Genomic DNA, 138141 nt, shown 5'->3' on the forward strand with positions numbered 1-138141 from the left:
GCGGAGAGAATGAGAATTTAAAAGATAAATAAGGTCTGAGTATTATTGTGAAATTGAAACGATTTCACAGATCTCGGGGACCCTTAGGGCTCTCACACTTTGAGGACCCCTTTGCTAAGCTATAAATGGAGATCTTTATTACTTTTCCATAACATCAGCATTAAATGAGGTTCCTCTGTACATACACATTTTGCAAGCCTCAGCCCCCACCCAAAACAAAGCAAAGGTGTTATTATGAAAACCATCAGGTGACTCACATACAGAACTACTATAAGCAGTGTTAAAAGTTATTTCCAAATTTTTCTTAATTTTCGTTGTCTGTTTCAGGTTTCTACTTTATGAACAAATTTGGATCGTATCTTATTTTTTTATCGTTTGAATATAGCTGTGAGTGCCAAGTCCAATCAGTATAGTTGCCCCAAAGCTTATGAAGTTTCAACGAGCCACCCCAGCCTCCCGGCAGCACCTCCTATGGGACATTTCTGGTATTTCCTTTTACCGGTGAGGCTCTGGACCGGAAACTTAGACTTTGAGGGATGTTTTCTATGCCAAGTGTGTTTCCTGATACAGGGAGAGCAAACCACATGGCTTTGAAGGCAGAACTGATCGGGGGCAGAGGTGGGGCGGGATTATAAACTTCATAATTAAAAACAACAGAAAACCAAAACATTATTGCAGGCTCTCAATTACCTTAAAAATTTGGAGAAACCTGATAACATTGTTTGCTAATGAGAAAAGGGGAGGAAGAAATTAAAACAATTTATTTATGGAGCTTCGAGGCTTGCTTTGTTATAGTCATGAGAAAATTGCTGTTTTATGCAGGAACTTCCTGAATTCAATCACTTTATTCTTCTTCTCTGATTTTCACATTTAAAATTTTCCTTTTAAATGTGCATCATGCAATAGTTAACAGCTAAGTAATTCAAAACAAGTCATAAGTCATGGGAGCAAGACCCAGCCTCAGAAACCACAATGACCAAGTTTCCTGTATATGTGTTTCTCCCACCACCCAAACTCATTATCCTCTTTACTGCTTACCTTTCTGATCAGTGTGTGTGTGTGTGTGTGTGTCCCTTAAGCAATATAAAGTATGATATGCAAATATTTTGAGAAGTGTAGTTCTAGTTCATGCAAGGCCACTGCTGTATGGATATTCCATTGTATGAATGTACTGCAATTTATGTATCCATCTCCTTTGGACATTGTTTCAAATTTATATTTGCTCTTAAAAATAATGTTCTGGTTGGGCGCCTGGGTGGCTCAGTCAGTTAAGCGTCAGACTCTTGACTTTGGCTCAGGTCATATCTCAAGGTTGGGAGACAGGCTCACACTGGGCATGGAGCCTGTTTAAGATTCCTTCTCTCTTCCTTTCCCTGCACCCCACTTCCTCTAAAAAAAAAATAGTGCTGCGGTAAAGATTTTTGTAATGTTCTCTTGTGTGGATTTTTGAGAGGTTATCTAGGGAGTAAAATTGCAGCATCTTTGGGTAGGTGTATCTTTGACTATATTAGAAAAATCCCTCATTTTCTCCACATTAGCATCTTTTAGAGGATAAGAGTTTCATCCTTTCATGTTCTTGTCAATATTTGGTAATGTCAGACAGACTTTTCCATGTTGCCAGTTTCGCCAGCCCAGTGATGCAGAAAGCTATCTTGTGATCTTGTGATTTTACTTTACATTTCTCTAATTACTACTAAGATGGGACATCTTTGCCTATGTTCATTAGCCATGTGTGTGTGTTTCTGTGATATTTCCTTTTGTGTATTGCCCTTTTACCCACCTGGTTGTTTATCTTCATCTTGTCCATTTGCAGAGAACTCATTAAGTCCTACCTCTGATGTCTCCTGTAGTTGCCTTCAAAGGGAGGCACAGATGTATCTCGCTGCCCTTTCCCTGCCTGGGAATTCAAACACCAGCAGTGCCCCTGATCTATAGAATAGGGATGATTAGACCCACTCTGCAGAGATGACATTTGTAAAAACCTCCTTGCTGAGTTCCTGACAGCAACAGATGTTTGATGAGCATGCAGTTTATCCTCATCCTCCCACTGACTCCTCCTCCTCACAGTCTTTCCCAACTGCAGACATTTTTGCAATGGGAACATTCTGGGAAGTTTATGCCATTAGGCACAAGCCTTGGGTAATGGACTCTTTCCAATTGTTTTGTTTTGCTGTTTTGTTTTGTTTGTTTGTTTTATGAAGTGAAAGAATCCCTCCACAGATTCATTGCCTCATCCTGCAAGCAGGGGTAAAGCAACAATCTATGGATGATGGAGGCATTGCTGAGTTCAGGCTGGTTGAATTTTACCTTCAATCCTCGGACAAGGATGTGATGCAGCTACCTAAGAGTAGCAGGGCAATGATTTTTATTAAAGGTCTCATATATGAATGCACACTTTATATAATGTGCAGTGGCTTTTCTGTGTTCTAGTTAAATATCTGATAGTTTCCCACTGAATGGAACCTGCATGTAAAGTTTCTCAGTGAAAATGAAGCAGAAATATGTTCACGTGTAATGGACAAATGCTCTGAAACCCAGGTTAGGCTGGAGTGAGGGGGTGGAGGTTCTGCCCAGATCTTTATATCTTTAAGGTTCTTACATTCTCACATTTGTCCTCTCTGGGAGACTTAAAATCTACACTAGCAATGCTGTGGCAGGCTTTTGTTGCTGGGATGACATGAACTTCCAAAGACGGAAGAAGCAGCAGGGAGACAGCCTTTGGTTTCCTGAGGTCCCGTGCCTGCCCTCTCCCCCAAGCCCCATGATCAGCTGTTTCGCTCACTTGCTGAGTATTCACACCGCCCCCACTGTGCACCGGAAGACATTCTGAGTACTGGAAACAGCTGTAGAGAAGACGACAGATCCTCTCAGAGCTTACAGTCCAGTGGCTGGTGTGTGGAGTGGGAGGACAATAGATATGGGAGAATCACTGAGTAAGAGATGGTTTCAAGCTGGTGAGAACCAGAGAGGATATGAAATATGATGAAATGATAGAATGTTGGGAAAGGCTTCACTAAGGAAGGGACCCTGTAGCTGAGACCCGAGTGATGACAAGTAGCCCACCCAGGTAGCTACCTGGGGAGAGACTTCTCCTTCTAGTAAGGACAGCTAGTATAAAATCTCTGAAGGAGGAGAGTGTTTGCACATTTCAAGATAACACAGATGAAGCCAGTGTGACCTGAATAGAGTGAATCAACAGGAACCCTGGGTAAAAGAAGTCACAGAGTAGGCTGGAGCTAGACCATACACGGGCCCATAGGCAATAAAAAGAAGGTTAGATTTTATTCTAGGTAAAATTAAAAGCTATTAGAAGGTCTAAAGCAGAAAAGAGATATAATCTTATTTACATTTCTTAAATGTCATGTTGATCATCAAAAGCCCATCAAAATGACTGAAATTATAAAAACTGATGCTACTAAGTGTTGCCAAGGATGTGGGACAACAGGAGCTGTTGCCTACTCTTGGTGGGAGCACAAACTGGCATGACTACTTAGGAAAACTATTTGGTACTATTTTCTGAAGCTAAGTCAGCAAATCCACTTTGAGGGATACTCCAAATAGAAATGCATGCATATGTTCACAAAAGAGACATTTGCCAGAATATTCACAGCAGTGGTATTTATAACAGTCAAAAACTAGAAATTACCTAAATGCCCATCAACAATAGAACAGGTAAAACAGGTGTGGTAGATTCACACAATGAAATACTGGAGAGCCATGAGGGGGAACTACACACAAATACAGGCAGCAACATGGATGAATCTCACAGATGAATCTCATATATATATACATATATATATATATATACATATATATATATGTATATATATATATGTATATATATATATATATATATATAATGTCAAGCAAAAGAAAATAGATTTAAAATAAGACATCATGCTACCTGACTCCACTTACATAAATTTCAAAACCAGGAAAAATTAATCTATGCTGTTGAAAGTCAGAATGGTGGTTCCCCTAGAGGCAGGGGCTGTAAGTGTCTTGAGGGGGCACATGATGGAGATGTCCCAGTGCTGGGCATCTTCCTTTCTTGATTTAGATGCTGGCAGCATGGATATATTGTGTCTGTGAAACTTCATGGAGCTGTTCCCGTATGTTCTCTTTTCCAAATGTAGGCTATACTTCAATGAAAAAGCAAAGAAAATTTACTCTGGATGCTGTATGAAGAATTGGTTATGAGGAGCAGGGTAGCAAGAGGAGAAACATGGCTCCAGGTAGGAGGCTACCGGAGTACACCAAAGAAGAGGTGATGTGGCTAGGTCTAGGTCTATGTTGGTAGAAATGAACACATGGGGACCCATTTGGGGGTACATTTGAATGTCTCTCTGTTCTTTCTCAATTTCAGTCTATCTTCAGTCTGATTCAGAGAATCACAAAATCACAGGGTTGGAATAGAACCTACAGTTTGGCTCTCTCTTGGGTAGAGTATTAAGCACCCTCTTATACGTGGGGCACTACATGGTGCAATCATCAACACTTTTAAGCCCTCACAATTTAAGGACTTTTATGTTATACACCCACACATGCACACAATCACAGCAGCATCCCCCACACCCGCCCAGCACCAGTTGATTTGGCTCAGGCATAGCCCCCAACTGGAGACACCTGCTATACGTCACCTGGTTCAATCTCACATCTGGTGTTTGGATTTCTTCATATCCCTGCTTAGCTTAGACTGGGAGGAATTCATTCTCTCTAAGGCAGCCCATTCCAAATTGTAGGCCTACTAGCAAATCAATCCTTCTGAATGGGAGGAGGAAATCTCATCCACTTAGGGTTATATCCTTTGGGTCGATAGAAAGAAGAACCTAGTCTTCCACATTGCCACACATCTAATGTTGCTGATGGTCCTACAGTGATCCTCCTCTCTGGACCAAGTACCTGACATCAGAGACTCCACCAGGCCACAAGGCCACTCAGCTGCTGGCTTGTCTCCTGGCCTCTGAAACATGGAGGACGTCGGACCTTCATCGCTGCAATTCTAAATGTTAGACTTGTTTCGATATAACCTTTGCTCTGGCTGGACTTGTATGCTATTTTGCCCCCACATTGCTCATTCATTCATTCTAGAATTATTGTACACGAACATCCTAAATACTTTTTTCACTTTTGTTGCTGCTGAGCCATCCTGTGCTCACCTGTGCTTACACACTTCCTTTATTGAAGTGAAGGGTCTTACATTTATCCCTAGTCAATGTCATCTGTCAACAGTGGTTGGTTAAAAAGATCATGTATCTGGGAGCCGGAACATCTGGGCTATATTCTCAGCCCTCTTGCTGATTAGCTGAGAGTCTTAATGAATTTGGGGGTAAGGATCGCCCCCCAGGAACTGTCAATGCTAAGTGAAACTTTTGACTTCATTGTTTAACTTACAAAGAAATATTTATCACAAAGGATACCCTTTTTGTCTATCAAGTTGATGAGGATTTAAAAATGAGTATTTTCAGTGCCACATACTTCCTGTGGGAAGGCAGAACAAATGGCTCTATGAAATTCAATTAGTGAAGAACCTAAAAAGGTCCAGTGCCCTCTGGCCCACCAATTCTAGGAATCTCTGCTAAGCAAATAATGAAGGAAGTGGACAAAGATATTTAGGCAAGGTTGACTATTTCATTTTCACAACCAATGGCTAAAAACTGGAAATAGTCTAGATGTCCAAACAAAGCAGTAAAGCTAAATTATGGACCGTCCATTTGATAGGCTTAATCATCACTCATCTCATAGATCACATCTCAAATAATAGTAATGTGGGCAAATATTTTTACTAAGTTAAAAAAAGTTGGGGATTAAACTGCACATATTAAATGATCTCAGTTACTTCAGTAGGAAAACGATAAAATCTTAGTAATTAAGGGTGCCTGGTTGGCTCAGTTGGTTAAGCATCTGCCTTCAGCTCAGGTCATGATCCCAGAGTCCTGGGATCAAGTCCTGGGATCCAACCCCCGCTCATGCTAATTCTCTCCCTCTCTCGTACTCTCTCTCTCAAATAAATAAATAAAATCTTTGTTTAAAATGTTAGTAATTATTTTTTTAAGATTGTAATTATTTATTTGTCAGAGAGAGCACAAGCAGGGGGAGCGGCAGGCAGAGGGAGAAGCAGGCTCCCTGCTGAGCAAGGAGCCTGTTGTGGGGCTCGATCCCAGGACCCTGGGATCATGACCTGAGCCAAAGACAGGCACTTAACCGACTGAGCCACCCAGGCGTCCCATTAGTAATTATTTTTAAGTTGTAAGGTTATGAGTGACTTTTTTCCTAGTTGTACTTTTCAGAAATTTTTACATTCTCTCAAACCAATATTGTTTCCATAATACAAAATGTTTTTTTAAATTCATTTAAGAAAAATGGTTCTAATACCATCAACTTGCAGAGGGATTACTATCCTCACTGGCTAGGCCTCCCTAAACTTTTACTCCCTAATTCCCCTGCATCATCATGTCTCCCAGCCAACATTTCTCAAATGTCCTCCCAACCAAAATCTCCAACAACTCCCTAATACCATCTCTGAATGATAAAGAGCAGATATTTTAGTCAGGGATTTAAGACCTTCTACAGTACGAGTTCATTTCCTGAAGTACTTTCTCTTCACACTCCTCTCTTTGGCTAGATTTAAGTGTTTTCTGATTCTGAAATGTTCTCAGCGTCTAGTATAATGTGAGGCACATAATTAGCACCTTTAAAACAATCCGAAAATAAACTTGAGAGCAAAAATAATTCCCCTACGTTTGGGAATTTGAGGGAGGACCTGGAGTCCAATTTTAGGAAACAAGAAATCCGAAGAAGGCAGGATTACAGGATGTCCCCTAACAATAGTGTCCAAGCAGATGGCCACTGTGCACAGCCGTGAAGGCGACGAGAAGCTGGACTCTGTCTCAGGCTAAGCAGGACGAGTGACGTTAGAAGGCTGAGGAGAAAAAAAAGGAGCCACCGCCAGGCAGGATTGACCGCAGGGCAAAAGCGGAAATGGGTTCCCTCGGGAGCTGTTCCGCATGCAATGCCCCCCCCCACCCCGGAAGTCCCGGGAGTCTCTCTCTCAGGATATATTTAGTGAAAGGAAAACCAGGGAACCCTGTGGAGTGGTATCTGTGCCACTCGTCCCAGACCCAGAAAGGTGAACCAAGTGACACTTGGGATCACTTCCAGGTCAAAGGTTCTGAGAAAAACAAGCCTCACTGACTTTCACTCTGAGTAAATTAATGTCCCAGTTCCCAGCACAGGCCTAGAGAAGTCAACAGCATCCTGTGCGTCTAGATTCAAGTGCTACTTGCTCAACTGGTCTCATAGCTACAAATCTCCGACTGCTGTGTTAATGTTGGGGCTGCAAGTTTGAGGTGAACACACAGGGCCTACGTGCTTTAATCAGCCAAAACCTGAGCAACATGTGTTAAGATGAACATGTTTTTTGTTTTGAAATGTTAATACTCACTTTGGATAGTGTTCTCTGTTTCCTGTAACTCTTCCTCTCCCTAAAACTAGTATGTGCGCACACACACACACACACACTCATATATGTTGGTATAAATAAATGTTGGTACACCAACAGAAGGTCCCTCTTACCTATCTCCTTATGTACATTTTCATGTGTAATCTACTTTTCCTATTTTATGAATTTTGGCTAAAGTCGTGATCCATTTGTGTATCTTATCTTGGTGAAAAAGGAACCACTGGCCCCATTCCAACTCCAGAACATTGTCTTGCCACCTACTACCCTCTCTGTGGCTTTCACGTCAAGCCCAACACCACACTCACAGATTCTAACCTCAAAGGTGAAAAGATTTGCTTCTGACAAATTAACTTGAGGAAATCTGATTTTATAACTCTATGATACTTATATTTAAAAGTCCTTCAATTAATATCTGGGAAACCTGCTACAGTTGATCCTGGAACAATGCCGCAGTTCAAACCTGCATTGTTCCAAGGTCAAGTGTACATTAAAAATAACAAACCAGATCCGGACTTGCTAAAACTGGATTAAATAAAAGCTACTATCATTTTTAGAAGTTAACTCCAAGACATATGCCTTCTTCCCTGTTCAGTCGGGAGTCTGCTTTTTCCTCTCCCTCTGCCCCTCCCCCTGCTTGTTCTCTCTCTCTCTCTCAAATAAATAAATAAATAAAATCCAAAAAAAAAAGATGATATGCCTTCCTCTCCCTCCACAACCAAAACCCCAGAATCTGAAAAAGATAGATTTTGGATAAATGAATTTTTTTTGTTTTATCTGATCAAAAGGTAAAATTTTTAAAAAATATATGTTGAGATTCTCTCTCAGATTCTGGACAGAGGCTTTCCACATGTAAAAGCCTCGAAACACAGGAAGTCCTATTTCACAGATGAGAAAACAGAGGTACAAAACAACCTTTGTAAACAAAGTGCTTTTTTCTAGCTTCAAAACTGTGACAGTACAGGAATTTATAACCAGGAATTTTTTCCACCAGATAGCACCCCAACTGAGAAACATTTCCAAAGCAAAACAAAAAAACAAAACAAAAAAAAGCAAACAAAAAAACAAAGCAAAACAAAACCCTATTCTGGGCAAGTTATTTGGTAAAGAGAATAAAAATTCTCATGACAAAAAAAACAAAACAAAACAAACAAACCCACTTTTAAATGGTTTTTTTAAATGGTTGTTAGCATTGACATTTTTGCTTGCTAAAATATATATTAACTGGTAAAATAACCAAAATCTGGTGAAAATTTTTCTGAATTTTTCCGATGAGAAATTGTTTTCCAGATAGCTTTCTGGATAGCTTATCCTGAAATTTTCAGGGGTTCTTCCATTTTTTTCATTTTTATTGAAAAATCCTTCAGGAACGTGTGAAATCCCTTTCTTTAGAAACCAGACATCCCTTGAAATCCCCGGGGAAGCAGAGGGTCAGTGTGAATGAGCATCAGTCACCGGTCCTCGGTGACACAGTAACGCCGGGACTGACGGGAGCAGGGCTCCTGGCCTCCGAGTCACACAGATTCATCTGAGCATTTGTACTTTATTCTTCTAATTGCTTGACTTCCCACCTCCCTCAGTGTCAGCTGCAACTTCTGGTTTGCAGATGCTCTTATGCAACTCCATTCTATTTGCAGATTCTAATATGACCGAGTTTATTCATAGAATTGCTACTAACCAAGCTCCCATTTCCTGAGGATCTGCTGTATGCTAGGCATGGTGCCTGTCAGAATATACCTCATCTTTCTAATCCTTACATAGCTCTACGAAGGAGATATTATACCCATTTTATAGGTGAGGAAACTGGGGCTCAAATCGTTTGTCCAAGTCTGCACACCAAGGAGAAGGCAGGATCTAGGGTGGGCCCTCAGACTCCGAGCTGACTGCCTCCCCCAGGCCTGCTCCCCGGGTGCTGCCAGAGCCACCTGCTTGTGAGAACAGCTGTGAGGTCAGAAGAGAGCAGCGTGGACGATGCGGGGCTCTCTGATCCCTGGAGTTCATGAGCATTGCGAGCTCGCATCGTGGACACCATGTTTGCGGATTTCGTTCACTTCCTGGGTCAAAGGAGAAAATCAACGGAAACCTTTTGTAAAATGTGAGAAAGTCCATACAAATGTTGCCCTTATCTTTTTTTGGACTGGTAAAGGGTGAATAATTTTTTTAAAAACCTCACATTTTAATCCATTTCAAAAGCAAGCAAACAAGTGGACTGCAGTTGAGGCTCCAGATGGGATTCATGGCTCCTTGGTTGGCTAATGGCCTCTGAATTCCCCAGGCAGCACGGGGGTCCTCACCCTATATCAGATGTGGGAGTGTGGCCCGGCGAGCCCAGGACAGGGCTGGTGCAGAAACAGATTTTCATGAGAATACTCAATACCAGGTTTTGCCAATTTTATTGGAAAATAAGTTCCGTCCATCGACCAGTGATATATGCTGTACATGGATCTGGAGTTTTACTATATAAAAATACTTGGTATCTGCTCACAATTGTACAAACAAGTTTCTAAAAACCCTTCATCATTAACCAGTAAAAATATAATTTATCAAAAACACCACTGGAAAAAAAATGGCTCAATACCTTTTCTTCTATCACAAATACACAAAGAGGGGTAGGAGAAGGAAAATACAAATTCTGCTAAGCCAGTTTTCACAACTGGAAGCGAAAGGCTTTGTTGGCAAACTTTCCTCCAAACACTTAGGCTGACCAAAAAAATATCACCATCAGATAATGCAATGAAATCTAATCAATGGGGAAGGCCTGAAAGGAAGAGCTTAAAAGAGGTTTTCAGGGAAAACAATAAAACAAAGGAAGTTCCCAAAGAACTAGGAGCATAGCTCCTTCCTCCAGAATCCTCCACTGGGAAATGGGAGTGACACAGTGACATGCACTTTCCTGTCGGGGCTCCTCCTGGTCCCGGGCACATCCCTTGACTCTTGTCCCTCCCTAAATTCCAGATGCAATGCCACTGGCAATTCCTGGTTTTTCTCCCCACTCTTTACTTTCTGGCCAACTTTGCTGTAAGTCTAAGTTTCAGAATTGGCTTTCTTGGCACTACACACACAAGTGTATTTTATAGATGACAGACTAAAAATCATCAGCAAGCATCTGATAGGTCTTTTGGTCATGACAGCCCCACACCCCAGCCCTGTGTGTGCTGCCAAATAAAAATAAGGCACTTAAAAAAAGAAAAAAAACCGGCAGTTCCAAAAGAGTGCAAATACTCAACGCTGCCAGATCGGATCCAAGAGAAAGCAGGTGGAAGGAGAACAGGCAGGGCATTCAACTCTGTTTTTGTTTGGCTCTGATCACTTTGGCGGGGAGGGGTGCAATATATACTGTATAAGTCTGTGTTCACCCACATCATTAAACATTAAAAAATGTAAAAAAAAATGGGGCAACTAGCACATGAACTTGGCTTTGCAGTTTTCCGGGGTTTCCGGGGTTGACTATCATCAAGTTTCAAAAAATACTTTCCCATACCAAAAAACCAACTTGCTTTCATTTTTAATTCACTAAGAAATAATTACCTTTTGGGAAAGAATATATGAAAGCAGAAATGTTTTTCAGAAAACCTAACCATAATTTTTGTAAATTCCAACACTCAAAAGTTTAGAATTTGGTTTCTTAAATGAAAGCCTTCCTAGACTCAGCCACCATCCTAGAAAACAATCATTTCTTCTCACAAAAGTGCCAGGGGTAGGACTGAAGGGGGACATTTATTGACCTGAAGTCAAGTGTTCAAGACATTACATTCGAAGGCAGCAACACTGTTGTGAGCCCTAGGTCTGAGAGGACTAAGAACATAACTTTTAAAAAATAGGTCACTTGCTTTCTCTATAAAATTAGGATGATTGCAAAACTTAAATATGATAATCTGTGGACATTTTTCAATAAGAAAGCCCTACCCAAATCTATGTCAAGTGGGCAAATTACTTGTGAAGTCACCCGGACAAGGAGAGACAGACCCCCCGGCTCCCCGGCAGGGAGCAGGGTTTCTGGTTCGAGGCAGAACAGCCTTCTCATAAAGTGACAGCCAACAGACTAAGTGCTATCAGACTCAGAGGAGACAGCTGGTGTCTTAGGGCAGTTTCTTGGGGAAATCTCTTAGAGAAACAGAGTTGGAGTAAACTTTGAATTTCATAAAATTCTGGTCGGCTGGAGAAAATTCAAGAAGGTATTCTGGTCAGAGGAGACAGGAAGGAGAAGCAGAGATGAGGGAGCCCTAGGGGCGGGTGTGAAGTTGCATGAGGCTGACCTGAGAACTCACAGAGCAGGACAGTGAGGGGAACAGCTGTGCCGATGGATTGGGGGAATCTGGGGGCTTTAGCTCCTCAACCAGGAGAAACCCCGCAGAGGTGTTTTAGTAAGAGCAGGAGGAGCTTAGAGCAGCACTTTATGATGGACAGCTAATCTGTGGGCCAGGTGTATGACACAGAGGAAAGAGGAAGTGACTTGAAGTTGTCCTTCCAAAGAAGCCATGAGTCAAGTGGAACGCAGAAAAGGAAGGTAGAACAGAATGGTCATTCCAGGGGGTGTAAGCGTGCAGAGCTGGATCAGGTCTCTGCTACTCTTGCTTTTGAAATTTCCTCTCTCCAGCAAAAAGCTAAGGTTATTTCAAAATCGTGCAATCCTGCAGAATCCCTTTTTTCACCGAAATGAGAATTTTAAAGGTCTGTAACATGAAACTCGGTCTTTGGAAACGGACAGCTGGCTGCTCAATGTGTATGGAAAGTGGGAAGCAAATGTAAAATTCTCCAAGAATACTTCTACCCTCCTCTGTGAAATACCAGTCTCACTTTGCCCGCAGCACTGCCAAGGAAAGCCAGTGGGGGGCCAGGGACCTGGCAGTCCCCAGACTGGGCCACAGCTCTGCCCTTGGATTGTAGACAACTTCATAAAACCGTTTATAGGTGCTAAATATTTCCTGCTTGTTCTTCCCTCTCATTCGCGGTCCCGGTGCCTGTTTTCAGCAATGCAAACATTCAGACGGGGCGTCTGTTGCCTTCTAAAAGGATTTCCAAGCCCTCAGTTGTGAATTGCTCTGACCTGCTATCGTCACCACATTTTGCTCCCTTAACAATCCGATTCCAGATGACCTCAGGGATAAGGGACGCTACAGGTGCATTTTATGACTGTATATTCAGTGGGGGCACAGCCCAGCCCGCAACGCCCGAAGACAGGAGCCACCCAAGGAACTCTGGGCCAAGCTTCTCCCTGCTACCCGAGAGGCACCTGCACCTCCCTCTGCAGCATTTTCTTAAGAGTCTGGCCCTGAGGCCAAGGACAGAAACTGGGGTTTGGATGAAGGGGGCTGCCGCTGGACTGGCATGTGGTATCTGACGTTCTTCCAGAACCTTGTCTTTGCAGACCGCGATCCCTCTCTAAAGTCCCCTGACCAGCGTATGGCCCCATGTTTCCGCTTAATGAATTTAATGGTTTCTGGCATTTTCTCATAGTCTTGGATTTTCTCCAGTTCGAGCAGGACAACTTTAATTCCATCCTGAACGAAAGCATTGTACATTGCTATCTGCTCTTCAGATGACTTCCCCAGGCAGCCCAATCCTGATGCTTCTGGGACCAAAATGATAATCAGTCTTCTGCTTTTCCTTATGTTTTCATTAGTCACCTCAACAATGTCTGAAAAACATGAAGAACAGCAAGGGTAAGTAAAATTTCAATTAATAATCATTCTCTCCCAAACCAAAACCCGACAAGGTTCTTCCCACCCCATCCCTTTTGTCTTCTAATGCTCTTTTTTCCCATCCTTTTTAAAAATATTTTATTTATTTATATAAGAGACAAAGAGAGAGAGAGCATGAGCAGGGGGAAGGGCAGAGAGAGAACAAGACTCCCCGCTGATCAGGGAGCCCGATGCAGGTCTGGACCTCAAGACCCTGAGATCATGACCTGAGCAGAAGGCAGATGCTTAACCAACTGAGCCACCCAGATGCCCCCTCTTTTTTTCTCATCTTAATTAAGATGAAAGAAGTTTCCGATTTTATAGACCAGCTCAAAACCTGACCCACAGAAGCTGAATATTTCATTTAGGACTCACAATACTTCCAGTAGAAATTTTAAAACCCTAAACCATTTGATCTCTTCCACCCCTATTTTGCTATCTCAGTTGTAAAGTAACTATTGGATCTAACTAGTTGTGAAGTTTTTCAAAACTAAATAAAACTTAGTTAATTCTTGTGCCAGCAAAATATGAGAAAAATAAGTAGTTTGCATTTAATAGATGTGAAAATCATCATCACACACCACCGAGGAGGTTCTTAAAACTGCCAAATCTGTATACTTATGCCACAGTTCTTCTAGAAAGATGAAACGTAACTTTAGCAATTATTTTTACAACAAAGACTTCCACGACACACTTACCTTCCCCAACATAGGCATCCCTTCCATAAATGAACAGTTTATATCCACACCGTTCTTCCAAGACCTCAGGCAAAACTTTAAACACAAAAATATCTGAGTTAGAGGTGGACCCTTCCCCAAGGGTCTTTGGATATAGTATGTATGCATCATAGGTCTTTCCATCTGAATCTAGAGGGGAAAATGCAAAATATTTAGATCCAAAAAACAAAAACAAAAACAAAAAAAACCCAAGAGATTTGGTAAAGTCAGTATCCCAAACATGCATTTCAGGATGAATTAATTTTTGTGTGTGAGGGTATGAATGAAGCAGCAATACCAAAAATACAATAACTTTTTAAAGTGGTTCTCTCCTACAAGTTTCTATTTATTGTGTTTTACTATGAAGGCATTCTTTTATTACTCAATGGCCACCTCAAGTGCAGAGATTCTTTACCTCTTGGTCTGGGAACTATCCTTAGCTCCCTGGTCTTATCTTCTTCCCTGGTGTCTCAGCCCTGAATTCTATCCATTCTTCCTTTTATGTATTATTGTAGTGTTAAAATTTTTTGCAAGGTTTAAACAAAAGAGAAAGTAAGAGCTTCCCTGATGCATGAAAATCGCCATTTCTTTCCTCTGAAGGCAGATCATGGGGTCCTCTATGTCCTAACCAGCACGGAGCAATACAAACTGGATTTGCAAACAAATGCTCTACATGCCTGTTTATCCCACCATTATGAACACTAAAGCAGTAACTTGGAAAACAATGCTATTCGGTCTGTTCAGTCCCCAAACTATAATTATGTATAAGAATAACTACTATGCTTGTATATGCCACTTTTCATTTTAAAATTTAAGTAAAAACCCTCTCAGTTATCTTCTTCATCTCTTAACTATCCCCTTTCTCCAACAAGGAAACATTGCATAGAATACAAAATCGTACCTTTTCTGGGGAGAAAATCATAGCAAGAATCCCTGTACCAAAGCACAATGTCAACCTTGAAGATTTTGTAGATGAAAACAGAGCATGTAATTATTACTGTTAGCATGACAAATACACCAATTGTGTGCTTCTTGAAATCAGGCACTATTGTGGAGAAGAGGAAAAAAATATGTTAGAAACAAAAGAATTAAAAACTTGGGCATACCAAATTAAATATTATCATCCCAGAGAAACCATTTTTGGGACGGCTCTGCAATCCTAAATCCCAGATAATATTAACCAGTTCATTATCATCACTTAATAAAACATACTAACATACAAAGCCATCTAGAATTGATACTTTATAAAACTGAGGTGCACTGTATTAAATTTCCACCTAAATATTATAATACAGTTGACCCTTGAACAATACAGGTTTGAACTGTGTGGGTCCATTTATATGCAGGTTTTTTTTACAATACAATTACTGTAAATGTATTTTCTCTTCCTTATGATTTTTTAATAACATTTTATTTTTTCTAGCTTACTTTATTGTAAGAACACATTATGTAATACACATACAAAATATGTGTTAACTCTTCATGTTATCAGTAATGCTTCTGGTCAACAGCAGGCTATCAGTAGTAAAGTTCGGGGGGGACTCAAAGTTATACTTGAATTTTTGACTGGGAGTGGGAGTGTTGCTGCTACTAATTCCCATTTTGTTTAAGGGTCCATTATATACAATAACACAGAAAAGATGCCAAAGCCCATAGGATAGAGCACTCAGAGTAAAACAAGTCAAAGTCACTCAAAAGCCTACAGAAGTTTCTGGAGTGTAGAAGAGTCAGGTGAGGAAAGCTGAAGTTTGGGGGAAAGGAAAAAAGGGGCATAGGGATGCCATACAGAATGTGTCACTCTTCCACATTTTCCTAGCTTCACTCCCTAATTATTCATCCAATGATTACAGAAGGGCAGAGAAGCAAGGTGAAGGAGAGGTAAGGGGGTGCGGTGTAGAGAAGAAAGAAGAAAAAAGTGCCTTCTAAATGTCAGGAGTCATGTAGGCATCCAGAAAAGAGAATCTAAAAGCTCTATTATATTTAATTTCCCAGTTTGGGTCTTTGATCCATCTACAGCTGATTTGAGTATGAAATAGGAATCAAGAGATATACCATTTTCCAGACCAATATCCAATTGGCCCAATGGATAGTTCACATTGATAGCCTTAATTATGGTAGCTTCACACAAGATCATGGTACCTGTAGTGTAAATCTTCTAGATTTGCTGTTTTTATTCAAGACCACCTTGATTATTCTTGCCCCTTAACATTTCCATATGACTTTTAGAATAAATCTACCCACAACATACCCACACAAATATATACCCACACTTGCACAAATACTGTTGAAATTTTGAATGGAACTTTTTTGAATCTATAGATTCATTTGAGGAGAACTGATATCTTTACAATATGGAGTCTTTCAATCTATGAAAATTGTATATCCTTCTACCTATTTAGGTCTTCTCTAATTTATCTCAATGACATTCTTTTAGTTTGTATCACAGAAGTCTTAAACAACCTTTGCCAGATTTATTTCTAAGTATTTGATAATTTTTGATACTATTGTAAATGTAATATTTTAAATTTAATTTCTATTTGTTGTCGGTATTTATTGATGTACATAGAAATACTATATGTACATATATATGTGTTTACATGTAGAGAGAGACTAGTGATCTTGCTAAATTCATTTATTAATTCTAATAGTTTGTCTATAGGTTTTTAAATTTTTCTCCATGTACACATTCATAAATACCCTATATTTAATTCAACTACAAATAATCAAAATATTTCACAAATATTTTTAATATTGTTTGATTATATAATTGAAAAAAACCCAGTAACTTCTGACATCCTCTCTGGAAAGTGGATATTTAGGCTGTCCTATGCTGTCATTTACCTAAAAATATTCATTAGATACCTATGATATGCCAGATTTAAGTCACTACTAGCTCTAGAAATAGAATGACTGGCAAGATAAGTGGTCAGCATCGTCACAGAATTTAAGTCAACAAAGAAAACTAAGTATGACAGATACTGTGACAGGGACATAGGGTTCTCTGAAAGTATATAACAGAGGCATTGTCTGTTTGGTCAGAGAGCTTGTTAAGGGCAGGCAAGAGAACAGAAAGCTTCCTAGAAGAAATAGTTCAGCTGACAAGTGAAAAAAAAGAAGTTTGCAGGTTAAGAGGAATCCAAGAGCGTTCCAGTCAGAGGGAAACAGCATTGTAAACCTCAAGGTCATAGACTCTTGCGACAGTAAACCAAAACTGCATTTCAAATATTCTGTTGTTTACCTGGATGTATTAATTGGATATATGCTGAATTTGTACTGTCTGTATTCTTGGCTACACAGGTAAATGGATATAGATAAAATCTACTTTCCACTTCTGAAATATTAAGAATGGTGATGATTGTATTCTTTCTTCTATTTGAAGGATTTTTCACTCTGTTCAAAAGAGAGAGAATAAATGAAGTTGTTTAAGTAAAACTATAACTGAGACACATATACATGGTTCATCTCTTTTTTCGCTACATGAATTGCAGCAGAAATTATCACCAGCCCTATGCACAGGGATAATAATCAGGCTTTTAGCAACACTGATCTGAGATTTTATAGCCCAAAGACCACTGTGCGTCAAAGACTCAGTAGCTGAGATCAAAGTAAAATTACCAGCTTCCGAGAAGAAAAAGATGGATGTGCATTCTAGTCGCCATGGGGGCAGAGAGAAGAATACATGAAACAAGAGGAGACTGGAGCAGATGACCAAGGAGAATGCTAAGGAGTCAGGAGTTGATCCCTAGAGAGGAAACAGAAAACCACTAGAGACTTGAGAGGTGGAGTGCCCGATTCTCAGTCCCACTTAATGAGTCTTTCCTAAACTGTTTAAAAAATGGAATAACATGAAGGGTAATTCAGGAAAGTTGCTTCATTGGAATGTTGTAACATGTTTATCCAAATTCAAGAGAAAGCCTTCCAAGTGGTCCGGAATTTGCACCACAATGACACGTATTTTTACCTGAAGTGTGTAAGATCTCATAAATCCTGTTTAGCTCAGCAAAACTCAATATGGGCAACAAAGGGTCAAGGGCCAATCAACTAACTTTTGCTATCCACTTAAACCATCAAGGTTGTATAAATTTCATGACGTGAAATTTAATACCAAAACTTCTCCATTGCATGAGTGGCTTTTAGCATACTTACGGTACATATTCCTCTGCCAGAACGGAGTCCTCGTCCTGAATTGTTGACCCGTTCCACTTCCAGTAGACATAGTCGCTCCTGTGGCCACTGACATTGCAGATCAGTTGTAGCTTGGATCCTGCAAAGCAATGTAGTTTTAATCATAGCAATTGACTTTTATCTGATTTATCTAGATTAATAAACGGCCATTGAATAAAAATTTTAAATTATAGAAAAGTACAAAGAAAAAGAAAAGTTGCCCTTAAGCCCACTACTTGGAGATAACCATGATTAGTAACTTCGTGCATCTTATTCCTCATCTTCTCTGTGTACACATGCAATTTTTTTCACATGCAATTTTAAAAATGGAGTGTTATTGTCTATTATTTGTAAATATTGTATACTGGGAATTCCAGCTCACGTGATCAGCCTTCCAAAATAGTCTGTTTCATGGCTGTTTAGTATTCCATAACACACTATGACTGATGCTTTTCCAATTGCTAAACACAATTTGTTTCTAATTTTTTCATGATTAGGATTAATATTCTAATGACCATTCTTGTACATTAATATTGTATATATCCTGAAGCACTACTTTGAATCTGGAAGTACGGATTTAAAAAGCCAGACCCCCTCCCCCCAAGTGAGACTGTACGTATCTACACTTTGTCCAGCAGTGTAGGTGAGTGATTTTACCTCCCAAAACCCCAGATTTCAAATATTTTTGGTCATTGCCCAATAAGAGAAGAAAAAATTCCATTTAAATATTCATCTGCATTTCTTTTTTTTTTTTTTAAAGATTTTATTTATTTATTTGACAGAAAGAGACACAGCAAGAGAGGGAACACAAAGAGGGGGAGTGGGAGAGGGAGAAGCAGGCTTCCTGCTGAGCAAGGAGCCCGATGCGGGGCTCGATCCCAGGACCCTGGGATCATGACCTGAGCCGAAGGCAGGCGCTTAAGGACTGAGCCACCCAGGCGCCCCTATTTATCTGCATTTCTTGAAATCATGGTGAATGAACGTGTCTTTTATAAGTTTAGTATTAATTTGCCTTTAAGAACTTCTTGTTATGTTTACTGTCTATTATTTAATTGATTCTCATATAAATCTCACTGCTGCGTAGGAGCTCTTTATTCATCCATGATATTAACTCTTTATCATACATGGAAACTATCCCAAATACCGTTCAGAGTTCACTACTTTCCTTCTATTTTTGTTTATGGAAATTCTTTGGTGTAGATATTTTTATTTTTTACTTGGTCAAATTTCCGTTTTCTCTGTTCTCACAATTTTTTTCTAAAAGCTCTACCACCAAATCAGGAAAATATCTATATACATTTTCATTGAGATATATAAAATGTTTTCATTGTTTTATTGTTTTGACTGTTTGAGTTCTTTACTCTGTCTAGAATATAATTGGGTATGGTAGGAGGGAGAGATTTAACCGAAGGCTTTTATCTAAATAGCTGATTGATCATTTCAGAACCACTTATTGAATAATAATTCCACTTTTATTAGAAAATAAATTATTTATTTGGGACTTTCTTGGTTGATTTGAATGTGTATACTGATGCCAACAGTACCTAACAGTTTTAGGGTAAATGTTAGTATCATTTAGAGCTCTTCCTCCCAATGTTATTTTAATAATCTCATCATTTTAATCTTCTGGGTGAATTTTAAGAACCACTTGCCAACTTTTGAGCCCATTCATATTTTTATTGGAATTCCATTAAAACTATAATTTTAAGAGTCGCTATTTTTACAATTTCCAGTTTTCCATATAAGAAAAAACATACATTTCTATTACAGTTTTCCTTAAATCGGTGTTTCTCAAGATTTCTTTCATTATTGTTCCCCTTGGAGCCTTTTAAGACACTTTTATCCTAATTGCCTCCTTCCCAGTGAATTTTTAATACCACATACAGGATATTGCTTTAGATTTTTTTTTCCAATAAGAACCAATTTTCTCCCCATTGGAAACAACATCACTCCCACTCTTTGTCAATATGTAAGCTTTAAATCTCAATTTTCCTGAGATATAGGTCAGAATTTCCATTTTTTTCTCCCCTATAAATCCTATATATTTTTGAAAAGATTTTGCTAAGAAATTTTATAGACATCTCTATGACATGTTGCAAATGGGATCTCTTTCCCCATTATGTTTTCTAGTTGGTTATTGCTAAACAAGTTTACCATTTTGGAATATCAATTTTATTCATTTGCTTGCTTTTACAAATATTTTGTTTATTTTAATGAAGTTGGTATAGACAATGTCTATTTAAAACCCATATGCCTAGGCCAAAAAGTACAAATAAAATAAAAAAGAGCAGTGCTCTGTTGTAGACACTTCTGCATGAATAACTTTATTAACTACTTAGGAAAATCACAAGTTTCAGGGATCTTCTGACAAGATTTTTCTTTAATCTTAAAATGATTTATCTTCAGTGAAGCCATCTTTGGAGTTAGTCCCTATTCTCACTGTCTCTATGCCACCTTGACTCCAGCCCGATATTCCTCTTCTTTGGGGCCAAACCCTCAGATTTTCAAAGCAGCTTTAAGTGAAGGAAAGGCCATTTTTCCACAGCTCGGTTCTCTGAGAAACTTCCATTTCCCACTGAAAGCCACAAGTCCAGGAGGGAAGTAACTTCCTGAAGTTGCCAGAACTTCAGGGCCAATCGGAAAGCCATTATGAACACTGGCATCGGTGAGTCTTATTTACCATAAGCCTGAAGACCCACAGTCCTGGAAAAGGTGGCCCCTCAGTGTACACGCGTAATTCGTAAAAAGGAGAGGGCAACAGGAAGGGCACTGAGGTTTCATCACCAAAACTCAGCACCAGGGAAACAAATGATAATGACTAATGGACACCAGAATTCACATCACCAGATGTCTTAAGGAGGTGAGGTGCCAGTCTTCAATTCCATCTTGAACGCCACATGACAAAAGAACTATTTTTAAAACTAAAAGAGGATTAAGGGGGAAAGAAGAAAAGATAAAAATAATATCTAAACTGTTGAATGACCCCCTGTTTGTTCCTAATAAACTTCAATCACATCTTCCTCCATTCCCAGCTCCCTAGGACTGTGATTATCAGCAATCCTCTGACCTTCAAAGAGAAACCTGAGTGAATTCACTGGAACATCCAGTCTTTGACAATATGATTCTCTGAGTTTCTGGAGATGTGTCGTCCACCATCCTCACTTCAAAGTGAATCTCACTGCACCATGTCCAGTGACTCTGAGTTTAATGTATGCTCTTTCCTTATCCCTCAAGTCCCCAGTAGAAGGTTCTGCCTCCTGGTCAAACGTAATGATGATAGCTTCACCCAGAGTCTCCTCCGCAAAGTAGTGGCCTTGGGGAGGCAGGACCTCGCCCGGGGACTTACAAATCCATCTCTTCCCCACAGCACACCACCGCAGCTGAGGGGACTTCTGCTACACCTAGAATATTAATTTTATATAATAATATATTAATTCTAACTTCTCCCCGGTAATTCTCTTGAGAGTTATACATACATACAATAATAAAGTCCTTTTCTCCCTTACAGTAAACATGCCTTGGTTCTTTTATGTATGATTGCCTCAAGTGGGCAATTCTCGAATATGTTAAGTAATGCTGCCTTATTTGGGCATCTATGCGTGTAGAACATCTAACACTACAGTGGTTCACCATTAAGAATGTTAGTGACTATTGGTTTGAATCAATGTTACTTATTAAGTTAAGGAAGTATCTATTTTTCTAAGTCACTTTATTGGTAATTGGTATTGAAGTCACTTTATTGGTAATTGGTATTGAATCTTAGCAGATGCCTGTTTGACACCCTTCAGGATAATCATATGACAGGGTGATGTATGCATCTGGTCGATGGGATATATTAAAATAACTATTTCCTAATATGAAGCTATTTTTTAGATTTGGAGATCAATGCCACCTGAACTTCAGAACTCTAAAATGTATACCACTAGAATATGAATTCTTAACAAGCTAGGGCCAACAGGGCAAAAAGTGGTTCTTGGGGAGAGGGCAAGAAAATCTTAGATATTGCAATGGTCTGTGGTCCTGACAAGTACATCAACGGATATATAATGGTACATCAACAGCCCAAATATAGAACATCATGGTACATGGTACATGGTACATCAACAGATATATAATAGATATGTGGCATTAAAACTAAGGAAGGGAAGAGGATTGGGGAAGGGAAATGCCTTTTTAGACTCTACAGGGGAGCACTAATGAGGAAAAAAAAAGGGTTGAGGAAAACTGCTCTAGATTCTATCGGCCCATATTTAATTTGAGTTTTCACATCTCTGCTTGTTTATATCTATGAATGTCTTTATATTACCTTCCACCATGAATAACAACTTGGCCAAGTACAGAACCCATTGGTCACAAACTTTTACCTTCTAATCTCCGTACAACTATTCACTGTCTTCATGCAGTGACTTTTACAGAAGAGAACTTTGCATGCCAGCCTGGTTTTTGATCCTCTGATATGAAAATCTGATTTTATGTTTGGACCAGTGGTTTTCAAGAGAATTTTCAGTGACGGCAGAAATGTTCTATATTTGTGCTAACACAGTAATCACTGGTCATATCTGGCTATTAAGCCCTTGAAATATGGCTAATGTGACTGAAGAACTAATTTTTAATTGAACTAAATTAATTAATTTACTTAATTTAAATTTACATGTACATAGCTACATATGGCTAGTGGCTATTGGAGTGTATAGTATAGGTCTGGATGCTTATAGGATTATGTCTTTGTTCTCAAAATAAAGAATTTTCACTGACTTGATGGTCATTCTAGAAAAATACTTTTCCTTTTTGGTCTATTATCTTACCCTTCAGTCTAAAAGCTTAGCTCTGGTCTTAAGAAATCCATCCTGTGCCAGTCAGATAAATTACATTTCTCATTTCTAGTCCTGTTGAACTTAGCCTTTGGCTGATGTTTTCATGGGTAATGAGCATCCACAGGAAAGTGAGGGTGGACAAATCAGACATGGCTAGATTTCTGCTATGAAAGGCAGGGAATCCAAAGAAACATTTAAAGACATAATTTGTGCTATTTTCCCACTAATTATAGATCTATTCAGTAAATGGTTTTGGTTATGTGTAGTAAAGGTACAGTTTATCTTAATCTTGAGTTCAGAATAAAGATTTCAGCATAGCGTGACTAGAACCCACTTACCCAGACCTGCTTCCACTGTCTCATTAGCTGGACTCACAATTATAGGCCTCACAGGCTTGTATTCTTCTGAAAGACAAACATCCGCAGGGCTTCTTAGTCTCTTACAGATCAGAATCTCAAGTGATGACAACCGTTAGAAAATGTACTAAAAATACCACGTGGCAGCTGGCCAGATATTCCCCTGAGTGCCCAAAGCGTATACGGCAGGGGACAGAAGGCAAGAGGTGAAGGAAGGAGGCCAACGAGGAGGTCACAGCTAAACCACAAATACCTGCTACCAAGCCTGAGCCCTGCTCACCCATCGAGTTTGGGGCTACAAACACACACATCACCAGGACACCAGACAAGTTCCTCTCTTGAAGCAAATCAGGAACAACAAGGAGCTCTGGGGACGGACTTCCGTGGAGGAAACATTAACCAGAGAGACCATCCAGTGCTAGATCTGCTTGTCTTTAGTAATTGTAGTAATGACCCAAGAGTGGAATGCCAAGCGATTCGACAGAATTTATTTAAAAGGGCAGAAGAGTATTAAGGAGCTCCAGAAATTCATCTGAGTTTTATTTACAAGAAGATGGACTTCGAAGGTCCATCTGTGGCCAAGCCTGAGAAACTATGAATTGAAATGCCCATATTCCACCACAGTCAAAAAAAAAAAAAAAAAAGTAGGCTCCATCAGGGCAGGATTTTGTCTCTCTTGTTCTCTAATGTACACCTAGAACAGTGCCTGGCATATAGTAGATGCTCAATTAATATTTTTGAATCTGTTTTACGAAAACAAAATATGACCCCTTCTCTGATGAAGTATATTATTTCTATAAAGGGTATCAGGAAAGAAGACAGAGTATTTAAAACATATTTGACCTATTAAAAAAAATTCCCTAGTTCTCTCTAAAATTCTATCTGCTGGTCTGGTTGCTGTATGTAAAGAAAGACAAACCAGAGCTACCCCATGGCCAGAGAGAGGCTGCTAAAAACCCAGGATGGGTGTGATATAAGGACTGTTGAAAATTATAATTCACTGATGCTTGTAGGACTTGGGCAAGGAATTCATTTTGATTCAATAAAATTAACATTTGAAAGGGCGCCTGGGTGGCTCAGTCGTTAAACGTCTGCCTTCCGCTCAGGTCATGATTCCAGGGTCCTGGGATCCAGCCCCGCATCAGGCTCCCTGCTCCTGGCTCCCTGCTCCTAGCTCCCTGTTCCTGGCTCCCTGCTCCACGGGAAGCCTGCTTCTCCCTCTCCCTCTCCCACTGCCCCTGCTTGTGTTCTCTCTCTCACTGTCTCTCTCTCTCTCTCTGTCAAAAAATAAATAAAATCTTTAAAAAAAGTGTAAAAAATAAATAAATAAAATTAACATTTGAAAAATATAAATTATTAGAGAATTGAGAAAACCTAGCTATATGTACGGTGATCATATTTAGGGTTTATCTGAGACAGTCCCCATTTATGCTGGTTGTCCCAGCATAATTACTAATAAGGCCCCTTTAACTTTTAAAGTCCTGGTTAAAGGAACTCTTCTTTTATTACTGAAAGCTCACAAAATCAACTATTTACAGAAAGGCTGAGCATTCTGCCCATCCCCAGGTAATTTGTAGGAGTGCATTTTCTTGTAAAATAGCTTTTAAGGTGAAACATAATTAATAGAGAACTGAAAGCCTCGGGAAGATTTACAAGAATAATTATCTATGCCTATTTATTTCTCCTCTGTTTTGCACCAGGCACATGGTCACAAGCTGAGCATACTTGATCTCTAATCTCCCCAACAACCTTGGAAAGTTGTATCATCTTACAGAGGAGGAAGCAGGCTTAGAGAGGGAAAGTAACTGAGCTAACAAGAAACTAACAAGAGGTACAGCGCACTCTGGGAATGCAACATATTCCAAAGCCCATTAGCATCCACCCCATCAAGATCAAGTCAACGTTCGTGGATGGAACTGGAGGGTGTTATGCTGAGCGAAATAAGTCAATCAGAGAAAGACATGTATCATATGACCTCACTGATATGAGGTATTCTTAATCACAGGAAACAAACTGAGGGTTGCTGGAGTGGGAGGTGGGGTGGGAGCGATGGGGTGGCTGGGTGATAGACATTGGGGAGGGTATGTGCCATGGTGAGTGCTGTGAATTGTGCAAGACTGTTGAATCACAGATCTGTACCTCTGAAACAAATAATGCAATATATGTTAAGAAAAAAAAAAAAGAAGAAGATAGCAGGAGGGGAAGAATGAAGGGGGGTAAATCGGAGGGGGACACGAACCATGAGAGATGATGGACTCTGAAAAACAAACTGAGGGTTCTAGAGGGGAGGGGGGTGGGAGGATGGGTTAGCCTGGTGATGGGTATTAAAGAGGGCACGTTCTGCATGGAGCACTGGGTGTTGTGCACAAACAATGAATCATGGAACATTACATCAAAAACTAATGATGTAATGTATGGTGATCAACATAACAATAAATAATTAAAAAAAAAAAAAGATCAAGTCAATGTTCCTTACTGCTAGACACTCAGACTCCCCAAGCGAAAGTGCTCAGAACTGTCCTTCCTCGTACACCAGTCACAGGGAACCCAAGAGCTCTCTGGAAGAACCATCTTTAGTCATGCAAAGAATAAGCCTCTTACTTCAGTTGGAAAACATCTCTTACCGTCTAATTAGCACTGCATCTGAAGCAGGAATGCAAAACATGTACATAGTATTGGCAACAAAAAAGCTAAAGCCATGTGACCTTTGGCAAGTCATCAAGCTTCTCTTGGGTTTAGTTCCTCCCTGAACAATGAAGGTAGTATTAGAATCATGGTTTCTGGGCCTTCCCAGATTCAAACTCCTAAGATTGGAGCTGTGACTCACCTATAGTCATCAGTTCTATAACCCGGGTAATACGGTATTGCTTTCCCAAGTACGTGTAGAATGTTCCACAAGTATATTTCCCATTATGTGCTGCAGTCACATTTGCTATGATGAGTCTATCTGTCACTCCAATAAAGTTTATATTGTCAAGAAGTAGAGGTTTGCAATCCTAGACAGAGGGAGAGGTAAGAAGTATTAAAACCAATTAATGATTTTCCGCAGCCTACCAGCAAAAGAAACTCCATTTTTTCTCATTGGCGAATGTCTTATGCGTGTCATGTATATATACGTATATATTCATATTCACAGATATTTCTACATACATGAATTGAATACCTTAGGAAAATTTACAAGAATAATCACCATACACTTGTTTATTTCTCCTCTGTTGTCAACCAGACACATGATCACAAGCTGAGCATATATGTGAATATATATGACTATGTTCCTTGCGTGTAAGTTTTAATATAGTATTTTTTTGGCAATAGTCCCAATTACATTCCCAGGATATTAAATCTTTATGCCTATGAGCCTTGCACTTTGAAGACAAGTGAAGACAAATTTACTTTGCAAGAAAACCATGTTTGAGGACAGAATGCTAATGTGATAATTTCTCAGTAATGCTGTACTTCCTTTCTGCATTGATATTATTTATTTTGTATTTCTTAACCTCTATAAGATGATTCCCTATGTAAGCTCCAACAAACTGGGTAGATCAAAGGTGCCAAAACATGACGTGCTCCATGGAATGCTAGCCAATCCACTCTTAAGACAGTTACAGAAACCACTCAGTTTCTTAAGGACCACTTAATATTTTTAATAAAACAAAAACACAATATATTTTATAATAAATAGAGATCTCTCAAACACCTTAAATTTATAATCAGCCTTATCTTTACATCTTTTATTTCTACTATCCTTTTCTCAACTTTATCTTGTTAAATAAAATTAACAGAAAGTAAGACTTTCATTAAATGTATGCAGTCTTACAACTTAAAAAAAAAAATTTCCTATTAAGTTTCACCACGCAAAAGCAAGCAATATGTCAAATGAAAAAGTACCCTGCAGATTCACCCTAGTGTCTAGGACAGAAAACAATTTTATCTGCTGGAAAAGTAAAATACCATATTTCATGTAAAATTACCTTATGCCACTCTATTTTGGGTAACTCATTTTTTTCATCTTTAAAAAACTCCATGTAAGGACACACAAGCTGTCCATCTGCTGCAACAGGTAGTCTCTGTGTAAATATAGCTTCTGTGTTGTAACACAAGTTAGGTTCATGCTGCACAAACTTAACAGTTACTTTAATTTTGAGGCAGTAAGTTGAATTCCTAAAATCAATCAAAATAGGTGAATTCAGCACAATTAACTATGTTTCTGTCCTTAACTATTGCAGGCACACAGAACACGTGTTTACAACATATGGATTCCTTTCATACCTCACGGTGCAATAGTAATGTCCTGAATCCTCCACCTTAGCAGGAACAAACCAAAGTTTATCTTCGTGCTGATGAATCCTGGAGTCTGCTTCCACAGATATAGGTGTCTTGCTGTCATTTTTATACCAAATTATAGGGCCTTTCTTTTCATTTGAGTTAAGAAAACATGAACGAACATCAATTTCATATGCAGCTGAAACTAAAATTATTTGTTCTGCACGTTCCTCGCATATGTCTTTAAAAGGGAAAAAGAGAAAGCAATTTCTGTGAGAAATTCATCCATGTTTCTTAATGTAATATCAACATTTAAACACATCAATTATAAAATACATCAGTTCATATTATATATGAGTTTTAACAGCTTTACGATTAAAAGCATCATCCTGGAAGTCTGAAAGATTTATATTCAAATCCAGTCGTGCCACTTACTATCTGTGTGCCCTTGGGAAAGTTATTTAACCTCTCTTATCCCCTCTTTATTCATCTGAAAACTGGTGCTAATGTAGCAGGAGAGAGATCTGCTTCAGTACAAAATGGACTGGATTTGCCCTCCCACCTAAACAATTAAAAAAATGGACCAAGTATATGAAACAATATTCAAGACATTGAACATCACGGAACAAAGGACAGAAATACCAGAAAGATGGAAAACAGAGTAGGTGAGCCCTACAATTTCCCAAATTACTGCCTAGAGAAAGATTCTAGGTCGTGACATTGCAAGGAAGAAACATAGGCAAAGCCCAGGGTTCTCTCTGAATGGAAAAGATAGAGCTGGAAATCCAGGTAAACCAGAAGTTTGCAGGACAGAGTACCAAAGGGATTAGAGCTGTATATATATAGAGAGAGACAGAGAGTTTTGGAGATCTGTACAGTCTCTCTCAAGGTTTCAGCTGAGTACCAATTAGTATAAGTATATAAGAAAACTCCCCAAGGCCAGAGTGAGAATTGCCAAAAGGATTAGAGTGAATATCCACTGGAGCACATACTTCTGTTCTCAACAGCTAGAATAGAAAACCTCATTAATCATGGAACATCAGTAGGGTACCCAGAGGGTTTTGACCCTGTAGATGGGGCAAATTAGCCCTAAAATAAGCCTTTTTCTGATTCTGACTAATAAACCTTATAAGCAAAACCTGAAAGGATCAACGATTTCCAGGTGACAACCCTGTGGCAGAACAGTTCAAGAACATTTTTAGTAATACAAAAATACCCAGCACTCAAAATGGTAAAACCTACAATGTCTAGCATTCAATCAAAAATTACTAGGTGTGCAAAGAAGTGGGACAATACAATCAATGATAAGAAGAAAATAATCAGGGGGCCTGGGTGGCTCAGTCAGTTGAGTGTCTGCCTTTGGCTCAGGTCATGATCTTAGGGTCCTGGGATTGAGCCCGGCCTCAGGCTCCCTGCTCAGCGGGGAGTCTGCTTCTCCCTCTCTCTCTGTCCCTCCCCCCACTTGTGCTCATGCTCTCTCTCTCTAAAATAAATAAACAAAATCTTTTAAAAAAAGAAGAAGAAAATAATCAATCAAAACTGACCCGGAAATGATACAGATGACAGACTTAATAGATTGAAAATTAAAATAGTTATTACTACTGTGTTCCATTTGTTCAAGATACTAGATCAAACATGTTGAGTAGAGACATAATAGAGATTTTTTTTAAAACTTAAATTTCTAGTGCTGAAAACTACAATGCTGACTTAAAAAATACATTGGATATGATTAATGGCAGATTTGACACTACAGAAAAAAAGATTAGAGAACCTCAAGCCATAGCATTATTAAATCTCTTTAAAGATAACTGAATGTTTAGGGCGCCTGGGTGGCTCAGTTGGTTAAGCGACTGCCTTCGGCTCAGGTCATGATCCTGGAGTCCCTGGATCGAGTCCCGCATCGGGCTCCCTGCTCGGCAGGGAGTCTGCTTCTCCCTCTGACCCTCCCCCCTCTCATGTGCTCGCTCTCTCTCAAATAAAGAAAAATCTTTAAAAAAATAAAAAAAATAATAAAAAAAAAAAAAAAAAAAAAAAATAAAGATAACTGAATGTTTAAAGCAAAAATAAAAAAAGTATTGTGAGATTTATAACATATAAAGAAGTAAAATGTTTAGGAACAATTAGACAAAGTTCGAGAAGGGAGAAGTGGATGTATATTGTTTTAAGTTTTTTATAGTACATGTGAAATAGTACAGTATCACCCAGCAGTAAGTTAAAGACGGATACCATAAGCCTGAGAGCAGTTATTTTAAAAAAGACAAGCTATTAGTATATGCCAAACAAAGGAGATAAAGTGAATTATGATATATGGATGGCAAAAAAGCACATGAAAAGAAGTTCATTGTCATTAGTAAGAAATGGAAATTAAAACTACAAACAGGTATTACTCCTTTCAGTATTAAAATTGAAAAGCTTGACAATATCAGGTGTTGGTGAGATGTGGAACTTTCGTTCACTGCTGGTGAGGGTATAAAATGGTGCAACTGCTCAGAAGACACTTCAGTAGGTTCTTAAAAAGTTTGAAATAAGCCTAACATATGACCCAGCCATTCCCCTCTGAGGTATTCACCCAAGAGGAATGAAAACATAGGCCCATTCAAAGACCTGAACGCTTTCATAGCACCTTTACTCTGAATAGTCAAGAACTAGAAATAGGGCGCCTGGGTGGCTCAGTTGGTTAAGCGACTGCCTTCGGCTCAGGTCATGATCCTGGAGTCCCTGGATCGAGTCCCGCATCGGGCTCCCTGCTCGGCAGGGAGTCTGCTTCTCCCTCTGACCCTCCCCCCTCTCATGTGCTTGCTCTCTCTCATTCTCTCTCTCTCAAATAAATAAATAAATAAAAAAAAAAAAAAAAGAACTAGAAATAGCTGAAATGTCCATCAAATATGAATGGATAAATAAATGGTGATATACCCATACAATAGACAACTACCATGTAATAAAGTAATAACTATCAATTTATACCATATGAATGGATCTCAAAAAAAATTATGCTGACTAAAAGAAGCCAGACTAAAACAAACAAAGAACTGTCTCTTGATGGCTCTCAGCTGTGGGTTCGTAACGGCTACCTTTAACACCTCTTCTAAATGAAAGCCAGGATCTCCCATCACACTCTTCAATCAGCAACAAAGTCGGAGGAGGCCTGGCCTTGACATTGGAGGCCTGGATTTTAGCTCCTGCTCTGACATTAGCTATGTGAGCTTGGGCTCTTAGCCTCACTGTGCCTCAGTTTCCCAATCCGTAAATGAGAGAACGTACAGTACAGTTCTGGGATCAGGATGCTCTCTATTCTGGGATTCAACAGAAATAGGTGAGGGAAAAAAATGACTCTGTCAGGGAAGGTACTTCATGTATTCTACATAATAGGATTTCTCAGCAGACAAGAACACGAAGAAATGCTTAACTTACCGGCTTCCAGAGAAGAAATCAGTACAGCTATGAAACAAACAAGCCTGAGTAACACTTTCATATTCTCCTGGAAAAGAGAGGAATGGATGTGAAACAAAAATAAAAATGTTACTATTCCAGAAAAATCTCTAAAACCATATACACTAACTCCCACCTGCCTCCACCCTCATCCCCAAGTCACGATGATGGGTTAGTGTCCCCACATCAATGTGATCATGCTTCTGGTCAGAATTGGGGACCTACCTCACAACAGTTAAGACTACATTCCTTAAATATCCTGTAATTCTGACATTTTATTCATGTAAATTGGCCTTCTCCCAAGTTCACCCAGATTAATTGCATTATCATATTTACTTTTAAACTATATTTCGATTATTAAAATAAGAAGTCTAGCAGCCTAGCTTATTAGCTCTTTCTGTAACTGTGTGGGTGTGTGTTTTAAGGCTCCATGATAGAGAGGCAGAAAATAAAGGATTAAATTATTTCCCAATGGCTGGTTCCAGGCCAATCAACTGCTCGTGTTAGTTTATCTAAAACAATATAAAGACACCAGGAAAATAAGTGAACAGGGCTAGCTGTTAGTTCATGCAATTACAAGGTCTGACTTGTCTAATTACTAAGCATGGGAGAAGAAAAGGAAGGTGTCAGAGTGAGTTTTACACAGATTATATCTCAAGATGTAATTCTGAATTAATTGTGGGGAAATGCTGATTCATTACAAGTCCAAGGCAAATGGCCTGCCAGCACAGGGCAGTGTGATGTTGGACACAACGCCTCCCAAGGCCTCAGTGCCCTCATACATACCCGTGGGCAAGGAGTCAGACGATCACTGAGCCATCGCCACTCCGATAGTCTATAAAACATGGAAGCCAAGCCCCCTGGGTCCAGGTTTTGCTTCGCCTGCCCCAGAACTGCTCTGAAAAAAAGCCGGGGAGAGAATGGCCCCTTCCTCTCAACAGGGGACCTTCTGAATCCATATAAGTCCCCAGAACCTTAGGGTAAGGGGGTCTGCTCCTGGCCATGAGATGTGGTTAAGGGTCATATGTCCAAGGAAGGACAGTGGAAGGGAGGTAAAGATGCACCCGAGACTAAACTAACCATGCTCCGGACAAAAATTAACACAAACCCCACTAGGCCCCCCCCAAACAACACAGAAATTCCAAGGATGATGCCAAACCTGACTAGACTTGCACTGCCAATAGCTGAAAGGGTGGCCAAGTGAGGAAGTCTCTCAACAGCATCTGTGTTCTGCTGTATGTCAGGCAGAGTGCTAGTCCCAGAGACAAATAATAATAATAATAATAATAATTAATGATATAAAATAATAAAATCAAGAAACCACCCTTCAAGATGGCCACAATTTAGGCATAAGCCCCATGTGATCACGGATGAGTCCCACACCCTCCCGTCAATGGCGCACTGGATCAAAGCCCAGCCTCCGTGCTTCAGTTCCCCATCTCGCCAGATGGGGATGATGCGAGCAGTATTTATCATTGACAACTGTTGAGGGTGAAATGAGTTGTCAGGTGTGAGGGGTGTAGAACCATCTGGCAAATAGTCACCCTCAAATGTTAGCTGTTATAATCACCCCCATGCTGATGATAAGTACAAGCTTTGGTGAAATGTTTCCAGATATCCATTCATTTCTTTATTCGTTCACTGCTGAATTCAACAATTGTATACTGGATATTTACTACATGCCGTAGTAAATAACTACACGTGGCCCTGGGAACAAACAGGAATAAATGACCCAGGGTCTGGCTGAAGCAGCTCATCAGCCAGTGGGGAAAGCGGGCAGGTCCACAGAGCTTTCTGATGATGTGGGGGTGTCTATGGGGAGAGGAATGCCCAGGGCCCTAACTCAGCCTGGAGGAGGGGTTACCTGAACCTCATGAGGTGGTGGGGAGCACTTGGAGGAGACCAGCCCCAACCAATTCTGGAGCATCAACCAAAGGTGGGAAGCCAAGAAGCAAAGCTGGGGAAGCTGACAATGCCCAGAACACAGAGCCCGGCTGTGGAGTTGGGACTGCAATTTGTAGACGGCAAAAAAGAGAATCACTTAAAGGTGTTAAGCCACAGGGTGGTGTACAATCAGATTTCGTAGAAATCTTGGCACCCATGTGGAATATAAACCGGAGACAAGAGGGTAGGCAGGGAGAGCAGGCTGCAGTGAAAGGGTGTCCAGATGAGAGAGGATGTGGCCGTGAGCCAGCCAGCAGTGAGGGACAGACAGACTCGCTCAGAGGCCAGCAAGAGGAGGGCTGAGAGGGGGGGTCTGGGATGCAGCAGCCCCGATTCACGCAGACCGGGACCAGCGAGGGCCAGGCCAGGTAAGGGGACAGGTTCCAGAACCCACACTCCAGAGCCCGAGGAGATGCCCCAAGGGTATCACTCACAGCACCACCGGGCCTGGGTCTGCTGGGGCTAGCTAGCAGTGTTGCCTCCAACAGAAATGGAGAATCCGATGTGTCAGCTAAAAGCTGAGTGACTTGGACACAGGGCCTGTAATGTGCTGGAACTGGACAGCACACACTGCACTGGGAGCCATCCGCACACTGGTCATAGCTGTAGTGATTGGTAAGTGACCCTGGGAAAGTGGGGAGCAGTGGCCCTCAGTGGGGTCACCGAGCCCTTCAGAAATCAGATAAAACCATGGAGCTGTCCCAGAGGAAAGTGTACAGACCAACAGAACGTTCTGTACGCAGTGAGAGAGACGCCAGGATCACCTGAAGCTGAGGTTGGAGACTCTAGCCGTCTGTGAGAAAGGGCTGATGGAAGCAGCCCTGTTCCCTTGGAGATGGCCCTTTCTTGTGTGAAGTGCTCCTGCTTCTCAGGACCGAGTCAGCATCCTTGAGGGGCGAGTCTACCTGGGGAAGGAAGCACGCACGCCAGCGTGAGCTTCAATGAGGAAGCTTCCAGTTACCGACTGCTGCCCAGACCTCAAGAGGTGTCCAGAAACAACCAACACAAGCTGACAAAAATGAGTCACATGTTTAAAGAGCACTATGTTCCACAGTCCTCTGAGACAACTGTTTCAGAAAATTGAATCACAGGGGGTCAGGAATACCAAGAGGTTGACAACCACCATCTCTTTTGGAATAAACACATATAACCTGGCACTTCGCCGGGCCCAGGGAGGCAGAAAGGTGGAACCACCTACAGCATCTCGCCACTATATGCCCTTAGGCAACAGAGCTCAGAGAAAGAACCAGATGCCAGGAAAAAAAAATGAACAGGCCCTTTATAAGAACAGGCACACACTATGAGTCCTCAGGCTTCCTTCTATCAAGCATATCAATACACCTGCATTCCAAATTACAGAATCTGAAAGAACTTCCAAAAAGCTGAGCTGTGATGTGTCCTACCTGTTATGTCCTATAGACATCCCACCATCCATTCCCTGGTTTTTACAGTTTACTTTTGATATTTCGGAGTCTGGTATTTGTTTCAGGTCTGATTCATTTCCTGAGGCCTTTGCAATGCTGGTAAGGCTGAAGCATAAGGCCTTTTAATGCCCGATCCATAAAATAGCTTGACTAATGCAACACCAAACACTCTGCTTAGATTAAATGGACTAACTAGCATCTGATCATTCATGTCAGATTTATGGGAAGGTACACAGCCTAACATTAAGGGATCAGAGGCACAGAGGCTTATCCACATGAATCGTAACACAAAATCAAAGACTCCGTGGTCTTCCTGTCCCCTGTCCAAAGCACAACACCCTCCCCACCTCCATCAGTGTGGCCCAGAAATGAGCGCAGCTTGGGGTGGGGGGACTTGTAGGGAGAATGTCAGAGAAATGAATAGGGTGGGGAGGGGGAGAAGGATGGGCAAGAGGAATGAATTTATTTGGAAAGTCCAGGAAACCTTTTGCAGAGTTGACTTCCCAAGTCCCCCAAACCACTTCACTTTCCCTCTTCCTCTTTGCCCCAGAAAGTTTTTAAAAGAACTTTTATCTTCACGATCTTTTCTTCCCATCCTCTGCTACTTGGTTCACAGCTTCTTCTCCTTGCCCATCTGAAAGCATTCTGCCATTCTCCCTCTGTGGCGCCTCCACTGTGCTCCCCAGGCCTGTCACTTGGTTCTACCCTTTCCAATCAGCCTGCTTCTTCTGTGACTTCCCACCAGCTCTGAGCCGATTCTGATCTGAGGCCTTTCCCGGGGACCCCTGTAGACACCCCCTTCCTCCACAGCCAGGAGCATCAAGTCACATAGGTTCTCCCTGGTCCAGGGCACCTGGTGCCTCAGACCTCTGGCTCTGGCACCCACAGCTCCCCTGGGGGCTGGCCTTCCCTAACTGGGCCAGGAGAGAAAGGTACAGAGAAGATCATCTCCCTCTCCCATACTCTTATGAAGAGGGCCCCATCCTATTCATCTTGCATTGTGGTAAGAGCTCAGGAAGGAAGGGAGGGAGGGAGAGAGGGAGGGACCCATCTACCCAACATCTTCACATTAGACTACACAGGGACAAAAACCTGGCCTCGAATCAAGGGGGATAAAGGATGGAATATGGGTACTGAGTGTGAGTCAGAGAAGAGAAATGCGAGGGGAACCATTATGGGGCTGGGAATGGCACTGGAAAAGGAAGATTACTACTTCAGGGGTTACACAAAGGCTGCACAGCCAGGAAGCCAGGGAGGACACTGAGGGAGAGCAGAAGGAGCAGGACCAGACACTGGACATGATTCCCGCCAGGAGGGATACTGGTTAAGTCAACCTCCCTTGTCCAGAGGAAACTGAGCAAAAACCTGCTGTGACTTTTGAAATCAGTTTACAAGTGAAATTCAAAATATTTTTAGAAAGTATTGACAATAAAAAACGTCACAGATTTACTCCACTGTGTTATTGTTCAGATGAATTTTCCTCCACCTAAAATAAAAGGATGAAGGAAGGGGAAAGGATTAATGCTCCCAAAAATTAACACACCGCTCCATTCCTACCCTTACATGCAGTGATGTCTGTATTACATATGAAATTTCCTGCCCTGCCTTCCATCCCTTCCAGGGTGGATTCCAGCTGGGGGCCAGTGGCCCAGGGGCACCGAGCTACTGACGCCCCACCGGACCCAGAATGACGGGCGACTCAGCTGGTCGCGCCCCCTGCCCCTAGCAGTCTAGCCCGTTCGCTGCAGTGCACCAGGGTGGGAAAACAGGAAGCAGAGCTTTCTATGACAGTCACATGAAAAAGCGAGCCATTGTGAACTTTCCCAGTAGAGTTCCCCTTGCTTTTTGGTGATTACAACATATCTGGAAACCGGTACACACCATGGCTCTGTGGCACACGATGGATACATGCGAAGCCTCTTGTTTATTAAAGAGAAAGTGGCAACGTGACCGTGAGGCATACAGCAATGTCCTACTAGACCTAGCACGACCAACTTCAGCAGGAGCTCAACTACAGAAGCACAGACGGAGTATAAGAATTAACGATGGACGTGCAGGCCCCCCAGCAGAAGCCCTGCTTCATCTCCTAGAGCTGTCCTGTCCGGCTGCAAGGAACTCCGTACCCCGTGCAGACATAGGAAAAGTGACAGCTGAAGGACGGAGGGACAGTCACCAGAACCCAAGAGGCTTCCCCAAGGCCCAGGGCCCCGGTGCAGAGGGAAGGAGCCGTCATTCCCACGTTGTAGCCATGGTGCATCTATTAACGCCTTCTTATTCTTGAAGAATTTCCCACAACCTTGAGGAATTTCCTTCTTATTCCTGAGGAATTCCCCCACATTGTGTGTCTTGCCTGCCAGGCCAGAAGCCAGGCGCAGGACAGAGGTGGCAGGCATCAGACACTCCCGAACCTCATGAAGACACGTGCACTGTATGGGTCCACTTCTGGGGAGGGGGTCAGCAGGCACGTGGCTCTGGGAGCATGGACTGTCCCACACAGCATCTGCATGGAGCAGCCCCTCGTGGGGCTCGTGCTCTTCCTGTCCACGTCAACCTCCCAGCTGGACTCCCTGGATGGCCCCCCAGCTTGGTCACGTATCATGAGGGGCCCTGAGCGAGCGTACAGGTAGACATCCCAATCCACACATCCAAGTCTACCCTCCCCCCGCCCGTACAGCCCGGGCCACTCAGCAGATCAGAGAGGCGCATTGGCCGTGGAGTCCATAGGGGAATGACCTAAGAAAGAAACCTATATATAAGCTCTGCCCAGGCTCTTGGAACAAGGAATTTCCAGGGTCCCGGGTCCCTGGATTATGGCCCTGCTGGTGGGCACGTTCCAAGGAGGCACAGCCTTTTAGCCCCACAGACTCCTGGCCATGCTGAGGCCCGCGGCTGGCTGCGAAGCAGCGCAGGACCCTCTGAAGTACAGCGCCTGGATGAGACCCCTCTCGCCTGGCTCCAAGGGAAATTCTGCAGGAGCCACACCTCGGTAGAAACCCAAGAAGAGAGGGAAGACAACCGCAGAAGCCTCCTCCTCCCTCCAGGGACCTGAAGGGCCCCACATCTGAAATTTAAACGGAAATCCTACTGGTAGTTGTCACATTTCCACCTCCTACCCGCTCACTCTTCACACTGAGTGCCTCACAAATACATACACAGCATCGTTTAATACGACTTCTCATCCCACGCATTATTCAACATTGAGTAAAACTGAGAAGGGACTGTTCCCTGAAAGAAGCAAAGACGAAAGCAAGTTCTTCAGCTTTTTCTGAATTGTCACACCTCCACGTGAACCATCGTGAATGCCTATGGGGAGCAGGGCATGGTATTAAAATCAAGCCTGTAATTATGATCTTCATCTGTTATAAGGACTCAAATGGCAATTAAACAGTCTCCAGTATCGTTAAGACCCAAAATGTCAGTTTTCAAGACAAGGCGTAAAGGAACTTACTCATAAAGCCATAGAACCACGTGATTGTGGAAAATTCTTTAGAATTCTGGTCTTACACAAGTCCCTGTTTCTTAATCTAGAATCTGCAAATCCCCAGGGAACTCGGAGTCGAACTTCCTAGGGTACTGATTTGACTCAAGGATTTTCTGGGCAGAGTCATTTTTATATTAGAGAAAACACAGCTATATTATGAAATGGAAAGAAAAATCTCCCAGAGGTAAAACATGAGTCATCAAAGAACTAGCCCTTAGGGTGAGCCACTTTGGAGTGCTAGCCTGAGCATTTACTTTTCATTTCCCAAGAGGAGTCCTTTGGTGGTAAAATCTGGGAGGCACTGCCCTACATAGACAACAATCATCTCTACCCGGTCCCAGTCATGGGAAATGGAACCATGGGGGCCACACAACGTCACACCCATGGGTCCAGACAGAGCAACCTCGCCCTAACACTGAGGAGGCCCCCCAGGATGGCTCCACACGCACGACATGGGAGGAGAACCAGGATGCGGACACAAAGGAGTCTGGGGGTCACCACGGTATGATACGACTATTTCCCTTCTGCAGAGAAGAGCGGCACATACCCCACCACACACAGACATCCTAAAACCCCACCGTGTGTTCGTTCAGCATGGCTATCCCTGATTTTCCCCCAGAGAAAAAGTTATACAGAACTATGAACAAACAAAACCACTCCCATGACGGAGGCAACAGAAACACTCATCATCTCAGAAGGTCTGAGAAACACTGAAATTTTGGCAATCTTCTTATCAGATGATCCAAAAGCCTGGCTCACAGCAGATTCATCTGGCTTATTTACTCACACAAATGAGGCAAGGAAGGTTTTCTAATCATCAAAGGCTATCGTGCACAGGGATATGGAGATAAAGTAAAAATAGCCACAGAGGTTTTAGGTGTTGCTAGGCAGTCTAAGTTGTTCAGCTATGACAAGGCACAAAGCCACCAGATTGGTGGTTTCACGTGGGTTTTAACAGCAAAGGGAAAAATAAGGCACAGAGGGACAGGATTACCATCACCAGAGGGCCACAGACAGGAATGGGCCAGACCCAAGCCTCTTGATGGTTGGATTGAATTTTAACACACGGTCTACTTCTCCACAACGAACCTGCTAGGGCTCCTGGATCACAGCAACCAGACCCGGTGATGGGAAAGGCCCTGCTCTCCCGTCCCTTGTCCCCTCTCAAATGATCTGCCTGACCCTGTCAGCCCTCCGGCACGGCTCCCGTTCCACTTGCCGCAGCCTCCATACTGAGTCCTGCCTCCCAGGGCTTGTCCCCAAGCACTGCCCGCCAGTCCAGTGACAACAGTTCTGTTTCAAAGTGAGAGTTATGGGTACTCACGACAGACTAGACATTCTCTGTACGAATTTTTCTTTGTCTTCACTCCTCTGGGTTTTTTTACTGTATACAGTGAAACACACAGTAAGTCTTAAGTGTATAATTCCGTTAACTGTGACAACTGTATACCCCAGGAATACAGTATGCCCGTGTAGAACTCCATTAACCGGGACAACCGTGTACCCCAGGCATACAGTATGCCCCTGTAGAACTCCATTAACCGGGACAACCGCATACCCCAGGAATACAGTATGCCCGTGTAGAACTCCATTAACCGGGACAACCGCATACCCCAGGAATACAGTATGCCCGTGTAGAACTCCATTAACCGGGACAACCGCATACCCCAGGAATACAGTATGCCCGTGTAGAACTCCATTAACCGGGACAACCGCGTACCCCAGGCATACAGTATGCCCGTGTAGAACTCCATTAACCGGGACAACCGCGTACCCCAGGCATACAGTATGCCCGTGTAGAACTCCATTAACCGGGACAACCGCGTACCCCAGGAATACAGTATGCCCGTGTAGAACTCCATTAACTGGGACAACCGCATACCCCAGGCATACAGTATGCCCGTGTAGAACTCCATTAACCGGGACAACCGCATACCCCAGGCATACAGTATGCCCGTGTAGAACTCCATTAACCGGGACAACCGCATACCCCAGGCATACAGTATGCCCGTGTAGAACTCCATTAACCGGGACAACCGCGTACCCCAGGCATACAGTATGCCCGTGTAGAACTCCATTAACCGGGACAACCGCATACCCCAGGAATACAGTATACCCGTGTAGAACTCCATTAACCGGGACAAGCGCATACCCCAGGAATACAGTATACCTGTGTAGAACTCCATTAACCATGACAAATGCATACCCCAGGAATACCCCATCAAGATACAGACCATTTCTATCCTCCCCTAAAGTTCCTTTGTGTCCCTTACTAGCCACCCTTCACGGCACACGGCCCCACTGTTCTGATTTCTATCACCACCAATATGACCCCGTGTAACAGTCAACAGGAGTGCACTCCGGATGGCTGGCTTACACCCCATCCGCGCCCTGTTATGTCAGGGCTCACAGTGGCATTAGGGCTTTAATCACTTACTACCAAGTGATGAGGGGAAACCCCTGGTTCTCAAAGGGGCTGGAATGGCTGCTAAAGGAGCACTTTTGAAAGTATGGAGAAGGGGACACTTTGGGTGATCACAACGAAGCACTGAGTAGTAGAGTTACTTCCAGAACAACACAGGGCAGTTCTGCAAGGTAAAGACTGTCTCTTGTCCTGCATGACCTCCAAGCCGTGCACGTCATTTATCATTTGGGGAGCCTAGTGCCTAACTCCATCCTATACTTATACAGAATATATATTGTTGGCACACTTTTCAGACATACTGAATTTTCCAGGAATGCGATTACTGTGAAAACAGAGAGGACTGGCTTTGACTACCATTTAGACCTTAGACCCTGAGCAAAAGTCACTCATCATTCAAGGGTACTTGCATCCCCACCAGAATGTCTCTGTTCTGGACCACACTTGGAGCCGTCCCCTGCGACCCTATAGTCCAGTCTCCATAACACACTTAGTGGCTTCACTGGGTTCTAGTTTGGCTCTGCCCATGCATCCATCCACACAGTGATTCTTTACATCTAGCTATTATACTGATTAGTTGGAAATTCCGTTGCTGGTAAGTTTTCTTATATCGTTTCAGAATTGCAAATATTTGCATTAAAGGGGGTAGTGGATTCTGAATGAGCTGAGAAGCACTGATCGAAGTGACAGCATGTAACTCTTGATTGAACTCAGGGTCAGGAGTCATTGGCTGTATCTGCCAGGGTCCCTACATTCTCTGGTTTGGGAGGCCACACATGCAGAACTCGGGGTGCACAGACCACCTCCCCCATTTCCTACTAGCACCCTAAGTCCAGCTGAAATTCGGTTACCCAACTGCACTGGCAATGGGGAATCATGTCAAGAGACAGCCTAAAATTGCTCTTGGCACCTCCTAAACGGGGACCTGCAGGGGAAAGGTCCCACTCTTCTCCGTCCCAGGAATTCTTTTACTTCTCCTGAGCACTTCCTTTACATCTTGAAGACACAGACGGCTGTGCCCCACCAGGCTCCCCCTCTCCCACAGCCGGCAGGAAAGTACATCAGTGTTGTCAACATCGGCTCCATGCTAGAACCACCCGGGGGCTTTAAAAATACCAGTGCCTGGGCGCACCCCTAGAGATGCTAGTTTGTTTGCTCTGTGCTCAAGTCCTGCCATTCTCATCAGAGCTCCTCAGGCTAAGGAATAGGCAAGGCTGGGGCACCAGCTTACTTCCCTATTTGCAGCCCCAATTGGCAACTCTGCAAATACATAGTTCATGAAGGTTTACGTTTGACGCATTTCTAGACTCATTGCAGGGGCCACTTCATCTCCACTCTTGGTTTTCTTTCATCCGATTTTTAATCTATGGCACCTTATAAATCCTTTCTGGAACAGGCAGGAATGGAAAAAAAAAAAAGCCTCCGCTACTCAGCCACGTGTATGAGAAGAGACAGCACAGAGTTCAAAAGTATGCAGGTTGATGTACTGTATGGTGACTAACATAACATAATAAAATTAAATTAAAAAAAAAAAAAAAAAAAAAAAACAGGGATGCAGGTGACCAGGGACCTTTGGAAACCCCAGGCCCTTTCAACACTTGGTGAGATCACTTTGGGGCCAGGGCTCCTCCACATGCTCCCAAGTGCTGAGCATGGCCTGGAGGCTGCAGCACATTTCCTGGGGTCACAACAGGCAAGGGCAAGGGTGCAGGGAGTGAGGCACAAAGCTGCTGACGGAACAGAGGCTGCAAGACCACCTGATCACCTGGAAACCTCAAAGAAAGGAAAACACAAACCCAGTTCCTGTGCACAGCAGTAGATAGGGAACTTCATGGGGCTAGACCACGGCCAGTGAGCCCCAGTGCCTCCTGAGGCCTGCCTCCTTCAACTGGCAAGTTCACAGTGGGTCCATCGTGCAGCAGAATCTCTGTACCTGCCTAACCCCCGTGTTATGGTAGTTTCACTGCAATTGTCCAGCTTTGCCACATGGACTAATGAGAAGCTCTGTTGACAACATCTCTACCTGCTTCCAGGTGGACGCCCATTTCCCACCGATGCCTCCCAGCCACGAGTTTTCCATCTTCCCTGATCCGAGGGCACAGCCGAACCCTAGGGTATATCTCAGCACCCCTGCCAATCCTTAGCAACCCAGGAGCCATATCTGTGTCCATTACCTTTCTGCCCTCTCCACTGGAGACACTGAATGGTGTCCTACCTGTGGGCAGCCAGGGTGTCCACACCCTATTCAAAGAGGCAAAGTTCAAAGAACCTCCTTATGCAGAGAGACTGCAGTTGTCCCGGGACTTCACCAAGAGGATTCATGTCCATTAGAGGGCAGGGATTTGCATCTATCCTGTTCACTGCTCTATCCTCAGTACTTGGAATAGTAGATATTCAATAAACATTTGTTAAATAAATAAGTGGATCTAATTTTAAACAGTGTTTCGCCAACAGTGAAAGATTTACTCAAAAGATGCTATTTTTTTTAGAAAGCCATAAAGAAAGTCCTTGCCACATTACGCCACACAGGGCTGAGCAGAGCCTATTAAAAAAGGAGGATGGGCGCCTGGGTGGCTCAGTTGGTTAAGCGACTGCCTTCGGCTCAGGTCATGATCCTGGAGTCCCCGGATCGAGTCCTGCATCGGGCTCCCTGCTCGGCAGGGAGTCTGCTTTGCCCTCTGACCCTATCCCCTCTCATGTGTTTTCTCTCATTCTCTCTCTCTCAAATAAATAAATAAAATCTTTAAAAAAAAAAAAAAAAAGGAGGCTGTAGTTCGGCCATGCAAAGGTCATACAAGAATTCAGGTCAAACGTTCTTTCTGGAACCACATGGAGGCTACCCAAGGGTGGACAGGTGCAAGTGAGGCTCCACACGCAGTACAGTGGCAGCTAGCCAAATAAGACCGGAAATAAGGGGTTCCACATCCCTTCACTCATCAAATCCCATCCCAAAGACCCCACGTTTTTGTCTAGCACAAAACATAATACAGGATATGAATACAGAATATTAAATGAAATATTAAATAGGATATTAAATGAGAAATTAAAAGCAGTCAAGAGAGAAAAAGATGCCCACAACTGCACATAAACTGGGTGGGGAAAGGGGCAGCAAACTTCCCTGCCCCCCCGCCCCCCCCCCCGCCCCTTGCCCCGCTGCATCCCCCGGCTCCCCTCAGTTCACCAATATTCATTGAGCTCCATTTGATACATTCACCTTCCAGAAGCTTGGTACCAAGCCAGGGTAACCCAGACAGCACCTTCCAATGATGAACGGATCTCAGCTCCCCTTTTCTCCACGGCATCCGTGGCCGAGACTTCCCTTACTCGGTTCCTAGGCTGTGGAGCTAAAACCCCTAGGACATGCCCATCTGAGGAGCATCTCCTGCCAGCGGGAATCACTGGGGACAGCCTGTGGGCAGCCAGGGTGCCCACACCCTATTCAAAGAGGCAAAGTTTCTGGCAGGAATCTGGGCACCCTCAGCAGCACAGAGGATAAAGCCCTGGTAGGCACTGACCCTGGGAGCCATCGTCCGGTAAAGCAGAAGGGATAGGTTTGGAGTCCAGAGGGCTCACTCTCCTTCTGGGTGCCAGTCTAAGCCTCTGCTTCACTCTGCTGTGGAAGGAAAGGGATAATAGCCTGTCTCTCGCAGGACTGCTGGGGGGATGAAAGAGAAATGTAAAGGGCTTTAGAAACTGAGGTACTGGCCCTGCCTGCTGTGAATGAGTGTCTTCCGCATGTCTGTTTGTAGCTGCACTCAGCATCAGCCCTTCCGGGCACAAGTTACCCTCCCCCACTGTGTAGACCGTTTGTCCCTAATCTTATTGACCAGAATGACCCCGCTGAGCCCAAACCCCGGAGAGGGACACTCCCGAAGCAGCTGAACTTGGCCGGAGTCAAATGCCTGGAAGCAATTTACTTACACACACACACACACACACACACACACACACATATACACACACACCCTGGAACAACCCTCCAGGACCATCGCAAATTCGCCCCCAAAGGGATTTGAACAACCCCTATTCCGGCTTCACACGGGAATAGAAACAAACAAAACCCCACAGATTTCACCGCCATCACCTTCTTCCACAACAAACTGACAAGCAAGGGTGCGCGGTCGGTGCCGAGGGGAAAGGTGTCAAAGCCACGGCGGGTACACCCCCGCCCCGCCCGCCTGCCCCGCCAGCCCCGCACACTGCACTTTCCTCCTACCTGAGCGAGCCCGGGACGGCCCCGGGCCCAGCGCGGCAGGGCGAGCGCCCCGGAAGCCGGGCGAGGGGCTCCGGGGCTCCGGGGCGCGGGCGCGCGGCGGTCACATGCCCGGGCTCCTGGGGGCGCCGGCCGAGCGCGCTCCCGCCCCTCCCGGTCGCCGCCGCCGCGCGCTCCGGGTCGGCTCCGGGGTCCGGGCGCGGGCACGAGCAGGAACCGCACGGCCCTCGCGCCAGGGAACTGCGGGGCGCGGCTCCTGCTGCTCCGCGGCTCGAGCTCCGGCTCCGGCTCGGGCGCCGCGGGCGGGGACGGACGGGGGCGGGCGGAGACGCCGGGGCGGGCTGGGCCCGGGAGGGAGCGAGCTGGCCGGGTGCCCCGCGCCTACCCGGAGGAGCCGAGGAGCCGGCGACGCCGCCCTGCCCCGCGTATCCCCGCGGGCCCGGGGTCCCCGCCCCACGGAGGGGCAGCGACGGTGGTCCCACCCGAAGTGACTTGGGACGACTCACCGGGACATCGCAACCTGGCTACCACCCAACAGCGGTGCCCCTGGGCAGGAGTTGGGCGAATGGAGCTCGCGAGCCGCCACTGGGCTTTCAGGCCCCACACTTTCCAGCCAAAGAGACAAGACAGTGTGGGTCAGCCACTGGAGCCTGAGGCCTGGCCCTGGCTCTCTCGCACTGGCTTTGTGAACTTGCAGGACTCACTAACTTCTTGGGACGTCCGTTTCTTCTGTGAAAAAGGATCGTCGCAGTACCCATCTCATGGGGAGATGACACAAATTAATACTGTAAACCAGCGCCAAGCACGGGGTTGATACAACACAGGAGTCACCTGCTATCGGTTATTGTTATGTGCCCAGATGAAAAAGCAGCTTACAGGGGGTACAGTCTTGCTAACAGACTTCTTGGCCAGACCCGGTATTCTTTTCAGCTTAAAACCCACTTACTCCCATCCATTGGTTTTGCACATGAGAACCAGTACTCAGAGGAATGCAATGTATGGCCAGGGTCCTGCGTGGACCTTGGTGGCGGAGGGAAGGACGCTGGGGTACCAGTAGCGCTGGCTTGGGCTCTAAGCCCAACAGCCAGGGGCTTGGAAGCAGGTTTTCCCTTTCCACTCTGCGCCTCCAGCAAGTGACCCAACCCTGACTTGTTTTGAGGACCTAATGAGCCATCTTCCTCTGAGGAGACATTGAGTAGATGATAATGCCTTCCTTCCTAATAGAACTGGCACACTCCCTTCCTATATCCCTTCCAGGCTGGGCAAGCGCTGGTTTCCCTAACCCATCCCTTGATATCTATGTCAAAAACCCAAGAATTGAGATAACCCTGACCTCCGCTGGCGCAGATAAAGAAAGCAGCAGCAATAACTCATCAATCCTAATGCTGCCTTGTGGCCTGGTATGATGACAATTTCTTTTCTTTCTTTCTTTTTTTTTTTTAATTTTATCTGGTTCCAGCGCTTGCATCTGCTTCCTCTTTCTCCAAAGAACGGGCTCAACTCTGGAGCCAGTAATATGGTATTGGGAGAATTCATCAGATGTCCCCATCTCTTTAATATTCCTTTTTAGAGTGTGGTTCTTGAAACCTTAGGATCACCAGGAGAGAGATCTAGACCACTGATGCCCAGATTAGTCACATGAAAATTTCTGGGGCTGAGGCCCTAATGTGAGTGTTATTAAAACTCCCAGGTGATTCCAATGTGCAGCCAGGGTTGGGAAAAACTGTTCCTCTAAGCCCAAGGCCCCATCGTGATGGCCTTACTGTGAATCCTCCACTGGAAGCTACAGCAAGCGGGCGGGGCTCAATGCTGCAGAACTAGCATTGTTGGTGAATATAAACACATCTCACCATTTCTATAGTGAAGATTTTTAAACAGTTTACAAGTCGAAAGTAAAATTGGCCTTTGCAACCATGTAGAAATTAAAATTATACTTTTCCTTGGTTTTTTTTTCTTTATATTCTGATGCTTCCCACCCACCCCTACCCCAACCATCCTGCTAGACACATGGGCCCCTAGACTCAGATAGGACACTCAAACACCCCTCTAATATGGGGTTTTGAAGACCTTCCCTTCTCACCTATAACCACTGTCCTATCTGGCACCTTGAATTCACCTCCTCCCTCACTCAGCCATGCTGACCACTTTCCTGACTCCCTCTTCCCTTTGTTTCATTTCCTAGGTAGCTCATGTGTCCACCTGCCCTGCTTCATCTTGGAGTTGAAGCCTCACGAGGTGGAGATTGTCACCCCTGTGTACTCTGGTCTCAGCACCACGCAAATGCTCTGAATGCGAGTGTGTGAGACATACCCCTTCAGGAAGGTGATGCGAGATGTGTTTGACAAAAACTTATGAGAAACAGAAAAAACATCGAGAGTCTCGTGACACAATCTAGAGGGTGTGTCCCTCACTACCTTCCCCTCTCTGAGACTCCGAGCTGGTGTCACGGTCCATCAGGACCATCATAGCAAAGCCCTGTGTCCTGAGCAGTGTGTGCCAAGGGGCAGCTATGACCGCAGAGCTGCCTGGGGCCTGAGGACAGGCTGTTTCACAAACGGTGACGCAACACTCTCAGAGTGTTCCGAGTCCCCAGCGCCTCCAAAGGGGCTGCTAAGGGGTAAGAAGGCCAACACTGAGAGCAGCCCTTCCAGCTGGAGACACCGGGGCAAGCGTGATCCCAGCTGGGATCGTTAAGTCCAGAAGGTGACCTATGCACAGAAACCCTCCCCAGACACCAGGACAAGCCGTGAGCAGTCCATGCCCTTCACCTCCACCACCTCCAAAGAACCTCAGTTATGGTCCAGAAGGACAAAAGGGGTTGGGAAAGGAAAGGATTCTGAATAGAGGAGACGGAGTCTCGAGCCCATGGAGACTAAGCAACTCTGAACTGGCAAGACTTTTTTTTCTAGTGCTAGAGATGGAAATGAGGATCCATGGGCTAAGTTGACTTCCATTGTGGAAAATAAAATTACATCTTTGCACACAGGGCCTCTGTGATTCTTGCTACGCCTGTTTTTTGTTATTTATAGAACTGCCAGTAACTGCTCACAGAACCACAGTGTTCCCTGAGAGAGATTTAAAAACCACTGTCCTACATGGACTTCCTTCTACAGCCTTGTTTTGTGTTCCTTTCACACATTTTCCACCTCCTGACCTCCAAATAACCACTTTTTCAATCTGTGTCTCTTAGTACCTCCCACTATTGCCACTTCTCAGTTTTAATTGGCTCAATACCATCCCTTTCTCCAAGCAGTTAGATGTGAGTTTCTCTGATCGTCTTCCCATTCAAATTCCTCCGCTTTTGCAAGACCAGTCAGAAAGCTGCCTGTGACCTCAAGGTGGGAGCGGAGGAGAAAGTGGAGAATATCATAAAATTGCCTCGGGCAATAAACTATTTCTTAACTTCCTTTATAAGAGGAGGACGAAAAGATGGATGAGGCCGGCAGCCCTGCCAACTTCTTGTCCTAATTGTAGCTTTAATCTTGCTCAGTGAGAGCAACTGAGTGCAAGCGGCTTCTTGCACCTGGTTTTTTCCATGCTAACAACACAGAAACAGCACAGCAAGTTCCGGAGACCCATAGACTCAGCGGCTTCTAAGAACAGCTGTACCTAATGGAACCAGACTGGTGGCCTCTTTCTTATGCCAGATCCTGATTCGATCGTTGGTTCAACACATGAAAGTCAAAGCACCAATAACCAAACCACCCATCACCATCCAGAAGGCAGCCGTAACCAGCTTCCACATCATCTGAGAAGGGCCTATTGAAGCTTTTGTCCTCAGTCATATATAAGACACATTCCTGAGTAGGGTCATTGCTTAGAAATACCAGGGAAAGCGTTTCCCTGGTATTTCTACACGGTCCCACCATCTTTGGTTCTCTGCAAGTTTCCAGTAACTTGTCTCTATGTTTGTCACTTTCTCTTTTCCACAAGCACCTTCCAAAATCCAGATTCATGTTGCAGGCTTTCAATTCTTCGATCCTTTCCACATATCCCTGTCAATTTGTTTTCTCTAAATGGTTCCCTTTTAATATGATCACTGTAGTAGATTAAAGATGGCTGCAACTTCTTTGCTTCTCCAATCAAGAAGTGAAGTCTAATTTCCCTCCCCTTGAATCTGGGCTGGTCTTGCTGCCTTATTCAACCAATTTCAACCAATAGAATGAGGTAGAATTGACTTTTTGGGACTTTGGAGGCCAGATCATCAAAAACCTTTCAGCTTCTTCTTAGGTTTCTTGAAACACTTACTCTTGGTGCCCAAAGCTGTCAGGTAAGAGGTGTTACTACCCTGAGACTGCCACACTATTAGAAATTCTAAACCACATGGAGGTCACATGGAGGTACTCCAGTCCACAGCCCCAGCTGACAGCCAGAACCAACTCCCACCGTGGGAGAGCACCATTCTGGATGTTAAGCCAGCCAACCCCAGTCAGCCGCTATCTGACTATATCCACAGGAGAGTCTCCAAAGGAGAACCACCCAGCTGAGTCCCATCAACCCCAGAACCATGAAAAACAAAATAGTACATTGTTGTTTTAAGTCACTGAGTTTGTAACACAATAATAGGTAAGCAAAGCAATGACCCTACTCAGGAATGTGTCACAACTCTCTGTTGGCCTGTCCTGTACCATACAGAGTCAGCTGAGCATGCAAGGTCCCTTTGAATTAAAATGACACCTAGCCTCCTTCCTCCGGCATCACCTCTGACCACTGCCCAGTTACAGACTTCCTGAAGATTGTGATTATGACTATCTCACCAGCAAATAAAGGGAAAATGAGAGTTATGGGATAATCAAACAGGTTTAGCTTTAAATATGCTATTTTGAGTAAAAGAAATAGCTATAACCTTGTACTTTTCAGCAAGTGCTAACTGCAAGAATGATTTAGTTTCTAGTGTTGTTATTCAATGGCTTTCCAAGAAATAGAGAAACCCAGGAGAAGTAAGCCTCTATAGACAAAGGTACTTGGAAAAGTAAAGAGCAGGCCACTACTTCTGACAATAGAAGCAAAAGAAAAATCTGGCCAGACTCAAGAGTGCCATATTTGTTGAATCATTTTCTTAATGTCCAAAGATTATGTTAACACCCGTTCCATTCTTCTGTTTTTCCTCACAGCAAACAATTTGGCCACAATTCAGCAGCAGGTGGACTATTGTCCAACAGCAATTACTGTTACCCATGACTGCCCTTAGGATGGGAGCTGGGAAAATTCTCTGTATTGGGTCCAAAGGTTGAGAGAAGAGGCCATAATACCACTGATTCCTTCTTTGCCTCTTGCATCCTCATAGGAAAATAACTGAATTAGGAGCCTGGGTGGTGGGTGTTGAGCTGTTCCTACTCTGGGATAGTTAGACCTAATGAGCTCGGCTTACAGTCTAGAACATAGCTGGTATTGTTCTCATAGGAGGCCAGTGCTGCTGGGCTTCCGAGTCCTCCTCTGAGAGTGACAATAGTAGAAGCCTATAATACCATTTCCGCCAAAAATGGCATAAAAGATTTAGGATCCAGACTAGACCAAACTTTGGAGAGGAGACACAGAAGTTCCCCTGAGTGTGACTTATGCGTAGCTCTCAGGAGATGGGTCCAAGGACTCCCTCTTGTATTCTTCTAGATCTGTGTTATCCAATACATGGGACCTCTAGAAACATGAAACTATTTAAATTATTTAAAATTAAATAAAATTAAGAATTCAGTTCCTTAGTTGTACCAGCTATACTTCAGGAGCTCAATTGCCACACGTGACTAGTGACTACCATATTGGATGCACAGCCATAGAACATTTCCATCACTGCAGAGTGTTCTATTGGACATTGCTACTCTAGAGCCTAGACAATTCAAGGCCTTTGGACTAGAGGGTCCTTCTCCGGCATGCTAGTTTTCATCCAATATAAACAATCTGCTCATTTTAAATCTATACCTAAGCAAGAATCTTCTTCACACCTTCCTCTTTCCTTCCAATCAACCATGTCATCGTTCAGTCTATCTTTCAATGCTCAGCTAAATCACACCAGAGCACATGTTTTCTCCATATTTTATGTGCTTGTTTTTTTGTAATTACTTTACATTCATCAATATAATGCTCTGCCATAATTGTTTCATGTCTATATTTTTATTTTTCTAATGAAAATAAACATAAGATCCTCAAGGACAGGAACCATGTATTAAAGAAAGAGTGGATCTTTCCATCCCCTGTCCCAAAATACTTATATACAACCCTGAATGTCAGAAGTAGTCAACCAACCAGGTAAGGAGAAGAGTGCAGAGAAATTTTTTATGGTAAGTGTCACCCCAAACTTTTGCTACACCCACAATGATTTCTAGCAGAGGCAACACAAGTTCATAAAATCAGCAACAGGATTTTTATTACTTTTCAATTTTAAAAAAAAGAGAGAGAGAGATCAAAGATTTAAAATACAATTATGTTAGCGTTGTAAAATCTTACCACACTACATTTTTGTCATTCTTTTTTGTTATTCTCCAAGGGAAAAAAAATCATTTACAGTGCTTTGCCCTATTGCTTTGACATATTAACTGTGTGCTTGTCAAGTAACTTGGCGATTTCCCAATCTGGACATCAAAATAATGACACAGACTCTGGTAAGCGCTGTGAATTGTGCAAGACTGTTGAATCTCAGATCTGTACCTCTGAAACAAATAATGCAATATATGTTAAGAAAGAAAAAAAAAGAAGAAGAATGTAGCAGGAGGGGAAGAATGAAGGGGGGGAAATCGGAGGGGTAGAGGAACCATGAGAGACGATGGACTCTGAAAAACAAACTGAGGGTTCTAGAGGGGAGGGGGGTGGGAGGATGGGTTAGCCTGGTGATGGGTATTGAGGAGGGCACGTTCTGCATGGAGCACTGGGTGTTATGCACAAACAATGAATCATGGAACACTATATCTAAAACTAATGATGTAATGTATGGGGATTAACATAACAATAAAAAAATTTAAAAAAAAAATAATGACACAGAGAAAGAGTCTCAGAGAAGGCGCCCAAGGAGAAGAGGTGTAGGTGGCACTCAGAGTCCAGGCTTTCCTAAGAGTGTGAGAAACATAAGTGCATAAGATTTTGAATGCAAAGAAAAGCCCTAAGCTGTCCCAGGAAAAGGAGAGGAAGTCGAGAATAAAACACAATGCTTAGAAAGTATTGGACACTTTCTCCACTTCCCCTGCTCTCTGTGTGGAAGTAGTGAAGTAGGTACCTGGAGGCCCCAGTAAAAGACAGCAATTGGGAAAGACTGAAACAGTGTCTGAAATAGTATAGAGAGAAACCCAAGCCAGGCAGGGCAGGGAGCAGAGACCACAGACAAGAACAGTGCAGGCACACGGTGGGCTCAAGGGCAGAATAGCGCCTCCATCGCTACCCCCTCACATGTTGACCTTGTACATCTTCTTTCTAATTTATCCCAAGGTTTTTCATATTACTGATAAGAAAATGATGTCAATAATATTGATATGATATTATTGATTGTAAAGGGTATGGCTCTTAATTTTCGATGCCTGACTACGTATTACTAGTGTATAGAAATACAACCAATTTCTGCGTATTGATCTTGTGATCCACAAAACTCGCTTATTAGTTCTAGTAGCTTTTTATTGATTTCATAGGATTTTCTATGTAAACCACCACGCTTCCTGCACATAAAGAGAGTTTTACTTCTTCTCTTCCAATCTGGATGACTTTTATTTCTTTTCTTGATTTTTTACACCAGCTAGATCCTTTAGTACCATGCTGAATAGAAGTGAGGAAAGTTAACATTCTTGCCTTGTTCCTAATCTTAGGGGAAAGCTTCCAGTCTATGATGTTATCTGTAGGTCTTTCACAGATGCCCTTTATCTGGTTGAGGAAGTGCACTTCTATTCCTAATTTTCTGAGAATTTTTATCAGGAATAGAAGTTGGGTTTTGTCAAATGCTTTTTCTGCATCTGTTGAGATCATTACATGGTTTTTCTTTTTTGGTTTTATTAATACGGTAACTTACATTTATCAACTTTCCATTGCTAAGCCAACTTGGCATTCCTGGGATAAAGCCTTCTTGGCCATGATGTATTAGCTTTTTTATATACTATTGGAATGGATTTACTAGTATTTTGCTCAGAATTTTTATGTCTTTCTTCATGAAGAATATTGGTCTATAGTTATTTTTTCTTGTAATGTCTTATCTGGTTTTGATATCCGAGTAATGCTAACCTCAAAAAGTTGGGGAGAACTCATGAGTCAGGAAGTGTTTCTCTTCAATTTTCTGGAAAAGTCTGGCAGAATTGATATTATTTGTTCCTTAAGTGTTTGGTAGAATTTGCCAGGGAAGTTATTTGGGCCCAGAATTTTCTTTCTGGGAAGATTTTCAACTACAAATTCAATTTCTTTAATAGATAGGAGGCTATTCAAGTCATCTATTTCTTCTTGAGTGAGATTGGTAGTTTGTGTCTTTCAAAGAAATTACCCAGTTCATGTAAGTGTCAATGCTTTTAGCATAATTTTATTCCTAACATTGTCATTATCCATTTATTTATTTTTTTAAATTTAAATTCAATTAGCCAACATATAGTACATCATTAGTTTCATATGTAGAGTTCAGTTATTCATCAGTTGCGTAGAACACCCAGTGCTCATCACATCACATGCCCTCCTTAATGCCCATCACCCAGTTACCCCAATCCCCCAGCCCCTCCCCTCCAGCAACCCTCAGTTTGTTTCCCAGAGTCAAGAGTCTCTCATGGTTTATCTCCCTCTCTGATTTCTTCCCATTCAGTTTTCCCTCCCTTCCCCTATGATCCTCTGCGTTATTTCTTATATTCCACATATGAGTGAAACCATATGATAATTGTCATTCTCTGATTGACTTATTTCACTTAGCATAATTATTCTTTTTTTAAAAAAGATTTTATTTATTTATTTAACAGAGAGAGAGAGACAACGAGAGAGGGAACACAAGCAAGGAGAGTGGGAGAGGGAGAAGCAGGCTTCCCGCCGAGCAGGGAGCCTGATGCAGGGCTCGATCCCAGGACCCTGAGATCATGACCTGAGCCAAAGGCAGACGCTTAACAACTGAGCCACCCAGGCACCCCTATAATTATCCTTTTAATATTTGTTGTGTAGTGCAGTGATATTACCTAAGCCCTGATACTGATATTTCTGTCTTCTCTTTTATTCTTGATCATGCTGGCCAGAGATTTATCAATTTTACTGCTCTCCTCAAAGCATCAGCTTTTGGTGTCATTGATTTCTCTATTATACTTCTGTTTCCTATTTCATTGCTCTCTGCTTTGATCTTTACTACTTCTTTTTTTTTTTTTTTAAAGATTTTTTATTTATTTATTTGAGAGAGAGAATGAGAGAGAGCAAGCACATGAGAGGGGGGAGGGTCAGAGGGAGAAGCAGACTCCCTGCCGAGCAGGGAGCCCGATGCGGGACTCGATCCAGGGACTCCAGGATCATGACCTGAGCCGAAGGCAGTCGCTTAACCAACTGAGCCACCCAGGCGCCCTGATCTTTACTACTTCTTATCTTCTGCTTGCCTTGGGTGCAATTTGTTTTTCTTTTTCTGGTTACAGTGGAGGCCAACGTCATGGATTTTACACTTTTCTGCCTATGGGGAGCAGAGGGAGAGAGAGAATCTCAAGCAGGCTCCACACCGAGCATGGAGCCTGATGCAGGGCTCAATCCCACAACCTGAGATCATGACCTGAGCCAAAATCAAGGTGAGACCCTTAACCAACTGAGCCATCTAGGCGTCCCAACACTTTTCTGCCTTTTTAAATAGACATTTTGTGCTGAAAATTTCTCCACAAATGATATATAGTTCCACATGTAAGAGCCTTACTTAAAAATAGAACTATCGTATGATCCCACAATTCCACTTCTGGGTATTTATCCGAAGAAAATGAAAATACTAATTTGGAAAGGCTTACGCATCCCTATGTTCACTGCAACATTATTTACAATAGCCAAGATATGGAAGGAGCCCAAGTGCCCATCGACAGATGAATGGATAAAGAAGATGTGGTATATCAGTCAGAGAAAGACAAATACCATATGATTTCACTTGTATGTGGAATCTAAAAAACAAAATGAAACAGAAACAGACTCATAGATATGGAGAACAGACTAGTGGTTCACAGGGGAGGGGTTTGGGGTGGGCAAACAAGTGAAGGGGATTAAGAGGTACAACTTCCAGTTTAAAATAAATAAGTCATGGGGATGAAAGGTACAACATAGGGAACATAGTCAATAATATCGTAATAACTTTGTATGGTGACAGAGGGTAAAGGTGATCATTTTGTAATGTAGAAAATCATCACACCATGTTGTACCCCTGAAACTAATATGATATTGTACGTCAATTATAATTCAATTTTTAAGAAGAAACTTACAATACTATAGTTCCATCTTTCCCTGCCTGGCTTTTCTGCTATATGTGTCATTCATTTCACTTTTGCATATGTTATAAACCTCACACCACACTATCACTACTTCTGTTTAAATAGTCAATTTTCTTTTAAAGAAATTTAAGTCATAATTCCATTACCATTTCAAGAGCTCTTTATTCCTCTGGATAGCTCCAGATCTCTACCTGTCATCATTTTCTTTCTGCCTAAAGGATTACCTTTAATATTTTGTAGTGCAGGTCTGCCGGTGATTAATTCAGGTTTTGTACATTTAAAACAGCTTAATTTTGCCTTTGTATTTGGATATTTTCATTGTGTATAGAATTCTAGGTTGACAGTATTTTTTTTTTCAGTACTTTTGAGAAATGCTTCAAAGTCTTCTAGCTTACATTGTTTGTGAGAAATCTGCCATCTTTCATCCTTGTTCTTCTGTGTGTTCTTTCACTGACTGCTTTTAAGATTTTATTCTGTACCACCAGTTTTAAACAATTTGATTATCACAGAATGTAATGTATTTTTCTCTGTGTTTCTCAGGGTTCATTGAACTTCTTGGATTGATGGGTCTGTAATTTCCATCCAATTTGGGAAAGTTCTGGCCATTGTTTTCAAATATTTCTCCTGCCACCCCTCCTTTATTTGGGGGACTTCAATTATGTGTGTAATTGACTGCTTGAAATTGCCCTACAGTTCACTGATGCTCTGTTCTTTTGATTGTTCATTTGTTTTTCTCCTCTGTTTCATTTTGATAGTTTCTATTGTTGTGTCTTTAAATTCATTAATCTATTCTTCCACAACATCCAATCTGATATTAATCTCATTCAATATATTTTGATCTCAGACACTGCAGTCTTCATCTCTAGAAGTTAGAGATGGATATTTTTTTTTAAATATCTTCCACTTCTCTACTTACTGCTTCGGACATATGGAATGTAGTTATAATAACTGTTCAAATGTTTTGATCTCTAATTCTAACATCTGTGTTGGTTTTTAGTTCATTTTCATTGATTGATTTTTTTCTCCTCTTTATCTTTCTACTTCTTTGCAATCACAGTAATTTCTTTTTAGATGCCAAACATTAAGAATTTTAACTTGTTGGATGCCACATATTTTTGTGTTGGAGGATGCATTTTAGTTCTTGGAAGTGCCTCAATTATTTTGGGTCTTGCCTTTACGACATATTAGGCAGGGCCGTGACAGCATTCACTGTGGGGCTCATTTTGCCCCACTGCTGAAATACTTGATCTTCATGCTCTACCAAATGCCTGCAGGTTATGAGGTTCTCCAGTCTGGCTGATGGGAACAGAAATTATTCTTGGCCTTGTGTGCTGTCTACTATTTCATCTACTCCTGTAGGGTGGTTCATTTTCTGGCCTCAGGTAGTTCCCTCACACATATGCTCACCCATACTTTGCTACACTCTTAAGGAGGAACCCCTGCAGACTTGAAGTTCTTCCTAATTGCAGCTCTCCCCTCTGGTATCCGTCCTGTGAACTATAGCCACCTTGGTCTCCCTTGACCCTTAGCTTGTCTCAATTCAGTTTGCTGGGAAGTTTGCTGAGTTCTGCCTGGGTCTCCCTTCCCCATGAAAGTGGCTGGACACTCTTCCATAGCCTGGAAGCTCTCTCAAGTCGGTAAGTAGGAGCAATTGCAGGGCTTATCTCATTTTTTTTTTTCCCCTGTCTCTCAGGGGTCCCTGGCCTTCAATGGTTGAGGTCCAATGTCTTAAAAACCCTGGTTTCATGCATTTTATACAGTTTTTTTGTTGTCTGGGGTGAGAAGTAAATCCAGACCCTATTAGTCAATCTTGCTGGCAGCAGAACTTGGCTACAGTTTCCAGAGTTTCCATGACAGTTGGCCATGAACATGTCCAAAATTCTTTACATGTCTCAAAAAATTTTTCCTTTCAATTTTGTTGGAAAATTTTTGAAATATTTATAAAACATAACCCAGAATTAATAAATGTTAGTCAAGACTGAGACTTTTGAGGAAGGAAGTAAATTGTGAATGATGTCAGGTAAAGGACAGTGTGGCAACTGATGGGTCCAAGAGGCAGAGAGACCAAGGTTGTGCCACAGGGTGTGGAAAGGAAAGAAGAGTGAAGGGAGGAGGAAGGAAGGAAGGAAGGCAGGAAGGAAAGAGGGAGGGAGGGAGGGAGAAAGATATATAAAGTCCAAAGAACCAAGTTATCTATCTCCAGGGTTGCCAAACCCAAGAATTTCAAAGGAAGAATTATTAGCAATTGTCATGGGTTGAATACAGGTATCAGGAGGGAGAAGTTGAGAGGAAATTCTATGAGTGTTCCAAAAAATTGTTAAAAAGAAAAAATATTTTATATTAGTGGCTCTCAGAGGTCTCTGAGATCCTTTTACAGGTCCACAAGGTCAAAACTACTTTGATAATGATTCAAAGATGGTATGTGTCTTCTTCACATATATTCTCTTTCAAGTATACAGTGGGTCTTCCAGAAGCTACATGATGTATATCTCAAAGATTGAATGCAGAAACAGATATGAGAATTCATCTGTCTTCTGTTGAGCCAAATATTCAAGAGATTTCCAGAACAATGTGAAACAATGTTACTTTTCCAATTTTTTTGTTTTCAAAATATATTTTTGTAAAAGAAATGTTATTTGTGTTAATAGGTAATGAATTCATTTTTATTTTTAAATGATCGATAAAATTTTATTTTTTAATTTGTTTTAATTTCTAATAATTTCTAATCAATAGAGTTCACCACATAAACTAATCTCTTTAAAGTTCTCAATAATTTTTCAGAGCCTAAAGGGGTCTTAGCCCATACATCTGAGAACCTCTGTTCTACCTAAAGCTTTTGCAGCCTTATGGAGACCCCTGTGTACTTCATGGAAGTATCTCCCCAAGAACAAGGACGAAGGGCAGATCAAGAAGTCAGAAGGGAGAATCACCTCCAACACCAGCTGCTTCATCTTTTACCCAGACTTTGAAATGATAACTCACAGAACAGCAGTCCCTATAAGCGTCACCAGTAAGACCCACAAAGAACTGGGTCTTAACTCATCACTGAGATCTGAAATGCTCTTTTAGGTAGTACAAGTCCCACCCCAAATTTCTCAAAGGGTTTGCAAAATTGCCAATGCTGTTTCCAATCTCCTTCACCATAACGTTCCCACTCTTCATCTGATCCATGCCTAACAACGGATCATTTATGAAGGAAGGAAATGTGTTAACTATCAAGCCCTTATTATGTGTCTGACAGTGAGTTAGATGCTTTAATAGGACATCACATTTATGCTCTCCACACTATGAACAGTGTCACTATGCCCTTGTTTTATAGACAGAAACAGAAAGCTTAGGGCACTTGCCTAAGATTATCCAGTGAGTAGAATAACCCAATAGGGACTCAGCTCATTCTCCAAAGCTGATGGTCTTTGCCATTCATATTGCGACTTTTCACTGCCCTGCCATTTATCACTGTTGTGTCGTTGTTTGTGAGGTAAAAAACACCCTAAAATATGGGAAGTCTGCTTTCCACAACTAAAAGGAAAATAGCCTAGTGGTTACAAGTGTAAACAATGGAGCTGGACTGCCGTAGCTTGGATTCCAGTTCTATCATGTACTAGCTGTGTGGTGCTGAGCAAGTCACTAAACTTCTCTAATAGTACCTGTTTTATTGGGTTATTGTGAGGACTAAATAAGTTAATATGTAAAGAGCATTTAAACATGGTCTAATACATAGTCAGTAATAGAAATGATCATTATTTGCCATACATTAGTTAAATTTGGGTAACTTACTCACGATCTTTTAACCTGTGAAATGGGTATAAAATACCTGCCCAGTTACATCGGAGTGTTACTGAGAAAATCACAGATAATGAATATACCTGACAGTATTTTTAACTGACTAATATGCAAATAAGCAAACATTACAGAAGCTTTAATTGGCATAAACTCCTAATGTGATGTCATTTCTGAATAGGGAGTTTTCTGGTAAAGAGTACATCAGTATTTCTGGCTGAAAGAGTATGGACTTGTCACCACCGCTGATAAATTCCTCATTCCAAAAACACTAACCAAAACCACATTTAAAAAACCTGGTATTCCTGCGCAAACACAAGTCTAAAGTAACCAAGTGTGAAATGTAAAAGAACTTGGTCTCTGTGGGATAGGACAATGAATTTCGTCAATATCATGAGGAGCTATCAGGCACTGAAATCTGAGCAGTCCTCAAAGATAATGAAGCACTTAAAACAAACAAAAGGTCAGTTTGCAACCAGAAGTTTCTCAACATTCCTTACGTAAACTCAGAAATTCAATTATTGCCATGCCAAAGTTGTTCTGTTTCTCTTCATTTTTCATTATTAAAAAGTTCTACCAAAACTTGAATCATTTCCTGTCTTGACAACTGAAATATCTTTTTCCTGTTCTTTCTCCACTACTAAACTCCAAATCACTATTGCCAAAGAAATTCCCCACCTCATTGGCAAAGAGGTAGCTGAAGCCCTTGGATGTCCCATGCACACGTGCACACATGAGTGAGCACACACACCCGTATCCTATCTGAAGTCCCTCCTGGTGCTTCAGAGCACGTATCATCTAACTCATTGTCTCTATTACCTTGCGATCTTGGTTCTTAACCGTTTATGCCTCCTAACATGTAAGCCCCAAGAGGGTAGGGTTTGTTTGGGTCTGTATCGTTCACTGTTGTATTACCATTGTCTAGAAGAAAGCCTGACATGTCGTAGGTACATTTTCAATTATTTACTGAATGAATGAATGAATCACTTAACTCTGCATATTGAAGGCTCTTGTATGTTTGATTTCAGTATTTTTCATCCCTTCCATTTAACAATGTTTTATCTTCTTTGCCCCAACTCTTCCACAACCAGTTATAGTTCTCTCGACCATCTTTGTTTTGTCTCACCAGGCACTAGGCATGAATATGCAGGTTGTTAGCATGAAGACAACTTATCTGTCCTGGATCCTTCTAAGGGTAGGTGGGGAGCAGACTCAGCAAGACTTCTCAATATGGAGACCTGGAGCAAAGTGTTTCTCACCCTTGATGAAGTGAGGGGGTCTGAACATGGGAATGAGCACAGCAGAGAAGGCTGAAGACCAAATCACCAATCAACCATCTCCCGGACTGCCATATACAAGGAAGGACCCAGAAAAGGGATTTACGTAGGAACTGTTCCAATTCATGGCTTACATTTGGACTAATAAGTGGGCTGGAAAGAGAATTGATGTTCAAACCCTCCTCCTTCAAACACAGACTGGATAGCCACTGGCCCTAGATATGGGAAAAGGGCCTCATGAATCAGATAGAGAAATGGCTGAGGCAGTGGGCCCCACATTTGGCAGTGCACCAGCGTCTCATGCACGTTCTAGAGCCCTACTTCCTGAGCAGACTCTCACCACAGATGGTGCCTGGAAATCTGTATGACTAAAGAACTACCAACAGCTCCATAGATCAACACCTGTTAACCAACAATAACCCCAAGGGCTCTTCCAACCCATGATTATGAGATAATGGGTCTCCGAAGGAGTGGAGCTTGCCCTAGGGGAGTTTTAAATCTAGATGTAAGTACTTTGGGTTGTTTCTTTGGGCAGGTGCTTCATTTAGTGGACAGAAGTCGGGGATACTAGAGGTTCTGCAATACCCAGGACAGCACTGTACAATAAAATGTCCTCCATCCTACAAAACTTTCAAATATCCCACCAGACCAGAATGTGGATAAAACCTGAGTCTGGAGCCTAACTCTGTTTTTCAAAGAAGTACAGAGTAATTTTTGTGCCATTTTAAGATGTAGTGGAGATGCAGCTACCACAAAAATTGAGGGGAAGTAGAACTTTATTTTTTCTGGAACTTTAAAAAAGATTTTTCACCACTGGGGAAAATCACATCATCAAAGGCAATGCCACTAATGATAGGTGAATCTCCAGGGAGACAGACTGTTTGCCTCTGTGTTTGCAGCTGTCACATTACAGACATCTCTGTGTGTCACTGCGAGCATCTGACAGCTTCTTTGTGTCTTCCGGTTCAGTCATACCCGTGTCTGCACATATGGAACTGAATATGGAATAACTTTCATTTCTCCTTCACATCATGGTTAGGGTAATATAGTTAAATATTTTTTTTAAGATTTTATTTATTTTAGAGAGAAAGAATGGGGGAGGGAGGGTCAGAGTGAGAGGGAGAGAGAGAGAGAATCTCAAACAAACGCCGTGCTGAGCGTGGAGCCCGATACGGGGCTCGATCCCACAACCCTGAGATCAAGACCTGAGCCAAAATCAAGAGTCAGATGCTTAACCGACTGAGCCGCCCAGGTGCCCCTATCGTTAAGTTTTTAATATCATGTGTAGGTAGGAAATGTTATCAGTAAATTTCATTATAGAATAGTAGAGGGCATTTATAAGATATTTTTTTAAGAAAAAGAGCATTAAGTCCATTGAAGTTAAGAACTACTGATCAAAACCATCTAATTCATCCCTCAAAACAAGACTACTGGTTGGAGATGACATCACTACTGTCTTTGACTTGTCCTTGTTGTCTATTTGTTCACCCTTGACTTCATCTCACTTGGTGGACTATTCAATGACAAATCTTCTAGGAAAACCACTTCAAATTCCAAGTTTTGCAACATCCAAAGCATCACAAAAGAAGTCTTTAATTCACAGGAAACCCCCCCACCCCCCACCCCCGCCCGTGAGAGACCCTCTCCACTTTCCTGGTGAGCCTGCTTTGAAATAGCACACCCAAGACCATGAGAAAGGCTTGACCCAACCAGGTTGGCGGACATGCCAGAGCCATAAGTGCCACAGGGAGGCTGAAACTTCTTAACATGTTGTGCTTCGCCTTTTTAAACATCTTCTTTATTCTCATTTCTCACCTGTGTGCCCCCGGGTGGATTCTGGCTGCTAAATGTGACTTAATTCTGAACTCACCTTTGTAACTGCCCTCAACCCATGTCAGAAACTCTTCCCTTCACTCTCCCAGGAAGCCCTCAGTCCAAGAAACAATAATGTTACCAAGACTTCTGACCAAGGGGGAAAAAACATTGTCTGTGCCAAACTAAATCTCAGCTCAGAATTATTCTCTCGCGCCAAGACGATGAAGTTGCAAGAGTAAATCTTCTACTGTGGTTTTCCTACCAAGTTGCTCTGCAGGGAGAACACAGCACATGCTGAGTGATCAGTGGGTTCTAGATGTTTTGGGAGTAGCTGAGAAAGAGCCTCCAGCCATCAGCTTCAAGGGCTATGAGGATGGGCACTCTGCCATCTCCTGCGTTACCCTTGTCAGACCTTTCCCTGGCTCAATAGTGGGGATAGCATCTGGGTGCTCCACTGAAATAACCTCACTCAAAAACCTCCCCAACCTCTCCCCTCCTTTCCTCTCCCGCTACGGTTTCTTCTATGTCCCCTTCCTCGCTCTCCATCAACCAAGAACAATCCATGTAAGACACTCTACTCATATTTCTATATTTTCTTGGAATTGTATGAGGGTACATTATTTTCAACCATAACATTTTATTGTTGCATATATATAAAGCACATATATGAAATATCTCCCCTGGCCCTTTCATTTACCATTAACTGTGATAAATGTGCTTTTGACGTACTCATATTTGCTTTCAGCATGGAATTCTGGGAATTCTTCATTCCAAAGAAACTAAGTGTATTTATGAGAAAACTCAGCTTGCTTCTCAAAGTTGACTTCACAATGCTCTTCCTAACAAGATAAAAAACACAACTTCAAATGTAACAGGGGTAGCTTGGCATTAATACATTGGTGGTTAAATGTCTCTGACTGACGAAACTTAGACATTATATTATATCATCCTTTGAATCACCACACCTTGGATTGGGACACTATGTCACCTTAAGGAAATAGACTAAATGTACTTGCATATTTAACTTAAGGCTGTATTCGATCTTTCTGTACTTATATGGATGCCTTTGGGTTGGTGTCTACTCAGTGCATAGCATACCCTTATTTCTCGGGAAAGTAAACCAACTTCCCTGACCCCCACTTCCAGTCCATAGGTGTAGGCCTAGGGAGATACTCTTGGCCATGGATGGTTGGGCCAGGAGTATTCACTAGACCCAAAGCTGGAACATTTACATGCTCTCTCCCACGAATTTTGGATCAAGCCTGAGATATAGAGAGCTTATTTCTATGTGTCATGGATGGAGTCAAAACAGAGGTTTTGTTCTCCTTTGGATGCCTTTGGGAGATGCGGGGGGGGTGGGGGGCACGTTTTCCTCCATATGAACCAGAGAAGCAAAGAAAGCCAGTTTTCAGAGAAAGAGAAAAGTGAGAAGTGGAGACAAAAAATGAAAAGGGACTCCTTCAGACGCTGAAAGACAACCCCCCCCCCCGCCAAGGCTGGTTCGGCCCTTCTAGGAGCCAGGCTGCTTCCCTGCCCTTGGGTTCCCGGAGGCACTTGTGAATGTTGACTAAATTTCTTCCTTTCTGCTTGAGCAAGTTTAATTCATTTAAACATGCCAGTGGCTCTTGCCGTTGCCAACTCCTATTGCCTGTAATCAACATCTAGCTGACAGCCTTTATTCTTATCAGACTTTTTTCGTAGATACTTAGATTTGGTTTTTTTGCAAGATTTGGCTCTTCTATATTTCATGTCCATTCATTCATTATCGTGGCGGGGGGGGGGGCACAGAGAGCAGCAGAGAGACAGAGAGAGGACTGCCGAAGGGACAAGGTATTATTATTTATTGATAATACATTTTCTTCTTCCAGGAAGGACACACTGAGAAACCAAGATATCATCAGAAGTGTTCTGAATGATCAAGGAATCAGACAGAAGGGTTATTCTAGTATTTAATGGCATCAGTTTGGGGGTCTTCATCCTCACCCTGCCCCAGGACCTCTCAGGGACTGTGACTGGCCCACAGCCTAGGTGGGCTTTGCCCCATTTGTCTGGGAGTCCTTATGTCTTTGCTCTATGACAGGCTGGACTTCTCTGAGATGGGCCCATATTTTCTTTGGCTGCATTCCAGGGTATAGCATGGAAGCCAATCTATTGCATTAAGTTGTTCCTATCCCATTTATATTAATTCAGAGAATGATCCTATATACTAGGATTTATATTTCTCGAATATATAAACAACATATATTTTTTCCGGGTCACCCTTTGTGTCTGCTTGCCCGGTGGCTTCATACCTTTGAAGAAGAGGCATCCATTACCTTGGGAAGAGGAAGACAGAGGCTAGAACAAAGAAGGTATTGCTCATCTTTGAATTCCAGAATAGAGTCTAAGGCCATGGCCAGGCAATAGCCTAAGCTAAAATGTCATTCATTGTAATATGTGTAAGAGAAAAGAAAAAAATGCTGCCAATTAACTATGACTTATCATCTATTGCAAGGTGAATCTTAAAATGTACTGGAAAAGGGTGCCGGGATTTGTTGAGAGACAAAAGAGGTTTATTTGGAGCTCTGCAAACTGGACTTCACCTCTTAAAAGTCAGGGAGGCAGCCTTGGGTCCATACACCAAAGACTAAGCAGTGCTAGATTCAGGTGGCGGAGACTTTCTACCACACAGCTGGGCGGGGAACGTCCTGAAGCTGATGGGAAGAGCCCACAGAAACAGAAAAAGGAGAAAGTAAAAGCTCAGCTCCTACAGTCACATCTGGAAGGGGGGGCAGAAACCTATGGTCAGAGGGCGGGTGGCCTCCTCCCCTTGAGGTAGCTTGGGCAGATGGCAATTCCCTCAGAGAAGGTGGGCACAGAGTGAGACCTGGCTTCCGGCTAGCCAAGGATCGCACAGCTGAGCGAGTTGTCACCAGGCAGAGTGAATTCCTAACACCAGGAAGATGGATGGAGTCCAGGGACCTCACATCTGCAGTAGTGGCAAGGCTTAGAGGTATCAGCACTGGGTAGCTTGATAGCCCACACCCAGGTGACACCTGTCACACCACAGTAGACATACGGTAGACAAACTGCAGCAGAGACCCAAGGACAGGGCTGCCACCATTGACCAAGCAGAATGAGACATCTCACCAGGGCCAGCTTGGGTTGGGACCCCCTTCACAATGCCAGCATGGGAAGAAATCCCTATTGGTGTTAGATCAACCTTAGGGAGAGGACCAGAAAAAAAGCAAGAGGGAGAAACTCTGAAAGGCTATCTACCAAGACTTACTGAGACTGAAAGTAAATTGTGACTGAGACAACACCTGTATTTGGCTAAAAACCTTGACTTGGACCCAACATGCTGGAACTGCTCTCTTCTTACATTTATTCATTCAATAAATGGTTATTTAGCACATACTACATACCAGGCAGTGTTCTAGGTACTTGGGATATATCTGGGAATAAAGCAGACAAAATCCCTACCCACATGGAGCTTACATTCTCTAGGGTGCAGACAGACAATAGACAGTAAACATAATAAAGAAGGAAACTCTACAGTATATGAGAAAGTGAATGTGGAAAATGTGTCTGCCTCAGGAAGACCGAGCTTGAGAGCAAGACTGTGGTTAGCTACACTATATATATTTCTCATCTGAGCCCCTGCACTTACTTATCTTACGCCAGCATTGCCTCCCTCAGAATAACACTGAAGGACAGAAAAATGAACAGGAGATAGACCTTCCCATCAAGGAACTGACAGTCAGCGAGCTTCATGGGAATTATGAAGGAATTATATCCTTTCTTCATGGAACAAATATTACCAAGCACCTGCTAAAATACATGCTAGGCACTGGGGACTCCCACAACCCATACACACACAATACATAAAGCATTCACAACACACAAAACATTCATAACACACACACAACAAACACAACACACACATAATATATACACTCACACACAACACTCACCGACACACATGACACACAAAAAACAGTCACACAACACAGCCATACAACATACAATATACACACAACACACAAACACATTCATACAACACACACCCCAAAACCAGACAACAAACACAACATTCACAGGCTCACATCACACACACATCAAAGTCTCTGTGCTGAAGTATTTTCACATGAAGGACCACATGACAGAGATGAAAGTTGATCAAGTCCAATAAGCACGTGAAAGTTAGTTATACTGAGGTGGTAACTGAAAGCTTTGAGACCTCAGGAGGAAACTCTGATTGAGCTAGTTCAGACAAAACCGTTTGTCCACTGCATTGCCAAAGGAGCCTTTACAGAGTTCTCTGAAGGGATTTATGGCCATGAGAATGATTGCCAACTAAAATCCACCTGCACAGCTAAGAGCAAACGGTCTGCACTTACTATGTCATTCCCACTAATACTCCAAACTCTGTCCCTGCTAAACTGAGAAGGACATCTGGCACCAGGTGTACCTGATCTTTCTCAACACCTGGGGCTTAAATGAATGTTACAATTGCCTTGTGAGATGGTGTCATCCGGATTTCAGTTCCAGAAGGTAATCTGATGCCGTTATGTTTGAAACAATAACCTACTAACTGCATACAATTTGTTTCCTAATTTTCGATATACCAAAGGAAATTCAATGTGGCTTCCATGATAAATATTCCAACTTCACAGGAGAGTACAAAGGGAAACCTTCCTTGGACTAAGGCATATTTTTGAAGCGCAGTAAGGAGCTTATGTTGTAATTAGGTATGCTTGAGTTATTGAAAAGAAGGTCCAACGTAACTTCAGCATGATGTTACAGTTTTTACCATTATCCTCTGGCAAATTTTTTCTTTGCTTCCAGAGTTGTATTCTTATTTGGAGCAATATATATATATATAAATATACACACACACACACACACATATAATGTATATATACATATGTATATGTATGTATATATACATATGTATATGTATATGTATATATATGTTTTTTTTCTTGATACATTGCAAAACTTTCTTTACCATGCCAGAGGGCTGAGTTTGATTGATAACTCCCAGGAAGTAGCAGCTTTGGCACTTTTCCAAAGTCTTAATAAGTGAGGATAACCCTTGAAACTCAAGTGTTTGGAACAGAGTAAATGTTTTCTGCCCAGCAGTGTCCTCCACCCACAAAGGCCATTTCTGAGAAGCCCATGTTACACAACCCCGAGGGGCCATACAGACTTGGAAACACAAGTAAACACACAATAAGCTGCCTCAAGTGCCCGAGTCACAAGGTGAGACTCACCTACATAAACAAATAAGCAGGCAACAAGCCAGAAGAAAATTAGGATGGAGACTCAAAGACAGCTCTTCGAGTCTAGAAGTAACTGAAGAGAAATGTTGGCGGCTGTTTAATAGTCTGAGAAGTCGGAGGTAACTAACAGTAATATATGCAACCACTTGATTTTGTGATGTCAACAAGAGAGCCAAGCAAGAAACTGCCACGCATGGGGACGCCACAAAGAGCATTAACCCACCGATAAGAGAGACCAAGATGCCTCCAGCTCTACTCTTTCTAGCTGGGCTACATCAGCTTCAGTCCCCCCCTCCCTCACCTTGCCAGGATGGCGAAAGCACAGGTAAAGTGGCTATTGTGGTAGTTGGCTCATGGTAGGTGCTTTGCGTTGTTATTTTTGGTCCCCCAAAGAGAAGTGGAGAAGGTGCTACAATTTTAAGTGTAGAGTCAGGATGTCTTCCCCATCCAAAATTGGATGTGTGTTTGATGAGATTTGGGACATTACTTCCCAATATTTAAAACCAAGAAGTTAAAACTAAGACTTTACAATATTTACTCTGTCATGTATCTAAGATTCATATGGAAATAGCATTATCTTTTTAAAGTGTTTTTTTTCCCCTTCCCTATTTATCACTAGATTCTTTCAAACTAGATCAAACACCTATGGCAATAACAAATAAACATGAGAACAATTAGAAGCAGAAATAAGAAAATATAGATGTGCAAATTTTATCTAGAAAAATGTAGTTTGTGTAGTCATCGAGACAGTATGGTACTGGCATAAAAACAAACACATAGATCAATGGAACAGAATGGAAAACCCAGAAAGAGACCCATAACTCTACGGCCCACCAATCTTCAACAAAGCGGAAAAGAATATCCAATGGAAAAAAGACAGTCTTTTCAACAAATGGTGTTGGGAAAACTGGACAGCAACATGCAGAAGAATGAAACTGGACCACTTTCTTACACCATACACAAAAATAAATTCAAAATGGATGAAAGACCTAAATATGAGCCAGGAAACTTTAAAATCCTAGAGGAAAACATAGGCAGCAACCTCTTTGACCTCAGCCATAGCAACTTCTTACTAGACACATCTCCAGAGGCAAGGGAAACAAAAAATGAACTACTGGGACTTGATCAAAATATAAAGCTTCTGCAGAGCAAAGGAAACAGTTGACAAGACCTTTGCAGCCTACAGAATGGGAGAAGATATTTGCAAATGACATATCTGATAAAGGGTTAGTATCCAAAATATATAAAGAACTTCTCAAACTCAACACCCAAAAAACAAATAATCTAGTTAATAAACGGGCAGAAGACATGAATAGACATTTACCCAAAGAAGACATACAGATGGCCAACAGACACGTGAAAAAATGCTCAACATCACTTATCATCGGGGAAATACAAATCAGAACTACAATGAGATACTACCTCATACCTGTCAGAATGGCTAATATTAACAACACAGGAAACAAAAGATGTTGGTGAGGATGCGGAGAAAGGGAACCCTCTTACACTGTTGGTGGAAATGCAAACTGGTGCAGCCACTCCGGAAAACAGTATAAAAGTTCCTCAAAAAGTTAAAAATAGAATTACCCTAGGATCCAGCAATTGCACTACTAGGTATTTATCCAAAGGATACAAAAACACAGATTCGAAGGGGCACATGCACCCTGATGTTTATAGCAGCATTATCAACAATAGCCAAATTACTGAAAGAGCCCAAATGTCTATCAACTGATGAATGGATAAAGAAGATGTGGCATATATATATACATATATATACATATATATACACGTATATATATATATATACAGTCAAATATTACTTAGGCATAAGAAAGAATGAAATCTTGCCATTTGCAATGACGTGGATGGAGCCAGAGAGTATTATGCTAAGCAAAATAAGTCACACAGGAAAAGACAAATATCATACGATTTCACTCATATGTGGAATTTAAGAAACAAAACAGATGAACATATGGGAAAGAAAAAAAAACATATGGGAAAGAAAAAGAGAGAAAGAGAAGCAAACATAAGAGACTCTTAATCATAGGAAACCAACTGAGGGTTGCTGAAGGGAGGTGGGTGGGGGGTGGGCTAAATGGGTGATGGGCATTAAGGAGGGCACTTGTTATGATGAGCACTGGGTGTTATAGGTAAGTGAGGAATCACTAAATTCTGCTCCTGAAACCAATATTACACCATATGTTAACTAACTAGAATTTAAATAAAAATTTGAAACAGAAAAAAAAAAGAAAAGAAAAATGTAGCCTGGTCATAAACACACTAGGATCAAATATAGAAAGTCTGCTAACATGATTTCCTGATTTCTCCCGTTCCTTCCAATGGGAGAAAGGGAGAAAAAAGCAAACTCAAGAGGTTTTCAGGACAATGGCCATCCTTTTAATTTAATTTTATTTTTATTTTTAAATTTTTTTGTATCCTCCAACGTGTCTAACACAATGCAAAGCACTCAGTAAATACTATTTTGACACCTTAAAGTCAGACTTAGACAAAGTGATCTCAAATATAGGGAGAGTGGTGTCTACTCCCCTTTTAGGCTGATGTACTAGCAGCACTTAGAGACTTTCTTATAAATAAAATTCCCAAAATACACTGAAGAACATTTGGATGCAATAAAATTAATCCAGAAACATCATTTGCAGAAGTGTGTTGGCCGTTTATTCCAAAATCTAGCTTACGTTTACATTTTATTTTTGTATTTTGAAAAGAAGAAGAAAAAAAGTTGCCGTATTTACTTAACAGCCAATGTGGTCCCAATTTGTTAAGTAAATACCATGCTAACCATCAAACCTCTTAATGGCCATACCCAATCTTTTTTTTTTTCACTGCTGAGGAATTAAATATTTATTGATTAGTGTAGAAGTTCGGATTCATATTTCTACAAATGACAAAAAGCTTAAAGTTTATCCGTTCAAGAACAAGGTATAATTTGATGGAATTCTAATATTAAAATTTTATAGAAAGATTATTCTTGTTTATGACTTTACAATTTGTGGTTTACACGTTCAAAGTTGGGACAAATCACAGAAAATCGTCTACCCAGTCACCTTCACGATTCATATGCCCCTGTTCTTTCTCTCATCCATTAAAGAGTTTGTTTTTCCAAGAAGCAATACACTCCAAAGAATCTCAAAGGAAACATACCTAATCTTTTTATATTCATAGTTTCGCTGCTACTACTTTAGACAAGATCATGTGGGTGGGGGGGTGGAAAGGGGGAAGTTCTTACACTTCTTCCTCAGGAGGGCTGGGGAGGAACAAAGGAAGCAGTCGAAGCTAGAGAGAAGGAGATTAAAGAAAAGTCTGAACCACCTGAATGCAATACACCCACTTGTCAAAGCAAAACCGGCCCGTATAACCTACGTGGGCTTCTTTCTCACCCCGTCAAAATGGATGGTTAGACCAAAACACACTTTTCTTCCAAACGATCCATGTTAGCTGAATAAGTAATAGTAGGCAAGCCCCTACTTGCCCTTTGCTTCAACGTTGGCAATCAAACCCTGCTGTACAGGGTCCCCCACTGCTCCTGGGATGAAGCCAGATCACTCGGTTTCAAGTCCTAGAGCCACCTTGCTCTCCCCTGACTCTACCTCTTTGCAGACATTTGCCTCCTTGCCAGTTTTCCCAGGGGCTACCTCTTTCCTTCCCCCAAGAATGTCACCCTTCCTCCTCCAGTTCAAGTGCTCCTCCCCACCCTTCCAAGTCCTTCCCAAATACTGTGCGCTCCATCCAGAGGGTTTCCCCACCCCTCCAACCAGGGGAAAGGGGGACTACTCTCTCCCACTCCCCTGAACCCTTGGCTTCACCTCCCGCCCTCTGATGGCACTGGTAACCCCCAATTTCATTTTACATGAGCTCTTCACTCCCCTGATTTACTCAAATGCTTGAAGGTAGGCTCTTTCTCTGACTGACTGTAGCTTGAACTGAGTAGACGTTTGCATCTTTGCCAAATAAATGACAGCAGCGACATTTACACGACGAATGCCCACCATGCCTTAGAAAATTCAAACCACACGGACGGGACAGAGAGAGCCTTTGATAACTTCTGGGGACAAGGTTTTCTGGGAAATGGACCTCAATTTCCCCAGCAGGTAGGATTTGGCAATCACTCTGGAATGCCTTGTTCTAGCCAGCTTCTTGTTTATTCATGTAATTTACTGAATTTATGGCTGTCTACTTCCCAGGTCAGTGGTTCTCAACCCACATTATACCGGCTGCATGGTAAAACCACCTGGTAAGTTTTTTTTAATCCCTATGCTGAGACCCAGACCAATCACATCAGAACCTTGGATGGTGGGACTCGGGCAGCAGTATTTTTTTAAAGCTCCCCAGGTGATTCCAACATGCAGCCAGGATTGATGACCACTGGCCTAGACCATAGAGGGTGATCCTATCCAGCAGACCTGGATTATTCTATTTTTACAAAACTGTGGTTCACTAACACAGCAAAACCCATTTTCTACAGGGCCCCAGCAGACTGTGGCCAGGTAAAGGAAGAGAGAGTTCAGCCTCAGGGACACACAACAGGTTTCCCTAAAACAATAATTTACAATTTGGACATCAGTTCCAGACTCAAGGAAGTACCTGTCTCCACCACCCCTCCCCTCCTCCCCCAGCATTTTTCACTTTCCTGTGAACGTAGTTTCTGTACACTTGTCACATTATCCTACCAGCATTCTTAACAATTTCAATGCGGAAAAAGAAGTTTCAATCTCTGATCTTACAGTTAAATAAATCTCAGAATTTGAGGTTAATGATAAATACTCAAGCATGGTGAGTGATGTTGGGTGTAATTTCCCACATTATTACAATAGCACAACCGTAACCTCCCTTTCTCCTTGTGAGTCAGCTCAGTAACCCACTGCATTCATCTAGAGAAATGCTTAATCCTTGGGGGGAATGTATTCAAAAGAGGTAGTCATGGCAAGTTCACATGAGATTTTTTAAATCAACGAAATCTAAGCACACAGTCTATCACCACTGATTATACTCGTGTATTTTCCTTCTAGGAAAGAAATCCCATGAGTCTTTGCATTCCCAGCTACATTATATGTGTATGTATATGTACATCAATATAACCGTGTAATGTATATGTGTATCAGTATAATATTGTGTAAGTTTAAAGTGTACAAGGTGTTAATCTGATACATTTATATATTGCAAAATGATTACCACCATAGCATGAGCTAACACCTCCAACCCAACACATAATTACCACTACTTTTTTGTGGTGAGAACATTTACGATCCACTCTCTTGACAACTTTCAAGTATGTAATATGATATATTAGCTATAATCACCATGTTGTACCTTAGATCCCCAAAACTGTCAATCTCATAACCGGAAGTTTTTATCCTTTGATCAAAATCTCTCCACTTCCCTCACATTTCCCCTCAGCCCCTGGTAATACCACTCTGCTCTGCTGCTCTGAGTTCAGTTTTTTTAGACTTTACATGTAAGCGATATCATACAATCTTTGTCTTTCTCTGTCTGGCTTATTTCACTTAGCCTAATGCTTCATCCATGTTATATATGGATGTATATGTATATGGCAGGATTTCCTTCTTTCTCATGGCTGAATAATATCCCGTTGCATATATATACCACATCTTCTTTATCCGTTCACCTGTTGACGAATACTTAGATTGTGTTCATACCGTGGCTATTGTGAATAATGCTGCAATAAACATGGCAGTGAAGATATCTCCTCAAGATCCTGTTTCTATTTCCTTGGATACACACCCAGAAGTGGGATTGCTAGACCATTTGGTAGTTCTACTTTTAATTTTTTTGAGGAACCTCCATACTATTTTCAACAGTAACTATACCACTTTAAATTCCCACCAACAGTGCACAAGGCTTCCCTTTTCTCTACAATCTTGCCAATACCTGTTATCAGTTACCTTTTTGATATACAGATTATTCTTTAATGGACAGATGATAGTATTTGCAAAACCAGGTTTCTCCCATCTACTTCAGGCAGCATCTGTTGAATCATTCCAGAGAAATAGCTATCAAGTTAACCTTACTATCATATATATATTTCTTTGTATTGATTTGAGTGTAAATATTACCTACTGACCATTTCAGAGCATAGAAAATAACCCTTGCATATAATACCTTTTTAAAAAATTAGCTTACAGATAGCATGTGCCAATTTGGATGATAAATTCCCATCAGAGGTGGAAGGAGGGAGCCTTAATCATATGCTTCCTGTGAACAAACTCTGAAAAATGTCAACACTCATAAAAATATGACTACCTTAACTACATCTGAAAAAGAACAATTCCATACACTTGTGTTTCCCTTCTTCAAGTTCTCCTATCATTTCAGCACAATGAAATACAAAGAAGTTTGGGAGTCCACCAGACACATGTTCATATCCTGATTCTGTTAATCAACCACTACCATCTTGAGAAACCACCTGCTGTCTCTGGGTCTCTGTCTCCCTCAGTCCAAATCTGTGTAAGGAACACAGGTAATGTCTGAAAAGCACCCAGCAATCATGGGGAGGAGACAGACCGGGGCGGGGCGGCAGGGTGCTGCATTGCTGGTACTCCCAGGGTAGAGCGGCTGCTAGTCGGCCCACAGCAAAGAGATCAAGAAGCCAACAAATGAAGTAATAATAATAAAAGATCTATGAAAAGTTGCCCCAGGATTTCCAGTCAAGTGCTACCCTCTCACTAACTCCGGGAATAGAATTAGGGAAGCCACATCAGTTTTGGGGGGGATGCACTCATGGCTTTGGAATGTGTTGGTTTTGCGGCCCATGTTGGAATATACTGTTGGCAAAAATGACTGAGCAGCTACAGTCATCAAAAGCAGCACTGCTTACCTCAGTCAAGAAGGAACTCATTGTCAAGAGATTCAGCAACTTTAGAAACAAGATAGGGGATACTTTATAAGCACAGTCCAATAATTTCCCCCCTCAAACTATAAAAAGAGGCAGACATCCACAAAAGACACAAACATGCCATCACCTAGTTCTAGAGCAATGTCATTCATTCATTCACTGATTCATTCATTCGTTCATTCATTCATTCATTCAATCATTCATTCCAGGAATGCTTCAGACATCAAACTTGTTAAAATCCTTTCTGAAATTTTAGTCTTTAAAGCAAACCATGCCATTGTTATGGACCGACTGAACACAGATGTAAGAAAACCAAAAGCCTAAAAATCTAGGAATCCTAAAATATTTATTTCAATCATAATTAGCACAGACACATTTCAAATTTTACAAATATGTTTCTGGACTTTTTTTTTTTTTTTTGGTAAATTTTCCTTTTGCTGCCTTTCTTACCCGCCATTCTCACTTAGCAATCCCCTTCCCCACGTTGCTTTTGATTGGACAATTCTGTCCGGGTTGAGTACCTAGAATTCACCTGAGGAGTCCTTTCTTCTCAGAAGCAAACCTGCCCTCTTTTCCCTGGACCAAGAGGAGAAGCTTCCTGAGCTTAAGTTAAGAAACTGACCTCATAGTCTTCCTACTTCCTACTTCCATGTTCCTATGTCCACAGAAACCTGCATCCCTTCACACCTCTTTGGGGCCAACAGATCCTGGAGCCTTCATCCCAGATCACAGACACACACACACACACACACACACACACACACACATTAATCCCCACTCTGCTCTGGCCACAAATGACCACCTGTGCCACTGAGACGAACCTGAGCGTCCACCCAATCATCAATACTTTGTCTTGGTCCCCTCTGTTTCTTCACAAAATGGAAGCGCTTCTTGGCTTCTGGCCTTACCATTAGGCACCTGAGGCTATGGTCCATCCACACCCCTTCTGCAGGACTCTGCCAGCACGGCAGACTCATAAGCCAAGCAACTCCATCAGAATGGAACCAGAGGGACCAGAGTGCAAGAGGATACATAGTAGAGAGAAGCCCTCTCCTCAGGGCCTTCCCCAGAGAATAAAACTTAGAATTTGCTCTCTTCTGGATCACAGAAAATCATGGCTTCAGTGCTCAGAGGACAGTCCCACTCTGCCCCTGGCCCACTCAGTGGCCTTGAGGAAAGCTCTCGATTCTTCACCTCTGAAGTTAGAATGATAACCCTACCTATACCTCCAGGGAAGGACGTGGGAGAAGCTCTGGTCCTGGGAGGGGTCCTCAGCACGAAGCCGACCCTTGGGCACACGAGTGGCCCACACTGCAAAGCCAGAGTCCTCCTCTGGAACCCAGAAGTGGCAGGGCACTTTTGCTGTTTCTTTCCTGCCTTCCTTTTGGTTGTTGACATTTGATTCGGTCTCAAAGCTGGACTGTAAGCTGCTGCTCATTTTCTAAATCTTTCTATTTTGCCTCCCACCTCCTCTTCCTCTTCCTCTCAAGAGCACGGAGCACAGGGCCTAGCCCAGACCGGACATGGCAACAACAATTTGTCAAAATGATCAGTTAATTTAGTAAGGTGTGAGATAATGAAGGGGAAGGCCTTTGTAAACTGAGTTTTATCTCTGGGAGAGGTATAATGTGTATTGGTGGTATGTCTCCATGGACATGTTTAGACTAAGCTTTTGTCACTTGTCACACACACACAGGAATTCATGGCTGGACAAGAGAGTGAAGCATCCTGGGTGCCAGCCAGCCCTCTACCAGAGGTCACCCATGTCACTATCTCTTGGGGCAAATACAATGACTTCTCCCCACTGCATCCATCACCCAGGTGAGCATTTATAGTCTATGTGCGTAAGATTTGACAGACTCTGCCACCATCTTTCCAGCCCATAACTGAAGACTCCCCGAAATTCAGAATAAAATCCAATCTCCTGACAGTGACCCCAAATGCGCACAGTGATCTGCCCCCTGCCTCTGATTCCAAGCTCACCTCCAACCCCCTCCCGCACACTTGGCCAGCCCTGTACATATCTTCTCCTGTTCCTCCAACAGGGCTCTACACCACTGTTCCCTCTGCCTTCCACCTGTGTGCCTCTGAACTCACCCTCCTCCACCAGGACTCCCACCACCAGGCTAAGGCAGATCTTGGCTCATCAGTCACCATCTTAGCACCAGCCTGCCTCTTTCATGGTACTAATCGCTATGGGTGTAATACATACTGCTGCCCAGTTGTTTTGTGTGGCCCTTGCAGGCAGCAGCCAGATCACCCTCACCCACTATGGCATCCCATGGCTAGACACCCAGCAAGGCCTCAAAAAACAATCACTGAGCGAACCAAAAATTATGATCACAAACAATTTTTAAAACAATCTCAATACCGCTACACACCTATTAGAATGGCCAAAATCCAGAACACTGACAACACCAAATGCTGGTGAGGATGTGGAGCAACAGGAACTCTCATTCATTGCTGCTGGGAATGCAACAGGGCATAGCCACTTTGGAAGACAGACAGTTTCCTACAAAACTAAAAACAGACTTACCACGCAATCCAGAAATTGTGTCCCTTGGTATTTACATAAAAGAGTTGAAAATTTACATCCACACAAGAACCTGAACATAGATATTTATAGGAGCTTTATTCGTTAATTGCCCAAACTTGGAAGCAACCAACATATTATTGAGTAGATGCATGGATAAATAAACTGTGGTACATCCAGACAGTGAAATATTATTTAGCACTAAAAAGAAATGAACTATCAAGCCATGAAAAGACATGGAGGAAACTTAAATGCATACTACTAAGTAAAAGAAGCCAGTCTGAAAAGACTATTCATTCCTTGATTCCAACTATATGGCATTCTGGATAAGGCAAAACTATGAAGACAGTAAAAAGATCAGTAGTTGCCAGGGATTTCGGCTGGGAGTGGGGAGAATGAATAGGTAGAGCACAGAGGACATTTAGGGCAATAAAATACTCTGTATGATACCGTAATGATGTATGCATGTCATTATATACTTGTCTAAACCCATAAAAGGCACAACACTGAGAGAGAACCCTACAATCAACCATGGACTTTGGGTGATAATGATGTGTCAGTGTTGGCTCATCAACTATAACTAATGTACCACCCTGGGGTGGGGGAGCCTATTGATAATGGGGGGGAGAGGAACATATATGGGAAATCTCTATACCTTCCCCTTAATTCCACTGTGAACCTAAAACTGCTGTCAAAAATAAAGTCTAAATAAAGAAACCTCCATCATGAAATGAGATATGAAAATTTTAAAAACACACTGAATCAATCTCTTCCCCACAAAAGACCACAAAAGTTGAATAAAAACCAGTTGGCTAGCATACTATGTTGACAAGCGCATGGGGAAACATGCTCTCTAACATTCCCAGAAGTATTATTTAGGAGGGAGGTGGATGGGCAGTTTTGAAATACATATCAAAATCACAAATTCCTAAGTCTTTGGCCTGCAATTCCACTTCTAGGAATTTAGCCAATAAACACACTTGTTTGCACTTCTGCAAAATGACACAGGCGACGCTGTTATTCATTGCAACACTGGTTGTAATAACAAAAGATTGCAAACAACTTAAAAGTCCACTGAAAGGGGTGCCTGGGTGGCTCAGTCGTTAAGCGTCTGCTTCGGCTCAGGTCATGATCCCAGGGTCCTGGGATGGAGCCCCGCATCGGACTCCCTGCTCAGCAGGAAGCCTGCTTCTCCCTCTCCCACTCCCCCTGCTTGTGTTCCCTCTCTTGCTGTGTCTCTCTGTCAAATAAAGCAATAAAATCTTAAAAAAAAAAAAAAAAAGTCCACTGAAAGGTTAAAAGTGCACCTCGTTAGATGCACATACGGAACAGGGTGCAGAAGAGTATAAACCATTAGAGTGTATGATGGCTAATTTTATGTGTTGATTTGACTGAGCCCAATTAGCTGGTGTGTGTCTGTGAATGGGTTTCTGGAAGAGACAGGCCTTTGAACTGAGTAAAGCAGAAGGCTCTCCCCAGTGTGGGTGGGCATCATCCAATCCCTTGGGGGTTGAAATAGAACAAAGAGGCAGAGAAAGGTTGAATTCATTTTGCATGACTACTTGAGCTGAGACATCTATTTTCCCTACGTGCTCCTGGTTCTCATGCCTTCAGACCTGGACTAGAATCTACACCTTTGGCTCTACAGCTCTCGGGCCCTAGAACTGTGCCATGTGCTCTCCTGGGTCTACAGCTTGTAGACAACAGATGAAGGGACTTCTCAGCCTCCATAACCACTTGAGCCAATACTTTATAATCTCTTTTCTCTCTCTTCGTCTCTCTCTCTCTCAAAATATCCCAATGATACACCCAATTTTACATATAAAACCAATAGGAGATTGATGTAGCTATCTCCTGTTGGTCTTGTTTCTCTGGAGAACCCTAATACAGTGTGGAAAAGGTGGAAAAAAATTATTAACAGTTACTTAGCTACTTGTTGGTGAGAGAGAGGGAAAAAGGTGTCTGGGAAAAAGGGAGAGGAAAGACTTCACTGAATAGCCTTTTAAATTGTTAACTATTCAAAAGTACACAAACTATATGTTAATTGTTGAAAAAAAAATTTTTAAGTAGGCTCCATGCCCAGCGTGGAGCCCAACATGGGGCTTGAACTCACCACCCTGAGATCAAGACCTGAGCTGAGATCAAGAGTCAGATGCTTAACCAACTGAGCCACCCAGGCGCCCCTTGCTGAAAAGTATTTTTAAATTCCAAAATCTTACTGAAAAGTTGAATAGCAAATTATGTAAAATACTATTTTGAATTATATTCTTATGCCCATCTTCTAACCGGAACAACTAAACAAAGAGAAGATAGGTAAGTTTCCTGGGAGAAAACAGCCGGCCTCCTCTCCCAAGCTAGAACTTGCCTTACTCTGTCCCATCCTCGTTGGAGACATTTTTTGGACATTCTTAGTGCAGAATTGGGGGCTCAATGGTTAAAACGTGTAAGGAAAGTGTCCCTACATATTAAACACTCAACGTGTCTAGGATGAGGTCATAAATTGGATAATCCTGCCTGGGAATGTCGGCCCGAAAATCAACTTCAGGTACCATTTCACAATGGCCCACATAGATCCAGAGACCAAGGCAGAGCACCCCACCTCCCCACTATCCTCAAGTGAGGGGATGGATTGGCTGAGTTTCCAGGCCCAGCACCTCCAAATGTAGAACTGGACTCAGCACTTTTGGATAAAGAATCAAGCACATCAGCACTCAACTGTCCAGAGCAGTGCAGCACATAGGCTAGAAAGTTTAATAGACTCGGTATAGATTGATAGGCATCTCTCACCACTAGCTCATCTCATCACCTCTGGGCCACTTACTGAGCTTCTCAGAGTCTCAGTGGGTTTGGTCCTTGAGCAGGTATATGATACCAATCTTGCAAGGTTGTGAGCAGATTAGACATAATGAGGCAAGAACCCAGATCAGCACATGTTCCTTAGTGGGAACTCAATAAATGGTGACTATGTACCCAAGTGAAGAGCACAGACATCATCAGTGGTCCCAAACCTATGTGCTGTTGTCTCTAGAGTTCAGTCAACCTTACGCCCACCAACCTGTGGACTCTAAGTAAGACTGCGTTGTGAATCCCAGCTGTGCACTGACTAGTGGTGTGACTTTGGGCAAATCCCTTCTCTGTACTTCAGCTTCTTAATCTGCAAAATAAGATCATAACAATGACCACCTCATCAATGAGCGCTTAAAACCAGATCTCACATATTAAGTATTAGCCATCATTATTATTTATCCGGTACCAAGTTCAAACAATTGCTATCAGTTTGGTTCTGATTCTAACAGCCTAGCACTGAGCTGGGGATCAGAGTGAAACTCTGTACCCCCCTGTAACACATTTCATCCTCACACCAAGTCCATGAGTCTTATACTTACAAGTTATGATCTCCATTTTCCTGGTTCTACCCTTGGCTTGTATTCATTTGCTTAATATCCATTAAGAGCTTTAAAGGTTCACTCAATAAAAATGGGCACCAACCCAAATGAAATTAAACAAAATCATCAACCTGCCCCAGAAAATCTCCATTTTCAAAATCTTCTGTGATTCCTTTTTAAGAAATTCTTTTCCCTGCAGAGTTAGGTAACAATGTTCCTAGCTCCCTTCTGTGGACTCATTCTAGAAACATTCATTGAGCCCCTGCTCGGTATCAGACCCCAGACCTGGCCCTAAGGAGAGAAACACATATAAACAAGTCCCGCCTTTGAGAAGGAGAACTGAGCAAAGCAAGTGGTCAACGACAACGCAATCTAAGAAGAATGGTGTGCCGTCCTGCATGCAAGTGAGATAAGTAAGCAACAAAATGGAAACCATCTTCCATCTAAAGTATCTCCATGTGCTGCTAGAACATACCAAATGCTAGCACTGAATCCAAGAACCGAGAAATATGTTGCAACACACACACACAGACACACACACACACATACTTTCCAAGTCTAGAATTAGAACACATGGTCAAAATTTCAGCATGCAGCTCTCCAAACACTACATACTTTATAAGATGAGAATACAAATAAACTTCATGATAACAGCAATCGTAATTGTACCGTTTTATATTTTTCACTTCTTTTCTATTCAAAGAACTTTCCTCTGTCTCATCTCTGTTCCCAGTACAATCGTGTGGTGGGATGAAACGTCAATCCTTACCTTTAAATTTTATAGACAAAAAGGAAATAAAATCATAAAGACTGAGTTTTGCCCTGGGTTGTTCAAATAGTAGAAAGTCAGAGTAAAAGCATCCGAGTCCCCACACTCTCAGCAGGCCTGCTGAGCAACACCAAATGAGGTCAAAGTCCCCAGAAATTAGGTTGGCATAAGTTACTGTAAGAAATGATTGCTTTGATGTGAGTAACCAAAAAAGACTAGAATCTGAACCCAAAGGGGCAGAATAGGAAGTGGAAAGGTTTTACAAAGCCTTCCCTTAAAACAAATCAAGACAACAAAATAGCCTTTGCCAGGTATCAGATTAGCACATTTATTAAAAAAAAAAAAGCCAAAACCCAACGTTGGTGAAAGTGTGGTAAAATGGTATTCATACAGTGCTGGAGGGAGTGTAAATTAATAGCACTTTCCTAGATTAAATTTAGTGGCAGGAATCAAGAGCTTCAAAAATGCTCATGCCCTTTGACCCCACAGTTTTCTCTCTGGGAATATAGTCCAAGGAAATAATCAAGAAGAGACACAAAGGTTTCATTATAAGTACGTTGGTTTTGTGATGTTGATAATAGAAAAGAAAACACTCTAGTATCTACCAACATGACTTAATAAACTCTCTGTATAATGTGATCAAACAACTTTTGTAGAAAGAAATGAGCGTTTATCTCACAGTGATAGGTTTTTATCTTTCATCTTATTTACTGATCTATATGTCCTTTATTTTATTTCTGACAGTGAGGATGTGCTAGCCCTGTCAGTTTTGCAAGGGATAGTTTAGAAGTGAATTTCAGCCGTTCCTTGACCATGCCCGGCAAGGTTTTCTCCTAAGTAAGCAAGCAGGCGTGTGCCCAGAAGGTGTTGTGGGAGAGAAGATTAGCAATAGCACGCTGACTTGAGAAAGGCCATAAGTATCTCTCTAAATTCATCACCAGAATTAGGAAGATTAAATTCATTTCAAGAAGTGCTTCTGCTCCTTCTGGGCAGCATTATCTTCTTCCTTTCCCCAACAGATCCACACGTTTCCAGGGAGCACAAACCCTCCCTTGGCCTCTAGCACACGCGGTGGTCTCCAGCGGTCTGTGGGCAGGTAGCGGGATTCACAAACAAGCTGCACCATCTGAAACATCCTTCCCTAACCCAGCTCCCCAGGCTCTGTTCACCACAGCACCAACTAGCATTTTGCATAAAAGTAAGGAGTTGTCAATTGAATTGAATGAATTGAACAGTAAACCTCATTTTGCTCTCCTTTTTGTGTTCTCATTTCCTATCTTTAATCTTCCAGATTCTGTCCCATTTTCTTATTCTTTCCCACAACAATGTTACTGATAGGATAATAAAAGTCAAGCATGTCTAATAAAAAAATACTGGACATTGTTTATCATCTCTTCCGAGAGTTATCCTTACAGCTCTGGGTATAACATTTGTTAAGCCTTGGGGGAAAAAAAAATGCTGTGCTTTTAAAATGACATTTTAAGCCCTTACTGGAGGAAACACATACAAGCCTTGCTAGTACAACACATTATAACTTTAAATGCAACCAGTGGGTATCTGTTAATAGTAACGCAATGCCTTCAGTCAAACATCGGGCCAGATTGTGCCCCTCTCAAACTGACAAATTTTATTGGAAAGTGATCAAATAAGTCTTAATTCTAACATCAGCAACAACATTTTTAAAAGATTCTTATTTATAATACCCTTCACTTAAACCCCACAATTTACCAACCGTCATGCAACTATTTATGGCTTCTAAGTACTGTGTAGTTATAAAATATATTTCCCACATCTTTCATAGTTAATCTTCCATAGAGTAAAACATGCATTATCAGAGATGATCTTTTAATATGACTCACAGACACATCTTAAGGTTAAATATGCCTACAGAGCCACATAACTCCAAGAAATTCTTAAAATCCTGTTTTCAACGAACAGCATAACATGATCAGTTTTATCAAAGTCCATTTGTCCCTCCTAAATCTTTCATCCGTATAGAAGCAAGCAAAAAGTAAACGAGGGGGAAATACGGGACCAAAAACCAGAAGTGCAATTAATCATCTTACCATCTCCTTTCTTCATCGTGGGGACATTTAGGGATGGCTGGCCTCGCAGGAGGCGGTGACTTGGAGGGTAAACCCACAGCGTTTCTTCCCCCAAATAAGTCAACTGAGAAAACAAAAGTGCATTCTGAAGTCAGCCCTAGAGAGACTTGCTAATTCCTCTTTTCTTTTTCCAGAGAGCTTTGGGTCTGGTCCGTGCAGCACAAGAGGTGTCCCTCACATCTTGTCAGCAGACCCAGTTTTACCGCGGCTGAAAGAAAGGAGACTCTGAGTGACGTCTGTGTCAGAGCCTATGTGGGCTTTAATCCTCAGCAGTGACACATGTGGGGAGCTATGAACAGGAAACTCAGAGCTGGGCAGACAGCCAGAATCATTCCGAAAACGTGCCAAACCCTTACGAAATACCAACACGCTTTACCGCACGCTCACATCGAACTCTTCACAAGCCTGTGTCTCTATCCCCATGTGACTTTGTGTTAGACCTAGACAAAGTTTGCCAGCATGTCCAGCCTGGCAGGGGTCCCATCAGCCGATGGGTCAAGGCCAGGAATGGGGACTCATACATTCTCCCTCGGTTGCCAACCTCCCAACCCTTCTTGTAACAAAAGCCACAGAGGAGAGCCTGGAGGACCTTTCAGTTCCTTTTATCTTTCAGCCCTGGGGCCCCTTCGTGATGTGCCCGTTCGCCTGCCACAGGCCCTGGGAGCACCGCCAGACTCTCTTGTCAGTGTCCTGGAGGTGGGAGACCCACTGATCAGCCCTGAGCTTGGGGTGATGATCGGATTGTAGCAGGGAGAAGGGGAGGGCAGGGCTATAGCCAGAGCCCCTGGCTTCCAACAGAGGCAGCCGAGTCCATCCAGGAGAGATGGTACTGCCCCGCTGCCTCTTTTATCTCTCTCCTTTGGCCCCTCCTATGCCCCGCATTCAGATTCACGTTCTCCGCATGACACGGGGTCCAGCTTTTCACAGTGCTGCTCAAAAGTCTGCAGCATGACCAAACTTCCCATTTTGGCCTTCAGGTTCCTCCATGAGCTGGCCTCAACATGCCTTTCTGCCTTGTTCCCACTGCCCTTCACAAGAACCCCTCGGGCTCTGTCCATCTGGATGGCCACCCACTGACTCTAGAAGACGCTGCTCAAACTTTTGTTTGCACATGCTCTGTAGCCACCACCCTCCCACTATCTCTCCTTATCTTCTTGAATGTGACAGCACCCCCATGCGCATTTCCCCCCTCCTCATTGCCCCGCTCCCCATGCTTCTGATCTTTACCACCATTCACTGAAGCGTACCCTGCCCCTGCATCCTGGGGTGATTCTTCCTGCTCTGCACCCATGTCACGCCTCCATGATAACAACAGACAGCAAGAGAGGCCACTTATTATGTATCAGACATTTGTCTAGGACATTAAAATTTTTTAGACCCATTTTAGAAAACGTGTAAAAAAAGTCAACACCTTCCTCAAGATCCCTTACCCAGACCGGGTGGAGCCCAGATGAGCCGGTCTGGCATTGCTCTTCTCGTCTTACCTGGAATCAGTGCTGTTTGTTTGGGAATGTATGTACTCAGGGACAAGGCAGTTTCCTCACGCTTGTTGGTATCCTTTCCAGAGGGTGTCCCGGAAGGCATTCCCATTCTGGGTAATTACCAAACAGCCATGATTAATTGGTAGGTTAATGAAATTTAATTGAGAGACCAAATGTTCTACTTTAGCCATGGGCAGGTATTTTAACAACATTAAGAATAAGCACAATGGTCTTGAGGTTTAAGGCAACATTCCTGCAGTAGTTTTGCTGACATTTTTATTTTTTTATTTTTATTTTTTAGAAGATTTTACTTATTTGACAGAGAGAGAACACAGGCAGGGGGGAGCAGCAGAGGGAGAAGAAGAAGCAGTCTCCCCACTGAGCAGAGAACCCAGGATCCCGGGATCACAACCCGAGCCAAAGGCAGATGCCCAACCAACTGAGCCACCCAGGTGCCCCTTGCTGACATTTTTAAAACCTATCTATAACATGAGTGTTCAGGTCTTGGCCATCTGGTAAATCAACAGATTGTTAAAGACATAATCCTAGTGAGAAAGTTGAGAAGACCCTCAAAGTTCAGAGTGAACTTGCCACCCTTCCTCCAATGCGGAGTACACATGAGCCTTGAGAGACTAATTCCATCCCCAACTCTAGGTTGGCCCCACTGGTCTGAGCCAACCAGGGTCATCCCACCATTCCTGCCGGAGAGATCGTGGGATGGGCACTACAGGGCAAAGCCAGGTGCCACACGGCATCCTCCTGGCCCTAGCAAGGGCTCAGGGGGCGGTCTAGTCAGAGCAAGGCTTGGGGCTTCCACCTGACAACGGTAGGAAGCATCCACTTAAGGCTGATACATGAACCCTTCTTAAGATGAGAGAAACGAGCTTGAGAATGAAGCTCACACACAAGGGAGGGGTTTCCAGAGAACTACAGAGAAAGTGCTAGAGACTGATCGAACCATATTATCTCTGGAATGTTCAGTGATGAGAGCCAACACCTACCTTTTGGTGAAGCCAGGTCAGCCAAGTTGGGTTTTCAAAGTGTCCTGACTAACCCAAACTCCCAGACAGGCATCTCAGGGGAAGGAGGCTGACCACTTTTCCTCTGCACAAGAAGCTTGCTATCTTTCTGCCTCCAGTTCAGCCCTACTCCTCCATCTCCTCCCATCCCCTTTCCCTTCCTCTCCTCCCCCTGCTCCTCTCCCTCCTCCTCCTTGGCCGCCTTCTTCCCCCTCTTTCCTCTCCTCCCTCTCCTCCTTCTCCTCCCACTCTTTCCTCCCATAAAGAGAGAACACTAACAGAGATTCTGAGTAGACAAGAAGAGGCCAATGAGGAGAGAAGAAGCCACAGTCAGCAGTGGTTTGCAACTTCCAGACAAACACCAACTCATGAGCTCCCAGACATGGCTTTTACACTCTGAAACACGCTAGCAGGTTCCGGGGCTGCTGGCCAGGAGTGACTGATGCTGGAAGATGAATGATATTTTATTCCTGAGAGGCTTCTGGCCTCCCACTGGGTGCAAGACCCTCTTCTAAGCATTTTGGAATTAGTAAAAAAAAAAGACCTAGAAGACCCAGCCTCGGCCTCAAGAAGCTTACTATCCAGTAGATAGTTGGCTACAGATGCAACAATGGGCTTAATCCACCATAGGTATTTGCCTCCCAAAATAGGAGTTTGTGACCCCAATTTTTCTCTAATCGGCTTAGTTTATCATCTTATCTAAACCTCCAGTGAAGGGGAGAGATTTCATTTCAAGGATTTTTCTGACCCTTTTTTCCATTCCAGACAATTTCTTCTCTCTTCCTCTTTCCGCTTCTCAGCAAGGAGAAAAAAATGTCAGGAATCTACAATGTTTAGTTAACATGTGTGAACACACATATACACACTTCTGCCTGGGATTTCTCAGTTGCTTAGTTCCTCCACAGAGTTCAAGAAAACAAATAGTCATAGTTGGCAACAAAAATTCAATACCAGAAGTTAATGGAAAATCTCCAAACTCCAGGGTTTGGAGTTTATAAATGCTAGAGCATAGGACTCACTGAGCCAAGCCCAGAGCTTTGACTATTCAAACTATAGAAAACGTCATTATGACACACTTTTATTAGTAACATCGTCTCTGTAGAACCCCAGAACGTTCTGTATTTATACTTAAGTCAGAAACAACTCATGTACTTTCCCAGAATATTCTTAAGAAAAAGTTTACACATTCAGGATTGACTTGCATTTAAGAATATCTTTAATGTGTTTGTAATTCATGTGTTTCCTACACATCACATTTGATGAGAGAGAAGACTATAAAGAAGCACATGCAATATCTTTGAGCATGAGCTTGTGTGTGGGTGCATGTGTGTGTATCTGTGTGCACGCATGGCCATACTGGACTCTAACCTTGACTCTCCCACCATAGGCTGTGAGTCCTTAAGAAAGGGTAAACCTCTGCTTTACAGTCCAGCAATTTTGCAATTAAATGGACACTGACCTGGGCCCCAGGAGACCTGAATGAAAGAAATTGCTTTAACTTCATCATTGTGCCTTTGGGGCAATCACCTCTCTGGACCTCAGTTTCTACATTTGAAAAAACAAAATGCAGTGTAGTCTAAGTCCTTTTGACATAAAGTGTAGCCATAGGCCAAGAGCATCACCAGGGAGCAGATCAGAAATACAGACTCTCAGGCCCCTACCCCAGAACTACTGAATCAGAATCTGCATTTTTAATAAAAGTGCCAGGTGACTCATGTGCATATTTAGGTTTGAGGAGCACTGGTCTGCATGATCTCTGAAGTGCCTTCCAGTGACACATTCTGTTAGTTTAACTTTTGTTCCTTTAAACAGGAAAATTAACACATCATGCCAAATGACTGCCTTGTAACCTTTGGGATTAAGCCCTGGGAGAATCTGGTCTGATACTTGCATGTTGATTTCACTCCTGCTCCAGGCTACCAACATATAAACAAATTGGATTGTCCGCATGACCCTTCCAAACCACCAAGTCACGTGGTGTCTTCCAGCTTCCTACCAAACCTCTTAAGAGTACGCCATCTTTTAATACTTCATACGTCCAGAGAGTTTCCTCATCCATCACTGGGTCTGAGGGATTTTGCAAGTACAGATTAGTGAACAGGAAAGATTTTGGATGAATTATTACAGAGCTAGTCTTCTAGCACTTAATGAAGCCATGATCACTAAGAGAAAACATGAGTTGACTAAGAATGAGCCAAGCCTGGGGAGGCTCATTAAATCTGTTTGATGGGGTTATAGATGGGAAGATTATGCAGAACACTGCAGACTCAATGAATCAAGAGCTCACGCAAGCATTTGCAAACCTCTTTCTTGTGAGCAAAATGAAGAATACAGTTGGTAGAACTGGATACTTTCATAAACACCCATGCTCCATGACAAATGGGTCAACCTGAAGAGTGGTCTCCAGTGGAAAACCTCAGGTGCCTTCTCTGGTCCCTCCTAGGAAAATAGCAGCCAGGCTGGGTGTACACACGGTCATGGGTGACCCACCAGTTGTAGTAAGTCAAGAGTAAAGGAGAATGAGGGGAGGGAGGATTGGAAGGAATACATTTCCCCCCCAAAAAAGCAAATTCACGGGTAGAAAGCAGAACTGGAAGAATCTGAAGCCAAAAAATTTAGCAAGTGAGCATTGCCAAAAAGATCCAGAGAATGTAGAGGTAAATCCTGGTAATATTTCCAAAGGCCATGTATGGATGAGAAGAGAAGGTAACAAAGCCAAGTTAGAGGCTGGAGGCAGAGTTGGTGGGCCCAGTGCAAGTTCCTGCAGCCTAAGGGCAAAGTTGGCATGTTTACATGATGAGGGACCCGGAGGTAGAATGGACTGAAAATTCACTGAGTGGGTAAATCAGGAACCCAAAATGTCCCATTAGGAGGGAACCAGAGGGCCAATCTAACAAAACAAAATTTAACAGAGACAAATGTAAAACCCTATTCTTTCTTCCCAAACCTAATTTTGTAAGTGCAGGCCAGGGCACACAAAAAGCAGAAACATTGGTGGGAAACAAAACCAAACAAACTGGGGGATCTTGATTGACTGAGACGTCCTTGATGAATCCTGAGTGGGATCGGAGACTGCATGCTTAGCTGCTCTGGTGGAAGTGTGACTTCTAACAGAAGGAAGGGTGGTCACTCTCAAGATCAGTCTCCAGAACAGTGTCTTCTAAACATGTTCCCATCGTGGCACACTGACAAAATGCTAGCGAGGGCTTTCCTGGCCTGAGAAGGCCATCCAGACTCCCCTGTTGGCCCATAAACCAAGGGGATTGATAGCTGCACACCTGGAAACCATCAGGCCATGCCAGGGGCCAAGGTATCCTAACCCAGAGATGGAACTAGGACAATGTGGCAGAAAGTTCTGGAGGCCAGTATAAGAAAGACCTTTGTAACAATAGAGCTCTCAGCAATGAAATGCACCAAATCCAAAGATGATGTGTGTGCCCCAACCCTGAAGTACTCAAACAAAGGCCACTTGGGGTGGGCATGAACATCTAACAGGACTCCCTTCTGCCATCCCTTCTTGGCCCCCTGATTTTTCTTTCAGTCTGTGGATTGTTTTGGTTTGGTTTGGTTTGCTCTCATGGCCAATCGCTGTTAGGAAGGGCATTTTCTCACCATTCACACACTGAAATAGGAAATTGGGGCTAGTAAGGGCAAATCCAAGACTAGAATTTATTTTTTTTTAAGATTTATTTATTTATTTTAGAGAGCTTGAGAATGCACATGAGCGGGGGAGGGGCAGAGAGGGATTGAAATAGACTCCAGCTGAGCACAGAGCCCAACACGGGGCAGATCGTGACCTGAGCTGAAATCAAAGAGTCGGATGCTTAGCTGACTGAGCCACCCGGGCTTCCCCAAGTCTAGAATTTAGATCTACAAACTTCAACTCCTTTCCTCATTTTCTCTCTAGCTGTACACTTACATGAATTTTGGGTACCGTTTTCAGTTCTTCCAGTGAATAAGGAATTCACTGTCTTTAATAAGGTAAGGTGATATATTGCTTGTACTCATTATATGTCAAGTTCTAAATGAGTCCCAGCCCAGTAAAAGTGTCTGACTTCTTGTGCCATTAAACATTAAATGAAACTATTTTGCCTTCAGTAGTTCTTTGACAGAACTTAATGCTGTTACTAACTGTAAGAAGGTTCAAAAGGTCCTGATTACTACAGATTTTTTAAGTAGTTTTGTTATTAAAAATATATATAACCACAATACGGAAGATAGGGAAAATAAAGTTTAGAAAGTCCTTCCATGATCTTGCTACATATTTCCCGATCATTGTTAGCATTTTGGAATATTTCCATCTACTCTTTTTTTCTATGCATATATGTCTTTGTAATCTCTCTCTCTCTCTCTCTTTCTAAGTAACTTGTGCCCAATGTGGGGCTTGACTCATGACCCTGAGATCAAGAGTCACATATTCTACCAACTGAGCCAGCCAGGTGCCCCTCTTTATGATTGCTTTTGATTTAACATTACATCACAAGCAGTTTTTTTGTGTGTGCTATTACATGGCTTTCCTAATTATCATTTTTAGTACAAAATTATCACGTAGTGCATACCACCTCCTATTCTGACACATTTCCCCTTCTCTGAAGTCCCTTTATGGGTAGTTTACGTAGTTTCCTTTGCAGCTTTTGTTTTACATTTAAAAATTAAACAGATTATATTCACACACTACATTTTAAGAGTCTGGATGGATGGACAGCTCTGTCTCATTCACAGTGGTTATTTGGGAAGGAAGGAATTGTCAATAATCCAGGACTGTTTTCCTCTTCATGCTTTTCTGTACGTTGTAGATACCTTACCACGAGTCTGTATTACTTCTAATAGAAACTTCAAAAATCTATAGAGTATGACATTAAAGTCCCAGTCACTACAAATGGAGCACTCATGTGCTGATACTTAACAGGAATCACAAACACCATTACATTCAGTACAAGGAAGTCAATAGATCTTGTATTATTTTAATTCGCCTAACGTCAGAAGCCATTATGAAGTGCCTTGGGAGGGGGTGGGTGTGTGTGTGTGGCCGGAAAACATCGTTTTCCACGTTTATTATTCCTATATCCTCAGAGATGAGGATTTCATGAGCAAAAATACATTCATTTTCCAGCTTACTGCCAACGTGGTTTCAGTCATAGAAATCACAAAAAATAAAAAGGCCCAAACGTACCTATTGGTTAACAAAAGGCTGTGGGGACTATACTCAGTTCTTGACTCAATTTCAAACTCTGTTGTTCTTTGTAACAAGTAGTTCTCCTTAAAACACCAGCTCAGTTTCAGTACTTCATCTCCAGTTGCCTCAATGTGGAGGAATCTAACTAATCATGTTCCCTAAAGTTATTTTAAGTAATTCTTCCTTTACAAGTGGTGTTTCCACTTTCTCTCTAACTTCCTCTCTTCCTCATGTGAGTGCTATTTGTCTAAAGGGATGATTCTTAATAAGATATTTTCTTGATATTCTCCCCTATCTATTGCCAAGGGAGAAAAGGCCCTTCTCTGGGATGAGAAATTCGGGTTCTAACTGCAGCCCTCAAGTGGGAAGGGGCAAGAGCATGCAGAGAACCTTAAAGACATCGATAATGTTCTATTTCTCAGATTACTTGGTGGGTTCACGGGTACAGGTTTTTTACTTTACGGCCTAATTCTTACCTTTATCACTTTGTAAATTTCAAGTATTTTGTAATTTAAAAATAATCAGGGGCTCCTGGGTGGCTCAGTCGGTTAACTGTCTGACTTCGGCTCAGACAGTTAAGATCCTTATCCAGGATCTTAACTGACCTGTTCCCTCTCTCGCTGTGTCTCTGTCTGTCAAATAAATAAATAAAATCTTTAAAAAAAAATAATAATCAATGCCCCTCTCTCGCCTTCTTGCTTTTATTTTTTTTAAGATTTTATTTATCTATTTGACAGAGAAAGAGAGAGAGAGAGCACAAGCAAGGGGAGCAGGAGAGGGAGAAGCAGGCTCCCTGATAAGCAGGGAGCCCGATGCAGGGCTTGATTCCAGGACCCCAGGATCATGACCTGAGCCGAACGCAGACGCTTAACTGACTGAGCCACCCAGATACCCCTTGCATCCTTCTTTTAAAGAGAAACAAAACGGGGGCGCCTGGGTGGCTCAGTTGGTTAAGCATCTGACTTTGGCCCAGGTCATGATCCCAGGGTCCTGGGATCGAGTCCCACATTGGGCTCCCTGTTCAATGGAGAGTCTGCTTCTTCCTCTCCCTTTACCCCTCCCCCCTACTTGTGCTCTCCCTCTCTCTCCCAAATAAATAAATAAAATATTTTTTAAAAAAAAGAAAAAGAAAACAATGTTGGAGCGAAACTTCATCGGATAAAACAATTTATAAACAAGCAGAAATTTTCTTCCTCATAGATACATTGGTGTCCTTTCCTACATTCTTTATCATCACTGCAACCTCTTTTTACCATGACAGAAATTGTATTTTCCCCCATCATTACTACCAAAAAACCGGCATCATCACTGCTGGCCATGTGGGAATTGGATGTATGTGACTCTCAGAGGAAATGTCTCATTCCATGATGTGGCAGTAAGAAAGGACACTGTCATGGAGCAGGGAGGTAAAAGCCAAAGGTTAAACTCTTGGGAAATGCTGCTAAGTGGACCTTGGTTAGGTTTTGACATACGTATAAACCTGTGAAATCATCACCACAGTCAAGACAATGAATATATCTATCATCCCTAAAATTTTCTAAAACCCCTTTGTAAATTCATCCCTCTTATCCCTCCCTAGGCTACTGCTGATCTGCCTTTCTGTTACTACTGATTTCCTAGAATTTTATATGAATGAAATCATACAGTATATGCTCTTTTTGTCTGTCTCTCATCACTCTGCATAATTATTTTAAGATTAATCTATACTGGGGGACACCTGGGTGGCTCAGTCGGTTAAGCATCTGCCTTCAGCTCAGGTCGTGATCCTGGGGTCCTGGGATCGAGTTCCGCATTGGTCCCCCTGCTCATCGGGGAGCATGCTGCTCCCCCTGCTTATGCTCTCTCTGTCTCTGACAAATAAATAAATAAAAGCTCAATTATTAAAAAAAAAGATTCATCTATATTGTAGTATGTATCAGTAGTTGATTCCCTTTGATGCTGCATAGTATTCCATTGGATGGATATACCACTGTTTTTATCCATTCCATTGTTGATGGACATTTGGGTGGTTTCTGGTTTAAATCTATTATAAGTAAAACTGCTATGAACATTTGTGTACAAATCTTTGTGGGCTTTCACTTCTCTTGGGTAGATACTTTGGAATGAAATGTCTGAATCAGATAGTAGGTATATTTTAAATTTGGGGGGAAACTACCAAATTGCTTCCCAAAGCAGTTGGACCATTTCACATGTCCACCAGTGGTATTCGGGAATTCCATTTCTTCCACATTCTCACCAATACTTTATATGATCAATCTTTTTAATTTTAACCATTCTAACAGATATTTCCCAAAGAACTAAGGATGTTGAGCATCTTTTTCAGGTGTTTTTTTTCCAGCCACATATCTTCTCTGATGAAGCATCTGTTTAAACCTCTTGCCCATTTTTAAGTTGGACTTTTTGTCTTCTTACTATTGCATCTTGAGAGTTCTTTATATATTCTGGATATAAGCCCTTTATCAGATACAAGATTTGCAATGTTTTCTCTGGCTCACCTTTTTTTTCTTTTGAGTGTCTTTAAAAGAGCTGAAGATGTTTAATTATGATGAAGCCCAATTTATCCATTTTTTTCTTTTACGGATTGTGCTCTGGTCATATATATCTTTGCCTAACCCAAGATCGCCAATGTTTTCTCATAACTTCTTCTAGAAGTTTTATCATCTTAGGCTTTACTTTTAGTTCTATAATAAGATAATTTTTGTAGCGGTGTGAAATGGGGATCAATGTTTCTTTGTTTTTTGGCATGTGGGCCTTCATTTCACATATGGATGTCCAATTGTTCCAGCACCATTTGTTAAGAAAACTGTCCTGTCTCCAATACCTTTTTAAGCTTTGTCAGAAATCAGTTGTCCATATGTGTGTACCTCTAGTTATGGACTCTCTCTTCTGTTCCATTAATCTATTTGTCTGCCTTTATGCCAATATCCTACTGTCTCAATTATTGTAGCTTTATGATAAATCTTTAAAATGGACAGTTCATGATATGGTGGTAAGAAAGAGCCCTGTTGTGGGGAGAGGAGGTGAAGTTCAAAGGTTAAGCTCTTAGGGGACAGCTGCCTTTGTTCCTCTCCCTAGCTTGTGTGTGTGTGTGCATGCACGCGTGTGTATCAGGATACCAAAGAACTGACTACTATTTCTTTGCTAAATAAAAATTTCTCCTAGGAAATTTCCTTCGACATATCTCCACTGCTAGGCTTTATTAGCTGTTTCTAGAAAATCAATCAAGTATAAAATCTGTGTCACCTTCATCACTTTTTTAAGTGTAAATGCAACATCTCCTCACAGACATACACTGACCTGCATCATGTGTCCAGGTCCTAGATTCTTGTCTCTGAATATAGTAATGCATGCAGCCATTTCCTAGATTCAATATCCAGTAACAATGAACGTTCAAAAATTTGGTAGGACTGGGTTAATAGCTTTTCTGGGGTAATGTGGCAAACCTGGAGGCCTTATTGATTAATTGCTCTAGCCATAGAGCTTGCATTGTCTTGCATAAAGGTTTTTGTTTGTTTGCAAATGACATATCTGATAAAGGGTTAGTATCCGAAATATATAAAGAACTTATAAAACTCAACACCAAACAAACAAACAAACAAAAACACCAAATAATCCAGTTAAGGAATGGGCAGAAGACATGAATAGGCATTTTTCCAAAGAAGACATACAGATGACCAACTGACACATGAAAAGATGCTCAACATCACTCATCATCAGGGAAATGCAAATCAAAAGTACAATGAGATACCACCTCATACCTGTCAGAATGGCTAAAATCAAAACCACAAGAAACAACAGGTGTTTGTGAGGATGTGGAGAAAGGGAAACCCTCTTGCACTTTGGTGGGAATGCAAACTTGCACAGGTACTCTGAAAAACAGTATGGAGATTCCTCAAAAAGTTAAAAATAGAACTACCCTATGATCCAGCAATTTCACTACTAGGTATTTACCCAGAGAATACAAAAATACTAATTCAAAGGGATATGTGCACCCCAATGTTTACAGCAGCATTATCAACAATAGCCAAATTATGGGAAAAGCCCAAATGTCCATTGACTGATGAATGGATAAAGAAGATGTGGTGTGTGTGTGTGTATATATATATATATATATATATATATATATATATACACATATATATATGTGTGTGTATGTATGTGTGTGTGTGTGTGTGTATATATATATATATATATATATATATGAGCCATAAAAAAGAATATTACTCAGCCATAAAAAAAGAAAGAAATCTTGCCACTTGCAATGACATGGATGGAGCTGGAGAGTATTATGCTAAGCAAAATAAGTCAGTCAGAGAAAGATAAATACCATATGATTTGTATGATCATAAGTGGAATTTAAAGAAACAAAACAAATGAATATGGGGGAGGGAGAAAGAGAGGAAAACCAAGAAACAGATTCTTAACTAAAGACAACAAACTGGTGGTTCCCAGAGGGGAGATGGGTGGGGGGATGGGTGAAATAGGTGATGGGGATTAAGGAGGGCACTTTCGATGAGCACCAGGTGTTGTATGGAAGTGTTGAATCACTAAATTCACTAAATCACTAAAATCACTAAATTCTACACCTTAAACTAATATATTACCCTGTATGTTAACTAACTGGAATTTAAATAAAAACTTGGAAAGAAAAGAAAAGGGTTTTGTTTGTTTGCTTGCTTTATTCAGTTTTTTATTTTGTTTTCTTTCGCACAAGAGTTTTACAGGGTTTTGCTAGCCTTCTCAATAAGATGAGTTAGAATGGGGGCATTTTCTTTTTTGTCCCTTAGAATAACTGCTCTTCTTTTTTTTTCCATTTGGTCTTCAACTCACTCTTCCCTTCCCTGACCACCTTTAACCACCACCTACCTTGGGCAGTTGGGACCACAGAGGTTCTACATTGCATTACTAGAATCGCAAACAAGTCCATCATACCAAATATTATTTTCTCATCAACCTCTTCGTGAACAAAAGGTGGAAACCAATTACTATTCAGCCTCTCATTCCAAAAGGCTCTCATCCTAAGATGTATCACAGAGAGACATCTATATGTACCTTTGGTTTAGGGGTAGAGTTAGAGTTATCTCCCTTTCAGGACTCCGAGTTTTCTAAGTGCATTTTAGCAAAACTTCACATGATCCTGGATAAATTCACACAGACAAGATAGTCTACTCTTTGCCTGCAAAAATCCTAGTCCTGGAACCGGAACGTGGAAACACATCTTGCCTTGGACACCACTCCAACCCCCGTTGTCTCAGACATCAGTTTTGACTTCAGCCTCCTCTTGCTTCCCTCCTATGTGTCCCGTTATGCAGATCAACCCCAGATCTATAGAATGAGATCTCCGCTTCTAAAGGAACTAGTCCTGCAAGTGTGCTTCCTTGTGTTCTATTCTCTGAGTTCGCATGTGGTGTGCAAAGTAGAATTTCCAATGTCATTTTTAGCACAGGCCAAAATGTTATTTAACTCATTAATGAGGAAATGAATAAGGAAGACCAAAAAAAGTTGGTTTAAAGAACACTGAGAAACACAGGGTTTATATAATCTGTTGGAAATGAATATCAAGATAACATTGTCAAGAACTTCTGCTTCTGGGAAGGATGTGCTAGATAAGAGATACGCTGGATCTTGCCACAGCAATTGGACAAATTAGGAGATACTTAAGTAGCTGTATTTTTGGAAAACATCAGAGAACTGTGAAAGCAATAAGGAGTTGGAAAAAATTTTCAGACAGTAGAGAACAATTAGAATATGAGCTTATGATTGCCAACCACTTTTTTCTCTAATGACATTTACCAATTCTATCCGCAAGCAGAGAATTGAGCTTGGCCCAGGAAGAGAACCCCTCTGGGGAAAAGAGAAACCAGTGAAGCTTTTAGTGGTTGTGTGGGACAACCCTGACAGTTTAGAAATGAGGGACCTCAAACACATGACTGGGACATTTGCGGAGGCCTGAGTAAGGCAGGTAGCTGGGGACAGGGTCTGAAAACTTTCCAAAAGCAGAGTGAAATCTATTGGAGTTTTGAAGTAATTCTAAATCAAAACCTCCTAGAGTCTGCCTCATGCACATCACCTGTTTTCTTCTTAAGACTTTTGCCAGATTTTTACTCTCATTGGTACTGAACATTGGAGAACAGGGCTGTGAACGTCTCGTGTGCATATCTGGATCTCCCGATTTTTCAGGGCTAAGGAAACAAAGACTCACAAGGCTCTTTATGGAAAGCCCAGAAAAGCCTCAATCATGACGCCCCTGGGGAAACCAGGCTCTAATGTGTCTTTTTAAAGCTGCAAATCTTGACTGGTTTGAGCTAACCAACACCTCATTTCAGCTGCCTAACAAAAAAGGAAACTCTTTCAGATAAATAATAACATCTGAAGTATCTACGGTCCTCTTGCACATGTTGTCTGGCAAAATTAAAAACTTACTGAAGAGGCAAGAAAAGATGACCAATGATCAAAAGAGAAAAAAAACAGACAACAGAATTATTTACAGATGACCAAGAAATTATGGTTAACAGATGAGGATTGTAAAATAACTACAATTAATACAATTCAAGAGGACGGAGAAAAATATGACCTAAGTAGGTAAAAGGATAATAACATCAACAAAGGGGAATCTATAAAACGTAATCCAATAGACAGTCTGAAACTAAGAACTTTAACATTTGAAATAAGAAAGCAATTAATGATGGGGTGCCTGGGTGGCTCAGTCGGTTAAGCGTCTAGACTCTTGGTATCGGCTCAGGTCGTGATCTCAGGGTCATGAGATCGAGCTCAGCGTCAGGCTCAGCGTGGAGTCTGCCTCTGCCCCTCGCCCCCACCCCTCTCTTTCTCTCAAATAAATAAATAAAACTTTTTTTTAATGCAATTGATGGGTTAACAACTAATTACACACAGACCCAGGGTTAATGAATCGAGAGACAATTTAACAGAAAATGTCTGAACTAATGCATGAATCGAAAAAAGTAATTTTTAAAAGAGCACAAGAGACATGTGAGACATACTTAGAAAGTCTAACATATAATTAATCTTAGAAGGGAAAGAGAGAAAGAGCAAGTCAAAAGCAATCTTTGAAGAGGTAATATTAGCTAAGATACAGCAGGAAGTTATTCAAATAAGAGGGCTGAATGCTGCCCGCAGAAGGGAGGACGAGAAGGAACAAAAGCGGGGAAGGGATGTGTTTTGTTTTTGCAGACTCAGCAGTTCCAGCCACGGAGTAGCCCAACCAGGTGCCTCACCTGACAGCTCCTTATGTGAGCCAGTCTGAGCCAGACTGGCTGAGGACCTGTGCAGAAGCCCCCCTGAGTTCTCCTCATGTTACCTTTAGTTCATTGTAATACAAAGATCTCCTCCTGTAGGTGGAGCTTTCCACCATTTTTTGAACGTATGATTTATGCACTAGCATGTTGACATGAGAGACACACTCGATTGAACCAAAAATTCCATGCAAGCTGCCCCCACCCCCCCCCACCCTAAAAACACTGAATACAGATACCAGTACTAACTCCACAGGGAGACGGTGGCTTCAAGAGCTATCCCCTGGTCTCCTTCTTATGGAACAAGTAATAGAAAGTTCTTTGTTTTCCGAATTTCCTTGGGTTCAATTTGATGCACTCCAAGTGGTGAACCCCTTCAGGTTGGTTAAAGTAATGGCCCCCAATTTTTTGAAATTGTTGAACATCATATTGATGAGGCTGAGCAAGTTCACTCTTCTAGAACTGTCACTCTCCTCTACCATCAGTGGGCTGTGTTTAATTGGTCTTCATTTAAATAGGCTTTCCCAGTCAGGGTTTTTATATGGCCTTTCTCTTGAGCCTCAAGCACTAGCCTACATACAGTTGTTTTTAAATAACTGGTAACTATGGTTGCAGGTACTTGAGGAAAATACTTAGAAACTGAATCATCAGCAGTGCTCAGACCTATTTCAACTGTTCTGCTATTTCCCTCAGACATTGGATCCTAGTAGCCTGAGATGAAGAGCCCATATGCTTGGGTCAAGACCAGCTCAGGGATTACCCTCGACCACTCAGAACGTCCAGCTCTTTGATTGAAAAAGGCAGCGGTAGGATTACACACACTCCAGACTGCAGCACTTTGGGGACCAAAGCAGCTGGGGAGAAGGTGACTACCCAAAAGAAAAAAAAAGATTCTATTCTAGGCACCCTCAGTATAAGTCAGCAACTGACAGGTAGGAAAGTTATGTCGATTTTGCATTTTCTTTCCGAACACCCACTGAAAGAAAGTGCTCTCTAACTTGTGGAAATGAGTCAGCCCATGAAGCTTACTCTCCTGATGCAACAGCAGACCTTCTTGGAGCCCAGGGCAGGACTGGATGTCCTCAGAAGCCAGCATTTACCGCTGTGCTAACTCACGAGCCTGCCCCACAGAAGCTCCCGGTCCCAGGATAGTGGCCTCCGTTAAGCCTCATGATGCTTCTGACATCATTCCGGTTCTCTCAGAAAACCGACACAGGTCCAAACACCACCCGTGATTGCAGCTCCTGGGAAGAAGTCGGTCTTCACGTGCGAAGCTCCATGCTCATCACATGGTTAGTTAAGAAAGACATTGGAAAACCCTAACAATCTCTAAAATCCAGACAATGTTAGAGGCTAGACTTTCACTTGCACTGACCAAACAGCTCCTGGCACTAAATCTCTCTGAGAGACAGCCCAACTGATGGCATGCTCACTGGAAGCATGTCAAGAGAGAGAAATAGAAATGGTATTGCGAGGAAGATAAGACTGTCTTCAGGGGCTCTTTTTGTCAGAGCAGGTGGAAGAGGAAAAAGCAGGAAAACCAAAGCCTCTGTTATCACCTGCCTATGGCAGAGTGTGTGGGATCATCATGGCAACATTTCCAAGAAACTGCTCTGAGTCTACCCTGATTCCAAAGTTTTACATCAAGTGAATCAATGATGTCTGAAAACTTACAGGATGCACTTTGATCCAAAGCATTCCAGATGCACTACACATCCTTGGCTCCAGGACAAACAAGGCAACCGTTTTTGAGAAAATACAATTAGTATTTTCTTCTCTCGTGTTTTCAACCAGAACGGACCATGTGAAAAGAAATTTTCCAGAAATAACATTCAAATTAAAAGATTGGATACAAAATGTTATGGAGGCAATATATAGGAGAGGGAAACAAAAGCAAAGATAGTTATAAAACCAAAAAGAAACAGAAGAAAATTTGAAGAAGAAACCGAAGGAGGCGGAAAAGAAGAAAATGCGTGTGTGAATGGCAGGGTGGTAGGCTATCTGGAACATTCTGTGACCCACATTTTTGCTTCTTTAAAGGTGGGACTGCATTTTCTTGGTCTCGTGCATTCCCTCAGTGTCCCAGGGAAATGGGCTATTAGTAACCATGAGTGACTGGATGGGCAGTTCCTAGTACAGTCCCTGAGATAACCAAGAGAGGAGCCCCAGGAACCGCCCTTGTCCAGTGAGCCCAAACCCACCAGCAACTTGACACCTTTACTATGACTTCCGGGGTAGTGGTAACCTGCAACACAAGTGTTCCAGCATATCCACTCTGGTTTTCACCGGAGAATCAAGGTGTCATTCACGTCTAATGAGCCCTGGCCTTCTAGTCAGGGGTGGCAAGATCTCTGGCTTTCTTCCCTGGCAGGAAGCTGGATTACTCAGTGGTAGCTGAGGTGCTTCCCAAACCTTTGACCCAAGATTGGGGAAGGAGTGTTATTTCCTGTCCCTGGGTACAATTAGTCTAACTCAATCTTCATTTGTACTCTATTATGAAAAACTTGATCATGTGTAGGGCAGCGGCTGAAACCACTGTGGAGCCAGATTGACCGATAGATGCTCTGGTAGGTTGTAGGATAGATTTTATTTCTGGTTCTTGGGAGAGGGCCAGATAGGCCATTGAGTGTGGTTCCAATTCTCCCAACCAGTTTCAACTAATGCAGTATATTTATTTCTACAGGATTTTTTTAAAACCTCTGCATTTAGAAATAGGTATTCTCAGATACTCATATGTTCAGCAAAGCTTTATTGAGAATATAATTCCCATACCATAAAATTCTCCCTTTTAAAATTGTATAATTTCGTGAGTTTTATTATATTTGTAGAGTTGTGCATCCACCAGCGCTACCTAATTTCTGAACATTTTCATCACCCCAGAAAGAAACCTCATGTGCATAGGTGGTCACTCTCCATTCACTTTGCACCCACCCCTGGCCACCGCGGAACTACTTTCTGTTTCCATGGATTTGCTTATTTCAGACTTTCCATACAAATGGAATCAAACAGTATGCTGCCTTTTGTGACTGGCTTCTTTCACTTAGCATAATGATTTCAAAGTTCGTCCACGATGTAGTATGTACCATACTACAAATCTCCCTAGTTATCTGAAAGTTCACTTTATGCCACTGGCTTTTACAAAAGACATTAGTACCTGTTTTCACCAACCAAAACATTTCCGATGAGATTTTTCACTTTTATGATATGGCAATTTCTTCTTTCCCTTACATCATTTCAGCTTACAAAACATTTCTTAGGAACACTCTACTTATGAGGAGGGGCGGAAATCTGGACTTCATTCCTTTTCATGGCCAAATAGTATTCCATTATGTGGATATACCACATTGTGTTTATCCATTCATCAGTGAATGGACATTTGGATTGTGTCTACATCTTAGGTATAATGAATAATGTTCCTATGAACATTGGTGAACAGGTTCTTGTGTTGTTAATTATGCTAGGTATATATCTAGGAGTAGAATAACTGAGTCATATGGTAACTCTATGTTGAACATTTTGGAGGCCTGCCAAACTATTTTAGGTCATCTCCGTGAACTCTTGCCACAATGAATGTTTCAATTTCTCCACATCCTTACCAACATTTTACTATTACCCGTCTTTTACAATTTAGTCATCCTAGTGGATGTGAGTTGGTATCTCATTATATTTTGATTTACATTCCTTAATGACTGATGTTGAGCATCTTTTCAAGTACTCGTTGGCTTGTTCAAATGGTTGTTTAATGGTTGTTCAAATCCTGTGCCCATTGCTCAACTGGGTTGTTTGCCTTTCTATGTTAACTTATAAAAGTTTTTTTATATGTATGGATACAAGTTTCTTATCAGATATATAATTTTATTCCATTCCATGGGTTATATTTTCACTTTCTCAAAAAACAATAGGTTTTAATTATGATGAAGTGCAACTTTTCTATTTTTCTTTTATTGCTTGTGTTTTTGGTGTCATAGCTTAGAAACTATTGCCCAATCCAACATCATAAAGATTTACACCTATGGTTTCTTCTAAGAGTTTGATCATTCTTGCTTGTACATTTGGGTCTATGATCCCTTTTGAGTTAATTTTTGTATATGGTGTGAGGTAGAGGTACAAACTTCTTTCTTTGTCTGTGGATATCCCCATGTCCCAGGACCATTTTTTGAGAAGACTGTTCTTTCCCCATTGAATTGTCTTGTCTCTCTTGCTGAAGTCAGTTGATCATAAATATAAGTGCTTATTTCTGGACTCTCTATTCTCTTTCATTGCTTTTTATGTTTAGACTTACGATAGCACCACACTGAATACTGTAACTTTGCACTAACTTCTGAAATTGGGAAGTGTAAGTCATTGAACTTTGTTTTTGTTTTATTTTCAAGATTGTTTTGGATGTTCTGAATCCCTTGCATTTCCATATGGATTTTATGATCAGCCTCTCAATTTCTGCAATAAAGGCAGCTTGGATTTCGTACATATTATGATAAATCTGCAGATCAATTTGGGGATGATTGCCATCTTAAAAATGTTAAGTCTTCTGATCTGTGAATATAGGATGTCTTTTGATTTATTTAAGTCTCCTTTTACTTCTTTTAACAATGCTTTGTATTTTTAGTATACAGGTCATGTACTTCCTTTAAATGTTACTGAATATTTTATTCCTTTTTATGCTATTAGAAATGAAATTGTTTTCTAATTTCATTTTCAGATTTTTCAGTGCTATTGTATAAAATACTACTACTTTGTATATCAATCTTGTATCTTGTAAACTTGCTGAACTTAGTTATTGGAACTAATAGTTTTCTGTGAATTCTTTAAAATTATCTGCAAATAAAGATACTTCTTCCTTTCCCATATGAATGCTTTGTTTTTCTGATCAAATTGGTCTGGCTAGCACTTCCAGTACAATGTTGAATAGAAACAGTAAAAACAGATATCCTTCTGTTCCTGATCTCAGGGAGGAAACTGTCTTTTACCATTAAGTATAATGTCAGTCATGAGTTTTTCAATGATACACATTACCAACCTAAGGACATTCCCTTCTAATCCTAGCCTGTTGAGTTTTCTTTTTATCATGAAAGGGTGTTGTATTTTGTTAAATGCTTTGTCTGCATCTATTGAGATGATCATGTGGTTTTATCCTTTATTCCATTAATATAGTGTATTACACTGATTGATTTTTGGATGTTGAAACAACCTTGCATTCTTAGAATATATTCCTTTTGGTCGTCATATATAATCCTTTTATATGTTGCTCTATTTGGTTTTCTGGTATTTTGCTTAGGATTTCGCTGTCTATATGTATAAGTGATATTGATCTTCATTTTACTTTTCTTTTCATGTCTTTGTTTTGGTATCAGAGTAATATGGGCTTCATAGAATGAGTTGTCAAGTGTTTCTTCCTCTTCTGTTCTTTAGAAGTGCTTTTGGAAGGATTGGCATTAATTCTTCTTTAAATATTTGGTAAAAATGAATATTCACTGGAATACCAGTAAACCATCTGGGCCAGGGTTTTTCTTTGCAGGAAGTTTTTTGTTGTTACCAATTCAATCTAGTCATATTGTCTTTTTTGTTGAGTCAGTTTTGGTGATGCCTTCCTAGGAACTTGCCCATCTAATTTAGGTTCTTTAATTTATTGGCATACAATTGTTCAAAGTATTCCCTTATAATCTCTTTTCTGTCTGTGAGGCCACTAGTAAAGTGAATTCTTTCAGTCCTGATTTTAATAATTTAAGTCTCTCTCTCTCTTTTTTTTTTTTTTTTTTTTTTTTTGTCTTGGTCAACCTAACCAAAAGTTTGCCCATTTTTCAGGAAACCAACTTTTGGTCTTGTTGATATTCTCTATTTTATTTTCAATTTTCTATTTCATCTATTTCCATTCTAATCTTTATTATGCACATACTTCTGCTTGCTTTGGATTCTATGTTCTCTTCATTTTTTAGTTTCTTAGGGTGGAAAAATAGGTTACTTATTTGAGATTTTTAAAAAATATAGTAATTTGCATTCCTATATTTCTCTCTGTGTATTGCTTTAGTTTGGTATATTGTGTTTTCAGTTTCTTGCATCTTTAAGTATTTTCTAATTTCTCTTTTAATTTCTTCTTTGATTTATTATTTAGGATTGTGTTGTTTAATATCCACACATTTGTGAATTTCTAAATTTCTTTCTCTTATTGATTTTTAATTTTATCCTGTTGTGATTGGAGAATTGTATCATTTCGATTCTTTTAAATGTATAGATTACTTTATGGCCTAACGTATACTGTATCTTGGAGAATGTTCCATGTGCAATTGAGAAAAATGTATATTTTGCTGTTGTTGGGTAGAGTACTTTGTATATGTCTGTTAGGTCTAACCCACCAATGGAAAATTCACAATGTCTACCACCCAATCAAAAACTACCAAGCATAGGGGATGTAGTCAATATTTTAATAGCATTGTATGGTGACGGATGATAGCTACACATGTGGTGAGCATAGCATCCGTATAGAGAAGTTGAATCACTATTTTGTACATCTGAAACTAATGTAACATCATGTGTCAATTCTACTTAAGAAAAAAAAAATTTTTAACTGCCAAGCATGCAAAGAAGCAGGAGAATATAACCCATAATGAGAAGACAAGCCAATCAATCAAAACTACCAGAAATAACACAGATTATAGAATTAATAAACAAGGACATTAAAACAGTTATTATGACTGTATTTCACATGTTAAAGATGCTAAAGTAAAGATCAAACACATTGAGTAGAGACATGAAAGAGATTTTTAAAGATCCAAATCATATTTAATGAAATGAAAACTACCATGTCTGAAATTTTTTTAATGAATGGGATTAATGGCAGATTCAATATTGCAAAAGAAATGTTTAAAATAAACTTCAAGACATAGGAATAGAAACTATCCAAAATAAAACAAGGAGAAAAAATATTGGATTAAAATGAACAGAGTGGGGCACCTGCATGGCTCAGTCAGTTAAGTGTCTGCCTTCAGCTCAGGTCATGATCTCAGGGTCCTGGGATTGAACCTCATGTTGCACTCCCTGCTCAGTGAGGAGTCTGCTTCTCCCGCTCCCTCTACCCCTCCCCCCACTCATGCTCGCTCTCTCTTTCACTCTCTCTCTCTCATAAATAAGGCCTTTAAAAAATCTGAAATTGTAAAAAAAGAAAAAAATAGGGGTGCCTGGGTGGCTCAGTCAGTTAAGCGTCTGCCTTCAGCTCAGGTCACGATCTTAGAGTCCTGGGATCAAGCCCCACGTTGGGCTCTCTGCTCAGCAGGGAGCCTGCTTCTCCTTCTCCCTCTGCCTGCTGCTCCCCCTGCTTGTGCTCTCTCTCTTGCTCTCTCTGTCAAATAAATAACTAAAATCTTTTTTAAAAAATGAACAGAGCATTGATAAATTGTGGAACAACTGAAAGTATCCAAATACACGTGTAATTGTAGTCCCCAGAGTGGTAGCCAAGAAGTGAGGCAGAATGAGGTGATAGAAAAAAATATTTGAAGAAATAATGGACAAAAATTTTCTGAATATGATGGAAACTATAAACCCACAGATCCAAGAAATGCAATAAACCCCCAGCACAAGAAACCTAAAAAAGACTACACGAAGGCACATCATAATCAAGTTGTTTAAAATTTGTGATAAAGAGGAAACTTTAAAAGCTGCCAAAGGAACAAAGATAAAAGTGACAGTAGATTTCTTATCAAAAATGATGCAAAGTAGAAGACCTTGGATGAATATCTTTAAAGCACTAAAAGAAATAACAACAGTCTACCTACAGTTTTTTATGCAGTGAAAATATCTTTTGAAAATGAAGGGGAAATGAGGCTGCTTTCAGCCACACAAAAGCTGACAGAAGTCATCACCAGCAGACCTACAGTACATGAAATGTTAAAGGAAGTCATCCAGGCAAAAGGAAAACTGTAGCAAATAGAAACCTGGATCTACACAGAGGAATGAAAAGCAACAGAAATGACAACTCCATGGGAATATACATAAGATTTTTTTTTATTATTTATATCTCTTTAAAAGGTGATTGAACCAAAATAACAGCAATGTATTATGGGCCTTGTAACATGTGCAAGAAAAATAACAGCACAAATGCTGGGTAGAGACAAATGAAAGTGTTATAAGGTTCTTATACATGAAGTGGTGTAACATCTCTTGAAATTAGGCTGTAATAAGTTTAAGGCGTGCTTAATAAATCCCTTCATGGCACAGATTGTAATTCACATGATCGGGCACCCGCCGTCCACTACCAATAGTGCCAGGAGACTGACCTTCTTAAAGCTGATTGGGTCAACCCTTTGCTGGTAAAAATTTAAATGGCTCTGCTAATCTCCCCCAATAAATTCTGAAGGCTAAAACCTATCTTTCCATTCTCACCTGTCAAGATACCCTTTACATACGCTGTGAAGAAATAGATCTATGGCATCCGGGCCTCCTTGGGACACTTCTGGAAACTGTAGTAGACAATTAGGAATGTGTGGGGTTTTTTGCACTAAAAATTTGCACCTGGGGAGTGGGTAGACATGTCGTGAGTCTTCAACAGTCATGTGGGAGGAGACCAAGGAAGGTATAAACCCTTTTGAGGATGGCAAAGAGCTTCTCATATCTGGCAGAATCCTCACCTTGCCTTTGAACCAACACCCATACCTGAACACCTACTTGGGTAAGTAGAGGACTTGAGACCCATCCTTGGAGTCATCTATTTTAGTGCCGGCTTTGTAGAATTTTCTCCTTCAGTTTCCATATCCTTTTCCATCGAAGGAACGTTACAGACTCTGAGTTATTGAGTGCCACTGTGGAAAATATTCCCACGTTTTCACTTAGCAACATGTCAGTGAGAACTCCTGATGAGACATTGCAGTGGATGATGGAAGGCTGCAGATCTTTGTCACTCCCTCCTTTGAGAGGAGTGGTTTGTTTTCCTTCCGCTTGCATCTGGTGTGACTGTTTTACCCGTAGGAAAGCAGGGAAAGTGTTATTCCAGCTGCAGCCAACACCTCACAAACACCCAGCGGCTTCCAGTTCTATACTTTCAAGAGTTCTGAATTACTGTGTAAGAAATAGGCTACCCCAAAGGAGCAAATATGTGCAGAGAGGCCCTTAGATGACACGGAGAAGAGACACCCTGTCAGTAGCTGTCCTCACCAAGATGCCGACCGTGTGCGAGAACCACACTGAACCCCCCTCAGCCCAAGTAAGCTCCCATATGACTGCAGCCCCAGCTGACATCACGTGGAGCAGAACTGCCTGACTGACCCCAGCCCACCCACAACATCAGGGGAGAAAACAAAATGGTGGTGGTTTTACTGGACTTGGTGGGGGGGGGGGGTACTTGCACAGCAATAGATAATTAAGACAGCCAACAAAAATCTTAATGTTTGAGCCTCTTTGAAAATTACCAAAACTAAATCCAAAAACCAAACCTCAAGTCTTATGGTGAAGTTGGGGACCATGTGCTGGTCATCACTGATCAGATAAAAAGAGCATGGGGTTGAGAGTGGAACAGCTGGGTTGAGAATTGACTGAGCTACTTGTAAGCTGTTTGACCTTGGTAAGTCACTTGACCTTTTGCTCCTCCATCTTCTCATCATACAATTAACACCAATTTTAGGGGGTTCTGAGGAAGGCCAAATGAAACCATTTAAAAGAATCTTTTTATTGGGTAAGGTAGGATTGCATTTTTGCCTCTCCTCTTTTCTTTGAGCTTAGAGATTTGTTGACCACGAACCATGGCTTTTCAAAAGGGGAGCACTATTGTCTCCTGCCTTGGAATGGCAAGATGATGTGAGATCTAGGCTATTAAAGAGGTACTATTTTATCCATTTGACATCCAAGAAAGAGTTCTGAGGGTGGTTTGTACGTTTTCAGAATTGTAAGCCATTTCACTGAGGGTTTGTGAAAATTCCAAGTAAGGGCTGACAAGAGCAATGGAGGAGCACACCATGAACTTCTGAGAAATCCACCACGCTTCACTTTTTCATCATTACCAGTTTACTCTCAATTGTCAGTACCCGGGAGGTGGGGAGGGTAGAAGGGAGGGAGGGAACTAATAGCAGAGATTTTCTGGTGATTGAATTCTTGTTTCTGTTCTAATTCGTGTAGGCCACAGCCCCTCTTTCCAACCCACCATGTTTAGAACCATCATGTTGCCTAATGGACCCTTTAGGTGCCCAGGTGAGTTTTTGTTTCTTTATTTACTTAGGATCTATCTCCCCCAACTAGGATGTCAGCTACATGAGAACAGAAACCTATCTACTACGTTAGCAATGAATTTCTCAGTCTGTCCAGGCTGCTGTAACAAAACACCACAAACTGAGGGCGCCTCGGTGGCTCAGTTGGTTAAGTGTCTGCCTTCAGCTCAGATCACGATCCCAGGGTCCTGGGATGGAGCCCCGCTCGGGCTCTCTGCTCAGCGGGAGAGTCTGCTTCTCCCTCTCCCTCTACCTCTGTGCTCTCCCTCCTCTCTCTCTCAAATAAACAAATAAAAGTAAACAACAACAACAACACAAACTGGGTGGCCTGTGAACAACAGAAACTTATTTCTCACAGTTCTAGATGCTGAAAGTCTGAGGTCAGAGTGTGCACATGGTCAGGTGAGGGCTCTCTTCTGAGTTGCAGACTTCTCATCGTATCCTCACATGGTAGAAGGAGCAGGGAGCTTTGAGGGCTCTCTCATCACCACTCATCCCGTTTATGAGGGCTGCACTCTTGTGACCTCATCATCTTCCAAAGGCCCCACCTGCTAATATCATCATCTTTGGGAGCTAGGCTTTCAGCATATGAATTTGGGGAAGACACAAACATTCAGGCCATAGCAACGGAAGAAATACAGAGCCTCTCACCTTTTGGTCCCAGACCTACTGCACCAGGAACGGAGTCTTGGGAATCTGTCTCTTACTGAGTATTCTTTTTTTTTTCCTAAAGATTTTATTTATTTATTTGACAGAGAGAGACACAGCGAGAGAGGGAACACAAGTAGGGGGAGTGCAAGAGGGAGAAGCAGGCTTCCTGCTGAGCAGGGAGCCCGATGTGGGGCTCGATCCCAGGACTCTGGGATCATGACCTGAGCCGAAGACAGACGCTTAATGACTGAGCCACCCAGACGCCCCTCTTACTGAGTTTTCTAAGTGGTTGATCCTCACATACTCTGGAGACTGAGAACCACCAGACCTAATGGCTGGATCAAACAAGAACATTTAGGACAAACGAAGAGATTGAAAAGGTTTCATGATATTCCAGACCAAGAAATCCAGAGGAAGTTTTATAACTACAGCCCCCAGGGCTGTTTCCAAACAGACCAATCAGCTCATTCTCCTTGGTTCAAGCTCAAAACTGGCCAGGAAGTGTAGTCCCTCAGTCCTTGCACTGTGAGAACATCCTCCTGACAGCTCTTTGACACTATTTCTAGGCATATCCATGGCTAGATGACAAGCCCTGATCTTTTTTCCTGACATGTGAGTGTGTGTGTGGTTCTGGGGTTAGTCCGTTGGAAGGTGAAGCTGGCAAGGAGACTGAAGGCCTGCTTGTCTGAGGGGGGCAGGCAGAGAGGGGCCCCCGGCTTGAGGGCCAGACAGACAAAGTTCAAATCCAACTTCTAACCTCACTTTTTACAACAAACATATTTTAGATAGATCAGAGATTAAAATTAAAAAATTAAAGACAAATGTAGGAGGCTATTTTTACAATCGTCAACAGAGGAAGGACTACTCAGCATGACCTAAAATTCAGAGACTGTGAAGGAAAATAACATATCATTTCAGCTACATAAAAGCGAAATCCTTTCATCTAGAAAAGACAATATTAGGAAAAAATTAAGTTTACCAAACAAATGAAAACTTAGGGAAAAATGTTGGCAGCATGCATCACCCACAAAGGGTTAATGCTCATAAGAAATTAATAATTCCCACAAATCCAAGACAGAACTGGGCAAAGCATATGAATACCCAATCTACAGAAGGAGAGAAGCAGCCCATGAACATGAAAACTATGTTCAAGATTACTAAAAATGAAAGAAACATAAATTAACATAATAGGAAAATAACTTGTTTTGGCAGAGACCAAAAGATTTCTAAGAAGTAAGTGAGATAAAAGGAACCAGGCACAGCTTTTGTAAACAGAACTTGTTAAAATCTTTTTTGGAGGATAAAGTGCCAATGCCAAGCAAAATTTAAAAGTCACATTCCGTTTCACCCAGCAATTTTGTTTCTCGAAGTTTATCCAAAACGGGCCTTGGCACAAGTAAGCAGCCCTATGTGCACAGTATAAAGCTATTGGGTTTTTTTTAATAGCAGTTCCAACCTTGAAAGATTTGGACTGATTCTAAGAGTCCGTTGTGGAGGATGTATGGCCCAAATGCTTCCATAGATGACCATTGGTCAGTCCTTGGCCAATGGCCAGGCGACACGTACATCAAGGACTCCAACAGGGTGAATCACATGACTCTCGCTTTGCATGGGAGGTAGCAGGGTTTCTCTCTCCCTCATCACCCTGAGGAGAGACTATAAAGCCTGGTACTGCTACAACAGTGAGGGGAAGCAACCTTCTAAAAAAAACAACTCGCAGAGGAGGGCACATCAGAGGAAATGCCAAAGATAACAAGACCAATAACCAGTGAAGCTAGAACCACACTGCTTTAAGCCTATCTTGAAGCTACCTTTTCCACGGACTTCAGTTACATGGGCCAATAAATTTCTTCATTGGTTAAGCCTGTTTGAGTCATTTTCTGATACTGCAGCCAAAAACCTCATGATAGAACCATCAGTAGGGAAGTGGTTAAAGAAATTATGGCACAGCCTGTTCACAGGATAAGAAGAAGTATAGATAGATGTATAAGCAGTGTTGTGCACAGATTTCCATTAATAAGGAAAGTGCTAGGAAATCATATGTATGGTATCACTCCATTTATTTTTTTTTAAGATTTTATTTATTTGACAGAGGAGACACAGCGAGAGAGGGAACACAAGCAGGGGGAGTGGGAGAGGGAGAAGCAGGCTTCCCACTGAGCAGGGAGCCCGATGCGGGGCTCGATTCCAGGACCCCGGGACCATGACCTGAGCCGAAGGCAGACGCTTAATGACTGAGCCACCCAGGCGCCCCTGGTATCAGTCCATTTAGTTAAAAAAATAAATTAAGCTATGGAGGGAGATATAGATTAGAATCTGAGGGGAAGAGGAAGCTTTTATTTCTACCTTTATGAACTGATTTTTTAAGGCTTTGGCAATAAATATGTGTTACTTCTAAAGTACGTGTATATGCATAGATATGTATTTCAGTTTTAGAGCCCTGAAGTGTTCTAGATGCCATCATCTAAAAAGTTATGGTCTAACAGATACTGAGGGCTTAGTCTCCAAATATCATACAGTTTTTACATGAGATCAATCTGCATAACCTATGCTTATTTAGCTTTCGATCACTTTCTCCAGTTCCTTGCCTGCCTTGAAATAGAATGTGTGTCTTGATCTCCAGAATAATAAAAATAAATAGAAAATACCTCACAGGGCCTGGCACAAAATGGCCAATCAATGCCAGTTCTCATTATTTCATTTTTCTTAAAGGGAGCCCTTCCTGAAATTTATTTTTGCTTGGAGCTCAATGAAGCTACCTCGGACAGTCCGTGTCTTCAAACACCCTAGAAGAAGCAACAGCTCCCTGAGTCCAGCTCAGGAGCTGGGCCGGGGCTCCTGCCTCTGGAAATGACATGGTTACAAACACAGCCCCGGGGAAACCAGGAAGGGTCCTTTATGGGAACCTTAGACTCACTGATCCAACCAGCTGAAAAGGAGCCTTGGAAAAGTCATCTGGCTGCCCTGCTCATTTTTCAGAGGATTAATCAAGACAAATTCCCTGGAATTTTCCTTAACTGGATGTCACCTTCTGTTTTCAATATGAGAAAATACAAAGGAAGAGCTTCCAGCCAGTGGAGGCTTGAGCCACATCCCCCAGATACTTGGAGCCAGGTTTTCCTTCCCCATGGGTAGGAGAACTGAGAAGCAGCTCAGTCAGTCAGGGCTGCGGTCTCCCCAGAAACCAGCAGCCTGGGGCTCCGAGCCCAGCTTTGAGGTCGCCTTCCGTCCCAGCTCACAGCTCTGTTTCATTTTGCACTGATGAATGTTACACATACATACACACACACACACATACACACACTGATTTTTTTTAAGAGGCTTCAGTAGAGCTTTAAATTGCTCTCAGTTATTGTTTGTTATCGGGGTAGCAGTTCTTGTTGAGCCAGGCTTGGCTTTGAAGCTACCTTTCCCAGACATAGGTACATGGGCGTAGACATATGTAATTTCAGAGATATTCCCATCCATGTTCTGTGTGCTCTGGAGACTCAGGAAAGATACAAAATCCATGCAGATTTTCATGTAAGGAGGCAACCTCCTATTGAGTCTTTTGAAAATTTTACGAAGTACAAAAGAAATGAAAGTTCATGGTGCTCATCTCTGGCACACAAGGGCGCTCAACGAGTATTTGTGGGATGACTGAATGACTTGGCTCTAGGACCTGATGCAGATGATTTGCCTTTGTTGGGCCCCGTTTCCTCTCTACAGATGGAAATAACTGCACCTGCTCTGTGGGATGGTGGTGAAGGCTGAGGTGAAATGTTGTGTCAAGGAAAGTCACGCTGTGAATATAAGACACTGGGAATGGCGGGGAGGCCAATCTTGGTGTCCAGCTATGCCGATCAGAAACCAGCGGGTGATCTGAGGTGAACTTCCCAAGGAACTGTCCCACCACCCTCCACTCTTACCTCCCCTAGAATGCACATCCTCCTTGCAATCAGGCTGCCTTATCAGTGTCCCCACATGGCAAGTTCAGCCAGCTTTGTGCTTTGGTTCAGGCCAGGCTCCTCTGAAATGAGTTTCCAGGCCTGGGACCTGCTTAGCACAGTTTGCCCTCCCTTTCAAGTTTAGTCTTCAGTTTCAGCTTTCCAAGAAGCCTTCAAACCACCCTCCGGAGGTGCCTCTCTCTCCTGTCCTCCTCTCCTGAGCTCACCACCCTCCCTGTAAGGCAGCAGGCAAACTTCCCTGGATGCCACCCTAACAGAAGCCAGGTGCCAACATGGCTATGAGGTTGACTGTCAGCGTGCTCATCTTAAAAGCCATGAGAAAAGAATTTTGTTTTTATTTTTGCTTTTATTTGCTGTAATTCAAAAACATATCCTTATATATCAAGAACCCAAAGCCTGGAAGCCACCCGAGAGGGAATACACATGCGAACCAGCACAGAACACAAGAAATATGAGGGAATATGACTGGGTTTGGGGCTGCAGAGGAAGAGGGGTGGAGGGGACCCAAGACAAAGAGGCATCTGTGTCTGGATTTCTAGGCAACCCTTGCGTTGAAGCCCCACCTCCAACGTGAAGCCTGTCAGCTAGGAGCAAGGGGATTGGGGTGAAGGAGGTGGAATGCCTAGGAAGATGGCCTGAGGGAGGCCTCAGGGTTCCAGTAGCCTCAGTGAGCTGCAAGAGGCCTTGGAAAAGTTCCTTGGCTCTCCAACCTCCCCCAGAAAGCACATGCCTCATGAGACCAGGGACCAGGTCAACAGGCAGCTCCCAGTGAGACGGGGCAAGTGGAGAATCTTGGACCAGTCTAAATACTTGAGGAGATACGTAAGACTGAGAGAGCCTGAGTTCCCTTGAACTGGAAAGATGGCATTTTTCCACCATCCACACAAGAAATTCCATTTGGGTGTAATCGTGACTCAATGTCACACCTGCCATCCAGCAGCTACCAGCCTCCCCTGGGTGACCAACCATCCCAGTTTGCCCTGGACCGACCCGGGATTAACACATCGGCCCGAGAACTTCCTCAGTCCGGGTGCTAACATAGCCTCTTCTCAGGATGTCCCAGGTTGAGTGAGGAGCAGAGACTGTCCGTATTCACAACATGTTCACTCAACCAGCAAAGCTGAACACAGCTGTCCCCGTGCTGAAGTCTGAGGGGGGAGAACCATTCTTAAATAATGAAAATACAGCGTGATAAGGGGAAATATAAACTAATGCAATGAGATAGTACTGCACACCAGCATGGCTAAAATCGAAAAGATTGACAACAATGCTGACACAGACATGGTGCTCCAGGACCCTCATATGCGCTGGTGGGAACATAAGTGACGCCTCCAATTTGGGGAAAAGTGATACTTTTTTAATAAAACTATATATATATGCCTACCCTTTAACCCAGGGAGTCCGATCCTAGATATTTTCCCAAGAGAAATAAACACCTATGTCCACAAAAGACCTTTACTTCATAGCAAACTTAGTCACAACAGCCAAAAGCTCGGGAAAGCTGTCAAACAAAATGGTGGCATATTTGTACAATGGAAGAGCGCTCTTGAAAAAGGAATGACCTACACACACACACACACACACACACAGATGAATCCCCACAACCTTCCACTGAGTGAAAGAAGCTCAACACAAAAGAGCACAAACTCCATGCTCCATGTATATGAAATGCCAGGAAAGACGAAACTCACCTGTAATGACAGAAATGGGATTAGTGGTTTCCCGGGGCTGGGGTGGGCAGCAGGGACCAGGCAGGGACACAAGGGAACCTTTCAGGGTGCCGGAAATATCCTATATCTTGCCTGTGGTGGTTGTTACACAGGTTTGCACACTTGTCAAAACTTACCAAGCTGCACACTTAAAATGGGTGCATTTTCCTGTTCGTGAATTATTCCTTAAAAAGGTTGATTTTTAAAAAATCAGAATGAGAAAATGTAATAGGATGCGATAAAGCACTGTAACAAGCATGCACACAAAACACTGAGGGGATGAAAGAAGCCTTGGCCACTGGGCTGGGGCAGAAAAGTCAAAGGAACGGAGCAAGTGGAGAAGAGAAGGAAAGGTACCCCCTGCAGAGACCACCCATCCGTGCAAGGAAGAACACAAACCGTGGGCTGCAGGAATGGCACAGAAGGAGTGGGTGGAGGCCACTGTATGGAAAATGAGAATCAAAAGGTAGGTTGGGGAGAGTTTGCGAAAGGCCTCCTGGACTCTACCTCTGGGCTAGTGTTGCTCAATCACGATGCCCTGATTCAGGGAGAGAGCAGCTGGGTAGAGTGGTGCAAGTAATGTGTTACTAACTAGGATTCTGCCAAGGGGATCCCTGCAGTGCAGCCCCCTCATGTGCAGGCTGCTGGGTTTTCTTAAGGGAGGGAGTAGGAGAGCACTCCCTCTGGGTGGGACCTTCCCCATGCTGCAGGGTAACAGATGGTCAGGGGCCGCTGCTGTTGGTGATGGCTGGGAAGATTTCTGGGCTTCAGAAAGATGCTCTGGTTACAGAGTCAGGGGAGGATTGGAGTGAGGTGAAACTAGAAGAAGGGAGATCAGTTAGCAGGCTGGGACAATAGTCCCCCGACTCCCAGCCATGATGGGGTTTGGGTTAAGGCAGTGGAGACACGGGGAAGAACGTAAATCTATGTTTTGGCAGCAGATGCAGCAGCACTTTGGAAGATTAAGAGCATTGAGGGGGGAGTGGGGGGAGGCATCTGGGTGGCTTAGTCGGTTGGGTGTCCAACTCCTGATCTCAGCTCAGGTCTTGATCTCGTGGTTGTGAGTTGAAGCCCCATGTTGGGCTCCATGCTGGGCATGGAGCCTACTAAAACAACAACAACAACAATAACAACAACAAAACACTAGGAAGTTGGGTAAACCATGAAGTGGTGACTTGGTGAGTAGCCAGACCATCATTCAGGGCAAGATCGAAAAGAAGGAGGGTGGTTGGGGAGCGAGTGGTCTTGTGTCCAGTGGCCCGTGTTCGTGATCTTCTCTGCTCTTTACCAAAAGTCAAAACAAAACCCTCCTCGATGCTCTCCGCCGGGCACATTTGCTCCACAGCAGGCTTCCTGGAAGCATAACCTGTCCCCAAGTGCACCCCATTACCTACTTCAGACCAGAGACAAGAGCACCAGCCCAGCTGAGAGAGGTGGGCTCTCACTCGCCAATAATCCCATCACCTGCTCTCTCCCATTACATGGGTGGCCCTAGTTAACTCCATTCACTCTGGGCCGTGCAGACCTAGCCTAATGCTACTTCAGAAATTCAATACGAAGTCCCACCCTCAGGGACAGGCAATGGGTCCTGACAGAAAGAAGCTACTCTGCAGGATACGACAACATAAGGCTCTTGCTTCAGGGGGTGTATCAAGAAAACCTGGCACACTGGGGAGTGTATGTAATCAGATTCTCCCAGTGTAGAGTTTTCTGGAAACGAGTTCAGAGTCCAGTTTTATCCCTGTCTTTACATCATTATTAGCCAACCCTCTTTGTGGAGAGGTTAAAGACCAACACAAAATTCTGAGGCGCTGAGCATGTACGATTTTAGTGGTGTATTTGCAATAAATTTAGGCAACAACCGAAGCACACAGTTCAAAATCACAGTCTAGAAAAGTCTGAGGCGAGCGTATTGTTTGTATTTGGGGAATGAATGGGCAACCGGGCATCTGGTAAACAAATCCCGAGGGAGATGGGTTCTGGGCTGGAGGAGGGAGCTACATGGTAGGGTTTTGACCCTAAGCCCCGAAACCTAGGGCTGGCGGTATGTCTGTCAGACAGGGTCAGAGTGTGCCATGACTCGGAATTTACTCGGCTTCTCAGAAAGAAGCGCCTCTTCATCCCTCTGACTCAGCCTTGCATGCGGTGAGCAGCACTCAGCCTCCCGCCGGGCCTGAGCGGCCACACTAACAAATCCCTACCCCACGGTCCTCAGAGCCCCTCCTCCACCCGAGCTCAGGCCCTGCCCAGCTGGCCAGGAGACCCCCCACTCGCCGCTGATTCATGGAGAGAGAAGCTGGGTAGAGTGGTGCAAGCTGCGTGTCCACAGCTTGTCAGGGCCCCCACCCTGGCCAGGTTCCCGTGAGGGAGAAGGGGCCATCCCCTTCTGGGGGGTGGGGGGCTAACTCTCCCTCTGAGATGTTTGTGTTCCCCTGTGGCTGGATCAGAAGCACCGGAGGTGGTCCGGGTGGGCCCCGCAGCGCCCCCAGGGATGACATCTCCGCGGTGGAGGGCAGTGACAGCAAGCAGGCCTGGGATTTGGGCTGTGACCGTACAAAGAAAGGACATTGCCAACTTTCTGGGCTAACAGTTCTATTTGTTGAAAAATAATAGCTGGGCTTCGAGTATCAGGAAGAGGAAAGGAAATAACATATCTTAGGTATTCAGGGCTTGGTTACTTACCCAGCCAATTCTTTTTTTGAAATGTGATTCCTGGTTTCCTGGACCAGACAGACTTGGGAGCCAGCGCTTCTCCCAGCAGTGGGAGTGAGGGCATCAGGAAGCAGGGTGCAAGTGACAAGACCTCAGGCCCAGGCTGGAGCTGCCACTTTCTGGGGCCCTTGGGCAAACTACTTAGCCTTTTTGTGCCTCAGTTTCCCCATCTGTAAAAGAAGAATGATGAATAGTGATGGTACCTAAGGCACAGAATTCCTGCAAGGACCATTTGCTTGTGCATGCATGAGCCCCTAGTGTGTTCAGTCGCAGTTCTAGGGGGATTGTGCTGTATCGGGCAATAAAACAGACATAGATTCTAGTCCTTATGGAGAAGGAAGGGGAAAAAAACAGAGAGTGGTCGGTGGGGTGGGGCAGAGACTTGGAAAAGACAAACAGGTGCCCAGGGCCCAAAACTGATGATGACATGCACACTGCGGGCACTTGCAAGGCCCTAAGGGTGAGTGCCTCTTTAAATTGTGTTCCCTGGGTGCCTGGAACTAGGTGGGGTGCAGGGAAGGGTTGATCAAGGCAGGCAAAGAGCCTTGTAAAGCCCTTAATAAATATTAGCTGCTCTTAAGAGGAGCAGAAAAGCTCTGAAATAAAACTAGAAATTCTTAAAAGTGTCAAGAGGATCAGGCTATTTAGTGTTGGAGGAAATAGCTGGACACACCTCAAAGCATGGGTCCCCAGCTCTAGCTGCATTTGAGAGAGGCCAAGGGCAGTGGTGGATTAGGAGGGTGGGGGGAAGCAGGCGTAGATGCAGACAAATCAAAACAAAAGCATTAATGCTGAAGCACAAGCAACCCGAGATCCTGATTTAGTTGATCTGGGGTGGGGCCCCAGCATCATACTTTCAAAACTCCCCCAGGGGACTCTAGTGCACAGTCAGGATTGAGAACTACTCATCCCAGGTGGGATGATGTTTGAATCATAACATCAGTCATCTAGTGGGAGCACACTGCATGCCCATCATTTTGCCAAAGACTTTACGAGAATTTTCTCATTTCCCCCTCACCTGATTCTACCGGGTCAGTCACAGTATCATCCCCATTTCACAGATAAGGAAACAGAAACTTCAAGGTTTTATGTAAATCTCTCAAAGTCATGCAGTTCACCACCTTACACTGCCTTTCGGTCACAGCCCTGACAGTAACTAATGTTTTTAATGAGTCTACTACATTTTCGGGAAAAGATTAAATGTGCTCAAGGAGCTCTGCTTAAGAACACGAGACGCGGTGTAATTTATCTTACAAAGATGATTGTGCAAAATAGTTACAAGTTTCCAAAGTTGGGTGTTCAGAGCAGCGAGCTCTAATTCTGGAAAATCCACTTAAGAGCACATTCCTGGATGATGCCCAGTAAGTGAGATGTGTCTGCTCTGTGAGGATGAGCCAGGGGTGGACAAGAGGCAGGGGGCTTGTCAACTCTGACACACCAGAAACTGAGCAGGGCACCACTTAAAAACAGTCGTCTCCTCCCTGAAGAGGAAACCTAAGTTTCCGGAGGGGAATTAGCCAAGTCAGAAAGGAGCCACTAAATCTGGGAGGCCACACAGGAAAGAAAATGCCAGACAGATAGAAGCTTCTGGTCACAGTGTCCCGATGCGGGACCATGATAATTAAAAAGAAACATTGGCAGCCACCCCAGAGCGGGCTCACGAGGAGAGCCGTTAGACAGCTGCCCTGCGGTTCTGGGGCAAGGGTGGGCCCTGGAGAAGCTGAGGCTGGGGTGCCAACACACACCGGCAGCTTGGCAGGGTATCAACCCTGTGGTTTCTTCTCTTCTCCTGCCAAACCATCGCTGCAAAATCCCAGTCTGCCACTTACTAGCTGTGTGGCCTTGGGCAAGTTACTTAACCTTTCTGAGCCACAATAAGTGATAGCTAATACTAGTGTCTATTGTTATTAAAAGTGGATGAGTCTCAGGGTGCCTGGGTGGCTCTCTCAGTTAAGCATCCAACTCTTAATTTTGGCTTGGGTCGTGATCTCAGTGTCGTGGGATTGAGCCCCATGTCGGGCTCTGTGCTCAGTGGGGCGTCTGCTTTTCTCCCTCTCTCTCTGCCCCTCCCTCTGCTTGCTCTCTCTCTCTCTCTCTCTGTAAGGTAAATAAATAAAATCTTTTTAAAAATTAATTTTTTAAAAAATGGATGAGTTTTTATAGAATTATGTCATGCACAGCCCATCATAGAGCACTGTGTTGGGTAAACTTTTCCTATAAAATACTAGATAGTAAATATTTCAGACATTGTGGGCCAAGAAGCCTACTGGGTGGTAGGCCCATTTTGGGCCCAGGTGCATCTGTTGGAGACAGTCTCAGGAAGAAGAGCAACCTGTAGGCCAGATCAGTGCGATGGGGGTGTTGAAGGGGATTGAGCTCCCACTGTCAATCCTCTTTGCCAAATGACACCCAGACCCTCTCCTCCTGGAGAGCCCAACTGTCTGCCCTCAGGCGGCCAGAAGTGAGGTTACCGAGGCTCCAGCTCCCAGACTGGGAGCCCAAAGCACAGTGCCCAACAGGTACTGGGAACAGAGTGGGGAACAGGGTAGAGGGGGACACACCAGCCTGGGTTCACGGTGCTCAGCCAGTATCCCGGGCCATACAAAAACAGGTGATAGGTGGCTCTTGGCCTCGGGCCTGCAGTTTGCTGACCCTTGATGTAGCAGGGGAAGCTTAAAGGTAACCCAGTATGAGTTCAGGGGAATGACCAGTGAGCACACCTTCACCAGCATTCTCTGGAGCAGGACCCCATTAACAGGTTATGAAAACACTTTAGTGGGTCACTACTGGCATTTTTTTAACATAAGAAAGAGAATGGAGTACATCCGGGTTTTCAATTGCATCCATATATATGGATGTATGTTCTGGGTGCAATGTCAAATGTATCTCTTACTGAGGATCGGACTTTAGGTATACTTTTTGGCTTCTGTATACCTCAAATAGGTTCTCTCATCTATTCATCAAACATGTATGGAACACTTACTATGAAAGCTTAGTGATAAGTTCTTTGAGGAAAGGGGTCAAGTCATAGCCTTCTGTTTCCCCTGAAACCTACCATCTTGGCTGGTGTGTAGGAAGTGAAGAGAGGAAAGGAATGTGCTGGCATGTGGGGCCAATGTCTATTCCTGGGAGGGCCCTGGTGAGGGGCAGGTCTTTGCTAGCAGCCCCCCACCATAGGCCTCACAGGCTCTTATACTCAGAGCTTCTTACAGAGCCTCCAGTCCAGTGGTTCTCAGACTGTGCTCAGAGGAACCCTAGGGTTCCTTGATGCACCTCGGGCATGCCCAGGGGCACAGGCTCTTGCCTTCCCTCCCTGACTGCAACCGGAGTAGCTTTGCATTTTCTTTCTGTATTTTGAGGTGACCTGCACATTTCTTCTGACCAAAGGGCTCCAGTTCCTGAACATTAAACACCAACCTGCCCATAGATGCACTCATGTGTACCCGAAGCCAAGAACCACCTCCCACCAACCTTCCAGTAATTGCTCTGTGACCCACAGGGGAGGGAAGGCCTTGTGCTCACACGTAAACAGACTTCAAAGAGCTGTTTCAAAGGGAAAACTGGTCATGCGTTCTTGAAAAGAGGTCAAAGGACATTTGATAACAGGGGGAGTGATTATTTATTCAGAGTGTGACATGGAAGATCTGTGGGAGGTTATGAGGCCTGTTCAAGTGAGTAAAACTGCAAGGTCTTTTTGGCTAGGTGAGTTTTTAAATTTTAGGATGTGTGGTATCAAGTTCTGTTGACTACGGGAGGTCTGGTTCCCTCAGGAGGATATGAAAATAAGTCCCCCCAAATGGACAATTGTGTCTGAGCTTGTGAGACCCAGAGAAAGAGTAGGGTTCCAACTGGGCCCCAACTAGCCTGTGACACTGGACAAGTGGCTCAGGTGACACCTCAGCTTCTCCACCTACAAACCCAGTGCAAGCCCATCTCCCTGCCTCTCCAAGTAAGATGACACAGATGGAACCATTTCAGGTCTTTCAATACTTAAGATGTCATGTTACTCTTTTTCCCCCAGTCATTTGTTTCCGGGTCTTGAAGGAAAATCTCACAAAAAGGGGAATTTTAATTAATACCAATTCACTGAGCTCTCAGCATAGCCTGAGAAAATGGTGACTCGTTTCAGTTCTCAAGGGGCTTTCCTAGCAAGGGAGGTGTCCCTCATCTCTGGAGAGGAAAAAGAATCACTTTCTACCACAGCCACTGTACTAGACAAACCATTCATTGAAACAGCATGATGTTGAGTATAAGTCAAATAATGCAAATGATCACCATGTTTCATTTGAACACACCAGCCCTGGATTTTGGCCAATGAGAGACACACTGCAAGGCTTTGCGATTTGTCAAGAATAAATTCCAAGCTTTTCGTCTCAACCTAATTTTCTACCTTGGGCTCTGGGTGCAATTAATCATAGGCACTAAAAAATCTCAGGAAAGGAGAAAGCTCTCTGGAAATCCTGAGAGGAGAAGGGGTGAGGACCAGATTCAGGGACTGCCTGAGTTTACGATGGCCTCCACACATGTCCGTGCCCACCCGCGTCTGTAGTGCAATGCTGTAGCCCCAGAAAATTCAAGCACATGATGGAAAGCAATCACCAAACAAGGTACCTAATTGACAGCCTTATGAAACAAACCAGAAGAAAATTCTGTTTAGAAATGAGGAAACAGTGATACAAAGACAGAAGCACACGACATGAGTTGTAGAATGAATGAGGACATGTCACCCAGGTCTGATCAATCAGATGACATCATGCACATGGCCACAGTAGGAAGTCCAGAGAGGATCATAGGACATAGCTGAACAGAGATATCTGAGAAGATGAACTTTTCTCATGTGGGTTGCTGTGCAAATATAAGGGTTGAGCTACCAGTGGCTAATATGCCTACCACATGAAGAAAACCCATTGAAGAGACAAAGATAAGGCACCCTGATGGCCCCTGGATTCAGCCATACCTGAAGCTGTATTGTTCTCAGGTTTTACTTAAATTTACTGTCTTTTAAGCCAATAGATTCTCTCTCTCTCCCCCTCCCTCCCTCACATGCTACCTTGAGATGGGTTGTCACTTACAAATAAAGAAAATTTACTAATACAAGTGCTTAATTCTAAGAAGTGAGATTATAAGCAAAAGTTTTATGTTTTTATTCATCTTTATATTTTGACCATGAATAAAAAAAAAAAAAAAAAACCCAAAAGTGCCATAGGTGAAAAACATATAAATTAGAAGTCTTGAATATTAGCTTTATAAATATGTCAATGAGAGAAGTTTCCTCCTCATTTAATACAAATGTGAATTTAATCCTTGGTCAATTATAGTCAAAACAGGGGCTTTCCAAATTGGGATGTATAAGAGGATTTTGCTGCTTTGAATGCCATCCAAGGGAAACACTTCCAAAACACAGAATGCTCAGTGGATCCACTTCAGTCTTTCAATCCAAGAGAAAAATGTTTATAGCTGTGAAGCTATAAAAACACTTCCAAGAAACTAAAGTCAAGTGTTTTCCAGAAAATCAATTTGCTGCTTTGCACTCACTAAGATGTGTTATTAATAAAACGCCCTTTAAACCACAGCTCGGAGCTCCAGTCTGCTGTTGATCGTGGGCCAGGATTCTTAGGCCATCCCCGTTTACGGAATCCGTGAGCTGTTCTCACCGTCGCAGTGTGAACGACCCCGCCAGGCAGCTGCTGCCACCGGCGCAGTCCAAGCTCCCACCTAGCAAGAGACATATTCTGCTAGCGAAACCCCCGAGGGCGAATGTAATAGCTCTGTGCCCAAGATCAGAGAGCTGTTCAGTGAAGGAACTGGAATCAGAGACCCTAGTGGGGTGTCCCCAGCCCCATTCATTCTGGGTCTCATTTGGAAATGAGGAAAATCCATTCGGCAAGTGTATCAGCCCCAAATCACGGCCATCCTCACCTCTGCATGTCAGAATAGAGCCAAGGCCACGTGATCATCCTCCACGGTGCTGTGATACTTGGGCCCCTGGGATGACACTTGGCCCATGACAACAGTCCTCAGATTCCACTGCCCCATGATTATAAGTCAAGGAGTGTTGGTTCTGCAAGGAACTCACGGGTCACTTAGGGACACTTAATTTACCCAGGGGAAAACAGAGGCCCAGAGAGGGCAAGTGATGTGTCCAAGGTCATACAGGCATGCCTGGTGACAGAGCTCAGACCCAAACCTGGATCTCGCTCACCTGCCAGAGCACCCTGCCTCTAGAACTTTTCTATCTTCCCACATGCTTGCCTTCCACCTGGTGCCCAGTGCCAGACCTCCAGCTCATGGTTAATGGCAAGGTGACAGGTGTGCAGACTCGCCAGGCTTTGCCTGATTACAGCTCCCCCAAACTCTGGAGACATCCTTTGTACCTATAAAATAGGGATTTTTTTTTTCATTTTCCTTGTTTTAAAAATTGGGGTTTTTTTTTTATGTTACATTAGTCACCATACAGTACTTCATTAGTTTTTGATGTATTGTTCCATGATTTCTTGTTTGCCTATAATACCCAGTGCTCCTTGCAATACATGCCCTCCTTAATACCCATCACAGGGCTAGCCCATCCTCCCCCACCCCCCTCCCCTCTGAAACTCTCAGTTTGTTTCCCGGAGTCCACGGTCTCTCATGGTTCGTCTCCCCCTCTGATTCCCCCCTCTTCATTTTTCCCCTCCTTCTCCTAATGTCCTCCATGCTATTCCTTATGTTCCACATATAAGTGAAACCATATGATAATTGTCTTTCTCTGCTTGACTTATTTCACTTAGCATAATCCCCTCCGGTTCCATCCATGTCGATGCAAATGGTTGGTATTTCTGATGGCTGAGTAATATTCCATTGTATATATGGACCACATCTTCTTTATCCATTCATCTGTTGATGGGCATCTCGGCTCCTTCCACAGTTTGGCTATTGTGGACATTGCTGCTATGAACATTGGGGTCCATGTACCCCTTCTTTTCACATCTGTATTTTTGGGGTAAATACCCAGTAGTGCAATTGCTGGGTCATAAGGTAGCTCTATTTTTAACTTTTTGAGGAACCTCCATACTGTTTTCCAAAGTGGCTGTACCAACTTGCATTCCCATCAATAATGTTTTGATAAGCAATTCTAAAGATGTCAGTTTGAAAGCAGAGCTTGAATTATTTCATTTTGATTCATTTGATTCATATGTGTATAAATACATACATATATAGACAGATTTAGATACACACGTACATATGCATATATACATTTCCATATACAGAAATACATACAGAGAAGGAAAGGAAGGGAAAGGCAAAAGAGATCATATCCCATAAAACGGTAGCCTAAACTCAGTCCCTCTCTCCACCCCCAGCCCTGGTTGAGCTTTTAGCATGGCTCACATCCCTGTCTGTGACTCATACTGAAGATGTGGTGCCCTTTGCTCAGCGTGGCTTCCAGAACACCTGCAGAAGTCGGCACCCATGCTAGCTCACAGCAGCTGAGCCCAAACCAGCCAGACTCCCAGAATTCCCTTCAGGTGTTCTGCCCACTAGCTGTACTCTTTCAAATGATTCCAAGTTAATAATACTTGAGAGAGGCAAACAAGAAAGAAAAGCAGGGATTGCATTGTGGCTTTGGGTGCAAAGTTACAGAGGTTGGGACTGTCAGATCCAAGCGGCGGAAAGGGACTCATCACCGTAGGACCGGAAGGTGAGCACCCAGCAAAATGGCTGTCCTTGTGGAGCGCTGAGAGAAAGAAGAAATGAATCTTCAATGGTGAGGGGGCCAGAGGGCATGAGGTAGGGGGAGGGAGTGGAACAGTCCTGAAGTGGCTTAGGGTCGTGTGTGAGATTCATGCACACAAGGGTACAGGAATGATTCCTCACCTCACTCTGCAGAGTAGAAGATTCTCACCGAGCCCCTAAATCAAGCTGGCTGCCTGTGGACGATGGCGTATTGACTTGGACTGTGTGGGGTGGTCAGAAGACGTGATCCGGTGAAGAGGGTTTACCTGGATGCCCAGATCAGAGCAGGCAACCAAAAAAATGTAAAGTTTCCTTGTCCCCATCCTATGTGGCTGGGTAACCAAAGGCCTTTTAGGTTCACACCAGGCTCTCTGATTGGAAAGCCTGAAAGGGTCACAGGGAGCCGTGCGCTGTCAAAGACGGGATGCACAGGGCCCACCAGTAACAGGGGAACCCACGGCCTGGGCTGATAAAGCCATCCCTCCCCCTTCACCGTGCATCTGCTGTGAACATGGAATTACACGTATTAATTAAATAGTTAATTTGTTTTCCCCTTGAAAGAGCTCTCTTCAGGTAATTAGAGTACCTTAAAAAACTGTTCTGGGGCTTGACATAAAGATGGACTTGGGAGCTGGACCAGGGAAGGCCTAAAAAACTCTCCTTCCATTGGCAGAAGAAAAGCAAGGTCAGTGCTCAGATGTTCTCACATCTCCATAGGGTTCAAACTGGGGAGGAAACTAATGATTCTGGACCAGCAGGTCACTACCACCCTCATACAAACACGCACACACACACACACACACACACACACACACTCCCCGAACCATCCCCTCAGAGGAGAAGACTACACAATTGACTTGTCAATTCATGGTGACTTCTTAGAGTCCACATCCAAGCAGACCCTCGTAATCACCACAGGGATGACAACCTTGATGAATGACAAATCTGGATGGCCCCAGAGGCTCATTTCGTCCCACTGGCAGCTGAGCTGGGAGCTGACTCTGTAGGTCTGAGTTAACTGAATGAAAGAACAAGCTGCCATCACCCCCTGAGTTCTAGAGGCCTCCCCTCTCCCTTTAGGTCACTTTTCTGAGCAGAGAGCATCTATTTTCACATAATCGCACAATCCTTGTCCCTAGACCCCATGTAGAACTTTATGAGTGGGGAGCCCCTCTAGTACCCAGCCCCAAATGCTGGGTCATGAACACACCAGGGCTCATGTGGGCTCTTAACCAAGACACGTGGAGCACCCTGGCCTGCATCTGAATGTCTCGGAGGCACACTCTTTCTGAGTATTCACTTCTGCTTTGTGCCACCTTTCTGTTTCCTCAGTTTCTTACAGTGGACTCTTCACGTTACCTGCTTCCGCCAGCCACTCCCCCTTTTAAAAGAGCTGATTTGAATCCTGTCTCTATTGGGAGGCCAAGATATACAAGTACCTAAGGATAAATATACTCCTGGAGAAGACCAGAGAACTTTCCTTTGTGGAAGAGATCAAAAAATCAGGAAAGGAGCAAAGTCCCACAAAGACCACAGCCTTTTGAGCATCTGTAACTAGGATGTTGGAACATCAGAAACAACAGAGGAGACAACCACACAATAACAGGAAGGACCTTTCCAAGGGTCCATTTGGTAGAGTGAGCCCAGAAAGCCTTGTTCACCTGCAGTGAGAGCTGGCTCTCAAATCTGGCCCCCTGTGCTGCAGGCGGCTTTCTCTGGCACTTTGTAGAAGGATGCTCTGCAGAAGCCATTAGCAGAGCCTCCCCCGATGAAGGAGTGCCCAGCTTGAGCCCTGCAGTGTCTGACCTATGGTGCAATAGCCAACAGAAGAACAAAGGGCTCCAAACCAGCCTGCACATAGTGCCCACACAGTCATGGTTGAATGAATGAGAGCATGAGTGAGAGAGTGAATGAGAACACAAGGATCTAGAGCACTAGAAACAGTTCATGGAGCTCATGGGATTCTGTCAGTAGGACTCGGTCCTTTAAAGATAATCCTCAGCAATACAGAGAATCTTTCTAACCACTGTGTCAGCTGAATTAAAATTGAGAAATGCAATGGATCGAGCGGGATGCAGAAGCTGTCAAAGGTCAACCAGTGAAGAGGACCAGGAGTAGGACAAACACACCACCAGAGCTCTCTAGAGCAGCGTCTGTGGCCAGTTCTTCAATGAGGAAGTATCAGTGGTTAACGTCAGGGCAATATTGCACACACACTTGTGCGTTATGCTGAATCAGAGGTACACATATTCATGTGGACTTTGACTCTCTGGATTTGGTGATCAAATACGCTTTTTGTGGTTATTATAAAATCCAAGAATCCAAGGATTCTTTGGGCATTAGTGAGGAGCTGTGGCTGAACCAGGTGGAGGCAACATCTATAGGCCCAGGGTCCACAGAGGGCAGTCCAAGAAAGCAAACGTTCACAAAAATAGCACCTGAATAGGGCCGATTTGGGTCAGCAGGTGCCACATCTTACCCAGGGACATTATAACATCTGCAGCAGCCAGCCTCCAAGATGACCCTCTCCAGATGATGGTCACTTTCTAGGAGGCATGCCCTTGTATCTTAACTATTTAGCAGGACTGACCTGCAGAAACAACAGCAGGGGCCTCCTAAGGCTAGGTCATAAATGGCATGGTAGCTTCCACAGTGGCATTTAGGACCACACATTCTGAAGGAAGCCAGCCCCATGTTATGAAGATACTCAGCTGCCCTGTGGGGAGTGTGCATGGAGGGAAACTGAGGTCCTCCCGCCAACAGCCAGCAGCATTTGGTCAGCTGTGAGCTTTCTTGGGAGCAGAACTCCCAGCCCCAGTCAAGCCTTCAGATGACAACAATCCTGGCCGGCATCTTGACTGCAACCTCATGAAGGTCCTGAGCCAGAATGCAGCTGAGCCAGCACTCCTGAATCGCTGGCCCTCAGAGACTGTGAGCTAATGCATAGTTGTCCTTGTTCAAGCAAGGTAAATGTATTAAACAGCAACAGATAACTAATACAGTGTCTGTTTCAGCTGTGCAGAGGGTATTTTTCACTCAATTCCAAACTCTTAACTCTATTAACTGAATAGTCGAGAGTGGCAAATATATGGCTCATGTACCCACTACACCAACCTCCTCATATTCAGAAAATACAGGAGACAATTTTGGAAGACAAAATAAAAAAATTAAACATGTGTGTATGTACATATGTATACATACACACTCACATATATATATACCTACACATTCACATATATATATATACACACGTGTATGTGTACTCTCTCTCTCTCTGCTCCTCTCTCTCTCTGTCACACACACACACACACACACACACACACACACACACTAACAGTACAGAATTAGAACCTGGGAATTTTGGATTTACTTTGACCTATGTAAAATGGGTAAAATTTGATGCATGAAAGGTACTCTAAGGGAAAGGAGTGTACCCCAGCCAGGAGAGCTTTGACCAAACTTAAGTGTGTGTTGATGAAATATCTAGAAAGGACATGTTTAGGAGCCAAACCAGGAAAATCAGGTGACCCAGGAACACAAGGTGCCATGAACTTAGCCAGGCTCACTCTAATATTTCTGAGGCTTGAAATGAGATTACAAAGAGAGGCCACATACCATGTATCTGGATATTTCTAAAGTATTTAATATAGACTTAGGAATGCTACATCTGAATTTCTACCTGCTTGTGTCCGGAGCCTATCGCCAGCAACCAGGTGGTTCTCTGACCCTAAAACTGTAGGGGATTCCCCACCATCCCCACCAAGCCACACCTTACTCTTCTGACTCAAGATTTCTAAGCGGTTCCAAAACCACATCCTCCCAGCCAAAGGGAAGAAGGAACTATGATTATCCAGGGAACCCAGCTCCTGCCTAGACACCCACTTTTAGCAATTGGGGGCAGTCAACTTTAAACAAAAGTTGTTTAAGTTGTCCCTGGGTCCTCAGAACAGACCTGTGATTTTCTCCTCTTCCCACACAAACCCAGTGCCCCCGCCCCATATCCTTAGGCTCAGAGGGGCCCATTTTGGTTCAAGCAACTTTCTTCCATAATCCCTTTTTGCTCAGTTTTTGGCTAAACCTTCAAAAAAATTTCTTAGGAGACTGAAATTAAATTTAAAAAGGAGTCTTTGGGATTTGTTCCTTATTTCTCTAAAATGTGGGGCCTGGAGCAGGGCCGTCTTAGAGAACTAAGGGCAGTTCCGACCCCAGCCATCATGGATGCCATTGCTGGAAGATGCTCTTAGTCAAAGCCAGTTGAGGAAGCACCATACTTCTCCTTGAACAGGATGCAGTTGAGGGGATAGAAGCATCTGATAGTTGACCACTAAGATCCCTTTTAGTGGAGATTCCATCTTTTGTGATACTTTAATATCCCTCACTGGCAGCTGATCCTTAGGTAAGATTTTATGTCCCTCATTCCTTTCAAATGAGCATAAGGGATTCTTGCTATCCATGTGAGTACTGACCTGCTCAGGGTAGGAAAAAAGAACCAAAATAAGGTCAAGGGAATCCAATTTTGCCAACTTCACACTATGAGAATGGGTGCCTCAATCTCCCCATCTGCCCCTTCCAACCTCCTGAAGGGTGAGAGATTTATTACCTTAAGGATAAAGACTAAACAATCCTCTTCTTGGCCCCTTGCACACATCAGTAATTCCATCTGGTGCTCCAGTATCACAGGGATTCTATAGATGAGGGGTCAGTTGACCAAGCCCAAGGACAGAATCCTGCACGCTCCCTGTTTTCCCAACTGTGTCCACTTCTTTACCTAATGTCTATGGCTGCTTTTGTGCTGTAAAGGCAGAATCGGGTAGTTGAGCTAGAAACTGTGTGGCCAGCAAAGCCTGAAATATTACCATCTGACTCCTCACAGAAAAAATTTTCTTACCCCTCCTCTAGATGACAACAGCCATTAACACTTCGAGTGCTTACTATGTGCTGAGCATTGTTCTAGGTACCCTACGTATCATAGCTTATCCTCACACCAAACTTTGAAATTATCTGATGAAATTATACCAGTTTCATAGATTAGGAAACAGAAGCAGAGAAAGAGCTTAAGGAACCTTCTCCAGTGTCACCAACCGTCCTGGCCGGTCTGGGTCCAGAAACCATGCTCTTAATGGCCGTACTATACTGCCTGAAAATTCCATCAGGAAAACTGCACCTCCATTACCAGTGGCATTGATTCCATGCAGCCTTCAGATCCCAAATTCAGCCCCACAATTACCTCCATAAATCACTGGGAAGGGATATGCCAACTATAATGAACAAATGGACATTCTGAAATTCAATAGCTTCTTGAATCTGGTTAGAATGAGCCCATCTATGGGGAACCTGAACATCACTGGGCACCAATAAAATGGAGTTTCTGCAGTGTGAACCTTCCTGAAGACCTCAGTGGCTTCACTCCCACAAGGGCAATGGCCCTAATAAAGTCTTTCCTGAGTCACCAGCCAGGCCCTTAAGTGCACACCAATCAGTCACCGTGGGACACGATTCTGGGGAGGCCAAGCTTTGCCTTAGCACATCTGCAACCCTTCCCATAAGTGACCCCGTTTTATCAGTTTGCCTCGAAGAAATGTTAACAGTAAAATCCAGCCTATTACTGTCCTCCACTGAGGGAAGAAATGACTGTTTATTTAAGTTCCTTGCTTTAGTAAAGCATGACTCTTTCCATTCTGGAAGTGTTTTTTGGAGAATGCCAGCCAGCCATGTTCAATAGTGGCTTTCAAACACTGGTTGGTATCAATGAGCAGCAAGAGGAAAGCTTCTGAAAACAAAGCCATTTGATGGAAGATCCCAGAAGACTTCACGCATCCTAATCAAATAGGCTACAGGCTTCCTCCAACTGTTGGCCCGAATCCCAGTTTTTGGCTTGATTTAAAAGGATTTAAATGGCCCCACCCATCCACACAAACAGGAAGATCTATCGCATCTATCGGATCTAATGGAAGTGATACACACTCTCCCTTTCTGGCCATGTGAGTAGACAGGGGCACGTGTAATTGATCTGAGACATCCCCGTTGTCTTGGCTCTCTGTGGAGCAGGGCTGCCTGGGCTGCAAAACACTGTGCAGACATCATGGCCGACTTAAACACCTCAGATGGAAAATTGCTTTTCGGTACAACCAACTTCCTAAAGTACTTCAGTCTTAAAACGAATCCTTCGAAGAAGCTAGAAAAGATGTTAAAAGGTCTCTAACTCAACTCCTTGGTTTTGCAAATAAGAAACATGAAATTCAGCCATGTTTGGTGACACGTGGCTAAGATCACACCATTAGCCCTAATATAGCTAGAGAAAGTCAGGCTGATTAATGAAATGCGAGAGGAGTATGTGCATTTGGTAAAACAATGCTTTGAAAAGTAGTCTTGTTCCCATCCCGGAACATCTGTCCTCCTCCCCAGAGACAACTGCATTTACCAGGCTTCCATGCATCCTTGCAGAAACATTCCAGACTGAGACGGCATCATCAGTGTATATGCAGATAAACTTCTCTTCCACAAATCAGCGAGTACATGTGATCACTCTGGATGTTGCCACAAGCACAACCAGGACTGTTCGTATTGATGAGCCACCGTCAGGCCCACACCCACTTCAGATATTCATCACCTGCCAAGTCCTGCACGTGCACCCTCCACACTCATGCCTGTAGCTGAACACATTCCCAGCTGGCAGTCCACATGCTGCCCACCTAAAATCGGGCTAAATGGGCTTAAATGTGAAACCCCTGAACCCTGGCTGGGCATTTGGCGATGTTACCTGTAACAGGCATGCGTCATGGCACTTGGTATTGCACCAGATTAGGGGAAATCCTTTATGGCTTGGACACTATTCAGGAAGTTATTTCTCCTGCCAAACAGAGTTGAAAACACCCCTCCATCGAGTGCAGCAAGCCCACATAAGGAGACGCGGAGCTGCGGACGAGGCAGAGAATGGAGAGTCGGCAACCACCACCAGAAGACCACCTCCTGGCCGCATGAACAAAGCAGCAGCCAGAGTTCTGCGGAGCTGGACCAAACACCCTTCTCAGCTCCGCCACTGGCAAACCCTGCTAGTCTCCGCCAGCCACCTCACCACTTAATTGGCTCCCCGGACAATGACCGAAAATTGAGCCATCTTAAGTCAAACCCCTTTTCCCGTGGTGATATGTCATAGGAGTTCTGCTCTTGGAAACCCACATCAGGCAATAAAACAATGCCAAACTAATAACTAAACTAAAAACACACATCTGTGCCTTTACCACTATTTAAGATTTATTTATTTATTTGAGAGAGAGAGAGTGAGAGCATGCTTTCGAGCAGGGGGAGGGGCAGACAGAGAGAGAGAGAGAGAATCTCAAGCAGACTCCCTGCTGAACATGGAGCCCCACACGGGGCTCCATGCCAGGACCCGGAGATCACAACCTGAGCTGAATCAAGAGTCAGTCACTCAACTGACTGAGCCAGCCAGGTGCCCCTCTTTTACTACTATTTAAATCAAACCCAATTTAAAAACAACATAGGGGGGCCTCATCTGGCTAGCTCAGTAGGAAGAATGTGTGACTCTTGATCCTGGGGTTCGAGACCCAAGTTGGGAGTAGAGATCACATAAATAAATAAATAAATAAATGCAACCTAATAAGTGTATCTTTGGGAAGAGTCTCCTGCCAGGTTGGATAGACTGCAGTTTCTTTTAAGTCCAGTCACTCCAGCACCAAAGCCACTTCCTTCATCATTTCCATTTTATCTCCCTAGAGTTATCTCCCTGGAAGTCACATTCAGAATCTAGGTCAACTGCCTCAAATATTTTATTTCTATTTGATGCTACAAAAAAAAAAAAAAAAAAAAAACTTTTAAGACTATATGTTGGGGAATGGGGACATTTCCATGGTAACATCTACTTTCACTTGACCTGTCCCTTCATCTGCCATTACAATCCATCACCTAAACCACCTACAAGGTGAATAAATAGTCTTGTGATCTGAGGGGCCGAAGGAGAGTCTCCCAAATCTCTCTCTCATGACCACACCACACTGTCGAAAATTCTACCAGTAGCAGTCAGTGAAGACACCTGTTTGAAGGTAAATGCTCTCTACAATGGTAATCCACGAATCCCATCAGTTATTAGAATCTCAGCACAGCTCAAGATGGAAGTCATGGTAAAACAAGAAGAAACTGAGGAGCTGGGGATGTTAGTCCTCTGAACTAGTCAAACCTCAATTAAATGGGTGCAGTTAGAGCTGTCTTGCCACTCCCATGGGTTGTTGCAAGGATGAAATGAGTTCAGTATAAACTATATAAAAGTATGAGCTCATGATAGCCAGACTCCAGGAAAGAAGAGAAGGAAAGACCCAGAATGAGGGGGCTCGCCAGCTAGACCAAGGTTCCAAGAGGAAGGAGGTGCTCAGGGACCAAAGCCACTTTGGTGGCCCAAGGAAGGCTTTTTCTGCAGCATGCAATGACAAGGCTGTGACACAGGGGTGACTGTTTTCCCTGAGGGCGACCTCAAAAGGTTCAGGATGTTCCCACTGATTTCTGGACACACGTTGCTATGACACCCTCTCCACAACTTCTTCTAGATCCCTGGCAAAATCCCCCTCTTCAGTTTGTGCCACCTCTGGGGACAGCATGTTCTTTTTTTTAATAGTTTTACAGATTTGTATTCTCCAGGCTATCCGGTTCAACCACGGAACCCGCCCTCATGTGCCCTCCCTGATTTGTTCAGCCTCAGTTTGCAACGAGTAACTGAGGTCATTGTGAGCAAGGCTTGGGTCTGGGTGGCACACATCAGCATCTGCTGTGAGGGTGCTATATCTGGAAGAGGGCTTCGGGGCGGGTAGGGTGTGAGGGGAGACCAAGGGAATGATAACTCCCCAGTAATCTAAGAAATCACCCAGCAAACAGAGAAATCACTGTAATCCAAAAACCCCCAGAACCTAGGCTCAGAGAGTCCGGGAGTTGGAAATCATGATCAATGTCATCTGATGATTATGATAATTAAGGATCATTTATTGTGTGACAGACAGCTGCCGTATATTACTTCATTTAATTTAACCCCTAAAGCCACTTTATGAGATCGGCATTATCCCCCTAGTTTCTGGAGATTTTAAGGAACCTGTCCGATGTCACACAGTGAGCAATTGGCTGAGCTTGGATTTGAACCCAGGCTAACCTGGTGCTTATTTAGCCACCACATTACTACATCATCTCCCTGGTCTGATGCATTCTGGAGACATCCAGGAAGGAGGTGGGATGGCCAGAGCTGAAGGACAATTCTGAGGCTAAAATCTGTGGCCAGATTTTTTTAAATATAAAATGAATTAGGGTAGGAGGAAGAGGTTGTCAAAAAAACAGCGCTCAGAGCAAAGGTGTGGTGGAAATGCAAGAAAAAAAAAATCTTTCATCTTTGGTATCTCTAACACCTTGTCTTACAGACATCTGGTCAACCACTCTTGGTAAATGTTTGCTATAGAAATTGATACCAAAAATAATTTTAAAATTAACATTTCCGTTAAAATCAATAATCTTCACTTGGGATCATCCAGGATTTGAGGGCTGTCCCCGGTCAGGTAAGAATGTGTTGCTTAACTGTCTCTTTGTTGCCAGGATCCTGAACAGTTGACTCTAGAATGACCTGTCTGCCCAGGCGCTGACCATCCTGGGCAGGCAAGGCTCACAGAAGCCCAGGGCAGCATTCCCTCAGAGCCGTGTCCCAAGGCCCCCCTCCGTGAAGCGGAGCCCAGTTCTAAATTCACAGACTGAGTATTCCCTGGGGCTTGGCAGCACCAAATGACATCATAGCCACAGCCGTTAAATAGCTTATTCCAAACTTTGGACATATTCCATCTACACGTTTGATGTGAAAAAGCAAACACCAGAAATCGAGGGGAAATAAGGATGTCATCTACTTCTCTGTTCAAAGTGTGCATTCTGAAAAGCATTTATTCTGCTTCCTGGGCTTAGTGGCTCATTGACCTTGAATTTCTCTAAAAGAAAAATACCTTCCTAGTAATGTCAAGCACAGGAACACCCGGGCATCTCCACCACTGCTGGTGAAAATGTAAGTATATAGTACCTTTTGGAGGGTATTTTACTTAAAGCCCTTGGAATGCACATCCCTTAGGCTCAGCAGATTCATTCCTGGGAATTTACCATAAGGAGCTATTAGATAGGTGTCGGCAGAGTCAAGGATGTTTATTGTGGCACTGTTTATAATAACTAAAAATTAGAAACAACTTAATGCCCTGTGGTAGAGATGGGTTAAGTAATTTTTACGATGTTGACTCAAGGGAATATCATTCATACCATTAAAAATTATCTTGTAGATACGCATTTATTGATGAAGAAATATTAACCCCAACCCTATTTAAACCTTTTGGGATTTTAGTAGATGCCACCTCTTCATGAATGACATCCGTCTACTTCTTTAATGATATTTAAAGAGCCATTTCATTGTCCTTGTCCCACTCAAACATCAAGTGGCTCCCTCTAGTATGTTCTAGAATGTTGAGTAAATCTGATTTAAATTACCTCATGATTGTACAAGCTTATGGTGCCCGTCCTGGACTTGCCCAAGTGGAAATCCCAGGTTTGATAAACAACCTCATCTGGAAGTCATCGTCTCCTCTGGATTCTGGTCCTACTTGAGACCTGCCCCAAATCTAACCTGATGACTTCAAAATACAGCCAGTAGAAAAGCAGACATTTATCATGCTAGACAGGAAACCTAGGGACCAAAACCAACTTTCAAGATAAATGAATACTTCAACATGATCCAAAATGAGGGAGTACACAAAGAAATCTCTAACTTTGCAGATGACTCAGTTCTTCCAAACGATAAAATGGCAAGCCGCTCAACTGCAAAAAGATCCAACAAAGAAACAAATAGTAGGCAGGAATCTACAGCTGTACTTCTTTGGGAGTATTTATGATTATACTTTTCCTTAAAATGACTTTCAGAAAAGTCACCTCTACGGTTTTTATATGATAAAGATGTCAGCCTATCCATCATAACCCTGAGAAGAAACACAGCCATTCACTGTGTTCATTTCTTGGCAACACTTAACCACTGCCCCACTGAGTCAAAGGGTAGCAAAGCCGCTGCTGTCAGAAACGGGCATTGCGTGTTTACCCAAAGCCAGTTCCAGCTGTATTCGGAAAAGTGTGTGAACTTTGGGTTACCACATCTTTAAAAAGAGGCTCAAGGAAACTCTCAGAGCACAAATGATGGTTGCAGAGATGTGTACAAGGTGTATAAACATTAGACAAGAATACAGAACTGGATGAAAATCTCAGCATGGCCCCTGACAGTGGGTGTGGCCTGGGCAGATTTCCCTGGAGTCCAGAGGATTTCATCAGGTAACATTCGTGAACGGTCCTTTCAGGATGGCTGGAATTTACTCAGGGCTCAGAAAAAGCCTGATTTGCCTTTTAATGGGAAGCGTGCTATGGGATGGGAGCCCACCATGTTGAGGATCTTCAACCAGAGAAGACCATGGCACTGGGGATACTAACATTATCATAAAAACCAGGAGAATGTGTACAATGAGACCACCCTCCCCAAGACCCTTGAGAAACCAACCAGTGCCCTGTCCCACCTCCATTTGGTGGAAAGCACCACAAGGACCCCAGGCCAGTTCAGGGCAAGATCTAAAAGCAGTGACAGCCAGTAGAAAAGGGACAGCACCTGGCCAGAGGCAACCATCCATGGAAACTTCAAGGGCTTTCCCTATCCCCCTGCCAGCCCCAACCAACCCAGAGGTGTGCGCTCAGAGGAAACAAAGAGGGTGTAAGATGACAGATCCTGCCATATACGCAAGCACACAACACACACACAGAGCAGTGGGTAAACGGAAGACATAAGTCATGACATTAAATTTTTTAAATGAACAATACTAAGTCTTAGCAATCAGAACTGGACTGTTGCAATAACCCAACATTATTGAAAAGTTATGGAAATGGACCGATGAGTCATTAGGGGGATCCCCACCCAGAGGAAAATGGGTGTGTCAGGACACAACTGGCAGTAATTAACGAAAAAAAATTTACAAACCATGTCATGCCTTTGCCCCGGAAGAGGTGAGATGTCTGACTAAATTAGTTACATAACTGGTGAAAGAAGATGTCTTTTTCCATCACTACCTATGTGACTGAGGTCACCTGCAAGGTGAGAACGGCCTGTCGCCTGGACCTTATTGTGGTATGGGGGACACCAGTGCTTCCTGCTGGAATCCCTCCCAGAGCCTGGATGTGAACTCAGCAAACCAGCTCCTCACCTTCCGAGCACCCGGCTGGTCGCCTCAGACCCCTGGGCTTTCCCCCAAATTGTTGTTGTACTTTCTGCTTTACTTTCTCTCAGAAAGCTCATCCATAGTCATTGTTTTACCTGCTAACGCCTCATGGAAACCTCCTCACAATATGTACCCCAAAAGTACCCTTATGTTTACAGACTGACTCTGAAGACTTAGGTCCTCCACTTAAAAGGCAGTGCTGAGAATGGAGTGTACCTAACCCTCGTAGGGGCAGGTTCTTCAGACGCTTGATCCCAAATCCCAGATGTGGATCATAGAGAAAGAGAGAGAGATGCCCAAACTTCCCCATGAATTCTAAATGTGTATATTATTGGCACTTAGTTGAAATAACTGCATTTTGGCCTAAATTTAAAGATGATACATCTCCTTCTAAGAAGAGTAAGACTTCAGCAACTACAGGAAACAGAAAGTAGCGGTCATGTTCCAGTTATCTACTACTGAGGAACAAATTACTTCAAAACTTAGAAACTTAAAATAACAAGCATAATTACTTCATCTTACAATTTTGTAGGTCAAGAATATGGGTGGCTGGGTGACTCATCTGTTCCATGTGGCATCAACAGAGGTCGGTGGCACTCAGTTAGAAGAGGCCTGGTGTGGTAGGTCTCTCATCCATCTGGCACCTTGGCAGGAGCACTTGGGAGGCCAGGCTCAGCTGATCTCTCAAGTGCTTAACTGGGGCCTCTCCTGCCTGGCAGCCTCAGAGAAGTTGGACATCTAATATGGCAGCTCAGGGCGCCAAGAGCAAGTGTTCCAGTCAAGACACCCAGCTGTAAGCTACAGAGGTTCCAGTGAGTAAACTTTGAATGGCCCAGGAAGTTACTCCTGCCTCATTCTATGGGTCAAGCAAGTCACTAAGTCCAGCCTGAATTTAGAAGGAGGAGATTTAAGTGCCACTGTTGATGAGAGAAGTTGCAAAGAATTTTCTACCATCTCTTTTTTTTCCCAACCATCTGTCATCTACTACAGACCCTACTGTTGTCCCTTTCACTACTTTATGCTTGGGTTAGGCCAGCTAGTTTGCTCTGTGGATGACACAACGTCATCCCTCACTGGCCCCCAGTGAGGTGATTCGCCTTATGTGGGTACTGTGGCTTCAGCAGACTTAGGATCACTTTTAGGCCTGGCAGAATTAGTGACTGTTAGAAAAATACCACAGCAACGCTAATACTAACATCCATTTTAGCAGAATGTGGTGGTAAGGGTGTGAGTTTTGCAGGCACAGCCTACCTTGGTTCAAATCCCTGCTCTGTAATTCACTGGCAGTAAAAAAAAATTGGGCAAGAGGCTAAAATTTTCTGATCCTTGCCTTTTAAATGAATATAATACCCGTAGCAGGTGTCTCAGGAGTCCCTCACTCATGATCTGTGTCCATTCCTTCAAGTAAAATGTTATGGGGGACCTTCTATATGCCTTCCAGAAGGTCCTGAGCACAAGAGCCCCAGTGGTTAT

General features: G+C 42.9%; 1 protein-coding gene and 1 pseudogene across 1 annotated transcript; both read right to left on the minus strand.

Moving 5' to 3' along the window:
• Nucleotides 1–9833: 9833 nt before the first annotated feature.
• IL1R1 (interleukin 1 receptor type 1) lies at nucleotides 9834–82800 on the minus strand. Its single transcript, XM_078056725.1, is given in 15 exon segments — nucleotides 9834–12719; nucleotides 12721–13097; nucleotides 13839–14006; nucleotides 14758–14901; nucleotides 17095–17246; nucleotides 18003–18120; nucleotides 23173–23238; nucleotides 26018–26186; nucleotides 27162–27351; nucleotides 27460–27694; nucleotides 30865–30931; nucleotides 31669–31780; nucleotides 32042–32134; nucleotides 33591–33731; nucleotides 82513–82800. Coding segments are annotated over 12 exon segments (1788 nt in total). The 5' UTR covers nucleotides 31729–31780; nucleotides 32042–32134; nucleotides 33591–33731; nucleotides 82513–82800; the 3' UTR covers nucleotides 9834–12677.
• LOC118532909 (small ubiquitin-related modifier 1 pseudogene) lies at nucleotides 20315–22985 on the minus strand (annotated as a pseudogene).
• Nucleotides 82801–138141: the final 55341 nt, after the last annotated feature.

The sequence above is a fragment of the Halichoerus grypus genome, chromosome 10 (genome assembly GCF_964656455.1).
Source record: "Halichoerus grypus chromosome 10, mHalGry1.hap1.1, whole genome shotgun sequence".
Lineage (NCBI taxonomy): Eukaryota > Metazoa > Chordata > Mammalia > Carnivora > Phocidae > Halichoerus > Halichoerus grypus.